Raw genomic sequence first — 144,179 nt, forward strand, 5'->3', positions numbered from 1 at the left:
AGGAAGCAAATTCAGCAAAAATTTTGCTGGCAGGCTATTCCCATGTGCCGCAAGCTGAACCGCCGAGGAAAATGACCGGCCTGGCTGAACAGGGAGCTTTTGCTAGGAGTCAGGAAAAAAAGGAGAGTTTACCATCTCTGGAAGACAGGGCGGGCAACTTGGGAGGGATCTTGTTAGATCATACAGAGAGAAAATTAGAAAGGCAAAAGCTCAGCTAGAACTAAATCTGGCCACTATTGTAAGGGAGAACAAAAAATGTTTTTACAAATATGCTAACAGTAAAAAGAATCGCAAGGAGAATATATATCCTTTAATGGATACAGAAGGGAACGTAGCCACCAGAGATGAGGAAAAGGCCGAGGTACTTAATGCCTTCTTTGCCTCAGTCTTTAAATAGGGAGACCAGTTATCCTCAGGGTACTCCGCCCCCTGAGCTGGAAGGTGAGGATGAAGAGAAGAACATACCCCCCTTAATCCAGGAGGAAATAATTAGTGACCTACTACACCATCTGGACACTCACAAATCTATGGGACCCGATGGGATCCATCCAAGAGTACTGAGGGAAGTGGCGGAGGTGCTTGCCAAGTCACTCTCCATCATCTATCAGCAATCCTGGTCAACAGGGGAGGTCCCAGAGGGCTGGAGGCTTGCCAATGTGACTCCCATTTACAAGAAGGGTCGGGGGGAGGATCTGGGGAACTACGGGCCTGTCAGCCTGACCTCGGTACTGGGGAAGATTATGGAACAGTTTTTCTTGAGAGCACTCACATGGCAAGTCCAGGACAAGCAGGGGATCGGGCCCAGTCAGCATGGGTTTACGAAAGGCAGGTCCTGCTTGACCAACCTGATCTCCTTCTATGACCAGGTGACCCGCCTAGTGGATGAGGGAAATGCTGTGGATGTTATCTACCTGGACTTCAGCAAGGCCTTTGACACTCTCTCTCATGGCATACTCCTTGAGAAGCTGGCGTCTCATGGCTTGGACAAGTGTACTCTTCGCTGGGTGAAAAACTGGCTGGATGGCCGAGCCCAGAGGGTAGTGGTGAATGGGGTGAAATTCAGCTGGCGGCAGGTCACAAGTGGTGTTCCCCAGGGCTCGGTGTTGGGCCCCGTTCTGTTTAATATCTTTATCAATGATTTGGATGAGGGGATCGAGTGCACCCTCAGCAAGTTTGCAGATGACACCAAGTTGGGAGGCAGGGTCGATCTGCTTGAGGGTAGGGAGGCTCTACAGAGAGATCTGGACAGGCTGGATCGATGGGCCGAGGCCAATTGTATGAGGTTCAACAAGGCCAAGTGCCGGGTCCTGCACTTTGGTCACAGCAACGCCATGCAGCGCTACAGGCTTGGGGAAGAGTGGCTGGAAAGCTGCCCAGCAGAGAAAGACCTGGGGGTACTGGTTGACAGCCGGCTGAATATGAGCCGGCAGCATGCCCAGGTGGCCAAGAAGGCCAACAGCATCCTGGCCTGTATCAGGAACAGTGTGGCCAGCAGGTGCAGGGAGGTGGTTGTTCCCCTGTACTCGGCACTGGTGAGGCCGCACCTCGAGTACTGTGTTCAGTTTTGGGCCCCTCACTACAGGAAAGACATTGAGTTGCTGGAGCGTGTCAAGTTGGTGAGGGGCCTGGAGCACAAGTCTTAGGAGGAGCGGCTGAGGGAGCTGGGGCTGTTTAGTCTGGAGAAGAGGAGGCTGAGGGGAGACCTTATAGCCCTCTACAATGACCTGAAAGGGGGTTGTAGTGAGGTGGGTGCTGGTCTCTTCTGTCAGGTGGCTGGAGATAGGACAAGAGGAAATGGCCTCAAGTTGCGGCAAGGGACATTTAGGTTAGATACTAGGAAAAATTTCTTTACTGAGAGGGTTGTCAGACATTGGAATGGGCTGCCCAGGGAAGTGGTTGAGTCGCCATCCCTGGAGGTATTCAAAAAGCGTGTAGATGGGGTACTTCATTACATGGTTTAGTGGGCATGGATGATGGTTGGACTCGATGATCTTGAAGGTCTTTTCCAACCTAAATAATTCTATGATTCTATGTGTGTTGGAGATGTACACTTTCCACCCAGTAAATCATATACATAAGTGATAGCCTACTCACCTCTTCTCAGTTCCTTCTGCTAAAGAAGAATCTATTGGCAAGGTCAGGAATTACATTGTAGGACAGATCTCCTCAAGCAACGCATTCTTTTTGTCCGGAGAACAGAGTAAGAAGACATTTTTTCTTATTTGAGCATGCATAGATACCAGCAACAGAGGGTTGAGTTAGCTCTAATGAAAGAAATCAAGAACTATCTTTGGAGTTGTAGTTCCACGATTCATGGGCTACCTCCCCACTATTTGCATTGCATTAGCACAAACACAGTAATGGTGATGTAGTGAGTTGAAGCAGGAAATTGTTCTGTCTGAAAAATAATTCAAGGAAAAATAGTTGTTCAGTAAACAAGTAAATTCCATGCTGCAAGTCACCATCCAGCTACACAAACAACTGGAGGGGGGGAAAAAGTAGAAGAGAAAACCACGCAGATGTTGTCCAATAAATGTCTGTGGATTAAAAGCCCACCTATGTACCTGATGACTCCGGGCTGGTGGAGCTGGATCCAGCAGAATGCGTTTTGTGGCTCGTATTTGACGGGATTAGCGAGTGTGTAACGCGATAGTATGCAGTTCTTTTCGGTCCCTCAGCATGGAGCAATAGTCTCTACAAACGAGGCGCAGCCGTAGCTAAACGGCTCAAAATTCATGCCATCTTAAAATGCTTAGTTTAACAACGGTATCATCCGGGGGTATGAGGCCAGCGCTCCCCGGAGTTCCTCGGAGCGCGTAAAATGGGCCCTCCCCTCCCGACGCTGGTTTCGGATCCCCTCACGGTAACGGGGAAAGCGGCTCGCTAGCTCTGGAAAACCGCCCCTCTCTCAACCACCGTCCCGGTCGAAACCCGCACGAAAGAGCAGAGCTGGGGCCGGGGTTCGCCCCCTCAGTGTCTCCCGGGTGACGCTGCCGTTAACGGCCGCGGCACGAGCCGCCGCCGCCGCCGGGGTCTCGCCGGGGCGCAGCTCCTCGGGGGGCCGCGCAGCAAGCCCCGCCCGGGGGCTCGCAGGTAGGGCCTCGCACCGGCCGCCCCGTTGCTAGGTAACGCGGTCCACGCTTCCGCCCGCCGGCGTCTCCCTCCAGTGAGCGCGCGGCGGGGGCGGGCCCGCCGGGTTGCCCGGGAGACGGGGTTGGTTTTCCCCCTGCGCGGCGGCGGCGGTGTCGGCGCTGCGGGCGGACAGGTGAGGGGCAGCCGAGCTCGGCAGCCGGGCCCCGCGGGAGGTGTGCCGTACGGCGTCTCTCGCCCCGCCGTGTAGGCCCGGCTCGGGCTGTTGAGCCCGGTGCGGGCCCGGTTGTCCCGCGGGCGGCGGTTCTGTGGGGCTCGGCCGGGCCGCGCCGCCCTGCGCCCATCTGCGGCCTGCCGAGGGGGCGGCCCCCTGGGGAGCTTTCGGGGCTTCGGGCGGTCGTTTGAAGTATCCGGGAGCGGGCTGGCGGTATTGGTGCGGTTTCGCGCTGGTTTGGGGACTTTTCTACTGTGTGCGTATCTCTACAAACGTGCTTGTGTGGAAACTTAAAATCGAGTGAATGCGGAGGCAGCAACCTTTTGAAGAAGCAAAGCGCCTGGGAAAACGCTTTTCCTCCCTCGGGAGGGAGAGCTTTGGGCTTGTTTATACTTCAAGCGCTTTTCCTAGCTGGGACAAGTGCGGGAGGGGCGAGCAAAAACAAGCTTAGAGAATTAAAAAAAAAAAAAAAAAAAAATCATTCCAGTACAGAAGCAAACTACAGGCTAAGCAAACAAAGCTTATGAAAACAAATTTAAGGCAGCGGACTCCGCAAGTGAAGAAATAAGTATTTAAAGCTTTTTCTGTTAAATAAATTCCTCTGATATCTTTTTGATGGCCATGCATGGCTGGGAAGTCCATTGTGTCTCTTTCTAACTAATTCTAGAGTTTACATCCCTTCTATGTTAGGAGTGTAGAGCTTTCTGGTTGTATGCCTCATTTAAAAATTTTGTCATGATGTTATGCAGTTTTCTGCTATTCATAAGAGCGTTTAGGGGGAAGAATTCTGATAATAAACACATATAGTAAACAATCAGATGTTCTTTAAACTTTAGCAAAGTGTTATTTTGCTTAAGTTATTCATGCTAAGGCATATTTCCCATTGTTTTAAATTTAAGTTCAAGTTGCTAGGCTTTGTGCTTTCTAATTTTTTGTAGCCCTAAAATACGGGAAATTCACTTAGGTTGTCCATTTCTTTCCTGATACAGACACAACTGTATAGGTTAGTCGTAATTTTAAGGTCTCTGTTAGAGAACAAGTGCCTTGCACAAATCAGTCAAGCTAACTTTGTGTTATCATTATTTATGTTTTGCATATCAGAACTGTGTAAGAGCTTATGACTGTAGTCATCTTTGGCTAATTGTTGTAACCCATATGGAGACATGGTGATCTAATGAACTTGCAAAGGTAATATGGAGTATATATGGACTAATACAGATAATGCAAAAATTTTAAAATATCTTGGGGGCGTTGTTTTACTTGGTGATTTTTTGGTAACTTATTAATTATTCCGCCTGACAAGATATCTACTGTCTTATTCCATCTCTGTGTCAACAGAAGTGTCATTCTGTGCATTCTGTTACACCGAATCTTGGACTCATTGAGTACCTCTGGCTATTTAAAGGACCCATAACACAATGATAAACTTGTGATTTGGTCAACTGCTATGAGAAAAATTTCCACGTAGCAAGAACAACATAAGAAAGTCCTCACTGAGTTTGACTAATGGTCCATTTAACTCAGTGGGCCAGTATTTTATTTCTAACAGTGGTAATAGGAAATGATAACTTAGGGAAAGCAGTATTTCCTCTTCCTGCAGTCTGTGAGTCGGTTGATGTGGACAATAAGTTACTTCAGCAAATTCTGGTGACGATATCGTGTAACTTGTACATTTTGTTATATAAGGCAAAAGATATGCAGCACAAGAAGAGAAGTAAGTATCAATATAACATCTGACTTATAGCAACTAGCTATGAGAACTGAGAATTCACCTGTAGGGTATAGGCAACTCAGTGCCATAGTGTCATTCTGGCTAGCAGTTATTTATGGTAGCAGCTGAGCTGTACTCTGGGCACTGGAGAAGGACAGAAGCTTTGTACGGTATTCTTTTCCCTGTTTAAGTCCTACAATAAGTACACCTTGGCTGAATCCCTTCGGGCTATTTACTCCTTATCCTGTTCTAGCACGGGTTGGAGAATTTGGTTTTGCTGTGATGTGTGCAATTTACTAGATTAGCAGTAAAGGCTTGTACAGTTTTGCTGACTTTTTATGTTGGTAACAATATCGTATACTAGCTCTCAAGGCAGTCTCAAGTGTGGGAACTTGTCTCTTCCAGTTCTTTTTGTCATTTGGTGGTGTTTTCATTTATGGTGATGACTTTGACTGCACTGTTGTCTCTGCTAAAGTTCCTCTAGCTTTTTCACTTGGGCTGCTTGGTTCAGCTTTATGTGGGAAGCTGTGTGTAGGCAGACAAGTTGATAATTAGTAATTTCTAAAATCTTCATCAGGGATGAATCTTTCTATTCAGTGTCCAGTGCTTAATTTTCTATTTAATGATGGGGGATGCTCTCAGAAGCAGTTGTTGGAGCGGAAAAGCATTAATGTCACTTTTTGGGGGGGGCTGTATGTTATAGGTCTCATATTGGTGAAATTAATACTGCCTCCTCCCTGCTTAATGAAGTTTTTTCCTTAATGTCTAGTCAGTAGAGAAGTTTAGTGCAGGAACATTTATCTACTTTCCAGCCTATGTGGCCAATTTGAACCCAGCTGCTTAGCCTGTATGGTATCTTGATTTAAATAACACTTCTATATCTCTGGTAATTACCTCCTTCTTCCATTGCTTTTTAAAATACTGTATTTAAAATGTTTAAATTCATCTCTCTCGAATATGCTAACCAAACGTAGTGCATGAGTGCCTGGTATAATGGTGTTAAGCTTCCTTCTGTGTTGAAAATAGCCTTCCTAACACATTGTACATCTCTTCTTCTTGTGGCCACATCCTGTTGATGGCTCATACTTTTCCCATGGTTTATCACGTCCAATGTTTGTCTGATTTTGTAAGGGTTTTTTCCTCTCTCTCCTTTTGACTGATTCCATTCTGCTTGTTGTACTATAGTTGTGTAGTTTGTACTCAATTTCATGGTCTCTTGAAACCGGTCATCTCTACTTGCAGTTTTTTTTGAGGGGATAGTTCATCCCATCCCTTCGATTTATATGTTTTAAGAACTCCTATTTTGTTTCTGTTTTAGATATAATTGTTGGCATTTACTTGTGCCATTAGACAACCTGCTTTTGCTTTTTACGCAGTAGCCTCTTTCTTAATGAGACATAAATTGCCAAGTTTATTGATAGTCTGAACCCTAATCTCTTTGGTTTTGACCTTCTGTATTCTCTTTTTCAATCTGGTTAAAAAATCATTTGGGGTTTTCATGCTAGAGTTGATTAATTTAATTTTTTTCCCCCACATAAGCATATCAAGGTCCAAGAGCACTAATAAATGCTCCTATTTTCATTCTCTTAACTTTCTCTTATAGTTGTTTCCTATTGTCTGAAAATACCTGTAGTGGGAGACTGATAGTGATGGAATGAAAGAGGATATGTCAGATCCTGGAGATCAATTTCATACATAAGTTTAGATGCCAGCAAAGAAAAATTAAGACTTCCACTTTCAAGTGTGAGGTTAGTGTTGAGAAGAGCTCTGTAGTCATTTATTACTAACCTACAGCACGTTTTTTTTATACTTAACCTACTGGCTATGAACATGCATGTAGCTGTATCCTGTTCAGATTTCCAGAGAGTGGAGTGCAATCTTGTTGCAGTTAGAGGTTTCTTTTTTGGACGTAGTTATGGTGTCTGTTTTTTCAGAGTTCTTTTTGCTTTTGTGGTTATTAGAGCACAAGTGGCCCCTGAAGTGCCTGAACAGAACTGTTAAATTGACTGCTCTGTGAAAATTATTAAGACAGAAAATCTCCATGTTTTAGAACAGTATCTTGGAGACAAACTTTTCAAGAGTTGATCTGTTGTTCTAATAAAATCAAATCTATCTTGCCTGTGTCCAGCTTTAGCTAGTTTTCCAAATTTGGAAAATTAATATTAGCAGATGTGTGAGAGGGTACAGTTTGTACAAGATGATGTACAGCTGGATGTCATCCACACTTTGGCTGTTCAACCTCTCTTAGCTCACCATATCCATTAACAGATACATACAGATGATGAATAGCACAGGGACATGACCAGGATCTGAAGGATTTTAAATATTCCTTTGAGCTTCACAGATAGAGAGAATTATTTCTTCTTCTTTCATTTTTTTTTCCCCTACTTTCAGGTGGGCTTTTTTGTGTTTTAGATGCTGAAATGTTCTTCTGCTAAGGAAAGTTCTTGGTATGTTGAGTTAAATATATTGAGGAAGTGTTTTTGTTATTTCTTATATCTGCCATAGAAATGTACTTAAATATAAATTAAACAACAAGTACTATTATCTTAACATCCAAATCAGCAGACTATAGTTTAAAAAGTGATTATTATTAAAATATTTACTTTAAAATGTGTTCGTTGTCATTCCAGACAGGGATTTGCATATTACATTCTAAATTTATTATAATCTAATACATTCTGAAGAATGTATTAGAATGGAATGACTTAATTAACATAGGCATCCTATGAGTGTGATTACAAAAAATACATGCAACATCTTTCTTGCCATATTAACTGTTTGCTGACAGACTGAATGATCTTTTTTTTTTCTTTTTTTACAGAAACTGGGGCACTTTAGCTTTGAGTACATTCAGATTTTATACATGTAGTGATTATGAAACAGAGACAAGCATTTCAGTATAGACATAGCTTTATGAATAAGCTTATAATTTTTCTCCATACATATGCTGTGTGCCCTTTTTGTCTTTTTTTGACCAAGCAATTTGAAAATCTGAGATATTTAAGTTTCCCTTTTCTTAAATGTTATATGTATTCTTCACAGAATTTTAATGGAAACATCTGCTAAGCCATATTAACGGTGATACTGTATATATAAACATACTTATTTTTTTCTTAAGAGGTGTTAATTTATTTTCTTAAAAAGAAAAAAAGACTATGAAGTTTCACTGAATTTATTTTTCAAGATCCAATTACGGAACATCCTTAGGAAGCTACGTGATCAAGTCCAATCCACTGCTATTGTTGGCAGCTAGAGCCTAATCTCCTCCATAAACTGATAAAGCTCCATCTTAAAAGTAGCTATGTTTTTGTCCCTGTACCCTTGTGGGAAGATTGTTCTAAAGTCTCATCCCGGTGCAGATCTGGTGATGATAATGGTGTTGTACATCTGTTACTAACAGCTTATTCTAATCACTGTGAGGTGGCCTGGCTATCCTGTATGTCATCTTGTCCTGAAAAATCCATACAGCTTGTTGGGAAAGAGCAAATGAGGGAAAAAAGAAAAAGAACAACCATTTAGAGCCCTGCTTATGCTTGTGCCCTTAGTAGCTTGGGAGGGGTGGGGGAAATCTAATTCTTAACTGACCTCGTATGACATAGGATCACTGAGATGTAGGTTTGCTGTGTCATTATTGTATGATTGCTTGTTGCACAGCCTTACTGTAAACGTGATATTTTAGGATTTTAGGATATTTAGGATCATTACATGCTGCCTATTCTCAATGTAGAGGTTCTTAAAGCACTAATTAATAAATAAAACCTGAGGCTTTTTAACTGACTTCTTTACTATAGATATTAATGTAATGAATTTACATAATGCCATACAAATTATGAAAATGATGAATTTTTATACTCTTGTAACTTAAGGAATTTTTAAAGTATTTTGTTCTTAGGTTTTTCATTGTGCATGTTTTGTTATGAAGACATTAATTCATATAATGAATTTCGTGGCTTTAAAATGTATCCAAAGAGAACATGCAAAGTTGTAGCATGTTAATCTTTAGTATATAGTAATTCGGTACATAATTTTTAGAGGTATGATGGGACATATTATGAAATAATGTCTACATGGATGGACAGAGAATGAATTTTGTCATAGCATTGGGTACAGTGAATCTGGAGACAAGCTTGCTAAAATACCAATTTCTATGAGGTGTAAATATAGTCAATTAACTGAAAATCATTCTTAATCATTCTTAATTTTGAAACATACTTAATGCTACTGATTTATGGCAAGAATATGTAAAACCTGACTTTTTTAAAGAAATTATACAGACAAATGTCTAAATATTTCTCTATATAAGATTTAAGCAGAAACACAAACAGTGGTTAGAAATTTATTTGGAAAAAAATGAGTGCATGGTTGATTTGGCACAGTATATCAACTACAGATTATTAAATAATAGAAAATTTGGTGGCAAAAGTGGAAGATCAAGATAAAGAAGTTTCTTACCTCTTTTCTGTTCTTGAAGATCTTTTCCTCATAACTAAAATGCATTGCTAACTTCAGATACTGCCAGATAACATGGGAGAAAAGTATCAGTTTGTTCATTCCAATGGCATCTAGATCATTATTTTCAGATGTTATCTTTTATCCTTTGTTTTCTAGGTAAACTCTATATGTATGTTATATTTAGGTATATGTTTTAGTGTGTAGAGATGGAGGCCACTATACTCTTCAGCATATCCTTTCAGAGTCTTTTAAGGTCATGTAGAGACCTCTGTAGAGAGCAAGGTAGTAGCTTACTCTTATAAAAAGATGTCTGCACTGAAGTGTCCAGAAGTAAGATCAACTTTCATATCAAATACAACTAGAAGGTAAACATTGATTTTTTCTTTTTTTTTTTTCTTTTTTTTGGGGGGGTGTGTGTGTGTTTGTTTTTTGTAATTCTTGACCTTTGTACTGCTGAACTTTAACCACACATTGTAATGTTCTTATCCTAAAGCATCACAATTTACAACATCACTTCCATTTTATCCTTCTGACTCTTTTAGGTTTTTTGTATTTATGCCTAGCCAATCAAACTTTGGGGCCAAGTATTTAGCTGTTTTATCTATGGTACTGGAGGTAGTAACCTCCACTAACTGTCACTATTCTCAGGTTGCACATCCTTCCTTATTACTATATAAGGCAGAATCATTAAAAGCAGTTGGCAAAACCCAATTACTATCTTACTCCTGCTGGATTGTATCTTAGAGGAAATTTCATAGTGCTTGGGCTTTCTGTCCTGCCTGATGTCCACGCTTAAAGTAACTGAAGGTTGTCATCGTCAATAAAGTCAGTCTTCACTTGGAATGAAAACCTCTCCTACTTGAAGCTAGAAGTTGTTTCTGACTCTGAAATAACATTGAACTGTTCAATATTCAACTTCTTTGACAATTCTTTGATTTAGGAATCCAAATACAGATTAAAGAACGTTCTATTGGTGGCTGGATTGATTCATTGTCAGTGTTCTTCAGACAGTAGTTCTGTGAATATGTACAATTTCTGTTATCCTTGACACATGATGGCTCAAACTTGAAGAAGAAATTCCCTCTGCAATCTCAATATCTCTGAGACTACATGTTACCAACTGGTAACACTGAAAAAAAAATGTTGGTTTTTTTTTTTAAATGTTTAGCATAGAGTATAGACCTTTTTTCCCAGTATCAACACCTTATGTGAAGGATTCCCAAACTTATTTGTCCAGTCACTATATTCTACAGTGGCCTATAGCTGCTTGTGATAGCAGATCCTAGAATTGTGCTGGCTACATGCATTACAGACCTCATAGGAATTGCTTGTATATGTAAGTGGAAACGCCTTACATGGACAACATTACCTCTGGTAATAATAAACTATGTACTCCATCCATCTCCTTCATCTGCCTTTTTTGAATCCCTGTAACTCATGGTTTCAGAGCTTGCAGCTGTGGGATCCAGTGCCTCTGCCATTTTTACAGCATTCTGCTAGTGGGCTTGGCTCACTGAGCATCCAGGCAGCTGTTGGTCTACTCTCGAGCTCCCCAGTCCCAGTCATTCCCCATCTTCACAGAGCAGCTTTCACCTTATGAACCATCTTTTGTTTCACTTCTATCTGTCCTTCCTGCTCGAACTCACTTGAGGTTGTGAAGTTTATCAGAGCAATATAGGAAAAAACTGAGAAACGGTCTTCTAGAAGAACGTTTTCTCTCTTCTCTCATGGTAACAAGATACAGGTTTTCATTATGCTGTTGGGATAGAGGACACCAGAGACTCAGTGAGCAGAGGAAGTTTTCAGAACCCATGGCTAGTTGAATGTTGTTAGATTCTCAAAGGTAATACTGCCAGCTGCTTCCCACTACTGAGCATTATACTGTGAGAAGATAAAATTGGCCATAGGCACATTCAAACTGAGGCTCTTTCTAGATCAGAATGCTAGTGTATTGACCTCTTGTGAGCTTACAAGACTCTCTGACCTGATGATGATATGGCATCAAGAGTGCTGCTCCTCTGCATCTTCCAATGCACAGGCTCTAATTGGCCTGACCAGCCCATAACTCTTGCTCTGCAATCTCCAGCTTTACCCTCTTTCCTCCCCATGCCAGGGGTTTAACTGTCTGTGTTCAAGGCAAGCTCTGCTATGGTGCAGTTGTGTAACCTTGGGTCAGGCTGTGTGAAAACAGTGAAGTCAGGAGAAAGAGCTATGAGAAACCTTGTCTGGGACCTCCCTCCGTGTACCTTCTGCCCCCTGGCTCTAGAGCTGCATTGGAGCTCAGGCCGTTGCCTTGGTCTTTGCCTTTGTCATAGCCATACTGGGCCTGGCCTTAACGCCTTGTTGCTCCTGACCTTGCCTTGCTGAATTCCTGTCTTGATCTTGGATTTGCTTTGGCACTGTGAACTTGTCTGATGATCACTGGCCTATCAGCTGAACCTGGTTACTGCTGCTCTTGTACTGAGGGACTGTGCCACTCATCAGCAAGGTCACACACACACATATACACACACACACAGACCCGCACCCCCCCCACCTGGTTTGTGGTCACCTTTGGCTCCTGGCTTCCATGCTTTGCAAAGTAGCCTACTTGTGCTGCTCCTTGTTGGTCTTACCGCAGGCAGATAAGAGCCCTACTCCTAATGGAAAGTCTCCCTCAGAGTCCAGACTGAGAGATGAAGAATAACGACTGCACAGTTATGCAAAGGAGAGAAAACAGAGTACATAGTCCTGTATTGTCTAGCTGCCTTTATGAAGTTGTAGAAGTTGGCCTTCTCCTGGGCAGGCTGGCTCATTTATAGCTCTGAGACACAACCTCAGTGTGACAGTGGGACTTCGTGAGGGCCGTGGACAGTCTGGACAATGCACTTGAATATGTGCTAATATGACTGTGAATGCAGGAGGAGCTAAGTATTGTGAAATGACCCAGAACAGTATTAAATCTAGACTGCTATTTTTGTATGCTTTTAGTTGGCTAATTTTGTATATCTCACTTGCCTTTTAAAATGCACACGGCAATGTAAAAAAGCTGAAGTGCTGAGCCTGGCAAGATATGTTGGGTTTCTCTAAGTATGTTCTTATAATTATATGTATTTCTCGAGAAGTCTTATATTACAGCATTGATAGCTATTACAATTTCCACCTCAAACGATGAGAAAATGATGTTTGTGAGTGCTAAATAGTAACAGACCTTTTTGACTTGTAACATACATTGATAGTTCATTCTTGTTGTGTCATATATTTACATATTAGTCATTACATATGCATAACAACTTTAGGTTCTAAAATGTAGTTACTTTACCAGAACCATTCCCTCTAGGAATTAAGTCCTGACCCTGAGAATTGTAAAATGATTCTATCACTTGCTGAAATGAGAGTACCTAGTTCCAAAGGGAGGATTGTGAAATGTCTGCACCATAGGCTTGATCATAGAATCATAGAATATCTCAAGTTGGAAGGGAGTCATAAGGATCATTGAGTCCAACTCCCTGCTCCTCACAGGACTGCCTAAAACTCAACCATATGACTAAGAACATCATCCAGATGCTTTAATGGATACAGAAGGGAACGTAGCCACCAGAGATGAGGAAAAGGCTGAGGTACTTAATGCCTTCTTTGCCTCAGTCTTTAATAGGGAGACCAGTTATCCTCAGGGTACTCCGCCCCCTGAGCTGGAAGGTGAGGATGAAGAGAAGAACATACCCCCCTTAATCCAGGAGGAAATAATTAGTGACCTACTACACCATCTGGACACTCACAAATCTATGGGACCCGATGGGATCCATCCAAGAGTACTGAGGGAAGTGGCGGAGGTGCTTGCCAAGTCACTCTCCATCATCTATCAGCAATCCTGGTCAACAGGGGAGGTCCCAGAGGGCTGGAGGCTTGCCAATGTGACTCCCATTTACAAGAAGGGTCGGGGGGAGGATCTGGGGAACTACGGGCCTGTCAGCCTGACCTCGGTACTGGGGAAGATTATGGAACAGTTTTTCTTGAGAGCACTCACATGGCAAGTCCAGGACAAGCAGGGGATCGGGCCCAGTCAGCATGGGTTTACGAAAGGCAGGTCCTGCTTGACCAACCTGATCTCCTTCTATGACCAGGTGACCCGCCTAGTGGATGAGGGAAATGCTGTGGATGTTATCTACCTGGACTTCAGCAAGGCCTTTGACACTCTCTCTCATGGCATACTCCTTGAGAAGCTGGCGTCTCATGGCTTGGACAAGTGTACTCTTCGCTGGGTGAAAAACTGGCTGGATGGCCGAGCCCAGAGGGTAGTGGTGAATGGGGTGAAATTCAGCTGGCGGCAGGTCACAAGTGGTGTTCCCCAGGGCTCGGTGTTGGGCCCCGTTCTGTTTAATATCTTTATCAATGATTTGGATGAGGGGATCGAGTGCACCCTCAGCAAGTTTGCAGATGACACCAAGTTGGGAGGCAGGGTCGATCTGCTTGAGGGTAGGGAGGCTCTACAGAGAGATCTGGACAGGCTGGATCGATGAGCCGAGGCCAATTGTATGAGGTTCAACAAGGCCAAGTGCCGGGTCCTGCACTTTGGTCACAGCAACGCCATGCAGCGCTACAGGCTTGGGGAAGAGTGGCTGGAAAGCTGCCCAGCAGAGAAAGACCTGGGGGTACTGGTTGACAGCCGGCTGAATATGAGCCGGCAGCATGCCCAGGTGGCCAAGAAGGCCAACAGCATCCTGGCCTGTATCAGGAACAGTGTGGCCAGCAGGTGCAGGGAGGTGGTTGTTCCCCTGTACTCGGCACTGGTGAGGCCGCACCTCGAGTACTGTGTTCAGTTTTGGGCCCCTCACTACAGGAAAGACATTGAGTTGCTGGAGCGTGTCAAGTTGGTGAGGGGCCTGGAGCACAAGTCTTAGGAGGAGCGGCTGAGGGAGCTGGGGCTGTTTAGTCTGGAGAAGAGGAGGCTGAGGGGAGACCTTATAGCCCTCTACAATGACCTGAAAGGGGGTTGTAGTGAGGTGGGTGCTGGTCTCTTCTGTCAGGTGGCTGGAGATAGGACAAGAGGAAATGGCCTCAAGTTGCGGCAAGGGACATTTAGGTTAGATACTAGGAAAAATTTCTTTACTGAGAGGGTTGTCAGACATTGGAATGGGCTGCCCAGGGAAGTGGTTGAGTCGCCATCCCTGGAGGTATTCAAAAAGCGTGTAGATGGGGTACTTCATTACATGGTTTAGTGGGCATGGATGATGGTTGGACTCGATGATCTTGAAGGTCTTTTCCAACCTAAATAATTCTATGATTCTATGCTTTTTGAACTCTGACAGGCTTGGTGCTGTGACCAGTTTCCTGGGGACCCTGTTCCAGTGACCGACCACCCTCTCAATGACATTTTCCTAATGTCCCACCTGAACTTTTCCTGATGCAGCTTCATTCCATTTCCTCATGTCACCTCAAGAATTAAACAATAGTTTCTGTATTAAATGAATAGAATCTGTTTTATCTTTTTAATCCCTCTGGAATATTGCAAATACATTTATTGGGCAATCTATTGTAAGGCTGTATATGCCTTAAAGATGTCTCTTTTGGTCTGATCTATTAAAATTCCTTATTAACGTTCAATGCTTGAACAAAAATTCAGGTTTTTTACTTTGACATCATAGTACATTTTGTTGTCCTTAAAAGTGAGAACAAAGAACACTTAACTAGATTTGCCAACTGGACTTTAGGTTAAGTGCATGCTAAGTTATTTATAAAACATTTAATAAGATTAACCTTAATTACAAAAATTTAAGGGTTGGAATACTGTGAGATTTTTCATATTTTTATTGTAATATTTAGTACATGGAGTTTCATTCATCCTCCACTGGAGTATTATTATACCTATAGTATAATAGTTTTTCCAGCAGTTGGAGATGAATGATGGAATAGCCAAACAAATATAATGGACCCATGATGCATTTGTAGCTAGTAGTCTTTCTTGTCTTTATTTTTCAAGTATAATCTAGCACAAAGCTTTTAACTTTATTTACAGGTAATTGAACAGATCATTTTTAGCAGTTTAAGTTCCTGTCCACTATCCTGTGAAGATTTTAATTGCATCTGTACCTTTGAGCTGAAGATATAGCCAGTTAATTGAAAAGATAATACAGTATCTGTATTCATTTAGCCCATGCTTCCCTGATTATCCTGAAACTAAGTGTGAACGATGGTGTTAGTCTCTCTTGGGAGACTCATTGTTCTAATAGGTTGGTATTGAGACTAGAAAATTCAGTTCACATACATTGTGGAACAGCTATAGGTGTAAAACAACAACAAATTTGTTACCGTTGAACTACATGTAATACTTTGGTCAAGATTCTGAATGATGCTATGTGCCCTTATAAAGAGACAGTGTAGGCTGAAAGCAAAGGCTTTCCTAAATGTACTAGTATTAATTTATTTGGAGCCATGATTTTGGGGTGTAACAAGCAGTAATAACGTGGATATGATTTGTTTAGCAAATTGTAAAATTTTTCTTCATAGGAGTCATACATCAGTAAGATTTTGTTACAACAAAATTTTGTCATTTAGTCATAGACCATGGATGTGGTCAGGCATTTCTTCAGCCATATGAATAGAGGTGTCTGAATTAATCCTATGTTTCCCATATAGTTTGAGACCATGCAATTCTGTGCACTTTGCGTTGTTTATGTTTGAGACAAAGTCTCAAAGGGCAAGTAATCTGAAAAATTTCAGCATTAGGCTGGGAAGTTCCTCTGTATGTTTTTGTGTATGTATCCATTTACCTGGAGGACTGTATAACCACAAAAAAATCTGCTAATCTGGGAATGCTACTTCCCATAAATATAATGGGTGTCTTGATTTAAATTTTTATTATTTTGTGTATGTGCTTTGTTGTTTTTTTTTTTCCCTTGGATGTCGTACTTTGTGAGTAAGAGATTGGAAAGCAAAAGTATTGATGCTTTTCTTTATTTCCCTGCTGCATATCTGAGAACGTAGCTTGCTTATACAATAGCCTTAATGGAAACTACTTGTGCTAGAGTAGTTCTGGTAATGACACTGAATTGGTCTTTGGAAATAGTAATGTTGACCACTAACTCCAGGTTAGTATCTGGTACTTCCAGCTGTTCTTTTCCTGCTTTGCTCTGTTTATTTCTTGATTGAACGATTGACTTCATAGTCTAGCTTTTGCATTTATTATATTATGAACTTTGGGAAACAGCTTGTTAATCCAGTATAGAAAGGCAGAGGCGGTCTGGGTTCTAGATTTCTTAAGAAACTGGCAGGTTTTAGGTCTCCATAACCTCTGTTGAGGATTTGATAGTTGCTGCAAGCATGCAGTCGAGGAGATTTGTATGATGATGTCTCCTAAACAGCATAGCTGATGAAGTGTGCAGTACTGAATTGTTGTGTGAGCAGTACAGCTTTTATTCCTCTTTTTACCTCTTGTTTTCATTGGTATAATGCACTGTGAAAACTGATGTGAAACCTGAGAGCATACCAGAAAAGGATAACTAGCTGCAGAAGGAATAAATACAGTCAGATATGTGAAATTCTCCCAAGGGAGAGAAAAGAAGCAGATGCATTCTGATGAATTAGTGAAAATTAGGCTTTTTAAATTTCCCAGCCAGTGCTGGCGGCTGTAGCTGAGCCTTTCAGGCTCTGCTGGCTGCGAACAATGGAGATGCAGATCTTTTTTTCTTCTTTTTTTTCCCTTTTTTAAAAAATGATAAACATAAGATGTTCGGGACTTGTGATAATCATGGCCCCTCCTACTGTGCCAGTTGAAACCACTCCCTAGATAACCAAAACATCACTCCCCATGACTCTGAAAGTATTTTACATTTCAATACAAGCTTCTGTGCGCTGAACCACATTTCTTACAGACAGTACATTTGGGGGGGGAAAAAAAAAAAAGAAAAGAAAATCATTTTTAGGAGACAAATAAGAAGGACTCAAACAGCATGTCATTTTCAGAGCTCAGAAGCACTGTAAAATTGAGCTTGAAGCACTAACCTGCTTTAATTTAAAATATTGGAATATATAATCTAGTAATTGTTTTAGTGCTGATTTCTATTTTCCACTTCAGAATTCAATACATATGGCATTTAAATTGCTGTTAAAAATATTTCAGATTATATATTTATAAATGTAAAGCTTATTAAGGTAGAATTATATCACAGAGTTCAGCTCTGATCTTTGGGTAGCTTGTTGTAGCATTGGGCAAATTTTAGCACAGGACTCGTTGTACTTACATGTGTTCAGTTTCTGTATTTTTTTTATTTCAACTGTGCCTTCTGTCATGGCTTGGATGACTTATATTTCCCACTGGTTTGATGAAGATGATTGGTATGAAGGACAACAACGAGTAAGAATTGTTTAAATTAATATTTTCTCTTTTACTTCCTCTATTTTTTTCTTCTTTAAGCTGCTGTTTATTATATTACTAGTACCAAAAGTACTAGTCCCATAGTGGTACTAAGAAGGGCTTTTTAGTGGTTTTAATGAGGTCTTGAATCATAGATAAGCACATCTAAAATGAGTTTTTTGAAAATTAGTGTTACTAGCTGTATAAAAGACATTGGAAGTTTGGTGGCCACTTACTTGCATTTTTTAGGTTGCATAATTTAATAAGTAGTAATTCTTTAATATGTAATGAGATAGAAATCAAACATTTATTTTTATTGTACTAGGAGGAATGAATACACTGTGCATGGAGTAAACTAAAATAATTATAAGCAGTAATTGAGTAAAACAAAAATATTTGGGAGATATTAAATTCACCTAGGGTCATTTCCAAGTTGTACCTTGGATATCTGTATATTTTTATTAACATTTTTCCAATGAGGAGGAGTTGTTACTATAGCAACATTTGTAGGGGATCTTGGATTTTTTTTTTTTTTTAACGTTTATTAACTGCATGCCTTCGGCAAGCTTGATCTACTGCTGCTTTCATAGATTTATGGTGGGAACTGAATATAAGTCACTTTTCTTTCACTGTATCAAGCTCCTTTATGTAACCATATATTTCTATAATTTCTATTTCTTGTTTTAAGAGTATATTCTCAGCTAATGAATCAGAATGCAGGAGATGCTACTGAAACATAAGGGCCAGCAGCTGCTTTATATTATTGTGTATTATTTGGTAATGCCAGTTATATGCTCCCAAGTATTAAAAACTAGCAACTTTTAATACTTTTCCACTGTTCTTATTTTACATGTCACTCGTGATATGAATGTTTCAGATGTGGAGTTATCTTTTAATAGCTGCTCATCGGGGATTCAGGCGTGAGATGTGTCAAGAGGTAACTTTATCTGAAATCAGAAGTGTCTTGGCAATTTGCCAGCAGAAAAGCAATCTTCTGTTGATTGTTGTAGCTATGGGTTGGAAGATGAGAACAAATACTTATGGAGGCTCTTAGATGCTTTATACGGAGATCAGACATGGTCATATGTATTTCTTTGTATTACATACGGTATCTGAAAACTAGATTTCTGGTACCATATGACTAACCAATACTCTATAGATGATGGGTTTGTTACTACTGCTAATGATGTCTCAGGTTGATTAGGTATGCAGTTCAACATTGCTGGTGATGTATTGTTAGAAATACCAGCATTTCTGCATGCTCTGTTTCAAACCCTAGTATTGCTTTTTAGATTATTGTGTTAAAGTTGCACAATAAAGGATATTATAGTTTGACTGTCTTGACTACACTACTTGTACAGTTTTAAAATACTCCTTGGTAAGACTTACCCCAAATTATGATTTTTTTAATGTTAAATTTTTGTAAAATACAGTCTTAGGCTGTGATTTCACATCCAATTTTTTTCTAAACTTCAGCAAAAGGTCTACAACTTCTTTCCTTGTGAAGCCAGAGATACTGTGGTTAAATCAATTCTAGTAGTAATTTGGTTCTGAGTTTATTGTGGAGGTTTAAAATGGCTGTGAACACTAGTAGATTACTTGTTTGCTTAAAATGATCTTTTAAATAATAGTGTTCTCTTCCTAGTCAGTGTTTGGATTACTGAATGCACTCATTTTGAACGCTTGCTAGGTTATCATAAGTTAGGACATGTCATCTGCAAATCCTGGTTGCAAGATGGTGGAAAAAGGTGGTTTCCGCTGTGTCTTGCAGACACACAGAGATTTCTTGGTAGGTTTGAAGACCTTCATGTTTTTAACAAGATAAATTCATTGTCCATTATCTGGTGCTTCAAACTGGTCCCATTGGATAGGGTAATGAATTTGAAACTCTATGATTCACAGGTTACATTTTCATCTCCAATGGATTTTCCCACAAAGATGGGTAAATATACCCGATGTCTTTAAGGAGACATCACTTTTGTATCAGTAAAGAAGATCTTTAATTATTACATTATCATTGACAAACTAACAAAAATACTGGTACCTGGGCACAATAGTCTGGATGAGATATAACAGTTTTATATGTCAAACATACAGGATGACAGCAAGCTTTCCACATAAGAAAACCCACAAACTTAATTGAAAGATAGTGGCAATAGAATGAACAGAAGCAGAGGACACTAACACTTTACTACATATAGCTGTTCAGAAGCTAGGGGTTTGTATACACAGAAGCATATTGATTATCATAAAGCTACTGTAAATTCACTTTTGCGTGCATGCCATATTGCATATGTACTTATTTGGACAGGTCATACATCATATGGGCCGCAATTGCTAACAATATAAGCATATGTTATTGGTTGTGCTTGATGGTTATAAATTTATGAATATTTATAACATGCAAGCACACCTCTTGATAATTAAAGGGTGCTAAGTGATGGATTTAAAGAGCTATTATTATTCTGTAAATATCATTGTAGTACAATCAGGAAATACAACGAGCAATGAAATACACTGAGCAGCTGAAGCAGAGAAAAAGGAGTTAGGTTAAAATTAAAATGGTGCCTATTAAAGAGCTGCAGTTGCCAGGCTACTGACACTGCCGTTTTGTGTGTGTGGTGCGACACAATGCTCAGTCTTTTCTCCTGCATCCTTTAGTAACTGCATTATTCTGTGAACATCAAGGTTTAGTTCCTTCATCTGTCAAGTAAAGTGATTTATTTCATTCTACAACCAGAGCAAGATTTTGCATTTTGGGGATCAGCAAGGTATTGGAAAGAACATGGAAATTCTTAAGTGGTTTGCAAAAAATGATACCTATGCTAAGGTAGGGATTTAGGCATTTATCTTTAAGTTATTGGTATATAGCCATGTCTACGTATCTAATCCATTCAGTTGTTATTTTTAAATAATATTAACTCTATGGTATACAAAATTTCAGTTTAATGCGGTGGGGTTTTTTTCCTATATTTAGCAGCAGAGGAGGACTTAGAATGTTGCTGCTCATGCCAATTGAAAAGAAAGGTTTTTGTTGTCCTCCCTCTTCCCTTCATCTCCTTGGAAACTGTGGGCATCCTTTGATAGCTTTCCCAGTGTGGTATAGGTTTTTTACATGCACTTTTTTTTTTTTCAATGTATACTTAAGAGTCCAATATTATTACTTGTACATTCCTTATCTTGAAATAAAATGCTTTTTCAACAAAGTATGAAAAATCTCCATTGTATAAAAATGCAACATGTGTGAAATCATACATATATATATATTTATTCAATTATACTGCATTTCTAGCTTTTCTGCCATTTTAGTCAGGCTGTTCTGATGAATGCTGCTTTCTCCCTTGTACTCTAAGAATGTTCAACAGAAATCTATAATGTCTGAAAAGATCTGCAGGAAACTGCTTTAATGCATGATACTTACAAGAGAATAACAGTATGCCATACAATTGTAATTTCTTCTTCTAGATACTATTGTACTGAATTTCAAAGCAAATGTTTCTTCTTAATTACAGTATTTTTTGTAAAACAGTACATATTACAAGGAGTAGGAAATATTAACAAGTTTAAAACAGCAAATATTAGTAAATAAAGTGCAAATTTATTTCTGTAATACAGCTCAGAATATTTTACATATTTAATTTTTTTACATATACTTAAATAGGAAGAATCTATATGAAGAATCAAAGTTTAATAATGCTTCTTAAGCATGAATTATTTGCTCAGTGAAATAATGATATATCACAAAGCAGCATTTTTCATCTAAATGTTGATCTTATTTAGATGTTTTCATTTGAATATCAGACTTCAAGAAAAATAATACATTATCAAAAAATGATTGTTTTAAATTAAACTTGTGAATGAGGCTTCTGTTGGTGAATTTCTTCAAAAAACATTAAAGTTACCTTTTATCTTTAGTGTAAATGTAGAACAAAGAGAAGACAAATGTGTTCTATTTCAAATACAGTACATAATATGACATATCTAGTAATGCTTACAGACATACGTATAGAACTAGGCTGAAATAATTTTATAGCCATTTGGTGACAGTGATTTTTGGTCATGATTAATCTAGCCTGAATTCTGATCAGTGACACACGCATTTGGAAACCATTAAAATACCCTAAACTATGCAGGTCTCCTGATGACATAAAAGCTTCTTCATTGTTAATCGGCTGCATGGAAAACATGAAAATAGTAGTGCTAGTAGTGGAACTGTCTCCAAATCCAAAGCGCTAGTCTGTTCTGTGTGATCATGGTAATTCTAAAACCAGCGTAGAGGACCTTTTTCTTTTTGTTCTAGATTTCAGCACTTAGGCTTGGAATCCTCCTTGTTCTCAGCCACTTAGAGTAGTATTTTCCTATAGACTAGATTTCATGTAGTCAGGAATAACTTCTCTCTCTCGTATCAAGGCAAAAAGGAAGATCTACTGAATAAATTAAGAGGATTTTTTTTTAATACAGATTACTGCAGAATCCTACAAGACAAATCTGTTGTTACTCTGAAAGAAACATTTCTGCAATTCTGTTTTAGCATCTATAAGAGATCTTAGTTTTACCTATAATCAAACCACAAACTGAACAAGAATTAAGATAATATTTTCTTACAGATTAAACTTCATCAAATCAGGAACCTCTTAGCTCCCATATGAGAAGGCAAAAAAGAACATCTGTGGAAAATGAGACAAATCTGTTATTACTATGAAATAAATATTTGTGCACTCTTAGTGTCTAAAGAGATGTTAACTTTTAGTCAATCTTGCATGTGGTAAACCTACAAACTAAACCTATGATAATCCAATATTAGACATCTAATTCTATTCTACTTCACCATGGCTTTTTTAATGTTCCTTATTAGTTTGCTGACACACCTAGTGTTTTAACCATCATTCTCCCTGGAATCAAGAGTGGAAACCGAGAGTTCTGGTTCCAGGTGTTATTCTGCATTTTAGTAAATTGTTATGTAATCAACTGGGTGACTTTAATTTCAGAAAAAGTTGTTGTTAATGGTGCCAGGTTTTTTTTCATTGTGACTGGAAAAAGTCTGTGTTGCAGTTCTGAATGCCCCAAATACAAATATTTCTGAATATATGTGATTGATACTTCAATTGCACAGGAGGGACCCGTGGAATTTGTAATTTGACTAAACAGTAAACGAACACTAAATGGCAAAATCAGAAATTTGGAGTCTATTTTTTGTCACTTTGTGGTTATGATGATGATTCTTTAAATAATAAGATAAATTTCTTCCTGTGGGACTCATGTCATTTATGACATGAGATGGATTGCAAATGAACTGCAAGGTGATACAATTTATAGAACTGTTCTGTCTAGAATCTCTGATTTATTTGCTGCAGAAGTCAGAAGAATTAATATTGTTGGCAGAGACAGAAAGAAAGTCTAATAGCCAAAGCAGAGCTGTATCTTGTAACTTGTTTTTCTGTATACTTCTGTTCTGTTGTTGTGCAGTCTCCTTTACAAAAATTTTCAAAGGTTAAACATGGGTGTTTAATTTTCTTCAGGCATTTAGAACTCAGTCAGAACCTTTAAGCACTATAACTACAGTCAGTGATATCTTTGAGATGATCAGTCAACATTCAATCTTATCCTGATCTTCTGCTAAAGAAGCACCCAAATTAAGTGTCTCATTCCGCGCCCCCCCCCTTTCCAAAGTGAAAGAGACAGAGACTTATAATCTTATGGAGGTTGCTTCTTATATTTATTCATTACTGTTTATCTGCCAAGTAGATACCCCAAGCACATAAGAAGAATGGAAGATAAAATTGATCATTCAACTTCATTTTCATCCTTTGTATATATGTATTAAAATGAAATTTTGTTAACATTTATATAAGCTTTTTGTCAATACTGACTGATAGCTTCCCTTGGGTACTATAGGTTACTATTACCATACCTGTACAATTTTTTTTCTCTATGCACCTTAATGCTATTGTAATTCAGAAAAATATTTCTTCCTCTGTACAGTTGATGTCAAGTAGGTGAAGAGTGATCTGCAGACAACACTATCTTTCTTAAAGCTGTTACACAGCAATGCATTGTGTAAACAACCCTTGCACTTAATCAACAGTTGCTCCCTCAAAATACTTGATTACATTTTGAAGTCTCCTTTTTTCTTAATTCCCTTTCCTTTGTGGGGCTTGAAAATGTACCTAACACTTGGTAAATTGAACGTAACTCTCCTTGTCTTTAAAGATTATAGTCTCAGCTCTTTAACCTAGAGGTCCCATCTTCCCATCATCACTTTATGTAATGTTTTCCCACATAATATCCCTCAGTCCATTAATCTATCCATAGTATAAATGTGTCTGTAAATGAGACATTTTATAACATAGTTGGAGGAGTAAATTTTTATGTCTGGACCTTACCTTAGCCCATGCTGAAGCACTCAGTGGTATGGTGAAACTCAGCAGGATTGTCCTTCACCAGTCTGCCCAAGAAGATTCTTTGCTGTAGGAGCTCTCACTGACACAAGTACAATTGTTTTCCTGTATTAGGATTCTGCTGCTAGCCCAGCTGAAGTCAAACATATTAAAAGGTTTTGGCTATCTAAATATGGGCTATCTAAATACCCTGTGTTTGGGTAGTACTTTCAGTCGTGCTCACACAGCCTTGTTTGGATTGATTTAACTTCCGTGCAGAAGTGGTGAGTCCTTTTTGCAGCTATTTGAACCTTGTTCTGCTATTTGGATCACCACACCATTGCAGGCTGTCATCCACCTAGCCATCCTTGTCAACCTCAGTTGCAGTTGTTTGGCTGCTGGAGGCTTCTAAAGCCACAATTATTTCTGCAGGTTGATGGAGCGGGCATTGCATCAGTTGACAGTTGGCTTGAACCTGGGACGTTTGTATCACATGAAGACTGGTTTCTAAGTGAATTCAGAGATTCTGTAAAAACCGATGGCCTTCCCTACTTGTCTGCTGTAAATTAAATGCAACAAGTCTCATTTTGAACGTTTTCTTAAATCGCAGAATGGTTGAGGTTGGAAGGGACCTCTGGAGGTCATCTTGTACAACCCACCCAGGAGTTAAGTTTTAACAATATCTTTGCAAATGTGTGCACTCTTGGTCGTAGTAGGGTATGTAAATGGGTCAGAAAAATGGCCAGGCTCATGTGCTCTAAGTAACATTTTGACATTATTGTGAATCAAATGTGGGCCAGGTCTGGCCTAGCAAAGCATTTCTTGTGTTCTCATGTTAAAGTCAGTTGTTGCCTCATTCTGAGCAGAGCTGGTAGTTTTGAGACTTGTTTTGGACAGCAAAGGCATAGTCTGCTATACACTAATACAGAATGTTAGACTAAGCTTTGCTTTTTATTTACCACAGTTTACTTCAACTTTTTTGTTAAACAGTAATTATTAAGAAAATTTAGAAAGCTTCTCCAAAAAGGATGATGATAATAAGTAATGCATAGTTTTTCTATACAAGTGGTTTGAAGACCTTTTTAGACATGTTGCTTAACTTAAAACAAAAGTATTAGCATATGGTTTATTTTGTCCAGCTGTCTTTGTGGGGGATGAAGGGAAGAAGAGAGCAGAGAGGGTATTACACTGTAATACAGAAAGTTTTGAACCAGACTGCAGAAGAAAATGAAAGTGATGAAGAACAGCTTCAGCTAGTACAAATCAATAACTACTCAAGTTTTCATGTGCTGTCCCCCAACTTTTTTTCTCCCAAATGGATTCCTGTGAATGGTATTAAAATCCCTTTCTTGTGTAGCACTGAAGCCTCTGAGCATCTGCTTGGCTTTATTTTGGATACATTCTTCTGTACCTTATAAACACAAGATGTTGCTGTTAAAACATAAGGGCTAGCTATATTTTTAAGGTACATATGTATACGTTATTTATGGGAACAAAATGTGCAATTCTGTTCTTTAACATTCTGTTGTCTTGTTGTAGTCTAATGCATTTCTGTTTTAAAGGCAAAAATGTCACAGGTTAAACAAGTGGGACTTTTAGCTGCTGGATGTCAGCCATGGAACAAGGATGTATGTGCTGCTAGTGGGGACAGATTTGCCTACTGTGCTACCCTTGCTATTTATATTTATCAGGTAAGATTATTTTTATTTAATAGACTTGTTACACTTTTACATTGTTGTCTATCTCACTTTGAACCCTTTCAGTAAATGTTTCTACAATGTTTTTTGAAGTATGATTGCTGCTGAGAAGACGTCTATGTAAAGCTCAATCTTTCATTCAGGATACCCCTTCCAAATTATTTTTTTCTCCTTGTTACAGCTAGTACAAAAGATTGAGGTAAACTTCAAATATAAAGTTGTATGTGTCAAGAATTACTCTTAAAAGACAGGCTGTCAATCCAGCAAACACTTGAGCTGAATGAAGTGCAGTGATAGAAGAGTGGGTTCTGAAAGAGAAATGAAGCAATTCCACAGTTTCATTTGAAGCTGTAGTGTAAAAGTAGTCTTATGAAGTAGTTTAATCCACTGTGCAAAGTTGTGGATTCAGTGGCCGCCTGTCTGTGATTTGGAACAAGTTACTACTTAATTTCTGAACTGCTCAGCACCATGGTCTTCTGAAGTTCGCAGTTACTATACATTAACACCTAACAAAAAAAAAGAAATGCTGTGACATGTGGAATATTCAGACTGAGAAATATATCAGGAAGTTAAGGATGTGCTTATTTTAACTTTGTGAGTTATACCACTAGTAGGATTAAAATAAAGAAAATTTACTGTGTCAGGTTTGGACGTTTTATTTATTTTCTTTTTTAATTGTACTAAGTATTTTAAGAATTGAGAAGGATTTCAAATTCATTTTCATATTCTATCCTGTTTAACCCCTTGCAGATTACTAAATGATTGTTACCATGCCTATAAATAAAGTATTTTAGGATTGTGTTTGAGTGCAGTTATTAATGGAATATAATAGTTTATAAGTGACAAGAGGATAGACTGTTAATACTGGTTGGGTTAATTGAATATTTGTCAACTTTTCTGTCCAAGTCAAATGCATGAGAATTTAATTTATTGAGATGTCAGTTACTGACGATTGTTAAATCCACTGTAAATTCATCTGTAAGCCTAGTATTGTTATATGAACTATTCTCCAAACCAACAGTACTTAAAGTAAGTTTACAAAATACTTATTTCTAAAATGAATTTTACTTTTTGTTTAGCTGGATCACCGATACAATGAATTCAAGCTCCGGGCAATTATGTCTGAGCATAAGAAGACAATCACAGCCATATCTTGGTGTCCCCATAATCCTGACATGTTTGCAAGTGCCAGTGCAGATAGTTTAGTGATTATTTGGAATGTGACTGAACAGAAAGTTGTGGCCAAACTGGACAATACAAAAGGTATTTCAGATGTGGAGATATATTTGATCCATACAGCTTTTTCATCCACAGGTATCAGAAATACTTGATAGAGAGTAAACTCTAAGCAGTTGGTAGGCCAGAGGTTTAATAATTGCATAACACAATATTCTTGTCAGATTTGTTGCAGTTCATTTTAGAAAATAATGGTAGTGTGTTTGAGTAAATTGCTCTGAACCATCTAGTAATTGGTAAAGAAAGACATTATTCTTTTTTCTAAAGTACTTGACCAATTCAAGAATTTACTTTGCCATTGATTTCTTGTTGAGCAGGAAAAAAAATTCATTTTTTCCATCACTGTATAAAAGGATAAATAATTAAGTTTTAAACCTTCTGTGTTTTCATAACTTTACGGAAGTGAAAGCAAATAAAATGTAGCCTTCGACAGATTCAAGTATAAATTATCAGTGAATTTGAAAAACAGTTTTTGTTTAAATACCCTAATGCTTTTCTACCTGCATCTTTTCTCAGGACTTGAAACTGCCGATTTGGAGATTATAAGAGAAGTCTAGGGGCTTAAAAGTCTGTCTGTCACTTTTACCTCCCCAGTTCTGATTCATTCCCTTCAGTCAAAACCAGTACCTGTATTTCTGTTCTTGCAGTCAATCTCTGTCAGGTGTCTTTAACTCCTACATTTGCATTCTTGGAAAAGAGGTGCAACCCAAGAACAGTCAGTATCTCAGGATCTTCTAGAACATTTTGGGACCCCCTGCTCTGCTCTTTCCAGAGCACATAGGATACCTCTGAAAATCTCATCTATCTAGCATATCCTGGAAAAGGAATAAGTAGGAAAAAACCCACACCGATTTGATCTATTCTAAAAGGAATATTGTATCAGTTTATGCATTAATATAAAACCTGATACTTATTTTTCAATACATTGCTTGTTTAAAAAACTACGTCAGCCAATGACTACGTGTGAAAGAACTGTTACTATTATTTTAAACTTTTTAAAAGCTAATTTACTTTTAGGATAATATGTTTAAACCTCCTATTAATGCTGCCTTTACTCTCTTTGACGCTGCCATATTTAAGTGTCTAAATACAAATAGTTTTGAATTTTCAGCTTGAGGAGTTTGTCTTACCATAATTTATTCTTTCAGACACACATTATTAAGTTATGAGGATAATGAGGGTTGGAGACATTAAGGTCAAAAGCCTTAAACTGGAATGCCTACAATTAGGTATTAGGCAACTGAATTAAAACTGTCATATATCCAGAGAGAAGCTGTCAAGAGTTCTCTTTGATTACAGAGCTACCTTTCCAATTATGTCACAAATATCTGCCTCTGTTGTATTTATCTCTGAATTAAATTTCATTGTGTTTTGCAAAAATAGACATTTTAAAGTTTTCAATATTTTACCAGCTTAGTAGCAAATAGCTTACAGTAAAACAATGGTGAATGGAATTGTGAATGAATGAAAGTATTGTTTACAGGATCAGGTTTATCCTCTTTCATATCGTGATTGTCTTTGGCACTAATGAATTATAGGTATCATAAAATACAGCCCATCAAAGTAATATCAAAATAATTTGGGAAATAATTCTACTTCCTGCCTATGGATATGTGTAGTTTACTTTTACACCGCAAGATTTTCACACAGTTATCTAAATTTCAGTCTAATCATTTTTATGTAGAATAATTATTTCTACAGCTTTTCAAGACAATTCCTGATACTGGGTCAAGCAGTAATACACTGAATTTCCTATCTCGGTTCTTATAAGGTTTACCTGTATGTTTCAGGAATTCCTGCGTCACTTAGCTGGTGCTGGAATGCAGGTGATGCAGTTGCATTTGTGTCCCACAGAGGTCCGTTGTACATTTGGACTATCTCAGGACCTGACAGCGGGGTAACTGTACATAGAGAAGCACATAGTTTCTTGTCAGATATCAGTCTGTTTAGATGGCATCCGAAGAAAAAAGGAAAAGTAGTATTCGGACATACTGATGGAAGCCTATCTATTTTTCAGCCAGGTAAAAACTGATATGGTAAAATATTTATTTTTATATATATGTATCTCTTGTCTCTTCATACGCGTGTAATTCTGCACTTTTTTCGTTTAGGTTTTATAATGTATGTACGTATATAAAACTTGTTCTTAGTTCATAGTATTCCTACTCCTTCCATATCGCAAAAATGTTTTCTTAGATAAAGAGTGCAGAGCATTTTCTTTGTATCTTTGCCCTTTTGTGACCAAGATAACATTGCAGTTTCTGACAAGTACAATAAACTGGTTTTTTTAGGGAATGATAATGGCCCTGATCTTCTACTGAACTGTATTTCCCAGCAAGTTTGTTCTTCTGAACAGACTGACTTGAATATTTGGCTTAGTCTCTTTAATTTGCTTGCATTTGTTCTAGAGTCCTCTGCTTCATATTCCAGAGTCCTATGCATTTTTGTAGGTAGAATCTCATGGCTTCCTATTATCTTCATGATTCTGTACTGTCAAAGACTATATGGGAAATATTTATCTCTTTTTGTCTGAAATCCACCAAGAACATTTTTGCATACTTTATAAATAGTCCCGTACTCTGCTAACGAAGGTGTCTTGTTGATAAGCTCATTTGAAGCTAAAATTTAGCACGCTTTCATAAATAGTTTTCTACAAAGACAGATATCTGTATTAGGTGGGCTATTTCAAATTTTTTTCTGGCTACTTCTTTTTCCTCCAGTAAAAACCGATTTTCAACTTTGTGAGAGAAATTGTTCTTTAAATAATGCATTAATTTTACATAGTATTATGCTCCAACAGCCATCCAAAATTTATTCTCCTTCTGTTCACTTTACTAAGTAATCATTCAGGATGTCACAGAGAATAGATTCCCTTGCTTCTGTAGTGCTGGCTGAATTAGTATTGGCATCGGGAAAATAAATTCTATTTTAATATGATAACTTCTAAATATGTATCAAACTGAGACTTTTCATGAAGCTTGTTTAGAATGATTTGAATATGAAAATAGAAATAATAGGAAAAGGATTTAAAATGTCAAAATTGCGTTCTGCAAATGCAAACATAACATTGGCTAAAAAAGCTAGCAGCAGTGGCAGTTTTGTATGTACCACAACTCAAGTTGCTGTAAAAATTTTTTATTGAAAATTGCCTATTACTGCTGGGGAAAAAAACTAATTGTATCAGCTTGAAGTTAAGTTTAGATTATTACAGAAATTTTGCCTGTCTCTGTATTTAGGATAGTTTTCATTATTATTGTAATATTATACATATTAATTAAGATAATTTTAAAATAAAAACAAATTAAACATAAAATTTGTTTCCTGTTGTTAACATATATAAGATTCTTGGTTTCCAACAGAGAAAAACGAAGTCGAAAGTTTATACATAGTTGGGTGAAAATTTTTGTCAGGACTCTTTCACTGAAAATCCTGTATTTAAGTAGTGCAGTTTACTTCTACTTAACAAATTCTTTAGAATTGAAAAGAAAATGTTGCACTTTGGCTTTTAAAATAAACTTTTCAGGTTTTTGTTTTTAAACTGTTTAGAATTTCACATTCTCAAAATTATTCAAGAGTAGTAGTACACTTTCTGTTGGATCATATTACATGTTTTTTAAACCTGAACACACTTCTTTTAATGAAATGGATGTAAAAAACTTTTTATTCAAATAGGATTTTTATTTGATTTTACATAACAAAAAAATTACTGATCTGCAGAGATCTACTTACAAATTAATTGTCAGAACTAGGTAGCAAATTTTACTCTGTGGGATAAATTAGTACAACAAATTCAGATGCATTCAAGAACAGCTGTGAATTGAAATACCGTAGAACTGCCATTCAAAGCCCAGACTTCCATGCAATAAGGAATTTAAATATTTTAATTCAAAGGATTATATTCTTGTAATTAAGACAATGACATTGGAGCAATCATAATGACTCTGAAAGAACACAGACGAGTATTAGTTTTCTTTTAACTTGCATTCTTTACACTATTAGAAAAAGACAAAGAATTTGTTTAGATAAAAACTACATGTGTTTAAGAATAGATCATGAAAATTTTGGTGAACAAATAAATTCATTAAAATATGTTTCAAAATTAGGCAATACTGAAAAATGGATTGTAACACTATAATAAAATATATGTACCATTACTGTGGTTACACTTTCATAAATGACTTTAATATGTGTCTTAACATTCAGATATAATTCAAAAAGTAGGCTTACCCAAGTTATCTATTTTATCAACTGCTGCTTTCTAGTTTGCAATTTATAGTCAAAATTCATCTGACTTTTGTATTTGGTAGCTTTTAAAAAATAACAATACATAAAAGAAAGTGGTATTAACAGGATGAATATAGGCCCTCAAAAAAAAAAAAAGCAGGGGGGAAGGGATACAAAGAATCAGTACTTTTCAATAAGGAATATAAAGCTGATTTTTTGCTTTGAGATTGAAGTTCAGCCCTCATCTACCTCATGTCAGAATGTGGAAAATGACTTGTTATTGGACAAGAACTTAGTTTGTTACCAAGTGTGTGTGTGGGGGGCAATCCTTTTCCTTACTTTTAAAGTTTTCAGTCCTTTCGTAGGATATCCTACAAAACACAATCTTGAGAGAACCTGAACATCCACAAGTTCCTGTTAATTGCTTGAAAGTTCAGTGTGATTGACTCCTTGAAGGCTCTAGTCTTTAAGTGTGAGTCACTGCCACATAATTAGCAGACTACACAACTTTTTTTTTTTTTTTTCCATTATTGTTATCTAGTTAGGTTTTTCTCTTGTGGCTGTATTTTCTTTTTATTAGCTCCAGACTATCCATTAATGTAGCAGAACATTTAGTGTGAAGAAAAAATATGCAAGGATTTAAGTTTAGTACCCTGTTTTAAAAGAAATACAGTCCAGTCATGTAGAGCCAAATGTTCTTTACTAGTTTACCTTTCATTTGTTCTCAAAATAAGCACAGTTTACTTAAATGACCTGTGACTCAGTTGCATGATGCACAGCACTATTGTCTTCTTTTAATGGAAAATAAAATTTAACAGTTAGGGTTTCCATGAGCTTTGCTTCCCGACTCTTGTGAAGCACAGGTGAAACTGAATAGCTCCTGGATACCCATACTCTCCCACCAGTTTACTGTGCTTTCTTGGGTCTGAAGTGTTTGAACATGACTGGCTTTGAACAATTGAGGACTTTTTGCCTTTAGTTCTTGTAAAGCCAATTGAAAAATGACAACTGAAAAATGACAATTCTGCTTTGTTGTCAGTTCTAGGTTTTCATTTGAATGTTGATTTTCATTCACCAAAAAATCTGACCTGAAATGTAAGCAGGGGACATTGTTAAAGAAAGTGGGAATCCCAAAGTTTTTGGCAAATTTAAAGCAGTTATCTGATGATATTTCTGATGTTATCCCTGTTGTTATTCCTGATTCTTCAAAAGAGACAACTGTGCCTTTGCAGTTGTCTTATATAGAAACATAAATGGAATGGAGAAATCAGTTTATGCTATTAATTGTTGTGCAGTCTTAAATTATTTCTCACTTTTCTGCTAATTTATTTATAAAGTTACCCTAGGTATAATGTGCACTAATAGCATTTTTCCCTAGAAAATCATAATGAGAGTTATTTTAATATTCAGAATGTTCCCCAGTGAACAAAAACTTTTCAGCATTTTTTTTTTTTTGGTATGTGTTGGAATAGGATTTCTTCTACATGAATCATTAAGGAATATAGGTAGGTCTTGGCATTTATCATAATATGACAAATTAATTATATTCGTCATGATCAAAATTGAAAACTAGATTAAAAACTGAACAATTGAAGATGTCAATTCCTTATTTCTAGAAAAGGGGTACAAAATTAATTTGTTTTTTTAATACAAGATCACAACTTCAAAAATACAGATCTATGTTGTTAATTATTCATTCAGACTGTACGCTATCTTATAAAACTACGAGCCAGCTCTCCATAAAAACAAAAAGTGGGAAATAAGCATGATGTTAAAAATTGCGGTTCTCGATAATACAGATGGATCATCAAGTGAAATATGTCTTCTGTTATGCAAATGTCAAATTAGATATTTAATGGCCTGTTCTGGCTTCAAAATCCATGAATGCTTCATAATTGCACACATAGTTTTGAGGAAGAAAAAAATCTAAAGGCAGTTGTTCATAAACACATTTTTGACTGCCACAATTTTTTTTCTAGTTCATACTGCCTTTATTTTGCCCGTATTTGCTGTGGTACACAGATTTACTTAAATGACTTGTATTTTAGGCTGTGCTGCAGGCCTTTACTCATGGAAATTGTTAAGACAATGTATATAATTTAACATACTTTTCTTTAGTGTAAAATTATGTTAATAAACCTGACAGCTGTTTCTATTTTCTGCTATATTAAAAAGAAAGTCAGATCTCATGGAGCCAGAACTACTTTAAGTCAAATATTGCAAAGCCAGCTTCATTAATTTCACTGGTTCAGACAGTAGAGCAGGCTACTAAAAATTTCAGGGAGAGAGAAAAATGATGTTTGCAAACCTTGTAACTGTTGAAAGGATATACTTGATTTCATTTTGAAATAATCTGTTTTCTTGTGCCCTTTAAAGGTTCTAAAAATCAGAAACATGTCTTGAGACCAGAGTCTCTTGAAGGAACAGATGAAGAGGATCCAGTTACAGCGCTGGAGTGGGACCCTTTGTCAACTGACTACCTTCTTGTTGCTAATTTACATAATGGTATTCGACTAGTTGATTCTGAATCTCTGTCCTGTATCACAACATTTAATTTTCCCAGTGCAGCAGCATCTGTTCAGTGTTTAGCCTGGGTTTCTAGTGCACCTGGAATGTTTATAACTGGAGGTAAGCCTTTTATTTCCTGATTTATACAAAGGTAATAAATATAGGACTGAGTCTTCAAAATTGATACTTCAAGTTTGATCTTTCTGTTTCTTAACATTTCTACAAATAAAAGCATGCATGCGTTGTACAAAAAAAAAATACATAAAACTGTTGAAAAGAACAGAAAACTACACTGAGCAGTTTTTACTTATTTTATATTTGCTGGGTACATAAACAAGTGACTTTAAACTGTTTTTTTATACTAAATAATTTCCTCATGCACATTTTAGCAACAAATATGAGAGTTACTTTGGGAATGGGAATAGAAATGCATTGTACTAGTGGATGTCATTTCTTGATCCCCTGCTTTTCTTTCTCTATTTTTAGAATTAAAAAAAAAAAATTAAAAAAAAAGAAAAATCTATTCACTGCATCTTTTTTACACCATAGACGTTACTTCTCAGGTTGAACAAATGAATAAGGAAAGTGAGACTGTGAGCATAATTTTTAATGAGAGGTTCCTTAGAGTTTATCTACTGAAGTTTAAATAACTAATGTTAATAATTATTGCTGTTAATGGTGATATTACCATGGAGATGACAGTGCCTGCTTATAAAATTCTTCTTAGGTTTCTAAGTTTAATTAATTGTTGTATTTTTGCTCAAATCAGTCCTTAAACTGCATACCTCTGTGTACAGTAAAAAGAGGATAATAGAAAAATAAATGTTTTTGTATGCTTTTTTAAACCTCAGATTCTCAGGTTGGTGTGTTACGTATTTGGAATGTTTCACGTACAACACCTATAGATAATTTTAAATTGAAGAAAACTGGTTTCCATGGTTTGCATGTGCTAAGTTCTCCTCCAAAGAAAAAGTGTAAGTGTAATTTTGATTGTTTTTCGTTGCAATGGCTGCTAGCTAAGAAAATCTTGTTTGTGAATCTTGTTATATCCGAGTCAATCTCTGTAAGTTTGTGTCAGCTCTGTAGTTCTTAATTAAACAAAGTACCCTCTGGTGCCAGTGGACTAGACAAATGTGTAAAGGATCAAGGACTTTATAAGGCCCTTCTTTAGTAGGCCAGGCTTCATACAGGAATTCTCCATTTCTTTTGTTTTTAATCTCATTGGAATACAAAGCATTTTACTCTTTGTTACTTATTATTAAATGAAAAAAAAATCTTACCTGTTTATATCTTTTGCTTTATTTTGTTAAGCATGTTCATCACAGTATCCTACTAAAAATCACCATACATCCTCAACAAGTGAGGCTGTTCCTCCTCCAACTTTAACCCAAAACCAAGCATTTTCTCTTCCTCCTGGTCATGCTGTCTGTTGCTTCATGGATGGTGGAGTGGGGCTTTATGACATGGGAGCCAAAAAGTGGGATTTCCTTAGAGATTTGGTACGTTTCATCTCTGTCTTTGGAATGGGAGTTTATTTGGCTTATACACTTTCTTCTAACAGCAAAAAATGGAGGATGAAGTCTTCGCAGCACTGTAAAACAGTTTCTGCCATTAAAAAGGGTCTGAACTTCTAGGAAACCAAATGACAGTTCTGAAGTTGATAGTAATTCTTTATTGCAAAAGCCTGAATCCTTTTGGAAGTATTCTGGCAATTTTTATTCATCCAGAAATAAAGATTTAAGGGCTTGGGTTTGGTTTTTTTTTTAACTGAAATTTTAATTTGGTGGCCTTCTCGGAAGTATTATCTGGAGGGTTTTCTGTAATCCAGAATAAAAATTCTAGTCAAATCAGAGAGAAAAATATATGTAACTCAGATGGTGAGGTCACTCAGTTTAAAATGACAAAGACTGAATTATTAAATCTTCTTTGAAGCAGAAATTAAAAACCAGGTTTATCACATATTAGGTGAGCCTCTTATTCACTGGACTTTTAGTTATTCTTGAGGATTTTTCTCTTTTCCCCTTTCCCATTTCCTTTTCATTGGAAAAACTTGAATAATTTTCAGCTGTACTCCCATACATGTTTGAATAGAGGCTGCTGGTTGGTGTTCTTTTTCCATTTTTGATGGTTTTGGTCCTGTAAAGCAACTAAGGCTTAAAAAAATTCTTATATATTATCTGTTTCTCATATATATGTCAGGCTAAATTGTACAAATGCATGTCTTCGAAAACAAGCAATTGACATGTGAAATTTCTAATGGATTGAAGTTTAAACCGCAATAGAGCACAGACTGTATTTAGAAACACAGAAAACTCAATGGAATACTAGAAAACTTGTAGAACATGTTCTACATACCAAGCTTTATTTTTTCAGTCGGATACTTTTTACCTAAAGGGCAAAATTATTTCCGTTTCAAAAAATTAATTTTTCTTGGTTGTTTTTTTAGCTTAATTTTTTTTTTAATTCTATTTTTTAGCAACTCAGTTCCAATGGAAAATGCTAACAAGCTCCTGGCTTTGCATCGCCCTGTTGTTTCAGGGCAGAATTTTTCTTTTTAATAATGATGTATGAAAAGGAGGTGTGTTATAGTCCAGGCTATTTTATGTCTTTTAATTTTGACTGATGAGCCATAACATACAGGTGTTTTGGAACTCATAATTGACCTGACGGGTTATAATACAATGTATTTTAGAGTTTGATCTAGACTTGGACTTCTGAAAAAAATGAAATGTAATAAAAATGGATTAAATATTTGTTTCATTTAAGGGACATGTTGAGACCATCTTTGATTGCAAATTCAAACCTGATAACCCTGATCTTCTTGCTACAGCTTCATTTGATGGCACAATAAAAGTTTGGGACATAAATACTTTAACAGCAGTTTACACATCTCCTGGTAATGAGGGGGTTATTTATTCCCTTTCTTGGGCTCCAGGTAAGAATATTTTGCTTTAGGTCTAAATGTTCTTTGAATTAGCATTGACTAGCAGAATTTGTGTTATAAAAGTTGTAGTTTTAGATAGGAGGGTATCTAATAATGTTTAAACATAACTGAACTATTATCTGTGAAACCTGTAGAATTCAATGCTTCCCACCTTGTTGAGGCTTAGCCTTATGAGGAATGATCTCAGTATTTCATACTGAGTCAGAATGGAGGGAGGAAGATCTCCAGAACCTTTCTAGCATTACATTATGCAGACGATGAAAGGGCTTTCTTTGCATGGGAAGCAGCTAATTAAAGGAATTCAGATTCTATTTTGTGCTGAAAAAGTGGAACATATGTGTTTAGTTCTTTCTCTTCCTTCTTTGTGTAGGATTCTAATCACTGAAGAGCTCTGTTTTTTCTTTGTTAGAATAGGTAGTACCTTTTCTGCAAAGCATCTACCTTTTCTTAGAGAAGTCACTGAAGTCAGTGGGAAATTTTCTTCTTAAAACTGTTCTGCAACCCACTTAGGTGAACCTGGGAGTACATTTCTGATAGTTACTAATGTAAATAGTTGATGATAGGTAGGCATTCTTGTTCTGTTTTAATTCTTTGGACAGCAGATGCATTTTTTTAAAAGTCTAAATAATTCAGCTCACTGCCATTCTCTCCTATGCTTTTAAACTCTAAGAAATAATAGCTGACAGAAAAAAAATACTGTAGTGGGAAGCTGAATGTAGTCTGCGTATGTGAAATTAATTTGCACTTTTTTCATTTCAGGGAGTCTCTTGCACCTTGTTTCTCTTCACAGATTATTTGTCTTGCTAGATGGAAATTATGGCAATATGAAATACGGTGTTTTCTTTTGTGTTATTTTGTTTTGAAACTTAAATTCAGTTTGTAGTAGTTGTTCACTGTGAGGGGTACTTTTCAAGTCTTGTATTCTGATTTAAAAAAAAAAAAAAAAAAGTAAATTTACTCTAATTGGAAGCATGTGCTTCAACTTCAGTTCCTTACCATCCTGTCCAAAAGTTCCTGTCCATTCCAGAAAGAACTTCTGCTTCTTTCACATCCCTTACTCCTAGAGAGTTCCTCTCCGCCTTGTACTTTATTCCTAATATATAATCCAGTGCATGCCATCATTTTTATTTGGTCTCAAAAGACCTTTGAACATACTGATTACTCTCTTTTTTCTTTTTTTTTTCTCCTGTCATTCTCCTACCTGAATCTCTTTCCATCTTATATATATATATATACACTTTTCTAGACCTCTCCTGCGTAGACTGCCTTTTCCACCTCTGAAGTGTGGCATAAAATAACAGTCAAAACTTATATAAATGTGCCATATAGCTATTTAGGAAAAGTATAGCTATATTGGGATAGAGGGTCACTGTGGTGAGGAGAATTTGGTGCCTTTTGGATTACTCCTGAATGGAGTCATATATTCGGATTTTCTGCCCTGTAGAGCGTGGTTACAGATTCAGGTACATTCTTGATGGGCTTAGGTGCTGCAGTGGTGCAAGGTTAAGAAGCCAAAGTACTGTTATATGTTCTGTTGCATTCTTCCTGCTTTGTCTTAGTACGTAGGGAACTTTAAAAGAAAATGCTGTAGCTGCTACAACTTTAACCTTGAAACACTGAGACTATATCTCTTTTTCAGTTTGTCATATGCATCGTGGACGTTATTTTCTTGTCACCTTAACTGCAAGACTTTCAGCAGGCATTGAGAATACTTTTTACAACAATACAACTTTTATTTTGCCCTTACCTCAAAAATAGGAATGTAGAAAAGCAGGTCAGGCTTTTGCTGAAATTGGATTTGTGACTTAGTATCAAATGCTGGCCTTAAACTGTTAAAAACTCTTGTTTATGTGCCATTGACATCTTCTGTTTATATTACTTTTCTTGAATTTAAAGTAGAAACACACCAGTCAAACAATATTGTGATCTTATATTTATTGTGAGATCTTACAAATGTCTTTCTCTAAAGGAGATCTGAACTGCATAGCAGGTGCAACATCCAGAAATGGTGGCTTCATCTGGGATGTCCCAAAAGGCAAAATGATAACCAGATTCAGTGAGGTAAGATGAGATTACTTCTTTTTTTGTCTATATGAAATGTAAGTTAGTCGTTCCCTCTATTGTCAACAAATAAAGATGGGTCAAAGTTCATATGTTTTTAAAAGGTGCTATGATATAAGAATTTATAGAAAGAATTATGTGGGTACCAGTTTATATCTGAGGCAGAAGTATTTTTACTTCCTCAGACTGGGTTTGTGACATGAGAATGATGAAGCACCAGATGGTCTCCATTATCCTAAAATTGGTCCTGTAGTGATACACAGCAAAAGCGTAGCTGATTCTTTCTTACATGTGTAAATGTGTATGGACATACAGACTTTAAACTGGGTATCAAAATGTAAAATGATGTTCTGTATTTTCAAACAAGGCTCAGAAAAAAATTTCAGTCCCTGAAGTCCAGACCAATAAAGCTCCATTTTGCAGCACACTAAACAGTATGTCTTATTTAGAATCTTGCCTTGTATTACCTGAAATCTATGCAGGCATTTGCAAGTCCTGAAACAGTAGCATAATTGTTATTGGCAGAAGGAGCTATTTAATACTACGTTGTAGTATTCTATAATATTTTTTGTATTCTTAGTATACAGCTATAATCTTGGGATTATACAGACATAGTTAACTGTGGCATCTGCATCAGAGGAGAAGGATGCTCTTTAAGAAGACAGAGTTGGGTTGGGGGGGCTGGCAGAAAACAAATACACATACATACATTCAGGAGTTCCTGAGTTCTAACACTCAGAAGATTTGCACTTGTACTACTAAACATCTTTTCTCAAACACTCATCGTGATACGTGTCCCACTTAAGTTTTCACATAGCACAATTATTCATGCCCCATTGTCGTGGTTTAACCCCAGCCAGCAACTAAGCACCACACAGCTGCTCACTCACTCCCCCCCCCCACCCAGTGGGATGGGGGAGAAAATCGGGAAAAGTAGTAAAACTTGTGGGTTGAGATAAAGAACGGTTTAATAGAACAGAAAAGAAGAAACTAATAATGATAATGATAACACTGATAAAATGACAACAGCAATAATAAAAGGATTGGAATGTACAAATGATGCGCAGTTCAATTGCTCACCACCCGCCGATCGACACCCAGTTAGTCCCCGAGCGGTGATTCCCCGCCCCCACTCCCCCCAGTTTATACACTAGATGTGACATCACATGGTATGGAATACCCCGTTGGCCAGTTTGGGTCAGGTGCCCTGGCTGTGTCCCCTCCCAACTTCTTGTGCCCCTCCAGCTTTCTCGCTGGCTGGGCTTGAGAAGCTGAAACATCCTTGACTTTAGTCTAAACTCTACTGAGCAACAACTGAAAACATCAGTGTTATCAACATTCTTCGCTCTGAACTCAAAACACAGCACTGTACCAGCTACTAGGAAGACAGTTAACTCTATCCCAGCTGAAACCAGGACAGGTGCTCATCATATGATTTTGTACAGTGTACTTTACTGGGAGAAAAGGGCTGAAGCCCATAGGAGAATAAAATAAAAAAGATGAGTCAATAGATGAGAGAAAAAGGGGTGAATTATTTCTTATTGATAGGTATTTTGCATTTTTTGAAGCATGGAAAGAATGGAATCTTCTGCATTGCCTGGAGTCATAAAGATTCCAAAAGAATAGCAACCTGCAGCGGTGATGGATTTTGGTGAGTGTTATTGGAAGAAAAAAAAAAATTGCTAAATGCACTTCTCAAGTCAGTAAACTTTGACAGTACTATCAGTGACTAATTTTAAAACTTTTCTTACTGGACAAAACTTGGATTATATTAATCTCCTGTACTTGTTAGGATATATTATTCATGATTTTAAGGGGAAAAAAAAGGGAAATGTTTGCAAAAAGAATAGTGTCTAAGACACTGTGATAGTGAAACTGAATATTGATTTTTATTTAGCCTTGAATATTCTTCTAGGTTTCTAATTTGTAGATATGGAGGACACTTTTCAAAAGCTATCCCACTTTACTTAATTTTAAAATTTGTTTTTACATTTGTTATTTCAAGGACTAGAAATCACTGTTTTCAAACAAAGTAGTTGTAATTATACCATTACAGGAGTATAATAGCTTATTTGTAAAAACTTGCAAATGCCCATTGAGAACAATTTTGCGTGTATTGTGTTTCAGTACATTTTAAAATCCTTGTTCATTCTTTTCCTTTGCTACCCGTGTTATTTCTGCTCAAACGTAATGAGCATGAATTTTAGAAAACAATCAATCAACTTTTCTTTTACTTGTTTGTTTGTTTTTTAAATCTCTAAAGATCTATTTGTACCTTAAAGCCATAGCTGCTATTTAGATTTTGGGCTATGAGGATCCTTTCAGGGAGGGAGGTACCGCAGTGGACATCTTTACAGCCTCTCTGAAGGAACATGGACTCTGAAGTCCAATTAAATGTTTTGCTGGGAAACAAACACTTGTACTTGAGGGACTGTAGGAATAAAGATTTCTCGTATTCTTTCTGTGTGATTTTTTTGCCGTCTGGTTTATTTGCACAGAATCAAACTTGACTTTTGGATAGGCTACTTGGAATGCTTTTTTCCTCATAATATTATATTGTGATTGGTTTCAGTATTATTCGAACCATTGATGGCAAGGTTCTTCACAAGTACAAACATCCAGCTGCAGTGTTTGGCTGTGATTGGAGTCAAAACAACAAGTAAGTAAAAAATTAACCCAAATAATTGATAATATTTACTATTTAAATTGATTACCAATAAAGTAACACGAAGTTTAGAATGTGATATTTACCATGATATTAGAGCACTGAATTTTTTTTCTGTTCCACAGTAGGATATATCTGTAGCCCCTCTGTGTTCCCAGTAGTGGATTTCATTGCCCAGCATAAACTTACTTAACTTTCAAAAGAGGATCTTTTCATATTGATGAGAGAAAAAAAAAATTCTCTGGCTGCATATATAATGGGGAAAAAAAAGCAGACATTCAGGAAAGAGGGATTTAGATTGGCTTCTTTTTAATGACTACTAAGCTGAAGATATAGCAGGCAACTAAATACACTGTGTTATATGTTAATTTTGCAGGTAATTCCTAAAAACAACATGAGAACTTTTTGTCAAAAAACAATTATACAGTAATTCAGTCTATTAATAGTTGTGTGTTGGGTGCTTGGTCAGACTGTAATGCAAATACTGTTCCCTATTGCAACTAATGGATCTTTATCAAGTTTTTTTCTGATTTAGTATATTTAATTGGGTTATCAATAATTACATCACAAAGACACAAAGGGAAGCAAGAATATGCTATTTTTTAAAGTAAATTGCAAAAATACCCATCATATCTATTTTTAAACTAAAAAAATGTGAGTACTTTTGATGATCTCTGACTGAGGATTTTATTATTTTTATTTTGCAGAGATATGATAGCTACTGGTTGTGAGGACAAAAATGTTCGTGTTTACTACTTGGCAACCAGCTCTGATCAGCCACTGAAAGTTTTTACAGGGCATACTGCAAAGGTGTTTCATGTACGGTGGTCTCCTCTGAGAGAAGGAATCCTCTGCAGTGGCTCTGATGATGGGTATGTATTTCTGAAGTATTAGACAATTTAAAAACTCAGGCAGGACTATTAGAGAAACTTAAGATCTTTAGTTGTGCTGGTGCTGGCACCTTTGAAACCTCTGAATAATATAATAATCTAAATCTGTCTTGTTCAGATTCAGGCTGTAGCTTTGCTGTTAGCTTAATATAGTATTTGGGCAGCAGGATCATTATCTAAAATTGTCACAGCTGCTATAGCAATGCAACTTTTCGATGCTTTCCCAAGAGTAGAGTCAGTGACTGATACCTGTTACGCCTAGGAATGATATAAGGAGGATACCATGTGTTTACATTATGTCTAAAGATATGGGTGCAAGACCTGCTCTTACCTGATGTCTTTCAAAAGTATAATTAAGTAGAATCTGTGGAGATTTTTAATGAGTGCTAAGTACTTCTGTTTTGTTGGTTTTGATGACATTTTTTGAGGGAGAGCGCATCAGTCTATGGTAAGCAGGAGAGGAAGGATTTTTCTATGATTCTAAGCCACTTACCTGCAAAGTATACAAAACATTTTTGAAAGTATCATAGGTTTGGAGTATTGGCTTCTATTGCTTTCCCCACTATCATTCGTTAGATGTCTATGCTTGCAGCAAAATCTGTTAGTTCGTAGTATAATGATTCATGAAAGAAACCAACTTGAGAACAAACTTTTTACATGTCAATTCTCTCTATTTCACATGAGCAAGAAGTAGTGAATCCAAAATTCTGTCATAGTGTCGTTATGAGATATTCTGGTTTTATTACCAAACATGGCTGTGTAATAAAACTTGATTACAGAGGGATTTCCAGAATGCAGTGACACTTTCACTTTGAGGGAGGGGGATTGTTGAATAACTTAGTCCCAGGTAACACAGAAAGTAAGCAGTTTTTTGAGTTTATTGTACTTGGTAACACTCCTGTTCATAGTCAAACTCAGAGCTATTTCAGATGACCTGTTGAGCACCTAGGCTTATACAGTACATTGGAGCAGTAAGCGAGGGTCACACGTGAGCACATACTGCTGTAGGACTATACATATGTAAATATATAAAATGGCCTTCTAACTTGTGGATTCTGCTTTGTGGCAAGGTCCATCAAATGGCCCCTTTGCAGCACTGGAGAAACTGTAAAAGAAACTGAACTTTTGTCGTGGTTTAACCCCAGCCAGCAACTAAACACCACGCAGCCGCTCACTCACTCCCCCCCACCCAGTGGGATGGGGGAGAAAATCGGGAAAAGAAGCAAAACCCGTGGGTTGAGATAAGAACGGTTTAATAGAACAGAAAAGAAGAAACTAATAATGGTAATGATAACACTGATAAAATGACAACAGTAATAATGAAAGGATTGGAATGTACAAATGATGCGCAGTGCAATTGCTCACCACCCGCCGACCGACACCCAGCCAGTCCCCGAGCGGCGATTCCCTGCCCCCACTTCCCCATTCCTATACTAGATGGGACGTCACATGGTATGGAATACCCCGTTGGCCAGTTGGGTCAGGTGCCCTGGCTGTGTCCTGTGCCAACTTTTTGTGCCCCTCCAGCTTTCTCGCTGGCTGGGCATGAGAAGCTGAAAAATCCTTGACTTTAGTCTAAACACTACTGAGCAACAACTGAAAACATCAGCGTTATCAACATTCTTCGCATACTGAACTCAAAACATAGCACTGTACCAGCTACTAGGAAGACAGTTAACTCTATCCCAGCTGAAACCAGGACAACTTTTAATTTCCTAATTCTGTAGTCTGCTCAATTAGCTATACCCAGAGATAGCAACTACTGAAAATAAAAGGAAATGTTAGAAACTCACTTGGTTAAAAGGAAAAAAAAAAAAATATCGAGAAAGCTGGTATGAATTCTTCCTCATTACTTGTGTAATTATGGTGGGAGTTTCACAATTTAAGATAGTGTGGTGTCCATTTCTGCCATGTGACAAATGCTTTGTTCAAAGGGGAGAACAGAATAGAATATTTTGGTTGGAAGGGACCTACAACAATCATCTAGTCCAACTGCCTGACCACTTCAGGGCTGACCAGAAGTTAAAGCATGTTGTTAAGGGCATTGTCGAAATGCCTCTCACACACTGACAGGCTTGGGGCATCGAGCACCTCTCTCAGAAGCCTGTTCCAGTGTTTGACCACCCTCTCGGTAAAGAAATGCTTCCTAACGTCCAGTCTAAACCTCCCCTGGTGCAGCTTTGAAGCATTCCCATGTGTCGTATCACTGGATCCCAGGGAGAAGAGATCAGCACCTGCCTCTCCACGTCCCCTCCTCAGGAAGCTGTAGAGAGCAATGAGGTCGCCCCTCAGCCTCCTTTTCTCCAAACCGGACAAACCCAAAGTCCTCAGCCATTCCTCATAGGACATGCCTTCCAGCACTTTCACCAGCTTTGTTGCCCTCCTCTGGAAACATTCAAAGACCTTCACATCCTTCTTGAATTGTGGGGCCCAGAACCACACACAGTACTCAAGGTGAGGCCGCACCAACACTGAACACAGTGGGATAATCGCCTCTCTTGACCAGCTGGTTATCCTGTGTTTGATGCCCCCCAGGATGGGGTTTGCCCTCTTGGCTGCCAGGGTATACTGCTGACTCAGTGAGCCTGCTGTTGACGGCACCCCCAGATCCCTTTCTGCAGGGCTGTTCTCCAGCCACTCCTCTCCCCGTTTATGCTTGTGCCCAGTGTTACTCTGTTGCAGGTGCAGAATCTGGCATTTGGACTTGTTAAATTTTATCCCATTAATCACTGCCCAATGCTCCAATCTATCTAGATCCCTCTGCAAGGCATCTTGTCCCCCAGGAGAATCAACAGTACCTCCCAGTTTGGTATCATTAGCAAACTTGCTAATGGTGTATTCAAATCCTGCATCCAGATCATTGATAATATATTGAACAGAACTGGCCCTAGAACTGAACCCTGAGGAACACTGCTGGTGACCGGTCGCCAGCCAGATGTGGTCCCATTCACTACAACCCTTTGAGCCCTGCTGTTCACCCAGTTCTTCACTCAGTGCACTGTGAACCCGCTTGTCCCACCATTGGAGAGCTTGTCCAGAAGGATGCTGTGAGGGACAGTATCAAAAGCCTTACTAAAATCCAGAAAAACTACATCCACCACCTTCCATTCATCCACTAGTGATACCGAAAAAGCCAGTCGAAGAAACTCTCTAAGACTCGATTTTGGAGTTTCAGAAAGCAGGCATTCTTTATTGCAGCGCTGGGTGCACGGGGGATTGCTCCACCTGTCGTGCACACCGTCAGGCCTAATTGGGCAGGTTAAGTACATGTTCTACATACATACATATTCACTAGATTTCTGAGAAATGTTATACATATTCATTAGTTTTCTGGGAAACTATTAGCATATGCAAATGTCCTTTACGTAGGCGCATTGAAGGTCTCTGGTGGTCTTCAGGAGTCCTCTGGTGGTCTTCCATAGTCTTCCTCACTTGTCCACTACTTGACCCTTCTCGGATGATTCTGCACAGTGTGATCTTCTGCATGTTTGATACATCTTATCCTAAAGAATGCTCGTTAGTGCTTCTATTATTTATGCTTACATTTTGACGTAATTCACATGGATACTTCTAAACTAAGTTACCTAAAAGGGCTAAAGTCCTTATCTTCTTCAGTGGGGGCTCATCCGGGATGGCCCAGAAACTGCAAGGCCATCCAAAAGCAATTTCTCACACATTTTGCAACATACAGAACCCCCATCCACCACTGATCAGCAAACAATCAGGCAAAGCAACAGCAATGCCATTGTATTCAGAAAAACATCCTGCATCACTAGGAGGGTAACCTTATCATAGAAGAATAGCGAATTAATTAAACAGGACTTTCCCTTTGTGAACCCATGTTGACTGTGCCTGATGATTGCATTATTCTTTAAATGCCTTTCAGTAGTACCCAGTATAATCTTCATAATTTTTCTAGGAACAGAGGTTAGACTAACAGGTCTGTAGTTTCCTGGGTCTGTTTAGAAGGCTGTTAAAGCCATAGGAAAGATAGATCTTACAGTTCTGCTTTGTTTTTCTTTCATTCTTTTCCCCTTGAGAGTCCTAACAGACAAATATAATACACATCCAGGCATATGGGCAAACCTCTTTCTCTCACTGACATGTAAGATAATGGTGCATGTGAGATTTTTGAAAGACTATGCGGTGGATGGAATAGTTTCTTGCCTGGTGAACTGCCTTTGGTGTATTTTGTACCCCATCCTAAACATGAAGGGCATTGGCTGCTACCTCTCTTATTGCAACTTCTATAAACATACTGCAAATAAATATTCTGATAAATTTGAAGCTTAGAATGTTGCTGAAGTAGACAGATAATCATATTTCAGTAGGAGATTTGATGGACATAGGTGTCTTTTTTTTATCCTGTTTCAGTACTGTTCGAATATGGGATTATACACAGGATGCTTGTATAAATGTTCTTAGTGGACATACAGCTCCAGTACGGGGACTGATGTGGAATCCTGAAATTCCTTACCTTCTAATATCTGGCAGTTGGGACTATACAATTCGAGTCTGGGACACAAGAGATGGAACATGTTTGGACACAGTTTATGATCATGGTGCAGATGTATATGGTAATATTTTAAAATTTTATTTTATTTCTGTATTGAAATGCATTTTAAAATATCTTAAAATTTATAAAATAATGTAAACTGGTTATTAGATAAACTTAATTATTTGACTACGTTTTTAAATGCCCTCTCTACTAGGATTAACATGTCATCCTAGTCGTCCATTTACTATGGCATCTTGCTCTCGTGACTCCACTGTGAGACTCTGGTCATTGACACCTCTTATAAACCCTCTACAAATAAATATCTTAGCAGATAGATGTTGGGATGAGATTATCGGTAATACAGGTAAGTAAATTGTATATACCGTTGTTTTAATTTTCTGTATGTACTATACTTTTTTTTTCTTTTTTTCTTGTTTTTTTAATTTTCATGTATAAATCTTTGTGTGTGTTAGATCGTGCTGTGGAATCTGGTGCTCCTCCTTTGCTGTGTGGTAAAGTTTCCAGGGATATTAAACAAGAAGTGGAAAAATTGACAGGAAATCCTCGAGGAAAAAAACTAAGGTGGTTTTCAGAATGTTTTTCAGTAAGTACTCTGCAAACTTAAGGATGTTGTCAGTGTACATGACTTTCTCTTCTGAAATTGATCTCCAAAACTGAAATTAATTTCTTCTCTACCATTTTTTTTTCTCTCTTTCTTAAAGAGGGCTCAGAAAATATGCAGAAATCAATTCAGTCTCTTAAAAGTTCTTCATGTAAACATGTCCATGACTGAATTGTTTGTCAGTTGTGAACACTAATTTTTCACAAAGTGAAACAGGTGGGATAATTAATTTTCCATAGGAAAAGTTTGATTTGACAGGAATTTTCTATTGAAGAAAATGAAAAGATGTGTTTTATCAAACTACATTGGATTTTTTAATTTTAAACCATCAAAGGGACACCCTCGTTACAGATAAGGTTTGAACTGCCCAAGTGCCTGTGCCAAAACTGCTGTATTACCTTCTAGGAGCTGTAGATCTGGATGAGCCATGCCCCAGTATCCATCAATTGCCTTTGCTCCATTGTACAGTAGTATTTCCTATAAATCATTGCAGCCTTTTTGTGCAATTGAGTTAAAAATATAAACTACTGGGTTCCTGTGAGTGCTTATCTGCATAGGAACTGAAGTTGAGGTAGAACAAGAACAAAAATGACCTGGAGCTACAGCTTGTGTCAAGCACTGTTGTGACTTAAGTCAATACACTGATCTACAAAGACCTAGTTCATCCAAAATACTTGTTTTGATTTCTAGCGAAGTTGAAGTCTATGATTTAGAAATGCTGAAACAATCTTCCTCAATTACAAATCTTGAAATTTCATGTTTTATTAAAAATAGATTTTTATGGAATTCCTTGTTTTACAGAAGTTACGAATTTTGATGTCCCATGTTGATTCGAGAGTAAAACTGTTTATAAGATTAGAATTTTCCAAGAACAAAAACTTTTTTTGATCAGCTGTGTTCAGTGCTTTTTGAGTTCAGAAAATAAAGGGTTGTGCTTAAACTATAGGGAGTCAAATAAGAGGTTAAAGGGACTGAAAAAAGAGGGAATAGTCTTTTTTTTTTTTTTTTTTTTTTTTTCCTAGCAGGATCTCCTGCTTTTTACCAGTTCAGAAATAATTGGACTTCTAAACTTGTAATCCTGTTATTCTTAGAAAAGCTCCTTCAGGTCAAAGGTTTAATGATTTACTTTTTTTTTAAGCTTTTAATTACTCACTCTTTTCTAGACCTCCTTCAATATTAAACCATTGTCCTAGTTCTACAGAAGGATTGATTCAAATGTTAGACCAATAAAAATGCTTAAAATGTATTTTAAAAAAAATTGCCTTGATGGCCTGCAAGATTTTGTGCATATACAGTTATACCATATGTGTCTGTTTTAAGATTTAATATTAAAATAGTAACCCAGATCGTGGCAGTCGAGCCTTGAAGTTGTTTTTTACCTGGCCCATGCCTTTTGCTCTACAGGAAATGCTAAAATACTACTGGGGCAGCTCCTGCATCCCAGCAGTTGAATGTTGTTTTATGCCAGCAGTAGCCACCAGATAGCTTGTATTCCTTTGGGAGCAAAAGGGAAAACTCTAATGGCGAGCCATCAACTATGTCCACACATAACCGAATACTTATGTCCACAGATCTTGCTCTATCTTCACAGCCTTCAAGAAGACTGAAGGAGTTGTAGCATCTCGAACTAATTCATGTCTTCATAGTAAAGCTTCTAATATTGAAATCGTCTGAAATTGTATTTCTTGAAATTGACTGACAAATGTTTTCCAATGTCTTTGTAAGTTCAAGTTTCTCTCTTGAACATTACTGTAATACCACTCTTTTCTTCCCTAACAATTTTAGCCTCCAGGAGGCAGCAAAAATTTATGGGATTTGGTTGCTGTAATAAAAGGACAGGATGACAGTTTGCTTCCACAAAACTACTGCAAAGGAATTATGCATATGAAGCATCTCATTAGATTTAGAATGGTAAGTGAAGCATAAACAGTATGTGAAAATGGTTATTAATCCATATAGTATTTCACTCTTTAACTTTTAATGCTTTACAAAAGGGTCACAATTTATTTCATGTCCAAAGATATTTGTGCAATATCAGTTCTCTGTGCAGTACTGGTCTTTTAGAACAATAGCATCAAGCTAAGTCTGCGTGACTTCATGCATACTCAGTGTTAAAAGGCTAGGTTACAGTTGTTAGCTAGAAAAGCAGTTTTCAAAATAATTAAGAGAAATGGCAAAGCAAGCATCACTACAGCTTGAGCTATGAAGCGAGTTTGTCTTCCCTATTATATATACTGTACTTTTACATTCAGTAAAGTCAAATTATTTGGTTGTGTAAGCAGGAAGTTTGTAGTTATGTTCAGATGCAGGGACAGGGGAATTCATGTCTGAAAACGGAGGAGAGTCAGCAGACATACACTCTAGCTGTCTGGAAGAAGGAGTGGAAAAACAAGAACCTGTCATTAATACAGATATGCAGCTGAAGAGTGACTCAGATGCGAATGTGAAACTCAAGTACTAGGCCATAAATTTATTAGTAGCTGTGTATGTGAATATGCAACCAGACATAAAATTTGTGCAGAATATGGGGATACATGGTTCTGTCAGGGACTTCTTAGGGATACTAAAGTGTCCCATATTCTAATGACTGGGTTGTAAATAGAGGAAAGATATCTTTTGGTATGGATCAGGAAATGTGTAACTCCCCACTTGCCAACCCCAGAGCTAAATACCTGCCAGCTATCATCTGTTGTTTGCTGTTGCAGGCTGCCTCTTGCAAAATCACAGACTCTTAAAGAGTGTCCTACATGCCTTATGACTTCAGCATGACAATGATAAAAAAGATAGGCATGCCAAGTAAAAAAGTAACATAGTTTGTTTTAAAAAAAAAAATAGATCCTTTCTCAGCAGCTGCCATTAGTCTACATTGCAGTTTACTTTGGTGAAGAATGTTCAAAATTCGTTCTCCACCCTCCATATATGGTATTGTAAAGCCATGAATAGCCAAACACCATCTCACGTATATTGATGATAGAGTTAAACTGAGAATCCTTGAAATGTGAAGTGAAGCTCCTCTTGCCTTTTTTTACATTAAATGTGATCCTGTTGCAGCTTGTTTCTTAAACTCTGTCAGATGGAAAATTTAGTCTTCTCTCTTCAACTAATATAAAAATTGCAGTGGTTGGGAATATAAATCATTTATTGGTCGTAAGGTTAATGGGGTATGACAGATCATGACACAGGTTGAGCCAACTGTATTCTTTCTTTATGTGGACATCATTATAATGGTAATAAGTACAATTTCCAGCTATTTTCTCAAAATGATTTTTTTCTTAAATGATAGCATTTATATTCCATTGTAATGTTTGACACTAATTTATTCTTAAGAAAACTTGTTTTCATTGCAGAAAACTGTATTTTTTTAAAAAACTTTTTTATCTTTTTTTTTCTCCCCCCTTAGTCCAAGGCACAAGAATTGACAACAGTAAAAATGTCCAAGTTTGGAGGTGGTATTGGTGCACCAAGCAAAGAGGAGAGGCTTAAAGAAGCTGCAGAAATACATTTAAGATTAGGACAAATTCAGCGATATTGTGAACTAATGGTAGAACTTGGAGAGGTAAAATATCAGAACATTATAGAAGAACAATATAATATGAAGTTTTCTGAAAACCAGCTATCCTAGCAAAGATGGGGTAGCAACAGAATGGGTCCTAAGTCCAGAAAAGAATAATCTTGCTCCAATGATATTAACATATGCAGTCTAATGCATAGCTCATTCCTTATTTAACCTTTTGATAAATTTAATGGAAGAAACATGAAGCTAGTTAAAAATACAGCTGTTTCTCAAAATAAAATGATCAGGTGAAATGTATTGCTGCTTTCTCCTAGTGGGACAAAGCTCTCTCAGTTGCACCTGGTGTATCGATGAAATATTGGAGGAAGTTAATGCAAAGGTAAGGTAGTAAAAATATGATGCTGAACTGTAGTTTCTGTCCATAAAAGGACACAGACAAGTAGGAAGGATGGATGCTATTATCAGTTGTACTTGGCTTTTGTTACAGCATTCGAGTGATGTTACCTTTTGTTCAGTAAGCTTTGGGATGGAACTGGGGAAGATTTCAACAACGATTTTGTGTGCAGGAATCAAGTTAAAGGGTTGAGAATAAATTGCAACTTTAACTGGAAACTCTTTAGTGCAGTATCCACATTTTGCAAGTCTTCTGAGGTCTGGAAAGGCAGATGGGTTTCAGTGAACTTTATATGGCTTCATGTAACACCTATACCATAGAGATAAGTTTAGTGATCAATTATATATGTAGATCTTTCTTGCTTATTTATTCATTTGTTTAATTAGGAGAGCTGATCAGTTAATTCAGGAAGAAAATGATGATGTCATCCCATACTGTATAGCTATCGGAGATGTGAAGAAACTAGTTTCTTTCTTTACTTCAAGAGGCCAGCTTAAAGAGGCTCTTCTTGTTGCACAGGTATTATTATGTATAACAGTGTGGGAGATGTACTTAGCTCTTTGTTTCTTACTCGAAAGATGACAAGCATATTTAAAAGGCTAGCACTGTTTGCTTTTGTGAAATGGCTAAATAATTATACCCTACTCCTTACTTCTGTATTGTATTGACCAGGTTTTATGCAGAAATCATAAAAAGGTATCTCATGTTTACAGATTTTTAAGCCTGATTCTTCTAAATTGCAATCAAATACCCATCATGAAAACTGATGTATTCGGTTTTGGTTGAAGTAGAAAATTAAGCTGATTTTCAGCAGTCAATATTGCCCTTAACATCAAAGACATGTAGGATTTCTCTTGCATTTCTGCTGAGGTCTTGGTTATACTACTTTCTATAGAATCTTTGGGTGAAACTGCTCAGTTGCAGTAGTAATCCATATAGGAAATCAAACTTTCAAATTAATACAAAAAACAGTGCAAGAGATTACCAAAAGCACGTATGTCCCATCTGCTTCCTAATGTAAACACAAGTTAAAGGGCATGCAAAACATGCGAGACTGATACTTTGTTTCACTCTTTCTCACCATTCCTTTATTCTTTTTGAATAATTTCTGGATACTTAATATAGTTTGTTAAATAAACTGTCAAGATTTGTCCCTGGTACATTCTCTCATGCCTACCTGTCCTTGAATGTTCAGTTACCTCAGGGATAAGAACTCCAATAATGCATGTGAATTTGTGCTTTGGAAGTTGTCTGTCTCTATGTTGTTGTTCTAATAGTAGCTGAATAGTGCACAGAATGTAACTTTGAGGTATGCTTGAGTTTAACAAGTTATAATGCTTGAACCTTAAAGCACCTTAAAGCTTTAGAAAGATCTTCATTTTTCTTGTGAGAGAGACATTGCAGGGGTTGCTTTTATTACAATTCATAGAATAGTCTCTGTCTCAAAGGTTTAATTGGATAATATTAAGCAAGAAAATATCATGACTTACTTTCCCTTTTAATTGAGCCCTGAGTTTTAATGTTGTTACCCCAGCTACACCTTAAAGCACATGAAAGAATTTCCTTTTAACCCACACTGATCTCTTCTTGTTTAATATTAAAAATAATTTATTGCCAGACATGAAAAACGTTCAGCTTATGTCACTATATAAACCTTTTCAGATTTGCTGGTATACCTACTGAGAAGTATCTATGGAGTTCATGCTTCACTCGCAGCCACTTGCTCCTTAGGGTGTAAAAATCAAGGTTGTAGCCATTGCTGTCCATTTTAAGCGTATTCAAATGCTGGAAAAATCCTGTACAAATGCATAGGAAGGAAGAGGTCTCTTGCTTCTGTAGAATTTCTTGTATGGCTGGATGAAACTAGGCTAAGATTCAGCTATGAATAAGTTCATTGGTTTAAACATTGCCTTTGTTATAGCTGGGCTTTAGAAAAATTTTATTCGCCTTAGGTTATTTTTTTTGTTGTTGAAAAATCACATTTCATATTCAGTTTGATTGATGCATTAATTAATCCATTTTTTTATTAACTTCTAGGCAGCTTGTGAGGGAAATATACAGATGCCACCACTCTCCACAACAAGTGGATCTTCAAATTCTGGTGGAAACAATACAGATGATTATAACGAGTAAGTTGTTCTATTTTATATCTAAAGCCTCATCTGAGTGCAGGATGTAAAGTCATCAAGGGAGATAAACCTTAGTGGTTTAATTTGGCATCAGCAATGTAGAATTTGACAACAAAATAATACATCTTCTAGTACTTAGTTGATAGAGTTACTAACTGATGCTACACTGAATAATTCCCCCATTGTGCCACCTTCTGGCACCAAATGGATTTTTCATATGTGGTGTTTAACCCCAGCCAGTAACTAAGCACCATGCAGCTGCTCGCTCACTCCCCCCTCCACCCAGTGGGATGGGGGAGAGAATCAGAAGGAAAAAGGTAAAACTCGAAGGTTGAGATAAGAACAATTTAATAGAACAGAAAGGAAGAAACTAATAATAACAATACTAAAATGACAACGCTAATAAAAGGATTGGAATATACAAAGCAAATGAGGCACAATGCAATTGCTCACCACCTGCCGACTGATGTTCAGTAAGTCCCAGAGCAGCGATCCCCCCAGGCCAACTCCCTGCAGTTTACATACTGGGCATGATGTCATATGGTATGGAATACCCTGTTGGCTAGTTTGGGTCAGCTGCCCTGGCTGTCTCCCGTCCCAACTTCTTGTGTTCCTCCAGCCTTCTTGCTGGCTGGGCATGAGAAGCTGAAAAATCCTTGACTTAGTCTAAACACTACTTAGCATATTAACTTAGAACTTTTGGTAAGTAGAGTAAGATTTAGCATTAACAAGTATCTGTAAGACCCTATGTTTTATGCATCTTCTCCTCCTGAAGCTTCGCTCTTTATCATCGGTGAAGTTTCTGCAAATGTACACTAATGGCCATATTTTCACGGTATGTGCCCATAAAAGAAACCATGCATCTCTCCTTGTTTAGAACAGTGCTCAAAACCTAAATTACATTATCAAGTTATATGTGTAGTAACAAAAGTAGCTTGGAGGCTGTGTAGTTACTTTATTTACATGTGCAATTTTTGAGCAATTAGAGAGATATTTATGCAGAGTTCACAGGTACAGAATGAATATCCAGATATTTGGTTTTTCTTCTGTCAATCTGAAGAGACATCTCCATACTGATGTAGATTTTGGGAAACTGACCCACCTGAATATGCACCAACATAAGTGGTGGATGAAGCTCAAGTTGATTGCATTTTGTAAGCTGGCGGTGTCATTATCTGTAAGTCAAATATAGAAATTTTAGGGTATAGAAGCAAGTTTGTTGACTTGTACATAAATTAAGAACCAAAGAACTCCAACCTTTAAGTGACCTTGCATAATTCATGTTTTGTTCTTGCAGGCTTCTGCACAAGGTCAGTAAAGAACTGGCAGAATGGTATTTTCAGGATGGCCATGCAGTGCTTGCAGCATGTTGCCATCTGGCTGTTGAAAATATAGAGGTAATTTTTTTTTTTTTCCTCTTTAACTATGGAGAGGCCAACATTGACTTCCTTTTTACATCTCCACGTGCTAACTGTTTTTTAAAATGTATGTACCACATTCTAAAATGTATTACTTATACTTAGTATTTGCTTTGTATATATTTATACAGAGAGTTTGATCCTTACAGTATTAAAGTTAGTAGCAAAAATCCCCTGATTCTATTAAATTCAAGATTTGTCATGCACAGACAGTAGTATGTTGTTATTTAATTGTATTTTCATATATGCAGTGTCTTGTTATATTACAAAATATAAGGTATCTAAGTACCTTACATATACACATAAGTATTACTGCTTATTGTTTATGGTGACTCATAAGAGCCATTCAGAACTGGAACTTCATTGTGCTGCAAAAGATGCAATCTCTACCTTGAAGAATTTGCAGTCTAAATGATGATGTAAATAAGAAAAAACCCTACCCCTCGGTACAAAAATAGGGCTGACATATAGGAAACATTTTATTAGATTTTTCATTTTGTTTGTAGTTTTACAAATTGTTTCATTTCCTCATTCTCTCTGGATTTGTTGTTGCTGACTCCATATATTCTTCCTGCTCTATCCCCCAAAATGAGTAAAATTCCATCTTAATGAGCTGTTCAGAGAGAAAGCAATAATCATTTAATGCCTGTATTATAGACATGAATAGACATATTTCAAGTTGTTGTGTAGTCTCTTACTGTTTAATATTCTGCTATGCCTACCAGCAACTCCAGTTGCCCAGAGAGGGTAAGAACAGGAGAGTCCTTCCTGGTTTGGTGGTTTGTTTGGTTTTGGGGGGGGGGGGTAGTCTCCTTTCATCGAAAGAGAGGGGAAATATGTACTCTGAAAGCTAGTGTCCTTACTTAAGACTAGAAGGAATCATTATCACTTTTTGGGTATGATATTTATATAATCTCTTTGGTTGAATAAAGGAAGATTCTGCTAATGGAAATATATTTGGTTATTTAAAAACTGATTAACACGTGGTGCACAATTATTTACTTGTTCAAGAGACCCAAATTATATATAAGTTGCTTTAACTAATACATATTTTGTCCTTCTGTAAAAAGCAGTCTCATAAATCAATGTCATATGCTCAACATGGTGAATCCCTAAAAGTGCTTGTGTCCCTTAATGATATAATTTTTTCATTGAGCAAGCTTGCGATGGCAAACCTGATTCGTGGAAATGAACTGGAGTTGGCAATCAGTGTTGGTACTGTCTTAGGAGAAAGTGCAGCACAAGCAACACATTATGCCCTAGAATTACTAGCAAGAAAATGTATGACAGTAACAACATGGTAAGAATTTCTTAATCCAAAGAAGATTTTTTTATTTTTTTTTTCCCCCTGACAAAATGATAAAGGTGTTTCTTTCTGAAACTTTATAGACACCAAACCACCATAGGTAGGTAGAATAAGAATTGCTGCGTGAATAAGAATTGCTATATTAGACCTTTGAAGTATAGGGCATGCAAATGTTCTGCTTTAATCTCAAAATACATTATGTATGCATTGTAAATGAGAGAAGAGTCATTGTCAAACAGAGTATGAAACCCACTGAAAAAAAAAACCTAGGTACTTGGGCAATAGGTAGCATAGAAGTCCTAGTCTCTACTGAGTAAAAATGACTGCTTCAGACAAAGTAAGGCTAGAACTGAATTATAAAGTCAAAAGGAACAGAAGCTTAAGTAGGATCTGTGAAGTGATTTTTAAGTACTTGCTTGAAAAATATAAAAACCTAAGAGGCTGAGGAATTATTGTGTATTGGTATTAGGAATACAAGACAGCTGACAAGATTTAAGGAAACAGGATTACTGTTTAATTCTGCAGGAGTAAGTCATTTCTGTGTTGCATATAGGGGAAGCTTTATCTCTGCTACATTTTCTTTTCCTCCCTGTGGTGATTTTACTTTGAAGGATAGTTTTGGTCTGTTTTTTTGTCTACCAGTGAAAAGTAGAAAATCTTCCTAAGGTATACTTGGCAGCTGTACAGGTGTTTCAGAATTAACATTTCATAGAAAACGTGTGCTTAAACAGATACTGCAATTAAGCATCAGTTTTTTCTGCTGCAGTTGGTATTTGCGTTAAGTATCTAGAGGTAGCCTGAGAGAAACACAGTGGAACTCCTCTCAGAGCATTTAACCTGCCTTAGACAACGAAGCATTGTAGGAAAAGATAAAACAAGAAATGGATGACTTGCTGGTTTGGTTTTGCAATGATTTAGCATGTCTGCATTGCACCGGTTCTAACAGGGTTGTTTTGGCAACTCCATCTGCAGCTTTTGAAGTCTCTGAAGCTCTTTCTCTGATCTCCCTGCCTTTGTTGTGAAGAGTGATTTTTATGTAGCCCCTGACAGGAAGCACTGGACATGGAGCTAAAAACTGTATATTTTTTCCAGTTCCATAAAAAAAGCTTGTTCTGAACTCAGTGCTGTAACAAGTACTTATAATAGTATGGCATTTACATGTATGTGCATAAAACTAATGCAAACTTATGGCATGTGTACACTGAAGTCTACATGGATATATGTGATAAAATTATAAATTGGTGTACTGCATATTGCCCAAGCATACATCTGGATTTGTCAGTGGGTTTCATATGCTATACTGAACACCTATTACAGCTACAGCCTGCAATCCTGGATTCTGACTTGCAGCCATTACAGCGTATTTTTCTATTCTGTAGGAAAAGATCAGAGATACCTGAATGTCTTCATATTTTGTAATAAAGAGATACTGGCACAGCATAATACCCCTTGGACCACTGCATGTATAAGATCATGTATGGGGAAGCTGGAGTTCAAGGGCCTCTGATATTTGAAGGGCTCCCTTTTTTGTTTTACTCATTGTTATGCTTAGGGATATCCATCAATTGGAAACATTTCATTGTAGAAAGACACTTAATCATAGACACCTCAAGGAATACCAAAAGGACCTTGATGGGTTAATAATGAAATCAGTTATTGGTGGAATGTATTTTGGGTCTTGTGGGGTGGTTTTTTTGTTTGTTTGTTTGGTTGGTTTGGTCTTTTTTAAGTGCTCTGAAATATAAAATCAAAACCAAAAAGTCAAAATGAAACATTCATGCCCTTCCCCATCTTTCCAAATCTACACCCTTGGGAAAATGTGTGAGTGTTTAAGACACCATTTTAGTTTTATTTGTGTTTAGCACCTAAATACTGTTAAAAGCAACCTTCTGCTATTCAGAAGGCTAGTGGTATTTTACTTGAGATACTGAATTCTGCATATGCAAACTCAGCCACTTGATTTTGTTCTTTATACTGACAGTGTTTTCAGTTTGATTCTTAAAGAAACATTCCAGGTAACACAATTTGTAGGCCATTATATGAGGGCTTCTTTGGATTTTTTTAAGTAAACATTTGATTTCAGTTTTTTGGCTGAGCAATTTCTAATCACTTCAAAAAAAAGTTTAAATTGCTTATGAAAATGAGTACATGCAAGTAACTGATCTTGAAAATAGTTTAAGAACTTGTGAAATATCCTATATTCTGAAAGAGCCTTTCTGTAACTTGGAAAATTGGCTATTGCATGGTAATAGTATAACAGATTTTCCAAAGACCTTTTGGCATTACCTTCTTTAGGTTGTCAAAAGGCATTGGAAAGCTATTTTGTTGTTGTTAAAGTCGGTTAACCTGACCCTTGTATTTGCTGTTGTAGTTTAATTACTTTCTATTAGATTTTTCCTCTGTAAAGCAAGAATATAAAACAAAGTTTTGTTCATTACTGTTTCAATGTCTTCCTTTTAGCTTTCCATCACTTGGATACAGGTATTTTGCTTGTTTACAGAGAGATAGATTTGAAAACTGTGTGGCTTTACTAATGCTAAAAATAAGCTTAAACTAAGTGTTCTAATCTTTTAATTGTGATCAATACTTGAAAGTGGGATAGAAAGCAATTGCAAATATTGGTCAGTAGCTTACTCAAACATTTTTTTTTAAGCCAAGGACCACATTCTAAAAATCCAGGGGAACCCGGTAGGAGTTTTTGCCTTACACAGTGGCAAGTCAGTCTTGTGGGTCACAGGAGAAATGATGTCTGCATGTATAGAAAAGCCACAGAGCAACCAGAATAATCAGTTATTAAAAGCTCAATAGAATAATTGTTTCAAAATAATTTCTTAATATTTACATATGTTCCCTCCAGCTGCTTGTTGTGTTAAGGAGGGTGTAACAAATGGTAAAAAGTTAGGAGTATTTCAGAAATGTCAGTTTGCTAAAACACAATTTTCCTTTCAGAAGGATGAAAATAGGTATCACGCTCTTTTCTTGTATAATGTCTCTTTTGTAACGTCACAGAAGCACTAGCCATTCTGGATGACTGAGAGATGCTTTATGCTGATGTCATGGAACTCTAGAAGCCTGGAAGTTTGAGGATGGTTTCATGACACAAAGCCACATTAACTTCTTTCCTTCTTTCAAACTGGATAGGTCCTACTTCCTCCTTCCCATCCCTGCTCATGTACTCTTCCATCTCACTTTGAGGTGGTTCTGATGCTTTAGGATTGCACAGCTGTTTAAATCAACCAACTAAAGCAACAGAAAATTAACACATGACTTCCCCCAAAAGATGAACAGATTAAGCCACATTTATTACACCAAAATAGTCTTAGAGACTGAGGTTGCTTCTGCTCTTCTCTGGAAGTAGTATTTTTTTCAGTAAACTCTTCTTTATAAAAGGAATGTAAAAGAGAAAACAGTTTCCTCCTATCACAAACCATTAAGAGTAACTACATGTCATCTTTTGTTTGTGCAGGAATTTAGCAGCTGATCTTCTTATGATGATTCCTGATAATAAATTGCAGTTAGTAAAACTGTGTGCTTTTTATCCTGGATGCGTATCAGAAATAAATGACCTGCATGAAAAGGTACAATGAAAAAGAATTTACCTGAACACTAACAAGCTTATGTATTGATTTGTTTATTAATTTCAGAAAACTATAGGCCAAATAGGATGACTTTGTCACTAACAGTCTTACGTGTTACATATCCTTTTTTGCTCTTTTAGTCTTCATTGACTTTATTTTCAGTATTGCACAAGAAGGACTTTAGTTCTTCAATTCTATTCTGTGTGTAGTCTTTCCATGACACAGGTTACTTCCTGAAGTAGCTTATGATCTTCAGAATTACCTGTCGGTATGATTTATAACCTCCTCATCACTGAAGTGCAGCCTAATCCTGTGCTATCCTGAATTGTTTTACATCTTATGTCTGTAATCTCCTTAAGGTTCCACTTAGACTGCACATCTATTAAGCAATAGTAAAAAGTTCACAAAAACAATAGCAACGGAAACTAATACCGCTTAAATTAAAGTTACAGAACCTTCTCCTATGTTGTTCTCTGGTCTAGATGGCTTTCTTAAAGCACATTATATGCAAGTATGTCTGTCCAACAATGACTCTTCTTTCACAGAGTTTGATCTTATTGTTATGTGGAAACTTCAGTATTTCTCTGCATCTTAAAGAATTGTTTGAACATTACAGTAATTCTTTAGCAAAATCTTTGTTTTCCAGTGTAATCTTCCTGATGTAGAAGAATGCATGCGGTTGGCAGAGACAATTCAGGCAGATGGGGATATATTCGAAACTATAAAGTACTATCTGTTAAGCACAGAACCTGAAAAGGCTCTCCCTATTGGCATTCAGTACGTGAAAGGTAGGTCCTTGGACAAAGAAACCTTTTAAAGCATAAATGATTTGTATAGCTTGCCTCTTGAGGTACTTTTGTTTCTATTTTTCAACAGAACAACTTTGTGGCTCAGATTGGACTTTAGATTCAGTCTGTCCGTATCTTGATCTTCTAAGTTACATACGCACTGAACGATTAGTGTTGCATAAATGTAGTGAGTGAGTATATTTTCCTTACTTATAAAAGTGGAATCTCCATTAAAGGAAACTTTAGGAATTAAAAAAATATAGGTGCACACTGTTACTATCATTTTTGTTTACCAGAAGAGGGGTACAAACAATTTCAGCAAGCAAGCTAGTTCCCAATTGGGAGAATAGAATGTTGAATTTTCCTAAATATTCAAGGTTTAGCAAGAAGAAAAAAAAGACATTTTACTGCTGCTTTCTCTGTGGGGCATTTACAATGGGGGAATCAATATTGGTCTTATTTGAGGAATCTCACTTTGATCACTTTCATCAGCTGCTGTTTCAGTTTCCTGAAGGAAAAGAGCAGTGGTACCACACATAATATGGGGTTTTATGTCGAAGTGTTAAGGAAATGTGAGCTGTCACTCTCAAAATTAACTCTAAAATAGTTGGATAGCTGTGGTTCACCATCATGACAGATGGTTGAAGCTAGGCCTGGGTGCCTGCACAGGTGTAAGTGTCAAGAACTAAAAAGGAGCAAAAAGCTTAACTCTTACCTGTGGCCTGCGGGGAAACTTGGTGAAACTGACGTCCACACTAATATGTGAAGCAATTTTATTTACATTTAGAGTTTTATCACATTAAAAGATCTGAGTGACGTTGTTTTTGTAACTTTACATGATTGTGCTTAATAACTATGTGTTGTACATGCTATTTAAAATTTAATAATTGAGATCAATATAAAGCAGATGGAGTCTGCTTTAACAACTACATCACACAGTAAGTAAGCATAATCAGCAAACATATTATCCACAAAAGATGGATGGATAAATTAGGTTTTAAAGTGATCATTTGATTATGAGTTTGTTTAATGTTTTTGCAAATGCTTGTTATTGTTCATGATTAATACTTGTTCATTTATAGACTTCGGAATGAGTTGCTGATTTTGTGTGGTTACATTGGTGCTTTACTTGCTATCAGAAGACAGTACAATAGCATTGTACCTGCACTTTATGAGTATACAAGGTAATATTATGTTTTCAGTAACACTGGAAAATCTCAGTCCCTATTATGATGTATGCCATATGTTGTCCCCACACCCCTTTCCTCCCTACCAAAAAAAAAAAATTATAAAAGTTTCTGAGGTAATGCAACAAGTTGTGAATCCAGGATTTCAGTCAAACTCTTAGTTCTGCAGGAAAAACAATTTTTAGATATAGATGAGTATTCAGTATTACCTCCATGCATGATCATGTGTTAACAGTAACAGTTCTAATTTTGTATCTATGTGTAGACCATTTGCCAAGACTTGCTCGGTAGCAACAGGGACAAGCTTTGAATTTAGAGTTCATGATGGGGCACTAGCTTGATTCCCACCAAGAAACCTGGCTTGACCTTCTGTTACTCAGTGAGCTAATATTCCAGGCATTAATACACTTGACCTGGCCCACTTGATCTGACCTGGCCTGGTCCTGCCCAGTTGGCCCAGCTCAACCCCAACCAGTCACCCAACTTGACTTGACCTGACCTGACTAAGCCCACCTGACTAGACTTGACTGACTTAACCAGCTCAGCCTGACCCAATTGATTTGACAGACTTGAACCAGCTCAGCCTAACCCAGCTGACTTGACTTAACCTCACCCAGTTCACATGACCTGACTTGGCCCACTTGACGTGACTGGACTTGGCTTGACTTTACCCAGCCCACTTGACTTGACCAGACTTGGCTTGATCCAGCCCAATCTGGCTTGGCCCAACCCACTTGACCCTACTCAACCTGACCCACTTGATTACTGTCGTGGTTTAACCCCAGCCAGCAACTAAACACCACGCAGCCGCTCACTCACTCCCCCCCACCCAGTGGGATGGGGGAGAAAATCAGGAAAAGAAGCAAAACCCGTGGATTGAGATAAGAACGGTTTAATAGAACAGAAAAGAAGAAACTAATAATGATAATGATAACACTAATAAAATGACAACAGTAATAATGAAAGGATTGGAATGTACAAATGATGCGCAGTGCAATTGCTCACCACCCGCTGACCAACACCCAGCCAGTCCCCGAGCAGCGATTCCCCGCCCCCACTTCCCCGTTCCTATACTAAATGGGACGTCACATGGTATGGAATACCCCGTTGGCCAGTTGGGTCAGGTGCCCTGGCTGTGTCCTGTGCCAACTTTTTGTGCCCCTCCAGCTTTCTCGCTGGCTGGGCATGAGAAGCTGAAAAACCCTTGACATTAGTCTAAACACTACTGAGCAACAACTGAAAACATCAGTGTTATCAACGTTCTTGGCATACTGAACTCAAAACACAGCACTGTACCAGCTACTAGGAAGACAGTTAACTCTATCCCAGCTGAAACCAGGACATTACACTTGGTACACTTGACTTACCTGACCCCACTTGTCCCACTTGGACTTGAAAGGAGAAGGATTAAGATAATAATCTTTATCTTGCCTAGTAAATAAAATAGGTTTACGTACAATACTTTAAATTCATTCCTCAGAGTGTAACCATGATTGTTTAGTCTTCCTGTCTGGTTTGGTAACAATACTGCTAACCAGCTGACTTCTGTTTCTCCCTCACAATGTGGGATTGTCAAATCCTTTTTGTTTTGTCACCTGACTTGCTGAGTAGCGAGGCCAGCTCCAATATGTCACTGATTTCGTAGTGCAAGCTGTGTTGGCATTGTTCTAGCTGTCATTCTCTACTGACCACTGTAACTTTGCTAACAATTTCAGCTCATTTACCTCTTCATCAAGAATAAATGTTGTGTATATTGTCCAGTCCTTTCACACCTTACTAGAACTGTGAGCTTTCCTACACCTCCTGATATTTTATCAGAATTGCCTATCAAGGATAATTAAACTACATAAATTTAACATGTCTCAGAACTGTGTGTTTGCCCCTTTTCTTTTACTCCTCTGCATCAGATGTCTCAACAGCACTCCTTTCCTCTTAGCCATCCTCATCTCTGAAACTTGGTGAGATGATGGGGAAAAGGACTGTTTGTTTTGTTTTGTTTTTTTCTTTTGTGAGCCACCAGACTTATGTATGGAAAACAACAAGATGAAATACAAGCTTTTAGAGAAGGGCACTTCTGATATGAAAATTAATAGACTAGTAACAAGCTGTCTTTGAGACTCAGTTTGTGATACTTCGCCTGTCAAGCTTTAAGTTTTCCTGGGATTTAAAGAACCACAGAAAAATACCGCTCTAAATTTTTTTCTCAGATTGCCCAGTATTTTCAGGATTCATAGATTTTTAGATTCCAGCCCATCTTAAACTGGACACTTACATGCTTAAGCTGAACATTTTTAAGGCATCCCAACACAAATGGGAGTTTGCTGAATTAGGTCAGGTAATAACTGTCCTTTGTATTATATTTTGATAAATAAAAAATACATCTACTGCAAGGATTTTGAAACTGTTTTCTGCAAGTAATCAGGTGAAACAAGGCTGTCCCAGAGCATGTATTGAACTGTCTTACTTTAACTGTATTTTTTATCATGTCTACTAAATATAGGCAAAGTGGGTCCTTAATTTTAGTAAAGTTGTCATTATTAAGAAATGAGAATGCATATAGCCTTAAAATATAGAACGGCCTCAAATTAAAAAAAATACAGCTAATTAAAGACAAGCTTAAATAAGGTGTAAATAGGGATAATTAAAATAAAACTTAAATGAAAAGGTATACTTTTATATCTAGTAATTTAATATTTCTAAGGTTTAATATAGTGGTTATTGTGAAGGATCAATTTATTTCCATAAAGCTATTTCCATATCCAATCAAAAATAGTTTTATATTACTACTGTCTACCTTGTTTTTATTTTAAGAAAATATTCATTGTTAGAATTAATTTGGACTTTAATTACTTGCATTCTTTTTCAGTCAGCTTTTAAAGAGACGGGAGGTATCTTTACCTTTGAAAATTGAACAGCTTTCTGAGGAACTAGATGCATGGAGAGCTTGTACTCAATTAAACAAGTAGGTGGAAAAATATAAAATTACCATGAATGAGACTATTAGTATCTGTTTAGTTGTAAATACAGTATTATTTCCTTTGTAAAATCTGAATATGAATGTAAAAAAGTACTATGTGGCTCTTAATTTCTAACACAAATTAAGATGTAGAGTTGAAAAACAAGTGTCTTTTGTTCATAGGCCTACCGATGAATTGCCATGCACCCCACCATCTGAATCGCAGAGAACGGTGTATTCAATACTTGTATCACGAATACAAGAGGAGCCTCTGAAAGGACTGGTTGGGCCAGACTATGTCACTGGATCAAATCTTCCTAGTCATTCAGATGTTCACATCTCTTGTTTGACAGGGCTAAGGATACAGGTATGGTTTCAGTGAGCTGAGGTGTTTTTTGCTTGGTGATAGCATTGACTAGTTGTGAGGTTACAGTAAATCTAAGGTCCCTCCCATCATTTGGGAGGAAAAATGTTTTCCCTGTTGTCACAGGAGCAGAAGTTAAAGAGAGTAAGTGCTGACATCTGCTATATAAAAAAGGCTATATAAAGAATTGTCCAATCAAATAATTGCCCGGTTTCCCAATCCAAAATTTTTAATTTCCATGGGAAAGACAGATTTCCTTTGCCAAATGTTCTGTCTAAAGTGCATGTAACTTACTGCCTACTACCTCACCACAGCTTGAATAAAAACCAGGAAATTATTTCTCTTCAATCACATACTAACGTTCTGTTATTAGTATTTATCATTATGGAAATGCATACTATAAAACTTGTAATTCATGATTAAAGAAGATATTAGAAGACTAAATGTTCAAATATATTTATTCATCACTCGCATAGAGCTTTATGATGAAAACATACTAGTCCTTATAACACCTCTTTGGTATATGTTGTTATTTCCATAAAGGGAAAATTGACAGAGCCTGAAAACACAACTCTCGGGCTCCTGTCTCCAGACAGTGCCTCAGGGTGAATTTACTCTCTTATATGAGACTGAGTCTGTTTCCTCTGTCTAGTGCAGGATGCCAGCCTAAAGAGTAACAGGGTTGTTCAGAGATAAAGAGGGGTAGTTTTGTGTCAGAAAGTGGAGATTGCAAAATGCTAGTGGGATTTCTGAGGTAAACAAAATTCACAACTGCACACTTTCAAGTCTAAAAAAACCTTGCTGCCAGTGCTTCCACATTAGACCAATGGTCTCAGGCTATGGCTATACTCTCAACGTTTGCTAACTGCCATGTAAAGCTGCCATTGTTATAATCCATTCAACAAGAATAACAAATATGGTGCCACCAGCTTGTCATATACAATATCCTTATTTCTGGATTAGTGAACATTAGGAGTCATTGCTTTAGGCATGCAGATCAGCTCACAAATCACTTAGTTAAGACTAAGGTATAGTAGCCTAACTGCGTGGGTTCACAAGTTTTAAGTAGCAAGTTCAGAGAGCAGAACTCTTAAGAAGGCACTTAAACTGAGTTGCAGCTTCAAGACCATATTTTGTCAAATGAAGAGATTGGCAAAAATAGCTCTTCCTCCACCAGATAAACTAGTATTTTTATCCTTTTCATAGTGAACATTTGAAATTGTTCTGTAGACTGCATGTAGGCTCCATGTTTTCAAAGAATTCATGGAGACATTATATTGGTTTTTTTGTAGATGGGGGAACATGCAGATCAGCACAGATAATGACAGAGACACAATGAAATATGTACAATATTCTGAAGGAAAAAACTTGTTACCTCGGTTTCTAATTCAGGCTAAATTTAACTTTGGATTAATTGACAAACATATAAAATACCACAATTATTAAAAATCAAACTATAAATTTAAGGATTATGAAATGTTGGGTCTCCACATTTTGGAACATAACAAGTTCACTCAATTTATAGTGTGTAACTATTATCAAAGCTTTAAGTTGGTGGGGTACAATTTTTGCATGAACGTAGATGATAGTTGTAAATCAGGTTTTCGTGCTCTCAGATAAAACAAAATGTGCTTTCTGTTGTGATAGCCTTTACACAATACATGTGTACTTCCTTTTTCTTTCTTTCCCCAAACATTTTTGCTGTACAGGGTCCAGTGTTCTTCCTTGAAGATGGAAAATCTGCTATTTCACTGAATGATGCTTTGATGTGGGCCAAAGTGAATCCTTTTTCACCACTAGGAACAGGAATACGACTTAACCCATTTTGATGAGGTGTTTTCCTCTGTACTTTGTACTGCTTAAAATAACACTCTGGGGATTAATACTGATTTAACCTTGATTGTCAAAGGACAGAAAGATGGCAGTTGACTCCTCCTGAAAGGTGATTACTTGGACTTTGTAAAATGAGAACAAGAAAAGGATTTCTATACAAATGTTTGTTGATAATCCAAAGAAAAAGTTATTTGAGAATCCAAAGAAAAAAAAAAGTCCTAACTTCATAGACAGCCATGTCTTTTTTTTTTTTAAGTAAGAATAGTGTTGTCAGACAATAGACATATTTCAGTCAACTCTGTGTAAACAGATGCCTTGTAAAGGAAGTAAGCAACTATATGCACGTTATCAAAATACTGATAACAAACTGTGAAATCCACAAACACACTTTCAAATATATAGTAATAGAATGACTTTATTGATAGCCACTGCAACCTGTTTTTAGAATGACTGGAATCCTGCAGCTGTTTCATGCATTGTGTCCCCCTTTTTAATTTTAACTAATTTTTTACACACAAGATTCTATAGCAAAAGTAAAATTTAAAAAGTGCTCAGATGATTTTTTTCATCCATTAGTTATTGTGCTTTAATAGCAGTACAAAGCTGTTTGCTAATGTTTTGTTTAGATAGGTTTGAATATCTAGATAATAAAATTCTATTTTCTAATAAGTTCATCTTTGGCAACTGTCCCCCTTATACTTTCACTGGAAGCTAAAATGTATTTATAAAACTTTTTTTTTTTTAAAACAACAAAGGGTTTATAAGGAACAAACAGCAAATGTATTGAAGTTATTTAAATGTCATGTACATTTAAAATACTTGTTTTCTTTTTACATTTTGTATTAGTTACAAATATACCTATAGTATGACAGACCAGAAGTAAATACTTGCGCATATATTTTTATTTACTAAAGCTGTGCTCAAATGAAAAGAAAATTATGGTAATAGAATACTACAAATATTTAAATTTTAAAGCTGTGTATAGTATGGAATTTAATCATAAGGCAAATCTTATACTTTATAAGAATTATTAATAAGAATAATTATTATCAGAATTACTTACCTGTAGAAAAGATGCCTTAGTTATAATATTCTTTGTTAGCTTAATTGATGGCACACAAGCAGAAATCTACTTTATCTCGTTACGTTTTTTGCTGCTGCTTTAAAATAAATTTTAAAATCCTGATAGTTACATAAAATGTAAAGAAATTGCAATTAAAAATTGGCAGAACTATTTCTAGAGAAACTGTTGTCTCTTTTAGCAGACCCTATCAAAGAAAATCCTCAATATATATGTAAGCAATGCCCTCATTTAACTAGAAATAACAATGCCACCATGCTGGAAAGGTGGGATGAAGATTAGAAATAAAAAATTCCTGTTTTCCCTCCCTTTAAAAAGTTAAAATTTCATTCTGTCAATGTTCTAGAGTATTATTACAGGGTTTCTGATGTAAGAATATATGGGGGTGGAAGCTTAGCTGTTTTGTAACCTATACAAAAGCATTTTTGTACATACTTGGATGCTGGAACAGAATGTTTTACTTTTTGCAGGTATTGTTTGGAAAATGTTTTCTTTTGTTTAACCCTGTGGAGCTTGGGGAATAAGAGTTGGATTTCAGAAATAAAAATTCATAGTTTTTGAAAGAATTTTCCAGCGGTCAGTATCCAGTATGTTGCTTCTGTCAAATGAAAGGCTAGCTATCTTTTAGCATGTAAATTGTACAACCTTCTATGTAAAAGTTGTTAATACAGAGTTGGAGAGCAAAGGTAAGAACTGAACATGCAGCCCCATGACTGATGATTGGGATCTGAAGGATTGACTCAACTGCCACTCTATTTAAAATCTTTTGCTGCGTCCTAAGGATTTTTAACGATATTTCACACTTTAAATATCTTACAATATGTAGTATAACTGCATCAGTTTGTTGAACATAAACTGTGCCTTAACATGGAATCTTAGATAAATCTACTCCCTCTTTGTATTAGGGAGGGAGGGTTAAGAACTCTTTCATTGCTGAAATACAGAAATTAAGTCAAAGGGCACATTTTATATTGGGATTCCATCAGGTAACGGTCATTGTGAATAAAATGAGGTTGCATTTTCTTCAAGGTGGTTGTACCCCATGTGGTGAGTGAGGGGAACATGCAGAGAAGGTTGTAATTTTGTCTACTGCTACAACTGTGGTTGCAACTGTCAAACTATAGAATCATCACTTTCAAAAATAATTTCAGATTGTTTGCTAATGTGTGACTTCATTGTCTGGCACAGCTAGTCAAATACAGATACTTCCCCTTAATATTAAAGAATCCTTTGTCTTCAGATGATTGTTTGACTCTTTTGTAAAAGTCATATTTCTGTTTGAATGAAGAAATTTATCAAGCTATACAGCTAGTGCTTTCCAATACTATTAAATCTCAGTTAAGTTTAACAGCACTTTATCCCTACAAAATCAAAGTCATTGTTCTGTTGAAAGAATCTGACCAACATTACTGACATGTTTATAAGCTTCATAGACTGCAGTTACATGTGATACTTTCCTAGGTGGGTTCCAAAACAATAATAAAAAAAAAATTCTATCATGCTATAAACTCTTCCCATTGCAAAGACTGCCTTTAAAATGAGATATGACACTTTAAATCCATGGTGTTGAATATCTCCATTGGGTAAAATCATTTAAATCCAGAATTGCAACAATTTAAGATGACACTAATGCAAGAAACTCTCTTCATTCTCTACGCAGAAAACAAAACTAAACTACTGAGTCTAGATCTCTTTTTCAGAATAGGCATTAGTGTTTTGGCTTTTTTTTAAACTTGAAGCTTACACATTTATGTGGGAAGGAAATGAAATCCACAATCATCTTTGCTCTAGATTAAAAATTATCAAAAACATGGGGTGGGGAATATATATAGAAAAGCAGTTGTGAAGACCAGTATGCATTTGCACAATAGGTCAAGACAGGAAGACTTGAAGTATGCTTTCAGATTTAGTGAATATTTCACATGCAACAATTATACCTTGTGGCTTCCAATGTTGTATCAGTAACACTTCTGTCAGGAAAAATTAATAGTAAACCAGCCCTAGGAAGAAATGAAGGTGACAAGGAAGCAAGGCAATGTTAAAAAAACAAGTAAATTACAGTATTGCAGAAATTAAGAAATAATAACGAAAGCTGCATTTTATAGAATACAATGATTTCAAAGAGGTTTTCAATTTATTTGCTTAAAAAAGAATTGTTCCCTAACAGACAGTAAACTTAAATTTCTTTTTGTTGATTATGCAGTCAACACTACTGTAATCAGAATGGGGTTTGTGTTCCAGTGTTCCACTCTGCGTAACCCTTGCAGTGGTCTCCAGGGAGGTACCAAGCATCCCTCGTAACAGGATCTGTCAGCTTGTTTCACCTGGTTTTCTTCAAAAATGAACACCTGTTTTGCCTCTTGTTTCTGAGGAATCTAGATGCATGGTGGGGCGGCACAACTGGAAAACTATATCAAAGGAAACAGTGGCTTTGAAGATTCAAACTGTTAAAACTCCATAATTTAAAAGTGACAATGCTGTTTTAATCGCCTTTTAGTTTAAGTTTAGTGTACAATTTTATAGTTAAACAGTGAAAGAAGGCCTCATCTTTCCTGATGAAAGTTGCATTTTAGCCCTATATATACATAAAGCCAAAGCACTGCCATCTTCTGAGGGTATGATTATTTGAACTGCTGTAGACTATTGTTGGTGGGAAAAGGGAAAAATACATACAAAGAACCTGAAAATTGATCAGAGTTTGGGATTATTGCTACCAGCGTCCAAACCAGCCAAACACGTTGGTGTCTACGTGGGTCGGGCTGTGGTGTGGTTCAGCAGGATGCCTACAAACAGGACTCTGACTTGCTACAGAGCTGACTATTTGTGTCCCACTTTTCCTGCACCTTTTCCTACGGTTCCCTACACGGTCAAGATGTCTGTCAGGGCTGTGGGAATTATTGCTTAAGTAAGGGCTGGAGCACCTGCCAATCACACATTCATCAACAAAATGAAGATCTCCATTACATAACTGGAGGGAGGAAAACTGATTTCAGTGTGGTGAAAGTATCCAGAATAAACCAAAGCTCCAAGGAAGGCAGTAGAAGCACTTTTGAATATTAGAATGAGCAAAAGCTCAAAGCAATTTTACGTTAAAAATAAAAAATACTGGAAGCCCCCTCCAAACTTCCTGTTTTCTAAGATGTTGTATCTGATGTCTTCAAATTTTAAACACAAAATCTCTTTGTTGCCTTTATAGCAAAAGTAAACCAAAACCACACACCATTACAATCTGAATAGATTAAAATGAAGACTTACGTGATGTGAGAAACAAACTTACATGATGTGGCAAACAGTTTTTCCTTTGGGATATGAGCTATGTTCTCAGAGGGTGTGCAGCAACAAAGATGGTGAACCGCACATTGTCCCAAATTTGGTTTAATGTTAAACTGCCCTTTAAAGCAAAAATCTCAAGATGTTCATTTCAGCAGCATGTTAAGCATCTGATCAGTTAGTTGTTCAGCTTTCTAGTTTATTTGCAGCTACTACCCCCCCCTTGACTGACACCCACATGATTTGACAGCTGTATAAAATGAATACTACACCAAAAAAAAAAAAACCAAAACCAAAACCAAAAAAGAAGGGGAAACATTAAACAGGTTGTATGGTAAAAGTGCACTGTATCTTCTTTTCAAATCAAACGTTTCGCATATGTTGAAAAAAAACTAAAATGAGAGGGCTTCAGCATTTTGGGGGCATAACGTGTAACATCACATAAATAAGCATGAAATAGGATGTTGAGAGATTACACAGTATGTCTTGAAACCCCACAGGCTGAATTTGAACAACTTTAACTATTTGAAGAGTAAAATCATTCAGTCATTCTAGTTAAACATTTTACTTGGCAAAGTAGGTCCAATATTGAAGAAAAGCAGAAAGCCCAACCTCTGACAAACTGTGATCATATACATTCTTCTGATGATCCAGAACAAATTTTTCATTTGATGTCTGTCAATCAGTATACTTTATTCTCTTCAGAAATTTTAAAGATGCAGCTAAAAGACGGACTGACCTGAAGTTCAATGTCTAAATTCTGTTTGCATATGCTTCATTTACTCCTGCAACTACCACTGACATCAAGAAGCTGGAAGAACTTGTACAGTCCCAGTACATGGAACACATGGTACGTTAAAAAAAAATGGGAGATTTTTTTACCTTGGCCTGTGGCACAGAAGAGACTGAGATGGGACTGTTTGTTAGGTTCCATGTTGGTGCCAGCATTTTGAGAAGTACACTGAGAACCCACAGGAGTGCAGAAAAGGGCTCCAAAATGAAACAAACCAGAGAACTCAATCTCATTTGGGAAACATTGATATGGCCCTGATGTCTTTTAATTGAGATAGAGCATCACGAAAAAAAGACACGCTTTAGTTAACACGCTGGTTAGGAAGTTGAATGTAAGATAATTCAAGTGAAATGCAGTGGCCTGCAAGACAGAGAAGGTCAAACTAAACAGGCTAATGATCTCTTTAGACCTCAGAATATCTGAACTGGTTGCAGTAAGACCAATACATGTACAAACATTTGCAAGATTGGATTGATAGAGGAGTATATATTTTTTTTTTAAAGGTCTTACAGTTTGTCTCACAGAAGAGAGGAGTAATAACATTGAAATGAATAGAATATAAACTCAGACTGATTGATTTGAAAATATCCTTTTACTTTTGAAGACCATCTGATAATATCACTGATCTAATTCCTAACACATTATCCACATAAATTACCCTAATTAGCAGAAGAAGGAAATAATTAGCTACTGCATTATCACTTCCCCTGCTCTTCCTAAGGCTGAACAAACCCAATCCTCTCAGCCACTCCTTGTACATCAGCCCACTAACCACCTTGGTGGCCCTTCCTGGACTTGCTCCGGTATGTTTTATACCGGGTGGTACAACACTGAGCGCGGTACCCCAGGTGCAGTCTTACAGGTGCCATAAGGAGGATCAGAATCACTTCCAAAAGTGCTGGCATATTACACCCTTACTAACTAACACAGCCCAAGATGCTGCTGGCCCCCACTGCTGCAAGGGCACTGTTCAACTTGTTCTCCATCAGGAACCCCTACACCCTTTTCCGCAAAGGTCCTTTCTAACCAACTGGCCGCAGCCTGTAGCGGTGCACAGGTTGCTCCAGCACCAGTGCTGGGCTTTGTCTTCGCTGAGGGTCATGTCCTGTCAGCCCATTTCTCCAGCCTGCTGAAATTCCTCTGAACCTGGAGGGACCTCCAGCGTGTCAGTCACTCCCCTATTTGCTATGTGTGTCCTCCGTCCCATTGTCCCAGGTCATGACTAAAGACATTAAGCAATACTGGCCCAAGAAATGATCCCTAAGGGAGATCATTTGTAACCGGCCATCAGCTAGACATCATCTACAACCCCTTGGTCACAGCCCTTTTTGAATATGACAGTCCAGGCAATTTTCCGTCCACCTCATCAACCACTTATCCACCCTGTGTCTCGGTAGTTTGACTACAAGGACACTGTACAACATCCACTGCTATCCCCTTGAAACTAGAGCCATTTATTTCTTCAAAGAATATCAGCGCCAAGTTATACCATCTCTACTATAGGTATAATGATTCAGCCAAGAAGAGCTAAGGAACTCGGCAGCTTTTGTCAGTAATAAGGAGTAGCAGAGGGGAGTATCTCTCAATAAGGTGTTAATCGTGGAAGTCCCATTTATTAAATTTAAATTTTACCCCAGTAGCATAACACTGATACACTACCCAAGGAATGTTGCATGTAGCCACACAGCAGTCATCAAACGTCATGAAACACTGGGAAAAATTCAGAAGACTATACGTATGACCCAATTCATGTTATCAATCACCTCTACAGTTCTAATGGTACTCCCCAACCACGTTTAGGCAAGCAAGACAAAAAGGCAGCCAAAGGAGGCCTGCTGCTTGTTGCCTTCAGTTGTCACTCTGACACTTAGCACTGTAGCTGTGGTAAAATACGGCTGTCCCGAGCTCTAGTCCTGCTCTTCTGCTTGTTAAGAAAATAAAAACCAACAACAAAAACACTCACATGGATCCTCTTCCCTCTCTTGCATTCTCATGTGCATATTAATGATGGCATTAACCTTCTGTCTATTTAAAAGTTAATACTAGGCTCCATCATTATGTCTGTTAGCCTGATGTTACTCTTGATAGCCTTTGAAGCTGTTGATCTGGTGACCATGGGTAACTGTGCCTGGTAATAGTAGTCAGTAAAATCAACTTCCCCGTCTTAAAGTTTTTTTAATTCTGAAGGAAAAGAAAAAGTGTTCAGGAATTTATTACATCATTAAAAAAATCACTCATTTGTAGTTATTTAGTTTTTACAGGTCTATAACATGTAATTACTTTCACTTTGAAAACAGGGAAACCAATATATGATCATCTTAAATAGCTTGACCAAAGCTATTTGGTCAAGCTGAAGAGAATCAAACAGCAGTCGATATCCAGGCCTGTGAGCACCATCAGCAAAGTTAAAGCTTCTCAAGCTCTTCTTCCAGAGTCAAATTTCACTTTAAACCACATTTTTCATTTATGACTGTGCTAGTTCTTGCCAAATCAGGATATTAAAGATACAGAGCAATAGGTCAGTGCTAGTGACAAATGCCAACAAAACCACCTGTAGGCATCACCAACTCACCCTCTATTAGTTAGCATTGCGTAGATGTCCTGCACCTGAGCCTCTGCGGCTCCTGGCTTACAGTGAATCGTTCCCTCTATCAGCTCCCGGGCGAGGTTCCTCTTCTGTTTTGCAAAAAAAACCCCAACTTTATGCAACAGGAAAAAAAGTTTTGGGCGTGAGCAGGTGCAAAGAAGATGCCTGTGCAGTTTTGGTATCCAAACTGAGATTTCTTGTTGCTCCCCAAACCCCTTTAATTCACCCAGAGAGGCTTTCAGTACTAAGACCTAATTTGCACAAATACAAAAATAAGCCAAATATTGCCGAAAGCAACGGCGTAGCCTGGGTGTTTACGTTTTATACACGTCAGTCTCGTGGAGCGGGAACTCAAAATGACAGAATTTAGGCCGGCACGCCCACGCCCGCCCCCGCCCCAAGGGCCGCCCGAACGGCCGGTCCGCGCCCAGCCCCGCCGCCGCCGCCGCCGCCGCGGGGCCCTCGCCAGCCGCAGCCGGGACCAGCTGCCGAGCTCGGCGGGCCGGGAGCTCCCCCGTCCCGCAGGCGCGGCCCTGGGTGTCCAGCAGGCTTGTAGCGCGGCAGGCTCTCCCCGCCAGGTGCCCGGGGGAAAGGTCCCGGCCGAGGCAGCACAAGGGGGCGCCGGCTCCCGCTCCCGCCCCCCGGCCCGGCGCGGCGCGGCGCGCCCCGCTGCACCTGCGGTAGCGCCCGGGGCAGCGGGAGAGAGGTCGGGGCTCTGCAGCCAGCCGAGCGCGGGGCGGGGCGGCCCCGGCTGCGGAGAAGCCACGGCGGGGCAGAGCGGCGCTGGCCGCCGGGAGCCCCTTCGCCGCCTCCCGGCAACGGCCGTAGCGGGGCGGGCGGCGGGGGCTGCGGGCCGTGCCGGAGCCGGGGCCGGGGCCGGGGTCCAGCGGCCCCTCGGGGCGGGCGGGAGCGGCGCGGGGGCAGCCCCGGCGGCAAAGGCACGGCAAGTCCGGTATTCCCGGCGTCTTCCGAGACGCCAGTGCGGCACCGTTCGTCTGCCTCGAGTGCTTTTTCAGCTCGCCTGCAGGATTTCACAGCTGGATTCCTTTGCAGAATTGAGATATCACAGTACGGTTTTGGGGGGGTGGGGGCTTGGTTTTGGGGTTGGTCTTGTTCGTTTGTTTGTTTTTTCTGAAAATGCCTTATGATACTCTTTTGCTGGTATAATCATTCATACAGTAAGAGATACTTCAGACAGTAAAGAAGGCTCCTTCTAAACTTGGGTGTGCCATAGTAGTCTTTTGACTGTGCTCTGACATGGTTCAATGTTTGTTTCAGTTCACAGTTCCTAATACTTCAATACATTACTCAACATTTATTTCATACTAAGAATCTAACCCATCAGAGCCCCAGGGTAATGGGGCCCCCACATAATGAGAAGAATAACAAGCCTGTTTCCTTTCACTTCTGGCTAAACAAGGGATCATTTTTTGGAAAGAATTTTACCAAACACTAATGTCAGGTATTTCATTGCTATGTATTTCTGGTATGTGGCATTAGCATGGTCTGATCTGCCAGAGACCTCTTCCTGTACACAGATAGTCCTGCCAGGGCAACAACATCCATTCCCTATTTTGTTTGTTCCTGTTACATAGTAACAGAAGTGATGCCCATCCAACTTGGCTCAGCTTGCCAAAGTGACTCTATTTTCATATAGTTATCTGGTAGCAAAAGATTATGTTGAGAACTGCACAGTGCCTGAGATTGAAGTCATAATAAGCTAGCTCTGGATTACTCTTCCAGCTAGTCTACCATTCCATAGAATTACAGAGAAAGTAATACCAAATACCTGTAAACTCTTAAGAGGGTCTTGTTTGCTCTTCGGATGATGGCGAGGAGCAGTGGGAATGGTGGGAACAGACATTGCAAATGCCATGGGAGCATGAACACACCTATTTGTAATGAGACGGCTTGGACTCTGTTGTGACTCACAGCAAAACTTCTAACATCATCTAGTTTTGTTTCAAACAGGTGTTTTGCAGAAGAGCCGTGCTTGCTGAAAACTGATCTTATTGTATAGAACACGAGAGCTTTTTTTTTTTGTCACTTTTCCTGAGTCAAACTTGAAAAGCGCCACGTACACCTGAAGGTGAGGGTCTAAATGATCTCATTCTACATAGAAAAGGTCAACAGTGCCATGGTTAGCTTGGCACTTCCTTGTTTCTTGAAGTAATACACAGTAATGGTATTGTACATAAAAACGTATTGTACAAAAAACCACAAATTACTAGTTTCTGGATGAAAACCAAAACCACCCAACTTGCTCCATTACAGAGTATGTGCATTATGGACTCCTAAGCAGTTCCTCTTACTTGCATCTGACTTATGCTTTACAGGTACTCCAGAAGAGGCCCTCACTAGAGTTTTTGCAGGGAACAGAAGCAAATTAAGATTACTTTTAACAAGGGCAAGTGTCAGAGAACTGCATTTTGTTAGGATACAGCTTAGCAACTGAGTAAGCATTCTTCTATGTGAAAACTTCCTCTGTAGCCAGTTCCTCACTTAGCATCTTTCCAGTAGGAACATACATACGGAGTACGGAGTTACTGAAAAGGAGTGGAAGAAGGTGAATCACCAAGGGCAAGGGGTAAATTTGCAGGTGTCTCATGCTTTGGTTTGCAGGAATTGAGTATCAGTCACTGGGGAAGTATCCTGTTCTCAAAGGAAGACCAAATGAAAAGACCGAGAGAAGGAGCGCTGTATTTCGATGAAGATCACCTTTTTGACATGACTGGCAATCATCAACAGGCAAGGGCATGAGCGAGGCAGAAATCCTTTGGGTTTTCTAATGTCTCTTGGGGGTGTCAGCATTCCTTCTCTGGCTAGAGTGTTGAACAATAAAATTTCAACCTGATCACAGAAATGCCTGCTAGAGCATTCTGGGATACTGCAACATGATTTTTGGAGCTGGGTAACTGTTTATAAACCAGACAGCAAGAGAAATAAGGTCGTTTTCAGAGTGATACCTGTCCTGATACAGGGAACTGATGTATTTCTTTCTGGAGCCTTGTATCCACCTCCTGAACTTGAGGTTGAAGATTCAGTATCCACATCTCCATGATATGCCTTCAGAACCCTCACAGATAATATACAATAATATATGCCTTTCTCAGAGGCAAATCATTATTCAATATGCCCACGAGTTGTGATACAGCATTGTTATGAAAAGATAAGGAAAGAGCCCAGATAATTCTGTTTTACAAGAGGAGATCAAAAGTATGTCAGCATAAAGGCTTTTTGAGGAATATTCCTCTGGAATTTTTGAAGTTACTAACTGTACTAATAAACAGAGACTCTATAAACTGTGCATGGCTGAAAAAATTGTGATTATGCTCACAGCAGCATAATTCCAATTCACAGCACAGGCAGCGAGGAAGAATAACAGAAGTTTCTCACTGCCATTAATGAATTGTTTATATAAAGAAAAAGAAGAAAAATGGGCATCTATTTGCTTTATTTTTACCAATGTATATAGTGCACCTATCGCCAAGTATTTTTAGGTACACAAAAAATAGAAATTTAGAAACACATAAAATAATGACTCTAAATGGACAAACTTAACAAGTAATAATGAAGAAACTCTTTGTGGTTCAGGTGTGTCAAACAACTTTTAAAAGTATAAATACAATTAAAATTAACAGCACTAAAGCTATTTAGTAAGTGTTAAGCTAAAGCTATACAATCATTTCCCAGAGTATCAGCACACTAATTCAATTCAGCCTTATTAGCACCTTGGTACCAGTTGCTGAATGGCTCCCAATTATTATTATATACCAACACCAGGTGTCAAAGATATATATTTTTTTAAGTAATATGCAAAAGGCTTTTCTTCCGCCCAGCAGTTCTTTAGATAAAACGTACAATAAACAGAAAGAAGAAAAAGTACTTGTTATTCAAGTTTCTAAAGGTTAATTACTATGTTATCTATACTGTAAGAAATTCTTCAGTATTGTTGGCAGCTGGAGTTGTGGGACAAGATGCAGTCTAGCTCTTCCTATGTAATTTCGGATACATAGTCGGCAGAGCTGACAAAGAGAAGATGGTGTGGCTGCAAACAAAAAAGAAAGGAGTTTAATTATACAACTATAAAAGTCAGTACTTTGTTTTACAACAGTCTTGCACAATAATGGGATTTCTAAAAAAAAAAAAAAAAAGTTCACATTTTGCAAATTTGTCCTTTTTCTTCCTTCCTTTTCCTTCATCGCATTTTTGCCCTCAAAGATAAAGACTGGGGCTGCTGAAACCTTATTATTAATCAGGGAAATACTCAAAAAACCAAGGTCGGATCAGCAAATAATTTGTGTTTTTAAAATAAAAACCTGCTCCCAGAAAATAACTGATATCAACAACTTTAAAAACTGCAGGATTTTATTTTTTTTTTATTCATACAACAGGTGAAATACATGCTACAGCACTACAAGCTACGTTACCAATGCATCACTGCAACAACAATAAGCAGGCAAAATACCCCAAGATCCTGGACCATGTTTAGTGGTCTTACTAGCTCATGATAATGCCTTAGTCCCTCTACACCTCCCCACTCCCTCAAAATGGACACATTGCTGTGTTTCTCTGGGCAATAAAACCACAAGCGTTTCATGCCAATTTTTTTTTTTTTTTTATGTCTTTGCTGTGGCTTTTAAAAATCCTACTAGCCTTGGTGATTTTGTGATAACCAACTGTTTTTAGAGGGTTTTTTAATCAGCATTCAGACTACAGAGATGTTTTCTGGAAGAAAACATTAATCAATGCTACTTGTCAGTTCACCTCTAAAGAGATGCTCACGGTTATTGCAATAGTGCCTCTGCTTATTTCCCACCTTTGTCTTGTGGCTTATTTTTATGCTGTACATAGGTCAGTCTGAACAAATCCAGTTCCCTTTGGGATATTCTCTCTCTCTCTCTCTCTCAACAGACCTCTAAGAATTTTAAGGGACTCTTGAAAGTGTCAACTCCTATTTCTCAGGTACTTATAATTCAGTAAAGAAAATTTAGAAAATGAAATTTATTATACTTTTTGCCTATAATCAAATAAAGTGCTTTATGTGCACTTAAAAATATAGTTTTAAAAATATTGGGACAGCTGCCCAAAACTAAATGTATTTTTAATCTGAAATATTCTGTTTCTTTTTAACAAGGTCTGTAACAGCCAATAAAAATGTAGCTTTAATGTCTAATTGTTTAAACACCCAATAAATATAAGATGATACTTTTTCAGCTTGTATAAATCCTGATGCTGCCTGGTCAACAGGCTCTGGCCTGAGACTAAATATTACTGGGTATTTTTATATTTAGAAAGGAATTTACTGAATGTTAATGTATTCATTTCATAAAGCACAATGGTAGCTTCTATAACATGCGTTGTTTGGGCTGTTGGGTTTTGGGGGTGGGGGGGAAGGGTGGTTTTGTTTTGTTTGTTTGTTTGTTTTTTTAAGAATACAAGTTATAGTTTCAAAAACACACACACGTAAAACTTACCTTCATGGAGGAGCAGCAGTCTCTCCACTAAACTGCTTGGAGCTGCTATATCAACAGGCCTCTCAAAATCTGTATTTTTGGCATTTATGTCTGCCCCAAATTCAAGGAGTAAGTTTACGATCTCTGTACTAGAATGCTGGGCAGCAGCATGGAGTGGAGTTTCCAAATGTTTTCCTTTCTGCACATTGGCACCTGGTGGGTAGATGCACATAAAGAGACGTAAGAAGAGACTAATTAAAACTGTCATTGAGTAAAGATGACGTTACAAAACAAACAAAAAAACCCCACTGTCCTAGAATGCCACAGGGAATTTAGCCACTTTAAGTTTATTGCATGGCACTATAGCTAATCATATCAGTGGTTTTTTTTGAACCCATACGCTTATCCTAGGTTTTATTACCAAAGCACAACTAGATTTTAAAGGAAAATACTTTATAAAAAGAAGGAAAAGAAAAATCAAATTAGGTCATGTGAGCATCATTGTTGCCCTAATTATAAGAAAAGGTATATTTTGTACCTGTTTAAGAAAATTTGCACTACATAAAAATACACTTTCCTTATTTATGTCTTTAAAAAGAATCACTAAACTGAAGTTTAGTATTTATATTTTTGTAAGTACACTAACTCAAGAAGGAATCTAACTTGGACGCTTTATAGTTTTTCATGTGTTGAAGCTGGCAAAGGGTTGAAATAGATTCCCATCCAATCCAACCTTTATCAAGGATTTTTCTATAAAGGACGTAATTTTAATTAAGGTGGGGTACACAGTCAAGAAAGCTAATAGGGAAAAAACCCCAAACCATTAATTCTCTCAATCCACAGAATTCTAATTATTACACTTTTGTACTAATAAGGAACTGCTAATTTATTTTAAATTAAAATGGACTAAATTAATTTGCAATAATGCATTCATACAAGATTTAAACAAAGCTAGCTAGTGTGGAAGAATTTCCCTTATAGGCAAGCTGTTAGTCCCCCTAAAACTGGGTTTGCCTCAACAGTTTTCTAGACTATTCTAATAGAAGAAAACCCCAGACTTCTTAAGAGAGCTTTACTGATCTTGTGAGACCAAAGATTAGCTTGTGTACCAACTTTTCGCCCTGAGTCAACAATTTTTGCCTTTTTAATTCCCATTTGAGTAAAATAATTTAATAATATCACAGGCCTAGCAATTCAATTTGAAGTCTGAATAACTCACTGTTCTCAGTATTAACAATTTGAGAATACTTCCACAGTATCATTCTCTTGCCTATTTCATTGCTTACTGCTTTTCAACTTCTAATATATGCTCATAAACTGATAAAATATGAAAAAAATCAGATTGACATAAGTAGTTACTTATATTCTCAATTTACATACCCTTTTCTACTTCAGGGCACCAACAAATGCAGAATATGCCCTTCTGTTACTGTTTTTAACGTATGGTAGTATTTGAATCCCCAAATATGCTAATTACACTTCTGCAGTTCTTAAACATAAAAATCATGACATAGGATAGTTAATCACACAAGGAGACTGACTTAATGAGAAACAATTTAACTGCTTGCTTAAGTTCTAAATAACCTGCAATTAACTAGAAAAACAATGCCGGTGCAATGATGGCAAGTCTATAATTATTCATATATATATTTTCATTCATTGTGCTGCAGGACACAAAAGCCCTATATGTCATTACCTGTAACATAGCAAATTAGCTATGCCGATTGTGTCCCTGGACTTCTGCTGAAACAGAGTGAGCCTCCAACATCTCTTTCCCATTGATTAAATAAATAATGTGAAATTTAGGATCAAATGCCTTTTACCTTACCTCTTCTCTCTGCAACTCAGCCTCTATGCCTTGTAAAAAGATAAATCAGAACATGCTGAAGAATGAAAAAGGGTGGGACTACATTGCTAAAATAGTTCCGTTGAAAGGTGAATGATTACTATATAAAATTCCTTTCTCAAACTTGATTTTTTACCTTTGTTTTTCATACAGAAAATGAACATCTACAAAGCTGTAGTAGGTGCTAAAAATTTTGAACATCCATTCTTATTGGCCTTGCTTCCTTTTTCCCCTCATATGCTTGCTATGCCACAAAAAAATGAAAGACATAGTGAGTTGTTATAAGAAAACAAGCATCACAGAATAAACTTAGAAGTAGTGCCCTGCAAACAAGGGTTCTAGTTTCATTGATTGAGCACAGCTCACTTCAAACGTGAGTACAGTATGCTTATTTTACAAACTAGTAATATTTTTATTTAAATCATGACATACCTGCATAAAGAAGCTTTCGAATACAATGGATCTGCTGTGAAACACATGCTACATACAGAGGTGTTCCTAAATGAGGAAGATCTTGGTCAACATCTATACCCCAGGATATCAGTACCTCCAGACATTCACTGTGACCTGTCAGTACAAAGCACGACAGTTTGCTCAACTTCAGTAAGCTGTCTCATAGACAAAACCAGACACATTTCTTAACACTATTATTGAGACATTTGTGAACTGCTCCATGTTTGTTCAACAAGTAATTTCTTACCTCTGCTGGCTGCTTCATGAGTTGGTGATGGAAGACAGGACTCCCACTGAGCTTTGGCACCATACTCTAACAGGAGCTCAGCACATGCCGCACTGCCTCTTGAACATGCATTAAATAAAGGTGTCACTCCATCAATTGTTGTAGCATTTACCTAGAATATATAAAATCTATTTAAGAACAGAATTGAAAGAAAGGTAAATTTTTAAACAGGATATAGTCAGAAATTGCATTAAAATACCAAAAAATTTACTGGTTAGAATAACGTAGCTTGACTGATCAGTCCCTGTGCTGCTGTCTTCCTCTCACCACGCCCCCCAGCTGAAATTAGTTCACTTTTATTATTAAGCTATGTTGAATACACCAAAATACACCTGGAACACTAAAGAGCACACATTAACATCTGGGCAGTAAATAATTTTCAAAAGTCATTGCACTTAGCTTGTCTCATTGATACAGAAAATCTACGCTTTGTGTAGTAATTGCATAATGGGGACCTCCTCTCCACACCTCTGTCAAGAATGCAAACTCCATATTAAATGTGAGAATTATTTGCCATTTTCTTCTGTGGTTTTCATCTCCAGGTTGGAGTGACATTTCACTGGATGGAGACAAAGCTAGTAGTACAGGCTCACTGTTTTAATACAAACCTCGCCACCTCACTGGTTAACTGAATATTCCCAGTGTGAGAGAATGAGGAGAGAAACTAGGAGGGATAATAATAGTGAAGGAAGGAGCAGAGGTATTAGTGGAGGGCTCCTTCTAGGACTCTGGCCTATCCTCTTCCCCCCAAACCCACCAAAACAATTAAAAGTACTAAAAAAATTCAGTTAGGAAAATGAAATTTGTTCTTACAGTTTTGTCTATAGCATCTATAGTTTTGTATCTTTAGAATCCTTGTGCTAGCTGAAGCAGAGAGGAATTGGTTTTGGAAACTATGTATTTTTTTCTTTTTCTTTTTGTGTAATAACATAGACATATTCTACATGGTTCTCAAAACTGAATTGTAAGGACAATAAATATTACTATCACAAAGATCAGAGATTTGGGAAACTGCATTTGAACTCTGATGCCAGTAGAGATTGTAGTGAAAGTGGTCTGTAAGGTCCCGTTTTTGTTTTGGGACAACAGATAGACAGGCTGTGTCAGGAGTACAGAAAAGAGCCAGGGTTTTTTTGTACTCAGACCAAAGAATCTTAAGAGCACACAGGTGCAGTGTGACAAAAGACATTCTGGAGATTAAAAGAACAGTCTCCTGTAAGCCACTCAAAGCAAGAGGAAACCAGTAAAGGAGAGGGACGCGTTCCATATTTTAGAAGAGAAATAACGTAATGAAATCCAGAGAAGAAATAAGGCTGGTAACATATTGCTAGCAGATTCTCTCCAACTCATTACTGTCTCAGTGTCTGCCCATCACTCTCCTTTGCTAGCTTTCAAATGGCAGCTTATTGCAATTCAATGAGATCAATACAATCAATAGGGTGATTAGAGAGAAATACCGATTAAAAAAAAATAAAAATCAAGAAATATATCCTTCTCGGTTAAACCAAGGTTAGCATTGGACTTCATATAAAAAAAAAAAAGCCCCTTACATTTGCTCCTGCTTCAAGAAGGATTCTTGCACATCCTACATGATCTCCCAGGCAGGCTTCATGAAGTGGAGTTACTTGGTCAATTGTTAGTGTGTCTACATTGTACCCCTAAACAAGACATGAATGACATATAAAGACCATACAAAAGCTGTTAAGAGTCATCTCCTCGCACTACTGTTCAAATAAATAGTTTACAATACTCTAAATAGGCTTAAAACTCTACTTGCAATAAATAAATCTTCAGTGAGCAAAAAAAGAATCTTTCATCTATCAATGTATGTAACAGAATAAATAAGTTGTCAGCTCTCCTTTTTTTTAAAAATTAGAAATAGGAATAGGATATAGAGGGTATAAAGAAGATGGAAACAGACTGTTGAGATGCACAGTGATAGGACAAAAGGCAAGACACAAGTTGGGACATGGCGAATTCCAATTAATTATGTGGAAAAAAATTTCACTGTGGGGACAGCAAAACCCTGGAACAGCGGTCCAGAGATGTTGGTGCATCTCCACTCTCGGTGATCTTTAAAATTCAACAAGGCCCTGAGTCTAAACTGTCCTGTGATTCTGTGATTCTCTGACCTAAGGTCTGAAATATCTAAAGCCATGAATCTAAAGCAAGGAAAACACTTCTTGGATTGATAAAATCATCAAGCCCTTAAATTTTTCTGCAGTAGATGTTGATTGATTCTTAAGAACTAATAATTGCATCTATTGGCTTTCATCAACTGTATTCTATAGTATAATTTTTCAGTATTGTAACAGCTATATGACAATACTCTAGTATTAAAATTTAGCAGTTTACAGTCTCTCCCTTTGCTATTAACAATTTATTTTTTTTTTTAAATCACAACTATGCAAAAACCAGAATCTTCCAGTGATTCTTCCCCTCAACAAGTTTCTTCCTGATTAGCTCTATTTACCTGACAGCTTAAAGCAGTGGAACTACATTGACTTATACCATGCAAGAAGGGAAGACTGATGTACATTTAGATAGAGCTCTGGTAAAAATTTGGGGGGGGGGGGGTGTGGGGAGGAAGTTTTAAAACATACAGAGGAAATATTTCAATATTAACCTTTTTTTAAAAATATTAACTTTTTTTTATCATATAAAAAATTCCTAAATGTGTATTGCTCTGAAAAATTAAAGTGGAAAAAGCAAAGCAAAGCATACTAAATCTGCATTAATAATCTATGCTGAGAAATTAAGTAACATTAAAAATGAAAGCAATTTTAAGAACACAGCCTTCACCTGTGACAATAAAGTCTTTAGAGAAAGAAGACGTCCTTGACTGGCTGCCTCATGCAGAGGTGAGCGATCTGCCCAAGAACCTATACAATAACAACATTTATTGAGTAAACCATATGAATTAGAAGGATTTCGGAATGCATAGAGCAAAGCAGAAAACATAACGCACACAATGAAGCCAACTGTCCTATGAAATTAATTTTTCCTCTTTAGAGACTGTATTTCAAATGATCAGTTTCTAAACAATAAAAACTGCTCTATTATTAACTGTAAACATCTCTAATAAATGGTTATGTGGTACAGAGAACAAAATATTGATATACTGATTTCAGTAATCTGACTTAATAAAGTCATCAATTACCGTATTTCCCACTTCTATTTTTGCATTGTTCATTTTTTAAAAAAAAATATAACTTACTTTTGCAGCTGGCATATAAAAATTTATAGACTTCAAAAAATTGATTATTTGAACTTAAACCAGACATAAACCTGCCAGAAAAAGTCCTGAAAAAGCTGATGTATATGAAAACCAATATGGAAATTCTTATGTATGATGAGATTAACCTGCAGCTACTACACAAGTGCAAGGCGAGAAATACAGTGAGAATCACACTAAAAAAATGGCTACAGTAGAAGAAATATGATATTAAGTCTAAGTTCTCATTCTAAATGGCTATTAGGGCTAAAAATAGTTAGATATGCTTAATATGAAGGTTTGGCATTTATTTTCATTTATTTATTGCCCCCCCAAAAGAAAGCGGGGGAGGGGGAGAAACCCAACAACCACCCCACCTTCACACACATACCCTCCCTTAACTCCCAACACAGGTCCCAGAGTCATCCTATGGCTCCTGACGACGAACCTGCCCTTTCTTCTAGAAGACTGGCCACAGACAGGTCCCTTTTAGGCAGACAGGGCTGCAAGGCATAGCTGATACCAATTTATTGTACGAATTTTGCAAATCAAGTTTTGAGAGATTGTGCAAGGAAGAACCATCTTAAAAATATATTATGAGTTACCAACATTTATTCCTGTAAGAAGAAAAATCATTGGAACTGTAAAATGCTAATACAATCACTTGTGAGTTATATCAAGCCCCCCAAAATCCCTGAAGAAACACAGAGAATTAGCTAAGTATGATGAATTGCTAACAATGGCAGATGAATCTCCAATGCATAAACGTGTTTGACTTTGTCCGTTGCAACGGACTAGGACTGCCTGCAAAACCAGTTACTGCATTTTAATGACAAGGCAATGAATTTTAAATAAGAAGGCTATTGCTCAATCACTGGCCATCATCAGTCTAAGCTCTAAGGTAACTACTCACTAGAAACAGACCCTGTTTCTGTTTCCTGTTGGATCCCTTCTGTCCACTACCCAGTTTCAGAAAGTACACTTTTGGTTACAATAAACAATCCCCTCAAATCAGGTAAAGAATGACCAAAAAGATTAAGACTGCTCAACCTGAAAAGAAATCAGGGCATAGTTAAAATATATCTGAAATAGTGCACAATATGGAAACTGAGATAAAACCTCCATCTTCCTAGAGGTCTTAGTGAATGAAACTAAAACTTACTCAGATATAAGACTGTATCTTCTCAGAGAACATATAACTACACTGTGAAACTCAGCACTGCTGGATGCTATTGAGATAAAAAAATTAGCAAAACAAAAGCACAGCTGAGTATTTCAATTATTGTAAGACTATATAAAGCTGATCACAGAAGTTAGAAAATATAGGAGATGAAAGCTTTGTAAATCTGATCTTAAAAACGCATGGAGATTTCTATTATGTCAGAGTATCCAGTATCTGTGAAGCTCCTTGTACTTTTTCATCTGTGGGAGTAGACGGACCATAGGCAAGATCCAGCTTCCAATACTCTTTCAGAATTATTTGCGCCAAGCTCTGATCATCTGTGTGTGCATGTACACACACACACACACATCATTTCCTATACTTTTTACTTTAGGTTTATTAAATGTAATATTTTGCAATTCTTAGTACTAGTCAGAATAACAGCTAAAAAACCCAAACATAAAGTGACTGGCATTTTAAGGGGTATTATACTACAAAAACTGAGCTCAGAAATCTTAGTGTGACCCGATTTTGACAAAACCTCAGTATTTTCCCTGTCATCCCAATAAGCTCAGATATATTTATCTTACTGTAGGTTGGATGTGTGCAATCACTATGAAAATTTTGACCAAAGCTTTCCTTCTGTAGTAGTATCTGAACCAGCACTCGAGTTGTTCTAATTCAAATGAATTAGATCCATTAAGTTCTCCTGCTAGCAGCTGCAAAGAATTCCTCAAGAATAACTAAAAGCTGTATTTAGAGGCTGCTTTTGAAATTTTGTCCCCGTCTCTACAGATGAGAACTTCTTTCTCTTGACAGTTTATCCTACTCCTAAATTAACAGGAAAAAAAAAAAGGCACTTAACTATTATATAGAAAAACATCTAAAAATTCTAAACGTCATGAAGTTTTTATGCCCATTAAATACACTCACACTTTGGACATTTTTGTAGCCGTGTATAACTAAACAGAACAAAGATGCAGGTAGGATCTGAAAGCAACATTTTTTCCACCTTTCTTTCCTTCACCTCCTTCCTTCTTCAATTGTTCAGAAGAATGTCTGTTAATGTCATTATTCCAGTGACATTTGAGAATCAAAAGATGCCAGATCCCATTGTGAGTTCTGTTTTGCACCTAGACCCACCTCATATCCCTATCTTTGTGTAGAGACATCCAGCAGCTAGCTGTTTCTGCTAAATCAATTAAATACAAAATGTTTGTATCATCTCTACAAGAAATAAAATCTATAAGCAAAATGCTGCAGAAATATTTTGTGCAAACCAAGTTTGGAAAAAAAACTTTCACATTCCAACTGATTTATCAATAAACATAGTAATTCACCATTAAATGCCACAGGGACAAGAATATGTTCAAAATAAATATGTATCATAAACATCAAAGGTGTCTTAAATTGTCTAGATTGCTGCCTTCTGCTAATCTACAAACTCGCTATGTTTCTCACTTAGAAAGCATTAACAAGAATATAAACAAGGACATTTTTTCATTCAATGTTGTATGTAACAGCAGTATTAGCAAACACGGTCTATTCCAAAACTGTTAATGCATTAATTCCCTACTGATGGTGTATCTGACAGATGCTGAATACAAAGTATCTCTAACTATATTTAGAAGCCACATTAGTTCCAAGTTCTCTGGTGTATAGTTTACCAGGAAGGGCAGCCTACATTGCTTTGTAAACACTAACAAGAAAGAATAAATATATTCACTGTATTAACAGGCAAAGTTAAAAAAAGAATTACAAAGTATCATACAATACCTAAATCTCCATCTCCCCATGGCACTTCCAGCCAATTGCAATTATAAATCCTACTCATTTCTTTCAATCTGGAAAATAAAAAAAAATAAAAAAAAAAAAAAATCTGTTCTTGCTAGCTGGACCTGTTCTTAATACACTCCAGCTATGTTTGGAAGCAGATCAGCAGCTCACTGTAATATGAACTTTCACCCTGTAAACACAGCTTTGAAGATATAAGCGTATACAAGTTGCCAGTTTCTTTTCTTACGCTAAAGGACTGTGGCCCTTTTTGTTCACTTTTCACATTTCTTTTTTTAACATCACAGCTTTCTGAAGTGCCAGCATCTGTGCGTTTGCCTTCCAAGACAGATTAACTGGAATTTCAACACAAGAGAAACTCACAGTGAAATCAAGAGAACCTTGAGCTGAACAAGAACTGCAGGACAAACTCCTCCTTTTTTATCCTCAAGCAATGAAACACATAGTTTTGTATCCCCCAAAATCAGTATTAGTACACAGATTTGTAAGGGAAGCACTGCCAAATGTTCATATGTTATTTTACTACTTACTCATAATATACTTAGAAAAGAAATAAGCAAAGATATTCTGAACATGTTTCAAATGCTATCTGATCCATATGCTGAACTGTGTTTTTCTTTTAGCAGTTCACTATTGCCTCAGTTATCTTCTAAACAATTCTTTCGTTGTTAAATTGGGGTTTTAATAACTATTCTCAGCAATGAAAATCCCCCAAAATGGGGATTAGAAATGGATGAAAGTCAGAATTGCAAGGTCATTAATGTAATTTTCTTCATGTTTTCCTACAGACTTCGCTCCTTTACATCTACCTGCAACTACCTGTGATTCCTGCAGTTATGATCATAGTAGTAAAATACTAAGTAAAAATATTTTCATAAACGTCATTAACTCCAGTCATCCCATCCTTTTGTTTTTATTTCTAGAAATTTGTGTAGTCTTCAAAAAAAACCAAACCAAACCAACCAAAAAAAAAAAACCCAGTACAAAAGGTACATTAAAAAGTTGGATTTTCAAAACAAGGAGGACTGGAAATTAATGAAAGTCTTCTCACTGACTTCACTGGGACAAGATTTATGTCAGGGCTCAGCACTTCAGAAAAATACTGCTCTAAGGGTAAATAGATGGTGTCCCAGTCCTCAGAAGAAGCAGTATCATCAGAGAAGAACTGAAAATAGAAGCCTGCCACAGTTCATTATTGGGAGATGAGAAAGAAGACTATTTGGAAAGTGTTGTAGCTAGTATTTATTCCTGCAAAACTAACAAATGCTATGTATTAAGCTCATCACTGTTACCTTTTATTCCTTAAGATGTATTTTGAGTGTTTCAGTTTGTGGAAACTGAAGCAACAGACAGGATCAATAACTATAACAGAAAACCTCTGATCCCAAGATCAATGGACTCACTTCAGTTGTTAAAACTGCTTGATATTTTGTATATGTAATTAAGTTCTAACAGATTTTTACTGTGGCACTATAAAATTACCGATTTGTCTAAAGCCCTTGCAGGATAGAGAAGTGTGTCAACTATTTAATTGATATTTGACATTAAAAACTATTGAAAAGAATCTTAAGTCAAGGAATTAAAAGTTAAGAAATGCATCTATGGTGCTTAACTACTATGATTAGATATGACCAGCAAAACAGAAGCCACTGCTTTTTAACAAACAAAATTGCAACAATCAGGACTGAAGAATCCCAAAAGAATCAGAGTTTAGGCTAGAGATGATTAAAATATGTCTGAGAGAAGATGCAGTTCAAGTGGCATTTAAATATTTCATTTCAATACTTCAAATAATCTTTGTTTTCATTTGACTGAGAATTATATAACAATATATAAATATATACACATAAATATATAAACATAGGCACACAAAAAATGAAACCTTGATTGGTTCAAACCAATATTCTTTCCAGTGTTTATCATCATGTAGACTTTCAAAATTTGGGGATTTCATTCCAAATGCAAATGCCAACAATTTCCTACTCATGAAAACCATACAAAACAAATCTATTTTCCCCCAGTTCTGTTTATGATGCACCCACATTACATGACCACGCATTAGTTTTGCCATTCCACTGCTGTATTCAATGAATGAGTTAGCATTCAAATTATTTTGTGTCTTCATATCTAGTATGATCTCTTGCTCTTTAAGACACGCTACTCAAACTACAAACTGACTATAACACTGTTAATTTTATATTGCCTTTTTCATGGTATTCTCCAATAACAAAAGAATACTTCAAAACCCTTGCTGAATCTATCTTCATAACATCATCCATTCATACTATTTTATAACTACGGAACCAAAAGACAGAGAGTTTTAATGATTAAATTGCAAAACCAATCTAATAGTTTATTTTTTCCAGAGTACTTAAGCATTAGAGTGTACACTGAAAGCATAGTTTAATTACGGTGATGAGAGCTTTGAGCTTCTGAAATTTCAGCCTTAGATAATAATAACCATGATCAGTCAAGAAACTTTTAGGTTAGATGATTGGTCTTCAAACACACAGGTGCCACAGCAAAGACAAGAATAGAATTTGCTTTTAGGGACATTAAAACGTTAACCCTTTTTTCCTACCATTCACTATATGCCTTCTAACCTTTGCAACATACAGGAAAACATAGGGTGTATTTTTTCTGAATATAAACCTAATGCTTTCTCAGAACATCATCCATCTTGCACATCAAGGAATCAGGGGCTTTGTGGAAAAGTACAGCACGTGACTGTGTTGTCAAATGCTGGGTTATAATGCATTATAGGGTCAAATCAGCACGGCACAGGCAGTGTTACTTTTAACAATTCCTAAAGTTTGACTGCTTTGGCATTGCAATTTAACCTACTTTTCACAAAGAAACATGAGCCGCTAAACTGCATTAAAAATCCTAAAAAGAACCACAACAGCAATATCCAGACATAGCTCGCTTGGTTCCTAACAGGAGCAACATTATGCTACGTGAAGGCAATGGTAATGACGATAGCAGCAGCAGCAGCAGTTGCTGCTGCTGGCTCTGTGCCGGGCCTTGCACACACGGGAAGAAGTGTGTCAGGCCCCTTCTCCCGTCACATGAAAGCACAGCAAGAACTCCCCTGTCCATTGCTCATGCGGAGTTTGCTTTTTCCATCTTCTTGAAAGATCAACAACTGGCTGGATATTTTTCTAGCTGAAAGTAGCTTGCAAACTCTGTGTGTCACAGTTGCAGCACCAAGGTGTAAAATCACATCAACCTCTGAATTCAGTAACCCGTTAGACCCACATCAGATTTGATTTGAGTATGTGGAGCAGCTGGCAGTACTCTTAGGCTGTTATTATTCCCTTGGACAAGTCACTAAAACAAAGTAAGGGTTTTTCAGCGGCCTTCCCAACTAGAAGGTGACAGAAAAGGCATACAGACATTCCGAGCTGAGTTCAGACTCTGGAGGACTTCTGCCTGGAATAATTTTGCTCCTCAAATGCAGTCTCAGCCTTAAGCCAGACTGCAAGCAATTTTCCCCAAGCTGTGCTCAGAATTCTCAGTATTTTCCCAGCCTGCCAGAGAGTGAATGCAGCACATGGCCTAATCCCTAGCCTTAAAAGCAGTACCCAGCTGGGCAGCAAAGCTGGGCCTAGCGTGCTGATTTTTGCTACATCCAGGAGATTTTGGTAAAATAGCCTGGTTGTGGACCCTCGAGCCAGTAGGCTGAAGACCTTTTCCTAGTCTGACCCTATTCTTTCGCCCTTCTACCAAATCTTATCATGACATATTCCACCCCCTGCATCACTTTTAGTGCATTTTCCAATCTGCATATTCAATTACATACTGCACTGCAGTATGACTTTCTCTTCCCTTGCTCTGCAAGGGTGCCTGAAGAAGAAAGTCAGGTTTGGATACCTCCATGGATAGGAACTGAGAGGGAAGAAAAGAGCCTCCTTCAGATTTTATATTAGACATACCTGTTATTCAAGTGAACTGCAACAACCAGAAGCCTCAACTGCAACAGAAGTCTCTCAGTACTTCAAGATGTCCATCAATGAATATATATGTCCAGTTTGGCAATCATAAAGAGGCTGTAAGTAGCTGGACCCTGCTAAGATGGATTCTTCAGAAAACTTTACTTTCCATATTTTAATGTGACTTTGAAAATGTCAAACTTGACTAACTGTGGCTATTTCTTTGTAAGAATGCCAAAAGACCCTAATCCTGAACCATATCAAGGAGGGGCTAGTGCTAACATTGATAAACTTTTGTAAAATTTCTCTTCAGTCTGAGGGAGAATGTCCTAGTTTTTTGGGAACTACTGACCTAACACTAGCTGAAATGTTCATAAATAAAAATTACTATGAATCAGGAAATCTTAGCCCAAACAGTGAACAACATGAGGATAAAAGATACACTGCGTATTAAAACTGATGAATAAATATAACCTTACAGTACCATTGCATTCAAACAGTTATTCGGGAAGCTACGGTAACTGTTGCTTAAATTCTCGAATATTGCTTGATTCTAAAACTGGCAGTACTGGCAATTAGCAAAGGTATTTTAAGAATAACTGATTCCTATAACATATAGCTATGTTTTACATAGTAAATTCATAATTATTTTTATGCACAATATATTCAATCTCTCTTTCCTGTCTCCTGCATTCCTTGACTATTTTAACGTCTCCAGTTTTTAATTTGATATCATATTATCACAAATTTCAAGTCTGATTTCCTTATTTTCTTTTCTGTTTCACTCTAAGCCCTACGTATGGTCAGTATTAATTGGAATTGAAATGATCGCTCTTCTAAAAAATTCCTATTAGACTCTCACAATTACTCAAAGCTCCCTTTTACACACTTGTATTATGAAAAAAATTAGGAAAATATGGCACAGACAACAGCAATCCTAAACAATTCTTTTACAATAGAGTTTGTTCCTCATTGCTGAAAACGTCAGTAGCCAGCAACTTAAATACCTCCTAAGTACTTTGCTATGCAAACCTTTACAATTATATCTTTGTCTTTAGTATCTTAGTACAGGACAATATTTCTGTCACCTGTAGTTCCTCCATTGGCTCCTATTTCAGCTACCTATAAACTTCTCTTTACATATAAAGTTATATGTAAAGTTTACTCCTCCCCCTCCTTCCATTCCCCTGTTCCCTGTCGTAAACAATTAGCCTTCAGTATCCAGTTACCTTGTGACAGGACAGCAAAAGTCAGGGTAAGTCAAGCCTTAAACACTTGCATAAAACAAATAGGGCAGATAAACAAGAAAAGGTATTTTAGATCAGCTGATAAGAGTGCAGAAGGAACAAAAATAGCCTCAACACCCTTGTGTTAACCCATGCAAGACAATAAAGTGCCACTAACATAAGCATGCATTTATATTACAGCTAGGAAAAAAAACCCCATAACCCCAAACAAACAAAACCAAAACCCAGTTCAGAGCTAGAACATCATAAATTGGGTCAGCTTAGCACATTTCAGTACACAGTTTCTGAAATGGCTGCTATACTAACCTTGGCTGGTCAGAATACCCCAGCTAGCTTTTCGTTTCGCAGGACACTCCCCTATACTTTCTAGTCGTCTTTTGGGGAGATTCTGGCTCCTCTGAACAGCAGTGTTTGTTGTCATTTTTGTTTCTCGAGGAAAGCCTGTCTGTCATTGGTGCAGGTACTCTGGTCTGACGAACATCCACAAATGGATTTCTACTACCTTTTTTCCTCCTTTCACTTTTTCACAAAGGATCTTGCTGTACTTACTGTAGAATGGCTACAACACTGAAATCCATTCAGTAACATTTACTAGCTTGGACTAGTGAGTACGTAGTGGGGGAAGGGAAGGACTGCTCTAGCATTTTCTATTTTTAAAACAGAGAAAGAATCAGCTTAGCTACAGCATGAGTCTTAACTATTTACATGATTTAAATGGAAAGGTGTTAATTTTTTAATCATTTAACCAAAAAAGAAACAGATTCTTAAAGCATAAGTATTCAATGCTTTGTTGCTTGAATAACAAGCAACCTAAACCAGAAAAACTAAAACTGTTTTATCAGAATGGCAATTCTTTTAATAATAGAAACAATAATTATTACTGCATCAGGCTTTACTCATATGTAACTTGCGGTTAAGATGGATTTTGGAATTCGGAAGAATCCATGAAACTATGAAGCACTTCTGTTTTTTTGTCATTTTGGGGTTTTTTTTGTTTGTTTTGTTTTGTTTTTTTAAACAGGAGACACGGTATCCTAAAGATGTCAACTAGAAACTACATCCTGAATAAATACAAATATGGTTTGACTACCAAAAAAAAAAAAATTTCACTGGTAATTTTGAAAGTCTGATCCCATTATGAAAGTAAGGCTGTAGTCTTGTTGGAAGAAGCACAAGTCAGTATTTTTTAAAAATAATAACAAAAACACAGGCAACCAACTAGTTTTTTTGTTTGTTACTATGTATCACACTGATACTATACAACAGAAATCTGCAGGGAGAAGCAATTCATGATAAAATTCCATCACGGATAAAGAGGACAGTGACTCCTCTGTACTAATAACATGTTAAGATGCTGCCTTTACCTCCCCACCACTTCCTTCTAGTATTTCCTCACTATCCTCTTCTACTGATACAAAAACTAGCCATTTGTAAACTTTTTAAAAGGAAATTAACATTACTGGGTTTCATTAATACTACTCCTTTCAGGTACCTGACAAAAATTAATCCCCAAGATGTTGAAATAATACACAGGTATTTAATGAAATTTTCTATATCCCTCTTGTTTTTCTTTAAGAGAAAATCAGAGGCAAGATTATAGTTAGGTAGGGGAAGAAGAAGAAGAAGAAGGAGCAGCTACAAATTTCACCTTGAAATTACAGCACATGAGAACTGCCCTACTGGGGAGCTCTTTACAGAACAAAAGCGGGTCAGCTACTGTTATTCTAGCAGGAGAGAACAAAACTGCCCTCTCCCAGATGTTATGCTGCTTTCAGAAAGTTATTTTCCTCAGGTTTTGTCTAACTGAATGAACCAGAATATCTCACAGACTGAAATAAACACTTCTACACATCCAGCAATCAGACTCTGCAAGTAAGTCCTGAATAGAGCTTTCACAAAAGGGCTCACTATAAAAGGGCACTTTATAAATATATCACTTTAATACTAGAATTACTTATTAAATTGTAGCATTTGCTTCAAGTAAATGGATACGGGAAGATGAATTAACAGGAAAGCTTACTAAGGATGTGTATACATGTGCCTGTGTCAGGAAGACATCAGCACTATTCTCCGGGTGAAAAATAACCGATGACAATTTCTGTACTTGCCATGGCTCTGAGGCTCTTCTCAGTTTTACACTTCCTTTCCATTTGGAATGGAATCCCAGGACTTTCAGGAGAAGGTGGTGAGGATCAGGATCAAGCAGAGCATCTGGCACTGCAGGGCAGGGATTGACAGTGGGCTGGGAAGACAAGACCTACATGTTTTTGTAGGAGTTTTGTGGGTGAGGTTGTCAGCTGAGAATGAAGCTGGGTCCTTCTAGAAGAGCAGTACAAACCTGGAAGTAGTTCATACAACTTGCTTTCCACAGATACTCCAGCCCCCATTCTCTCTCACTAGTCTCAGAGGTGTGAACTGCAGGAGCAAGGAAAGCAGCAGATACACGGATGGCTGCCATGGCTTCAAAGAGGAAGACCCCCAGGGGAGTTAGCAGCACCTGCTCACTCTCACCCAGAGAACTGAATAGGAAACAATGCGCTACCAATGGAGTTAAGACTACCCCCAAAATCTGCCACTTTCAAGGCAAGGGTACTAGGAAAAGTATCTCTAGTCCATAGACACTTCCCACTCATTAAGTTACTTTGAACACTTTGGAGGACATCAGAATGCAATGTATAAAAATAGGCACTACCTTTTTTCATGCTTTAAAGAAAGCAAATCTTATCCCTATCCCATTCAGGACTGTAGAAGCAACTTTTCTCTAAATTCTGCTGGCACAACCATTCATCCTCCGGGCAAAAGCCATTAAAAAGTCCTATTAAAACAGTACATGAATAAAAGTTAAAAAAAAAAGTGAAAGCTAGACCAACATCAGTAATCAACTGGAAATGAATTAAAAATATACTTGAGATGTTGATATAAAGAGGGGATGCACATACAGTTAAAACTGTGGAGTACGACTGAAGAACTCCCTATTTCACTTCCACCTGTGACATGGAATTGCTATGTGAACTTCCTCAAGTCAGACATCCATGCACTGGGTTACATTAGCTACAAAATAAAAATCAGTATCTCTCAACTTCATTAGGTAATAAAACTATTAATATTTGAAACTACTTAGGCTTGGTACTCAGATTGTGTTCTTCAGATTTTTCTTTATAGAAGACACCCAAACACTTCCAAAATCCGCCAGAAAACCTGTAACAGAAATCTAAGTGGACATCCAGTATGTAGAAAATACAGTAGGCCATTACCTTCCTTGCCTTAGAATACAAGCAATTAGGCACAGTATTTAGATTATGGTTACGCATGGAAGCAATGCAGCTACCTGCAAAAAAGCAGCCAGAGGAAGGGGCAGACACTACAGTCTGAGAGTAAGGAAACTGGAGGATCTTACTGATGAGTTTGGAATTCTGACTTAATTTAGCAGACAAGCTTTAAATAAACCACTATGTTGCATTTCACTAATAATTAGTTCTATTAACTTTTATAACCCAGCGGAAGAACTGTTAAAGGAAACTTTCAAGTGATTTTCTTCACAATCTTTTTTTATCCAGATTTTTATAAAAAGAAACGTCAGTACATTTGCAATATTTCTATGTCAGCGAATAGCTCTGACTTTACAGGGGCAGCAGTTCTTTACAGGTGGGAATAAAAATGGAAAGAAATTTTGTTCCTCCCTTTCAATGGGGAACTCATTCTATTCTGAAGACTGTTCTTAAGGCAATGAAGATGCAATTGTGATCTCACACACACACACACAAAAAATGTGTTAATAAAAACAATGACAGAAAAAAACCCCCACACCTTTCAACCCATGATGCAGCCCAATGCAATACAGTCCAAATTCCAATAACAACAATTAATCTTAGGAAAAATTGGACAAAATTGCACTATTTTCAAATGTCACAGATCAGTGTTTTGTGTGCAACCCTCCTCAAGCTAGCCAACTGATGAGCCACCTCGCTTCCCAAAGTGTTCTGTACTTTCACTCTACTTTTATGACCAGGATTATTATGGGGTCACAGTGACTGCACAGAACCTGCCACACTAAATTCTGGAACAGGACTAGAAACTGCCTCTTCCTGCTGATGTGATCCACAGACTACAACCATGAAGCTGAAATGATAGATAGGCTCCCTGGACCTCAGTGCCAGTACCCCAAGAGTTGCCTGTCATTTGACATTGCCAGAAATGAACCAGCAGAGATCTTGAACATTCCTCCCTGTAAGAGGAGCCAAGACGAAGAGAGTTTTAGAAATAATTGCAGAAACGTGGTTACTGACAAAAACATAGCACCCTAAAAGGCCACAGTGGCCACTGTCACATCCTGCAGTGCCGGCTCAACGCCAAGGAACGTAAATGCACCATAAAAGTACAGTGATAAAGCTCTAACAGCAGGACAGGGAAAGGACTGGAACAACTTTTTTTTTTTTTTTTTTTCCTTAAAATGGATTCTTGCATCAAGCCATCCTTCATGGCCAACACAATGATATTATAAGTCATTAGCAGTCAACCAGAAGCTTAGGCATTACCCAGGTGTCACCAAACAGTCCTCTGTCTTCCACATCTTGACAAATGCCAGCAGATATGCAGATAATACTTAAATGGTCATTAAAGCATAAAATGACATTTCTCTATGCCACTGTAAGTGCTAAAAAAGCCTATTGCACACTCCTGCTCTTTATACAGTATCATCACTGTTTCTTAGCTGGAGATCCAAATTATTATTATTAAGGTAGCAACAGCATGGATGGCTAGTAATTTTCCTACCTCTTCCCCTGAGATTTTTGTTAGGCTTTGTATCCTTGGATGCTGGGAATCAGAATGGAAGGTTGAGAAGATTTAGAAATCTGATATGATAAAGGCTCTGTCTCAGCCCCCACAGAAGTAATGTGAGCAATGATACGTTTACTATATTTCTTGGCTTGTGGATTTGCAGCATGTACCTGTCAGACCTCTTCACGCAGGAAGGCAGTGGTAACACAGAATATTTGCTAATGTGGGCTAAAGTAAAACAAATCACAGCAGTCATGCTAATTAGTTAACTGATTACCCAGATCAGTTACCAAGCAGGCCTGGGCTTCAAATACTGACAGAGAAGAAAGACACAAGGCATGAGACCAGTAGTCGGCATGGGAGTGGTATAGAGCACCACAGAGTGAATCTTCAGCAAATTACCGTGAGAGAACAGCCATAGAGAGATCATATCTATTGCCAGAAAGACTCTAGACATAGCAAAGAGTAACATCCACTAGTGCAACAGATGCAGCATGCCACAATGGATTTATGACCAACCAGCCAGCATTGCTGCAATCATGACTAGAGCTCAATACTTAGGCACGTAATGCATTCCCCCAAAGCCATCATCATCTAACCCTGGCAGAAGTTCACTCCCTGCCTGCCTGCATTGCAAATGTTTGAGAACATCCCCTACAAGGGAGGAGTGTGAATAGCAGGACCCTGGCCATAACAAGTCTATGGCCTAGCGAAGGAACATCACCTTCACGGAGCTATGCTATTTTGGTCTTCCCCTGTTGCCTTATACCCCGCTGCTGCAAAAAAGACCACTGCAGATGGTATCTTTGAGCTTGCCCCAATCCAGTACTGGAGTTTCCCAAGAGCTTTTCTTTAACAACAGTTGTCTTCAAGGCCTTGCAGGCAGATCGCTCCAGGATTATCTTTCAGTCTTATTGCTATGCATCTTTAAAAACCCAGGTTTTAAGCCACACCAGAGTTCATAACATCTCATTTTGTACTTGTTTGTAGTTCAAAAGCTTATTATTCATTTCATCCAGAAAAATAAAGAAATCAATTGATGAAGGGGATTTCCATGTGAGTTAACTTAAGAGTGTGCACATCAGGCCAATAGGACCTAGGCTGGTGACAAGTTAAGGTCCATCTTCAGAAAAGACACATTTCAAGGAGGCACACAAACGATACAGACCATAAAATACAGTTTGTGGCAATGCTATTTTCAAGGAGGTCCTGACGTAGAAAAACAGATAGGAGTAAAAAAAAAACCACAAAGGAATCCACATGATAGGATCTCTCAGTTCCTTTCAGGGAAGCAAGCATGCAAACAGGATCCAGCAGATATACTCACTAGAAGTTTCTATAGCCTCAGAGAATTTCTTTAAGGTGAGGGAAGAGTCAATGCTTGCCAACAGATATGCTTGTTTTTTGTTGCTGCTAATAGGTCAGGGCTTTGGCCATGCCAGTCTAGTTAGTAACTCTCACCAAAATCCCTTTAAGATAGATTGTGCTCTTCAGAGTAGAATGGTTCTGGTATCTTGCTGGTATGTGGTGTCATTTGCTTCATTCTAAGCAAGTGTCTTCCTGAGATTTATTTTGAAGTATGACTCTTTGGCAGTTATTTGGCATGCTAGGCAAAGTTATTCAGTGTATAAGAGAAGGTTATGAGCTCCACCAAAACCAACTCCCTTTCGAACTTTCAAAAAAGAACATTCACACTATCTTAAGCATTTTTACACCATTAGCTTACGTGCTGCATGTGAAAAGCAAATGCTAAATGTGGTGCCTTACACCAAGTGGTATGGTGAATAGGTATGCCATACAATATTCCTGTCATTACTAAATGAATCTCTATTGTATCCAGGAAGCTAGCAGAAGTCTTATATGGCTTTTATTAATAGAACTGTGATCTCTGTGGAATGCAAGTTGAGAAAATGCCTCGTGCCTATCTTCCCTACCTAACAACTGTTGCTGAGTGACATTATCCATTGCAACTTGTTAGAATAAAATAATAGGAAAACTTTGCTCTAATCATTCACTGCAGTTCAAAATGCAATCAAAATGTAAACAGCAGATCTCTAACAGTGAAACATAGCATTATTTCCTATTTATGAATTATATTTAATGGACTGGTTTCTTAGGTCCACCCAAGCAGTGCACAGTGTACAAGAAAAAAGAAGGAAACAGAAGGCTTCATACAATTTACAAGCCTCATAATCCTGAAAGGAGATGGGGACTCCAGTCTTGAACTACCACAATCCCATGGATGGCTTAATTTAGGGTAACTAGGAATAACTAGTGTATTGAGCATTCCTATCATGCCTGGCCAAGGCAGATACAGCGAAGATGGGTAGCTTAGAACTTGCTATGTTCATTTAAGAGTAGCCTTTTTTTTTTTTAAACTTAGAAGAAATCAGGGCATACTCCTGCCTCTAGTTCTGCAAAACTGGTATATTTTGAGAAGCTATACTCAAATACTACAAATACAAATTCTGCTTTCAAGTAACTTTCAAATATTACTTTAAAATAGTATAGTTATGCAAAAAGTTATATTCTGTGAAAATTTTTGCAAAGAGAGTTGACATAATTTAAAAAATAGGTTATTAAAGAAAAAGAATTTTATGTTTTCAGAACTACTTAGCTTGTGCATCAGACCCCAGGTATCTGTGTAAGTACATGACTAGATGTTTGTCGTTTACGCTATATTAACCTCTGCAAAATGACTCTTTCATAAGAAAGTTTCTCTATATCACTTTCTGCTTGCAGCTAAAAGCATTTTGACAGTTACTGAGTATAAGGTTTAATATTGATAAAATAGACTCCTTTTGCCTTATAAAAAGTTTATAAATGGGAACTATACCTCCTTCTATAAAGTTATCTGTATTATCAAAGTATGGACTCTTCCATACCAACCAAGCTCTTACCAGTATTTGTCAGCAGAGTTTATATCTTACAGACCCAAAACACCTGACAATGAATTAACTCTTAAGATTTGATACACACTTATACTTTGAAATCACTTCATACCACAGCGCTACCACCACATCCTAAAGCAATTGAACTACAAAACTCAGCTGAAGCTCCAACTCAGCACTTGTATATACAGAGCACTTTCCCAGATATGACCAGCTAGTTGGTATAGTAGGAAGAATTTAAAGGTTGCTTTGATCCTCTGGTTTGTATCCAGCAACAGCTGTACAAAAGGCTGAATTATTAACTCTTCACGGGTGTGGAAATACAGTGAGAGAAGAAATCTTAATGTGCAGATCACTGTCACTGCAGATAGCCTGCTAAGGAACTAATTCTACCCAAAGTTAATTTGCAAGTAAGTTAGTTTTGTAGGTCAGTTTGTAGGGCACAGAATTTTAAAATGGAATAAACATATACGTGCTATGACTTTTTCCATACAGAAAGAAATTAATAAAATGTTGACTTTTGCAAATTTTCTAGCGTAATAAATAAATACATGTTCACTTCAACACAATAAAAAAAGAAAAGCTAGGCACCATAACCTATTTACAACACAGCTATAGTCCCTGTTTGCAAAGCACTTGGCTCTAAGCAACTAATCAGTCCCTTTCAATTCAGTGGGGCAAGTATGTGTATATGAGTAAGTGTTTACAAAATTAGTGCCAAAGTTAAAAATAATCCAGTAAATGGGACCTTTGTAATAGAATGGATCCGTTTTTAATTTAATTTTTTATGGTAGTAATACCACTGACTTCACTGAAAAAAGAATTCAATTCTGAAAGTTTATTAAGACATGGGTCTTGAATTCACCTTAAGCACATGTAAAAGACTGCAGAGTTCTGTCCTACATTTAGTGCTATTCAGTTTTTTAATATTGTGGATGATAGACTATTTATTTTTTTAAAATCGGTGACACTAAACTGCAGGTGCTGCAACACTGCTCAGAAGGAAACAATCCAAAACAGACTTGAGTAAAATGGAGAAATTGTCTGATATCAAGAGCACGAAGTTAGCTGAAGGCCAGTACAAAGTATTATACTTAGAGAGGAAAAAGCAAATGTATAGTACAGTGACTCTGTTTTAACATGGGGTTTATAGGCTACAGATATCCTTAATACTTTACTGTTGGGGGGGGGTGGTAAAAAAAAAAAAAAAAGTAGCAGCATTCCAGGAGGTATTAAGGTATTACATAGGGTATCATATATATGGCATATGACATAACTGTTCCACTTTTACACAACTAATAGTTCCACTGGTTGCACTAATAAAGTCTCAGCTGGAGCACTCTGTTTAACATTGGGAATTAGACATCAATAAAGATGTCTATGAACTGTATATGAACTGGCACAAGTCCAAAGGACAGCAACTACAGTAATTCCAGGTCTAGAAAACAAGACTTAGGAGGACAGACTTTTTTCTTTATTCTAGAAAAGGCAAAAATGGTAGAGGTAGGAAGATGCATGATAATACTCTTTTAATTGATTACTTTTCATACATGGAAAAAAACCTGATAAATGCCTTAATTATATTTTATGTAATTAGTTTGCAGAAATAAAGATTTAGGTAGGTCTTCGTGGGAGTGGGAGGCATTCTAGTGATGAGAATACTAAAAACTGGAATTGGTTGCATAAGGATGCTGAGAAATCACTATTACTAAGCATTTTAAAACCAGGTTAGCCAAACATTTGCCAGACAACCCACGTATACTTGATCCTAGAGCATCCAAATTATATCTAGTGGTGCCTTTCAGCTGTACACAAGAAAAGTTCTACTCCGACTTCATCTCCATAAACAAATTAATGAGACTTATAATTAGTAGAGCTTTTATATGCACTCTCCTGGTCTTAGCTGATGCTGAATACTGATCTAGTTCTTATATCTCAATGCCACATACACAGTATAATAATTTCTCATTAATTATTGGGAAGCTATCCCTATCCAGCTGTTCAGATACATATGAGATCCAAAGGATAGATTTAACACAGTAGATTGGTAACTATCCAAACTGGAGAGAAAATATTCCTGAAATATTAAGGAACAAAATATGACCTGTTTCACTACTAATATGTAGCAACAAGACCACAGCAGGCAGATTACACAGGTAAAGCTGTCTCCTTGTAGTCAACAAAGAACAAGCCACAAGACAAAGGAAGTCAGCCATGAAATGTGTGATCCCTGGGCCTCAAATCCTGTACTGACCTGTAAACCTTCAGTTTGATAAAAGGAGTTCCACCAAGTACTACTGCTCAGTACCTAAAATGTCCTCAATTATACAGGCTTTGTAAAAGAAAGGCTTGTTTTAACTCAGGAGCTCAATTCTGTAAACATGAAATAATGCCTGTGCCTAGTAGCGTATTATTTCCAAAGGCTCTTTTCTTCTTCAGAATTACAGCACTCTATCCTAGCCAAGCCATTATGATAGCAAAAAGTAATTTTGTACTATTACAAGCAAACTGAAAATACCAGCACTAACAGAATTTTAAGAGTACATAATCAGGTTAAACTAGAAAATGAAAACTAACATTTCCTCTAATTTGAATTACTTCTTGAAACTCTATAAACTTCAATTAGGCAATGATAAGCTAATTTTCTGGTTTAGTTGTTTTGTTTTTTTTTTTTTTCTGCTGAGGCTTCTCTGTTGCTTAACTAAAAACAGAGAACAGGATCACTAATTAGGAGGATACTCAGTATTTAATTTTATCATTTAATGTTTCAAGCAGTAGCTTCACATTCCTCACTGTACATCTTCTAGATACTACTTTGAACAGGATATTTTGTTATATGGTATTGTATAAAACCTACTGAGGTATCTCTGTACTGTATTTCACAAGCAAACCAAACCCCACAACATGGTGTGAGTTCAGTCAGTAACATGCCCCCTTGTACAAACACAGAACAAAGGTATAGAAAAGATGAGATATAACAGTAATTTTGAGGAGCCTTATTTGCAGCCCAAAGAGCAAGGATTGTTTTTTTTTAATCACAACAAAAGGCTGAATTTGCAGATTATGTAACATTAGCTGAACATGTGGTTAGAACTGTTACAAATCCAGACCCAAACACTGTGAGTTGGGCAATGAAAAATTAAAGACACACTGGTGTTGAGTTGTAAAAAGTACAATTTAAGCACAAAATAGTTGCATTAACTATTTTCTTCTAATAAACCAAGCAGAAAAGCAGAAACTCTACCGTATGTTTGAGCCTTTAAATCAATATAAACCTCTGCTACCTGAGCAAAAAAGTAACCTGCAAGAGCAACAGATTTTCATCTTTTGCATGGGCCAGCTACTAGAATGCTGAATATACATTTGTTCAGATATAATAGTTCAGACAGTTGACAAATGACCAAACTAAAGTCTCCTCGATTCAGCAACAGGTAACATTGTAGAGACTACTTTAGTTTCCATCCTGATGCATGTTATTCCTTTCTCCCTAGTTTTTCCCCAGTCTTTTTCCTTCCTTACTTAGATACTGCGTCAGCCTTCCCAGAATGAGCTGCCTCAGAACTAGCCAGCAGTTTCTGACAAAATATTCTTGATTTCAAGTGAGGGCTACAACATTTTCTGCGAGTATTTCTGCCAGTGGGATAGACAGTCCTTCCCATCCTACTGTAGTGAATACATACCTCCACATACCTCCACATACATATATATCTGTACATATACTCACACACAAACACACATGTGTAATAGTTCAGATGATGTCATTAACATACTCAGATGTAAAACCCCTGGGTTTCAGAACCTTCTGAATTGTGCACAGAACACATGCTGTAAATCCACCTCAAGTAAATCTACTGCAAAGCAAGCTAATTCCTGCTTTAGGATGTAAGCCACTCTTTTTGGTTTGCAAATTTAAACACATACACAAAAAATGTCTAGCTTTTGTCCCAACATTGAAGACTGAAAAGATCTTTAGGTTTGAAACTGTTTCTGGCTCGTTTCTACAGTTTCCCCCTTTGCATTTAACTTGGGTTATTTCTTCTCATTCAAGGTACCTAGGGATGAGTGGTGAAGGTGATAAGAGGCAAGACAAGTCTTCCTATTCCATTGCCTAACTCAAACTTGATGTCATCCCAGAATACAAGGAACAACAATGAAGACAATTGAGGCGGCAAGGATCCCAAGTTGAGCAAAACCATGGCTTAGTCATGCACTAGGATACCACAATTGAGAAAAGAGTTTTCTGCGTTCTGTGACCCAGAAAAAGAATTGAATGAAAATGGTACTGGCTCACCACAGATGAGCCTGGGGGAACAGTAGTGCCCAGCCTTGCCAAAGTTCTGCTTGAGCAAACAGAAAAAGGAATTCTCACAAGAGCTTTCAACCCAGTAAAATTTGATGGGTTCCCACACAGATGCCCTAAAGCTCACCCTGACAAACAGTAAGCTTCCTGACATGTGCCAAGACACTAACTTATTCAAAGTACAGAAGGACTGTATCTTCTCAAATATATTATTATAAGAAAGTTTTAACTTAATCAAGAAATAATTCTCAGAAATATTGGGACTAGTTTCACTGAAGTGTTGCAAAATAATCACATGCCAAGCATGGAAAATTTCAACCACACATGGGTAAGCTGGGGAACCTTAGAAGCAATTGGGAAAATAGTCTTAGATTGGGAAGTATTTGGCAATCTTAAATACAGCCATCTTAAGTATAGGCCTCTCTCCTAACAGGACATTGGCTGTAATACTTCAGTTTTATCTGAACTTAATATTAACCTAAAAAAAAAAAAAAAAAAAGGCGCTTAAATAATCTAATCTAACAAGACTCCTTCAGATAGTTTTTGTTAAAAAAAAAACCACAGCAAGAACTACAGAAAAACACCCACTCACACATATCATTTGACAAACTGCATATAAATGAGGCTAGCAGATAAGTAACTACCTGGAAAAAAAAAAAAACCAGTAACAACAAAAAGCCCAAACAGTAGTGATAAGATAGTAAGTACAAATATACCTTGTCCTTGAGGAACTCCGTAAAATTCAGCAGCTATCCTTGCTGCTTCCTTACGGTTTCCTTTCACAATGTAGAAATGACTAAGTATAGCAAGGCTGATCTTCACAAAAAGTTTAAAACAAAAAAGTGAAAGTATAGTAAAGTAGACATTGGATAGCTGCTGGGCAAAAGGGCGATTTTCTTCTATGACAGTCATTGCTGCAGCAAAATCTCTCTCAGCGTTTGGGTAGGGCTCTCAAATGTGTTGATAAGATCATATGGCTTCAGCCACGCACTCTTGGGAACAACTGGTCCTGAGGAAAGAAAATATCAGCTGGTCATGATGCTTGCTGCTCAAAATATGACGATTATTTATACTGTACATAGTATTGAGTTCACTACCACTCCTGCTAGCCTGGTGATATTCAAGTGGGATGGAATATAACAGACACAGGTTCCAAGACCCTGGATTGTACTTGTTCCACTTAAAAGGTCTGTTTCATTCAAAATTCTGCATTTCTTATTATTTACCCTATTAATACCTGTTTAAAAATACACTGTCAAAAGTATTATTATTAAAAACTACAATTTCATGTACTAAACCAGGTAACTCAGGTAATCAGTTTTTTGCTAAAATAAGTTCTCCTGCTTCTTAAGTACAACTGTTCTTTTGTGCTACTTCTATGTTAGACTAGTATTTTCTGCTTACAAAACTAGAACCACATCCGTAAATACTTGAAATTCACATTAATAAACAGAGACTTAATATATACCAGCTTTTACAGTCTCTTATTATTTTGTTCAGGCTGAATGAAAATATCTAGTATACATGGCTTATAGTATTATACAAAAAACAGTATTCAGCACAGATTTTAAGAATCAAACTCCTAGATATTTTTATAAATAAGATTTTGGAGCATCTAAAATTAAATTAATGAAAATGTAATTAAATTTAAATAAATGCAGTGGTAAATACACAACATGGAAAATTTCTAATGCTTATGATACACATTTCATTGTGCTGCATCGTATTATTTTAAACCTATGACATGACAGGCTTTATTTCTTGGCCAGTTTTAGAGAGGGGAATCTAAATTCCTCAGATTTTTTAAGAATTAATTTGCTTATATACCATAAAGTTATTACTCACAGTCATCAGCAGTTATGCACAAGTTGTTCCATTAGTGTGAGTAACTGCTGACTAAATAATGGTGTCACAACGTGATACAAACTGAGGAGCTGCAGGACAGAACTAGATTCCTAAGTAAGCTATAACCCTAAAATAAAGAATCATGGCAGCATAGGAAGAGTCCTGTTCTAAGCTTTCATATTTCCTTTTAAATAAAAGAAATAGAGTCTTGAATTATAGTTTAAAATACTCTATCCATAGTAATATTAAACTGAAACACCCTTTCTATTCTACCCTGGATTCTCTTGTTTGATGGTCAGAAAAAAAACATTTTAGAATGCTGGCAACTGTCCATCAGGAACAGAGGGTACAATCCAAATGTCACTGCATCCACAGATCCCCCTGCCTTCAATGAACAGCATAGCAGACATTAAGGATATGATACAAAATCATATTTCTGAAAGGAAAGTGGCAAAATAAAGAACCTCTTATCATCTGGCTCCAGGAGTAATTTATTAGAGTAAGAAACTATAAGGTTTTCTGGAAACTACATTCAAATAAACCTATACAAATGAAGAAAACACATGATAAAAGGAAATGTGCTTGAAAATAAGTACCAGGATTTTTAACAGACAGGAACTGAATTGTGCTTATCTTAAGAGAAACAGACATTCAGTCTTTTTCTTTGAAAAAAATTAATCCACATAAAAGTCAAAACAGTAACTAGGAAAGGCAATTAAAAAGCAGTTTACACTGTAAACTATATTAGTGTGTGAAAAAATATACACATTTTCTCCTAAATTTCATTTATAGACATTTTCTCATCCAGCCAGAATAGGAACTGCTCTCCTCATACCATAGTTAGAAGCAGGAGTGAGTACTTAAAATGCCAAATGAAAATCCCTTTTTATATTTGGCACATTGTTATCTGACACTGAATTGAGGTGTCATGTTTTCCATAAGGATAAATAGGCATTATGTTCTGAGCCACCACTGCCAATTTCCGTTTCAATCACTAATAGAAATTATATTTTCCTTAGTAACACATCCAGTATTGGAATTTCTTACTTCTTCTGTATCTCTACCAGTGCGATTAAGCTTAACTCAATCAGTCCACAGAATTCCCCAGCCATCTTAAGTACCTGTTTTGCAAATTTACCATGCAGAATAAGGAAGAATCGTAATTATCTCATGGAAAACCTTTTTCTTCATTATAGACCTTTTATAAGACCCTATAGTCTTTTACCTGACCCCTTTTTTTCCTGACTCCGCATTGTGTCATCTAGTAACTGGGCTTTCTCATCTGGACTTTTCCCACATTTTGTTAATTAACAAGATAGTCTTTGTAGAGGCGAAAATCCAAATAGCAATTACTATAAATAACAGCTGGAGTTAACAGCAGCGCTCAGAGTTAATCTTCCCCTTACAATACTGTTTCTTGCTTCTTGTAACTGCAGTAGATAAATTACTTAAAAGAAATTTCTCAGTTGTTAGGTTGCCTTCTTCAGGTTGAATTTTTCTGTAGAGAGTCAACAAAAATTAAAAAAAACCCCAACTTTTCAAGAACAAGGCTGTGGATGCACATAGTATACTATAAGTGATCTTTCAAAAATCCTCACTGATCTGTAAAACTTCTGCTTTTAGAAACAATGTGAAAATTGAGCAGGAGGGTTATTCCTGTATCAAAGCTTGTCTTCTGTCCTCTCAAAAATTTCCCTCCTCAGCTATAATCTACATAAACATGAAAGAAATTACGAGTTTTAAGAATCGCAGTTCACTCATGCTCCTAAGAAGCTGGCAAAATTACTCTCCTAAAAATATTTCTTCTTTTTTAAAGCTCTGTAACTCATATGTGCCAGCTTAATTGGAAACTCTCCCAACTGCAAAGAACAACGAAGTTTATCCTAATCTAAGGCTACTAAAGCTCTGCAGAAATTGCCATTACAGCTTGTTGGCAAACCCATGCTACCAGGCACCCAGTCATGAAAACAGAACAACTGTTCAGATGTTAACGCTCACACGGCATTTTGGAAGAATCAACAATGTGAATACTGAGACTTGAACACAAAATAGCTGAGAGCAAGCCCATGCAGACTGGCAGAACCAGGACCAGAAAGCTACAGTCTTTATAATGGAAATCAGAAAGTAGAAGCATAAATAAATAAAGGATCTGATAGTCAATGTGATGCCATGGAAGAGTGTAAAAAAACTGGCATGTAAGTGTTCCAAATTTTCTATTGCACAGCAACATGAAATGATTGGAGTCTGGTCTTGCAGCAGTGCAGAATACCGAGAGCTTCCAAATAGAAATGCATCAGCAATATGTAACAAATATACAATGTTATAAAAACATCAAAGCACTTGAAAAGAGCAGTGGCTTAATCTGGACATTCAAATTTCCTGTATAGTTTTGACTTTTGGGAATGAAATTTTTCTGCCTCATTTCCTCACTTGTAAAATGGGTTTAAAAGGACCACTGAGAAAGAGTATTCTGAAGATGACTTCATTGCTGTTAACAAAACACTCAGATATTCTGGGGAAAACAATACTGAAACTAATTATGTATCTAATAATTTTTCTTTTAATACAAAATTTGGATAACAAACCTAAATAAAATGTAATATTGAATGGTCATTCACTTAATGGCTACAAAAGGAATAGCACGTAAAATGATTATAACATTTAAGGTTTTATCATAGCACACAGGAAAATGGCACCAAGCTACACTGCAGGTAAAACAGTATTAAAATTTTTGTTTTGTTTTAGGAACATAGTAATACTGTGAAAGACAAGGATCCACCTAGCTTGACATACTAGCAGATTCCCAACAAATAAGAACAATGTAATAATTCCTCTGGTATGCTTTCCCCATTTCTGCCAATTAACTATTCTAATTTTAAAACCATTTAAAAAACTTCAAATGCTGGAATTTATGGTCTTAAATTCCCTTTTATTGTCACTTGGTCAGTTATCATTTCTAAAGACCATAACCAGTATATTCAAGAAAGCAATATTGCCATTTATAATGACTATAAAAGTGGTTAATTTCAAACTCCAGTGCTCAAAGTAGCCTGTCCTTTAATGCCTTACTGTGCAGTAGCCAAGTGCAGAAAGAAGGTATTCAGCAGCGGCACCTGTTTAATGCTAATTCAAACTGATGGTGAAATCTAGTGCAATTTGCCCACAACCTACTTTTTTTAGAAAAAAGTATGCTCTATCTGCTATGATTAATTTCATAACCACATTAAGAAACTCTTTATTTTATTCTGGCAATTTTTCCTCAATGCATTAGAAGACCAGTGTGCTTAATTTTCAGTAAGGCAAGATACACAAGAAAAATAACACAACTGATAAAATATTTAGCCTTTGAAGGCATTTTTTGATACCAAAGACTGTAAAACCCTTAGAAATATGATTTCTTTATAGCATATACTGTGTCTTTAGTTCTAGAACTTACTTTTAATTAAATCTTTTAAAGTAATATACGTAGATTAATATAGGTTGTAGAAGAGTAATTATGGCACAAATTCTGTTACAGTTTGTCTTAATAGTTTTCTTCAGTATTTTGGAGATACATCTAAATGTCTGAAAGTGAAAATGTTTTTTAAAGATGAGATATGCAATGCAGTATAAGGAATTATTTGTATGACACTGTCTTTCTCCACACATAAGAGATGTGGCTAAAAATACACAAGTTAAGATAGTTGTCCTGGTTTTGAAACTTCTGGCTGATAACAAATACAACAGAAGATAATTTAATGAAATAGGATGCCAGGCAGAGGAACAGGAACTCTTAGGTGCTTTGAAGAATACATTATTTTATATATTATAGACAACCCACCAGGAGAAACTTCTAAAACAATGACCTCGAAACAGAAAGAGTTTAAAATAAAATCAGTAAGAAGCCACTAGCTCTAGTACCAAGTTTCTGATGTAAATATACAATGCTTGATGAAGGACTCAAAAATGCTGAGAAGCCTGAGCTACTAAAAAGGCAATGTCTAATTCAGCAAGAAAAATGACCTGCTTTGTGACCTGCTGACTTACATTTTAATGGGCGCAAGGGATGCTAATCCTCAATACTTAAAATTTTATCTGACTCATCTAAAGTTATTGAATGTTGTTTATGTCATTTCCTCCTTGATGTATGTTAAGCAATTTTTTCTATTATTTCCTATTCAAAGCATTTGAACTGAATAAATCTAGATACAGAGCAACTATTCTAAAATGCATTTGCTCATATAGGTTGTTATGCAAAATGTTAACCTTAAGTTAACATTGACAATAAGACAAAAAAACCACAGACGTACCATAAAAGTCTTCAAAAAATATTAAAGGTTCTTTCCAATAATGTCCTTCATAAGTTAAGTATATTATGCGTCTATGCTTAGACATAGAAAAACAAAAAAATACCATATTTATCTGATAGCTACAAGAAATTCAGAAATTGAAGTGACTGGAAGACATCAAACAGCTGATGAGTCCTTTTCCAAACAGGAACTCAAGCCCATTAGCACAACCCAGACACTCTCCTTTCTTTGTAAAATATGAAGAGAAGAGGTGGCCAAAGTACAGACTTTGTGCTACTGTTTTGGGGGAATGAAAAGAAGAAAAGTGGCAGAACACAAACTTTGATCCAGAAAAGACCAAGCTCGGTTCAGATCTGAACTGCTTTTTCACTGCACCATGTTGCTATCCTTAAAAGTTCTACAGACTTACCTGACCACATGACAAAGCCATATTCTCAGCACAAAAACCTGGGAGTTCTGTTGCCAACTGCAGCAAATACAACACTGTAAAACAAACAAATGAAAGGCCTACATCTCCTTTTTACAGTTTTTCTTCCAGAAGTACCTTAATGCCATGCCTATCCAGAACCCACACAAACAATGCAGCGTAAAGTTACAACTGATATCCAAAGTTACGTTTCATTCAGGTTTCTGCAGTTCTCATAATTCATGCAGGTCTCCTGATCACCCCGCTAAAGACTTTAACCAAAAGTCTTTCAAAATGCAATGCAATGACATCTTAAGTGTCGTAACAGGGAAAATCAGAATAAGTGTCGTAAAACATGTCACCCTCCTCCTCTTAGTAGTCATGCTCTGACTTTTGACACTCATTCTACTGAACAGCTATGTATTTAGACACCATTCCTCTTCTCTCATAAGACTATGAAACACACCAGTTCATTTAAAAAATTTACCTTATACAAGTTTTATTACATATACAGTTTGTCGATGTATTTTAGCGTAGCACATTATTTCCATCAGTTCTCAAACTGCTCCAGAAAGTCCAAATTCATGCCTTTGGGTAGATACGGTAGTACTTTTTTTTTTTTTTTCCTCCACCACATTAAAATCAGTGCTCTGATACAGTTTAGGTTCTATACAAATCAAGTTCTTCTGTTACATGAATGATGCAACTTTTCATTTGTAACATCATGGAAAGTTTGCTTATTCTACTGCTAACTTTTAATTAATTTAAATTGGTTTTATTCAGGTGTTTTGTCTTTCCTGTCTGTTGAAAATACTACTCCTATCTTAGAAAATAGTTCTAACATACAGAGTTGCACATCTGGATTTCCAGAAAATGGAGTTACTGGTCAAGGATTTAAATATCAACCAGCATCTCTAGACATAACAGACATTCTCTATATCACATGTATTTAAAAACATTAAAAGTAACTCAGACATTTAAGCAATTATGAAATTCCAGTTTCTTAATTTTCTCAGTTCTTTGAAAGAATACACAGAAATTTTAAAGCTCTATCACTTTGTTACCCACCCACTGGATAGCTGCTTCTCACAATGGTGATAGATTCCACTTCAACTACAAGTCTAATATCAAACAATCCCTGCTATCAGCAACATTATCATGTGAGCATGCTTGATCTGCTTAACCAGTCCGTCTAATCACTGACAGTAAAGCTCTATATAGAAGGGAAGCAGGTATAACTGACCTGCTTACAAGTAAATTCAATCTGAGTTCTGGTAAAAAATATAGTAAGTTTGTCCTACGGTATTTGTTGCCGTCCTCTTTGGATACCTGACACAACCCAATTATTAAGAGCATCATAGAAGAAGATTCCAAAATAAGTCATGTGTGTACTTGGAGACATTACTAAAACCAGTAACGTGTCAGACAGCAGGCACACACAACCTGCTGACAGACAAACTCTAGCAAATCTTGCCCCCCAGGAGTTTAAAAAGTTACCACCTCCAGCTGCCCATTCCATTCCTCAGCCAAAGGTTCCTGCCCCTCTTTCTCCCTTCCTGGAAATCAACAGGAAGGAATGTGTACTGGTATTCAGCCACTTCAGTTCAAAATCTGGCAATTTAAGCTGTTGAGTTTAAACTAACCTGCTGGACTTCACACTGAAAAAAACCCACTCACACCCCCTACCATCCTTTCTGCTACAGAGATAGTAGCCGCCTGTTAAAAAGTAGTAGCAAACTATGAGGGGAGAGTAATGTCAAAATGCACATACAAGGTGCCTCTTCATAAGGATATTTAGCTGTAATTTTTGATGGCTCAGTGTACTGATATGGCTGTTATCACTGAAACTTTTAAGAGTCTTCTCATTGTGAATCTCTTTTCCTTTATATAGTTCCTTTGTTGGTTCCAAATAAATGTTTTCATCACCAACCGCATGTCTATAGAACTTTATAGCTAACTTCAGCAACTAACTGACCCTCTTCCTTAGGTATGTAGTACTACAGCTACTATGCTTTTGATATTCAAACTAGCCCGGCAGAACTAACTGCTATTTCTCTGGTAGGCAGTGCAACCACCCCATTAATCTAAATTCATGTAACTGAACCTGGTATTTTTGCAGTTTATACAGTTAATCTTTTCTTTAATGAACTGCAAAAATGTCACATGTTCTCATTAAATAGTTGTCTCTAAATAAATAAGTAAATAAATCTGTATCATTCAAATCCCAGAAGAGCCATGATGAGCAGATTTGGTTTTCATCACATATACAGTTAGTACATGAGAAGTGAACTTGACAGAAATTTTCTGCTTCAACTGACAGTTTTCAAAAGACCAGATTTGCACCTGTCACAAATACCTCTCTGCCACTTTGAAACCTAGACAGACCTCTTCAGCTGTTTGAATTAATACTACTGGGACTTATGAAACTATTTTGGATCCATGGCAATTTTTTAGATATTTATGTGTAAGACCTTTAAATTGTGTCATCAAGATAAGACCATTGTCAATTATTCTAAAGTGAAACATTTGCTTGAAGTAATATCTGAGTTGTAAAAGTTTCCTGTCACCAATTTGAATTCCTTTCAAAATTGTTAATTTCATTCTACATTATAGTCTGTCTTTTAATTTTTCTTTAATCGTTTAACTAATTTTTTTTTTCTTCATTACAAACTGTTTCTAAAAACAGAGAAATCATCTGTTTCCTTTAACTGTATGCCCCCTCTCTTCAAAATTTTGCCAGGTTTTCTTCTAGACTGAGTACAAGCAGTTTCCTTTGTCTCCTTTCTGTGTAAAGTATATCTTGGTGCCTATGAATGGTATTAATAAAAAGAAATTACAAAGTCAGTTTCATGACTTAGTAGGGATGAGAGTTAAAAGATTATTCTGCAAGCATATGTCACCATACGCTGACTCCCGTGCTAGTGTTCATATCCGAAAGGTTTTTTCCATCCACTAAAATTGGTACCGGTTAAGTGATATCATCATGCATGTGATATCAAGGCATGACAGTCTCTGCTTGGTGCTTTTACAAGAGACATAAAAATACTTTGTGATGAAGAACTTGTAACTGACTTAGGGAATGAGGTAAAACCAGAGCGAGGTGGATCAGTAGCACACAGGCTTCTTGCCACAGAATGCAAAGCACAATGAAGTGTGAAAGCTTCAGCTGAGTCAGTAATGTATGAGAGGACTTTACCTAACATGGCTTCGTATGCCATGGAATGGACAACAGCAAATCTGCCAGGAGCCAAAAATGAACTGTGTTGGGCTCCAAAACATACTTGGTTTTGGAGCCAAGAATATTTGGTTCCATCTCCGATGCAGCATTCTTATGCTGCTAAATGAGACAGTGTTATAAAATACGAAGTTAATTCTGAAATCAGAAATTTAAAGTTCCCCAAGATTTTCTTGCTGGAGGACTAGCAATAAGAAACAGGCAAGCGAAAATTACTGTTTGCTTATCTTCTTATTCTCCATACTTTGTAAATCCAAAGCAAAAAAATGGAGGTGAGAAGAAGGTTAGAAACAAAACCCCTTCAATGCAGCCCAGAAAGACTGCTTCTCTTAGCCACAGCCCTTCCACACCAGTTGTAAAAACGGCCCACCCAGAAGAGGTGCTAACTGAAAGGGGGCTGTTGCAACAGAGACAAAAATTCCCCAAGTTGCTCATGGCCACATTTATTTTAATCTTCATCTGCATACCCAGAGCTGCCTAAAAGGCTGTGTATTGCTATTGTCTCTTAAAGAGTTAACATTTCGATAATTAATAAAAGACAAATTCAATAAAGGATTTAGACATTTATGGTAAAATTTAGGAAGTATACACACGGCCCTAGACCAAAAAAAGTTATCTATACAGTCCTCATCTAACCAGCAAGGTACCAAAGATGCCACAGGCACCTAAACTTTCACCCATAAAATTAGATAGAAGCTTAAGCCCCAAGAAGGTGCTACCACCAGGGCTGAAGTTAACACCTCCCCTTCACCTGGAATTCACAAACCATACACCCCAAACTGTCAGCTACTTTGAAGCTCCTATCTACATGTACCACATTAGAACCAATCTGACTTAGCGGAAAAACAACTCGTAGCAATCTCTGTTGATGGTCAATGTCAACACTTGCCATTTTGTTAATAGATGATTAAAGGAATCACTCACTAACGTAAACATCAGAGTAGAAACATATCAACCAAAGAAAGCAAGCTACTCTCTCTCTCTCTCTCAGAAGACTAATCATCAGCTGCTGACTGGGATCAATCCTGTTGAAGTGCCGACACTATAAAAAAAGAACACAACCGATAGATCAAAGAGTGAATAAGAACACAATTCCAAAGTCAGATTATTCTGGGGAAGGACAGGAGAAGAAGGGAGAATTCTACATTTCAGACCTGCTCCAAATCCCATCTCTGCATTTTGTTCAATTAGTCTGTAAAGAAAAATTGTAAAATTTCTTAAGTAAGAACCAGCCTGAGCACTGCCATGCCTTAGATGCTCTGCTGGTCTGGGCCTGAGTACGCTGCTTAGGCATACTGAATACCTTACACCACTGCATCCTGGAAATGATCTCCCAAATACTTCTGCCTCCCCAAGATTCTATAAATTTGTTTTCATAATTATAAGATTTGATCCATTCAGACTAACACAACTTATTTAGCTGCCAGTGACTTCTGACACTAATATTATGCCACTATTCTTTACAAAAAGAACAGATTTCATATTTTTCACAGAACAATTTGGAACTTACCAGCAAAGAGCTATTGTGAATAATCCTCTTCCCTTCTTACTTCATAACTGCCGTCTTATCTTCAAACTTTTTCTCCTCTTTCGATTTTGCAAGATTTCAGTCATTAAAAAGCTACAGGTTTATTTGTTCTGGAACAGTAACGGATCAGTCCTTCAATAAACTACACCATCTGTCTTCCCCTGCATACCATGTTTTAAAGTGACATTTATTTAAGGGTTCTACTAAAATAAATCCAAAACTACATGAACAACAGCCATATTTATTAATTTGTCTTAAAAACACATGCTAATGTCAATTTGGCTAAACCTTTTGATTTTGGTCGTCTTCAGGTACTTGACTGCTGCTTTGGAAATTTCACTACTTTACTCCTATATGTTCTGCCTTAGTTACTTAAGTTTTCCCCAACAGCAGAGTTGTTTAATATCTAATGAAAAAAACTCTAAATAGCAACTATAAGAACTAAAAGCAAGAGCAAAGGCAATTGAGCCTTTGTTTGTAGGTACAAGAAAAGAATAACCTTCACATTTTAAACTATCTTTTTGATTATAGCAGAGATTTCACAACTTCTGAAACGTTTAGGTTCCCCAGTTTGCAGTAAAAGCTTCCTTGTTGCTTCCAAGTCTTCAAATATTTTGGGGAAAGGTACCCACTTTTCAGTAACAGTTATACAAGGTTTCAGTAACGCTATGTTCCAGAGCATAAGTCAAAAACCTTTACCTCCCAACAATTAATGTTTTGAATAGCAAATCAAAACATAAAACAATAACAAGCCAACAAAAACCTTTACACAAGAAACTCTCTGTGTTTCTGGAACTCTTCCGGAATATCAGGAAGGTCAAGAATTACCAAATGCAAACTGGCAAAGAGTTTATCAGAACGTTGCTGAAGGGCCTGTCCTCTTTGGACCTGCGACTGATTTCACTACAGCAAATGTACAGACACACAGACACCAACAGCATACTGGAACAGAGGTTGCCAACTGCAAGGAATGTCCCCATAGGTACCTTCACATCCTACATTTAATAGTAGTGCTAAACAGATGTACTACAGATACTCAAGCTGGGTGGAAACACAGAGCATTAGTATGATTTTTTTTCCTCTTCCATTCCCTACCTTTATCTGCAAAGATTTTTCTTCCCCAACTCACAGACCTAACGCTCAGTAACAGTGGAGGAAAAGAAACAGCACCATCATTACAGAACATAGGTATTTCAGAATGGCCTGACAGTCCACACCTCCTTCTCCCTATCCCTTCAGTCACCATAAGGCAGGCCTTCCACCTTTTTAGATCCCTGCATCTGAGCTCCTGTTCCTACTCCCTGTATTTACAGCACTGGAATCTTAGAGCTGGGAAGTTAAACATAACTGAACCACTGCTGACACCTGTTGTCCACTCGAGAAATCTGTGTTAATCAGGCCTGGTGTACTCAATACAGTGAAATATGGAGAAAACCCCATTGTAAGGGCTCTCTCTCCCCACTTCTCAGACTCATAATGTTGCAGGCCCAGGGAGCAGGAATGGGCGCCAAGTAGGGGCCTAGGACAGGGAGTTAGAAACCACCTCACTACATAAGCTAAGCTTTGCTAGTACCGATTTGAAGTGAAATTTCAACCAACTCGCAGTAGTAAGGTGAAAGACTGCCTCACCCTGCGAGCGGGGTGGGATCACTGAGCCATCTGTTAAAGGATTCCAATGGCATGCCCAGCTACTAAATCACATTTCTATACAAGATGGTTTACATGCCGAGTCTGTACGTAGCGAAGTGGAATTCAATAGGAACATCCTATAGGAAACAAGGTAGTGAATGGCAAGGCACAATACCAGTGAAAGCAAGACACAGACATCAAATGAAAAAACAAGCCTTTGCCTCAAACGTTATTTACTTTTTATTATATAAATGCAAAAATCCACCAGAGCCACAAATACCAACTTCCCTCTAAAAACGAATGCCTTTAGAACATAGCAGGTGGCAAACAACTAATTCACCAAAAACGCCCCAACACGGAAAAACCCTTTTTTTCCCCGAAGTTGTGAAGGGACCAGGACAAGAATACAGCAACCCCCAGAAGCCCTCCGTCGGGGACCCCCGCCCCGGGGGATACAGACGTGCCGAGGGGCCAGGGCTGTGAGCGACCACAGGCCACCATCCCACAGCCACGCAGCAGACCGACAAACCGCTGCGAGGATGGCTCGCAAAAGACAAATAAACCACCCGCAGCTAAACAGGGCACGACCAACCAGGCACGTCTCGTCTTCAGGTGTATGTTTTTGGGTTTTTTTCTTTTTTCTCCCTCTATAAACCAGGCCGGCGCAGAAACACCGTACAGGCTCTTTCATGAAAGTCAGTCACCTCTGACACGCGACAGCCATAAGGCACAACGCATTTTTTCCCCCAAACTCCCAAGTTTGAGAGGTGCCTCAGAGGGCGCGGGTCTCAAAAGGCATCGCGGCGCAAAACTGCCGGCTAGCCGGCAGGACGAGACGCGGGGGGAGGTAGGGGGGCAAAGGAGGAACGGCGGGGAAGCAGGCGGGCAGCGAGCGACTGCCCCACCGCCATGTCGGGACCGGCGGCGACGCCTCGGAGCGGCCCGACGGCTGGCGGAAGCGGGCGCAGGCGCGGTGCGGCAGGCGCGTGGCCCCGCCCCGGGCGGGCGGGCTCGTCGGCGAGGCCCCCCCCCCCCCCCCCCCCCCCCCTTCCTCCGCGGCCCCAGCCCAGGCGCCGCCGCCCGCTTCCTGCCGCCTCCCAGCGCCGCCGGGCCCGCTGGAGCCGCCCCCCCCCCCGCCCCTCCGAGCAGCGGCCGGAGCCTGGGAGCCTGCGAGCCTGCGCGGCGCGGCGGGCGGGCCGAGCGGGGAGATGAACACGGTGCTGTCCCGAGCCAACTCGCTCTTCGCCTTCTCTTTGAGCGTGATGGCGGCGCTCACCTTCGGCTGCTTCATCACCACCGCCTTCAAGGAGCGGAGCGTGCCCGTCAGCATCGCCGTGTCCCGGGTCACGCTGTGAGTGCGGGCGGGAGAGGGAAGGGAGTGGCGGAGGAGGGCCGGGCCGGGCTGGGGAAGGGTTTGCCTGGGAGCTGCGGCTCGTCCCCGGCTGCCCGCCGAGGAGCCGCTGCGGGGCGGGTGACGGCCGGGGCGCCTGAGGGGACGTCAGCGCCCGGCAGCGGGAAGGCGCAGACGCGAGCGGCGGCCGGGGCTCCTCGCCGCTGCCGCGCCGGCGGCCGCATCGGCGGGGCCCGCGGAGGTCTCCGCTTCCTGCCCGCCGCCTCGCTCCCCGCCCGGGCCAATGAGGGAGCCCCACGACGGCGCTCCGGGGCCGGGCGGGAGCTGGGGCGGTGCCGCCCGCCTTGGGCGTTTCGCTGCTGGAGGTGTCGAGGAGGGCCCGCGCGTTCCGGCATGCTTGCTTGCCAGCAGCAGCCCCGCTCCCCGTAGGGGGGTGGTGACCTGCGGGGCGGACTCGAGCGGTCGACCTGCTTTTGACGGTTCTGAGGGTGCAAGGACCGAAGCGAATGTAGGGTTTATCTCCCTAGCGCCTTTTTTCTTTTTTTTTTTTTTTCCGATTAGTAGTTCCCTCATATTTTTCCACGGGTGACGCGTTTTGGTTTTTGCGAGCTCTGTGACAGTAGGCTGACTGGGATGGCTTATCTTCCTGTGAAACGCACCAGCTGTAGAACCTGTAATACCGCATCATAAGCATGTTGCCTGCATGACACAATATGCCGGTGCAAACTTGTGCCAGGGGAACCTTTTTTACATTTTTTTCTATTATTTTTTTTTTAAAAGGAAACCTTGTCGCAGGAAACTTCCGTCAAGTTAAGTGTGTATGATGTGGAGGGCTGTAGTTTCACGAGCAGCTGCTACCGCCACCCAAAAGCGGAGGTCTTTGCTGCTGCTTCTAGCCACACGGTCCCTTGCCAGAGCTGCACTGGCAAATGGGGCTCACAGGGTACTGAGCTGTTTTAACTCAGCTAATGAGGTTGTTCAGTTTGGTTTTGGCCAAGTTAGCGAGCTAAAGCAGCTCACGGAGCTTTGGACCACTCCAAGGTACGTGGCAGGAGTGGATGGCTGGCAGCAGGGTTTGAAAGGGGAGATGAATGCAAATAAAGAGTGGGAACTGCCATCACCTTTTGGATTGGTTTAATATCTCAGGAGAATAAACCCCATATTTATGCTAGATTGAGGATTGCAAACTGCATAAAACCAGCATAAAAGCATATTTTTGAGTCTTCCAGTGAGCTTGACATACGTGAAGTAGCATGGTAATGCCTAATTTGGATGAAATTTATAGTGCCATGCCAGCTCCTTCTGTGATGCACAGATCTGGTATTAATGAGAGGCGTTTTACCTTAGTTGCTTTTCTTGAACTTCTGAGAAGTTCTGCAGACCCCAGGCTTAAGGCCCATTACTCCACCAGACTGACGGTGATTCAGCAATGAAGTCAAATGCTTGGTAAGGTTTACTACTTAAGAAGATGTTGCTTTTTGCAAAGGGATGGAAATTCATAGCAAGGCTTAAATTGGGAAATTTTGGTGGTGTTTTTCTTAACTGCTGTCTCCAAAAGTGTTTTTCTGCTAGTAAACTTTTTTTTTCTTTGAGTTTACTAAGCTTAGTTTTAATGAAATGATACTTTAATAGACTAATTTTCAAACTGGAATAAATGTAACTAAGGAGTTCATAACTCATAAAATTTTTGTTACGTGAGGAATTAAGGTTCATAGCTGATTGCCAACCTGTTTATAGTGTTCCTCTTTGTAGAGGGTAAGTTTGGTAAATTGATGAGCTTTGTGAATACATATGAAAATATCTGCTGTGTCTCTCTTATTTTCCAGTTTCTTTTTCTAATGTGGTTTAGTGTGGCAGTGTCAGATATTCCTCCAAATGTGGATTTGTAATACAGTCTTCCAAAATGATACGATTTTCCATAATGTAGAAGAAAATAAGCATTTTCTTTGTACTGCTTCTTAAACACATTCCAGCGAGGAATCTTGTAAGTTGTGTGAACTACAAATATGAACTCTGTTTTAATGGTTGGAGTGTCTTGTATGAGACTGAGCACTAGAGGCTTATTTTTTTTATGGAAAGTTGAGAAATAATACTGAAAATGGTTGCCGGCAGACAGCTATGCTGCCACCGGTGTTCCATTTAGCTTTATATATTTGGGGATAGCTAACGCATATTTTACTGAAATGAAATGTAGTACAGTTTAGGTACAGATTTTTGTTAACAGCAAAAAGTCTACAGGCTATTTCTATAACTTAAGACTACTGTGGTGGCAAGGCCTGTCATTCAAAAGTGGGGTTCCATAATTTCTGGAAGGCAGGTTTTATTTTGTAATGTTGATTATATTTTAGCCAAAAATATTTAAAAGAAAGTAAAGAAAATGGAGGAGGGGAAATATGTAATGCATGGAAGAGAAATAATGAGAAAGGATAATCTTGTGTTTTGTTTTGTCTTAGAAAAAATGTAGAAGATTTCACTGGACCTAGAGAAAGAAGTGATCTGGGATTCGTCACATTTGACATTACTGCAGATATCCTTAATGGGAGAAATGGTTTGCGAACATTTTGAAATAAGAACGTTTTGACATCCATTTTTGTTACCTTACAATCTTCAGATACTCAGGACTTGAGGAAAACTAGCAATTTGACTTAAAATACAAATCTAAAGCAGTGAAAAGTAGTATTTACATAGCGAGAGCAGTAAAATAGAACTTGGAATAGCTGTTCAGTCTCTAGGAGATGACACAGGGCAAGTTGTTTTCTTTCTTTTTTTTTAATGCCTGTTTTCAAAATTGGGCTCTATAGTGAAGTGCACTGCATCTAATAGTGGGAAGTGCGTTTAACATCTGGATGGTATTACTGTCAAGTGAAGTTTGTATTGGTGGTTTGAGGTGTGAATTAATTATAGGGTTTATATAACGTACCATTTTGACTGTCGTACTGAATCTAGAAACTCTGATGCACCTTTCAAACTCATTTTGTTGTGAGGCTTTCAAAGTTCTGGCCACGTAATAGCCGCATACAAGTACCTGTCTTCCTTTAAAAATTAAGACATTGTAATCCTTTACTTGCTTAGGTGTTAAACTGTCAAATCTTTTAACATTGAATAGTATGAAATTCATTGGGAAGCATATGAGGTACTACAAAATTTATCATGTTACTTTTTGGCATCTTTCTTGTTGCTGTTACCTTTTTGCAACTTTTTTGTATTTCTCTGCTTCCCTGTTAGTCTGTTTTTTACTGGGGAAAGAAAGTTGTGTATGGGTGATTTTGTTTGGTTTTGTTTTGGGTAGGTTTTTTGACAGTAGAAGGGAATCATTCTTAGGATTTAGGGTTTTGACCAAAAAAATTCTGTGTTTTTCTGCAGAAGTCAGTATCAAATAGGAGGTGGCATGCTTTACCTCAGGTGATTACACTAAGCCTTGCTTTGCAGCCTTTGCAGCTGGGCTGAGATTCCTGGGATTTTTCCCTGTCTGCTGTTTCTTTGTCACTGTGTTAGGCAAGACATTGATTACCTCTGTTTCGGTTTCCCTGTTTTGGAGAATACTACATTGTGTAAGCAAACCAAACAAAATACAAATCTTGAATGCATGTGAACACTGGATAAACAAGTTAATCAGATTTTTACAGGTGTGTGTTGCACAGGAATAAGAGGGATTTTTTTTTATCAGCTGGAAGCAGGAGAGGTGAACTTCTAGGTCTGAGTTTTACCTCTGGAATGCTTATACATATTGACACCAGAGACTAAAATTCTAAAGTAGATGAATTGAATTGTGTGCAGTGTTATATAGGGGGAGGCAGACCAAGGCAGGACAGATTCTCCAGAAGAAATGTTCTTATACAAGGATTAGTCTGCAGTACGTGGACATAAAGATTCCATGGTTTAATGGCTTTTAATAGTAGCAGTAGTTTTAAAATTTTTTTTATAAAAACTCTGACTTAATCTTTCATGCCTGGCATAAATAAACCTTTCAGTGTGTAGAGTAGTAAAATACAACTTTCTGGTAGGTTTTTTTGGACAAAATCTGTAAAGAGATACTGGTACATGGGCTCTCTTAATTAATGCAAACAAGTTGTTAGTCCTAGGAGGAATGAAATAAAATGACAGAAAAAGAACCTAGGGAAAGGAAAGGGGAGGAGGCAGTTTTCCCAAACTTTTTAGCATACTTAATTTGTGGCTAACTTGTAACAAGTGTTAAGAAATCCTACAAAGGAGATCTTCAGAATCTGGTTTGTTGTTTTGATTTAGATGATGAAAAATGTTCAAGTAAAATAGCTCCGGCTATTCTTGCAGCAACAGCAGTTGATTATTCTCTCCTTACTCGCCTTTTGAATTAGCGGCTTAAAACCATGATTCAGTCTTGGGATGAGTGGAACAAGATAGAACAGATTCTGAGGCTGGTTGGGGAATCTGTTTAATTTATTCTTTGAGATAGTGGCAAATAGAATTAAAAAGAGGACTGGGAAATAGAAGGATACAGCTAATCTTTATTGTGAGTTAAAAGGTCTTTTCCTTAGCAGTCACACACAGTGCGTTTTATTGCTAAATAAACAGACAAGTGTTTAGAATATCAGCTTTATTATACTGACAGTCTCAAATGGCAGTCATCAGTTCTTTACTGTTGATCAAAAATCTGAGCAGAGTTTTGTTCCAGTCTAACAGGCTGACTTTCTTTGTAGTAAGTAAGTAATTAAATTTGCTAATGCCTGGTGTCCCTTCCGATGTGAAATAACCTCCCATCTACTAACTTCTCTAATGTGGGTATTACAGGCTCTTTGAACTCTCTACACGCCGGCAATTTTGTATTTATATATTGTTTAATGCTTTTGTATGTCGATCGACAGTTGAGTACCAGGGTTCTTTGGTAGTATAAATAATCACTTTAAAGATATTTACTGAAGAATTCTGTCTTGCCTTTTGTGTGTAAGATTTTATAATAGATCGTCTAGCAGCGGATTATGGTTACTAGCTTGCAGTGTCACATATAGAACTCTTAAATCATTGGAGGAAATAGCTGTTAGATTTCATAAATAGTAAAAAACAAACCAAAAACCTGTTGCTTAAATATGATTAAAATATATATTAGAACTCCTGGAAGTGCTCTGATTTATAAATAAAATGAGATATGTTGAAAGGTAAGAACTTACATCATAGTCTATTTAGATCTAGTAAAAATAAAACAAGGTTATGTAAGTACAATATGGTATTTTTCTTAACTTGCATACATCTGCAGAGTATATTTGACTGGAATGTTAAACAATTGTTTCTATATTTGTCTGCAGAATATTCAACAAAAAACAATGTAAGTACCAAAAAGAAAGTTGAAGCAATTACCCATTTTGTACTGCAGCTATTTTTAACATTCTGAAGTTCTGCTGGGAAGGGTTGAGGCACCAGCATTTCCTACTAGCTTGGACTGTTTTTACTGGCCTTCATGACTGTTATTTTCTTGACGGTTTAACCGCAGGGTGGGAAGTTCACCCTCATGAAACCTAACTTGGTACATTCCCAGCAGAGTCGGAGAAAAGTAACACGTCTTGTTCACTTTCAATAGTGGACTGTAAACGAGTTTTTTCACTTACTTGCCCTGTCTACTTTTCCCTGAAGTTCTGCAGTTGACTGCTGTTAAAACAAGATACAGTGGCTTTTGGTCCAGCCAGGTGTGGTGGGTCCTTTGTTCATAGATCGCAGAAGTGTTTGCCTGTACCAGTTACTGTAACCTCATAATACGTTTATGTTATCTTGTCATACTTCTCAAAATAATTGGCCTTGCTGCATCCTTTAGATTGGTTGCTACTGATAGGTCACTTTGGATAGCTGAAGGCTTTTTTTCACTGATCTGATAGGAGCTATGTGGAACCGCCTATGGAAATAAATTATTTTAATTAAACACCACACTGCCATGGTACTACTGAATTCAAGTTTAAGCTACTGTGGTCCCATTGCAAAGATATAGTGAAGGCTTGGGTTTTTTTCTTAACTAGCTACACAAAACTATCTCCCTACTCTTTTTTTTTTTTTTAAGTATCTTAAGTTATTTTGTACATGCTGGTGGATATTGTGTTTGTACTGAAATATTTTTTAGGGTTCTTTATTAGGGTCTGGGACTTCATTGTCATGTTTTATCTTCTAGATGTTTTTTTTCCACATAAATCACTAGTTCTTACAAATATCGAGAAATATTTTTTCTAAATTGTTCTATAAGGTACTACAAGGACTGTTCAGCACCTAACTACTTAAAAGAACAGTGTAAAGTTTCAAATATTTAAGAATATGGGATCTGGCTTTTGAATTGTTCATAAAATTCTTCGCGTTACGCTTGCAATTCAAGTAGAGATTTTTTCCATTAAAGTTGGAAAAATGTTGAATGCCTGGGCAGTGTCATGATAGCTCAACTTAAGTCCTTTATTTGAAACAAAGTCTAAATACTGCTTTAAAAGTGACTTACCTTTGCAATTCAAAAGGAGAACCCATCATACTTTATAAGTCTTTGAAAACTTAGGAATTTTTAAAATGCTTTTTCGTGTTTTATTGAGCTGTTCTTTGTTTCCATTTATTCTGTGCCGCACTTCAGTGTGTAGTAGTACTAGTTTCCCTCCCTGTAAAGCATTATTTTGTTAAATTACTTATGGATTACAAGCATGTACTTCAGCTTCAGGGTTCTTAGATGAACAATGCTGTGAAATTCCAGTGACTGAATATGATCTTGTAAGGTACCTTGCTGACTTAATTACAATTGTAATTTTAGGCTCTAAACCAGGTGGTTCTTTGGGACAAGATCATGTTGAGAGGAGATAACCCAAGGTTGTTCTTAAAAGACATGAAGTCAAAGTACTTTTTTTTTGATGATGGAAATGGTCTCAAGTAAGTAAATCCTTTTTTTATTATTGTTATTCATGGTGTCTTCATTTACTTGCATACTTTGCATTTTATATGTGTTTTTATTGCTGTCATAAGGTACCTATGTTCTATCTGATATTCTATCAGTCTATTGCATCTTTGTAGTTTGATTGTTAGAAGATGACCTTGGGGTAGAAGATAACCCTGTTTCTTCTTTAGACTAGAAGATGCACTGCTAATATGAGCAGTAGGCTTCTGGGTTTCTGCTTCCAATATTCTTGTCTGTGGAGAATTGGTTCTGTGATGCACTCAACTCCAAAGGAGTTAAGACTTTTTTTTTTTTTTTTCCCCACTGTTACTTATCTGGAAAATAGGTAATACTTCATGAAGTAACTAAAAATCGAGAGGCCCATCATATCTGGATCAGGAAAACAATTTGCATTCTAATTTATTTACTATTAGTATCTATGAATTAAATTGGTTAACTTGAGTGTTTGTGCTGATAGTCTTTGTTGTTTTTGCAGGGGAAACAGGAACGTGACTTTGACTCTCTCCTGGAATGTTGTACCAAACGCTGGCATTCTACCTCTTGTAACAGGATCAGGACATGTGTCTGTACCTTTCCCAGATACCTATGAAACAACAAAAAGTTATTAAATTATAATTCTGAATCCTAAGCAAGATATTTTTATACTTGTATATTGTGAATAAATTTTATTGCAGTTTCTTCTCACATCCCATGCAACCATTCAGTGAAAGGTACTTAATTTCCTCAGGTCTAACAGCATAGGAAAAGGAAATGAAAGTTCAGGGTTTTTTTTTAATAAAACATTGAAGCTGAAACTTAAGGAAAGGTAAATTGCAGAGTAATGGTTTGGGGGGGGGAAACTGAGGAGGGTTTTTTTCTTTTTCTTTCTCCTGGCCATCTGGGTATAGATCTCCTTTTCTTTTAAATAAACGTTTTTAAACCAGAAGATAGTCTTACTGTGGTTTTTTGAGGTACTGTGATAGTTGTTTAATCTGTGTAGAACTCAAACACACCTTCTGGAGTCAGTTTCTGTGAGTGCCTGAAGGAAACGGCTATTGTGTTTTACAGCATTTTGCTAAATGCATGCTTAGCATGTAAGCTTGGTCCTTTCTAGAACTGCCAACAGCAACTTTGAAAACTGATAGTTCGTTATCTGTCAGTCAGCCTGTAGATCTTGTTTTGAGTGCCATTGATGTAGCCCACATGCAGTTCTGTATTATAAAACATTTTAATAGCTGTTTATAGTGCAGCTAACTGGGAGAATAAAAAGAAGTCTTTTCAGTGTATTAAGCATAAGTCAGAAAAGTAAAAGCTTTAGGTAAAGAAAGACTGTCTACAAAGGAACCACTTGATTTTTACTGGGATATGCTCAGCAGGAAGAATGAACACACTTGTTCCAAAGGGGGCCGGGACAACTAATATTAGAGGGGCCCTTCCACAGCAAGGATGGGACAGATGTTCTCCAAAACAGTCTGGGAAAACATGTAAGAAATAGAGGATTTCCCATGGGAACATAGAGAAATTTAGACAGATTTACCAGCTTGAATATGGATATGAGTCTACCTGCAAGTCTTCCTGATTTGCATCAACCAGGAAAGGTAGCAAGCAGTGTGTAGCAGTTCCAGTCAGCACCTCTGCTGAAGGAAGTGGCCTCTTGTGTGGCTGCACGTGCTGCTCTTCGTGTCTTCCTTCACTCAGCTACAGCTGCAAATGCTTGTCATAGTTGGGAGGACGGAAAAAAGAAACGGGGTACCAGGATTGCCTCTTGGTGGTAATGATAGTTTATACTGGTCGACTAGTGTTTCTTGCTTGTCTTTTTCAAAAAGAGCCAAACGTAACCTGAAATTAAAAATGTGAGGGTTTTTTAATACTGCAAATCAGAAAAAATAATAGGAAAAATGATGAGAATTGCAGGGTGGCAAGCCTTTCAAAAGAAGAGATGCAAAAGAGTGCAGCGGAGTGACCCCCTTTGTTGTGAGTTCACCTAAGGGGTGACGGATTGTGAGGAAGCTAACTTGCTAGATATTAAAGAGGGTTCTTTAATATTTGTGAATTATCCCTAAGTGACTATTTAGTACATTTCACATGTTGGTGTATCAATCAAAGAGGTGTTGAAAAAAAATCCAAACAGTGCTTTGTCTTTTTACAAACAAAATTTTGGGTTTTAAGTGTAAAAACTAAAAAATTATTTTCACAGGAATATTTTAGGACAATTTTTCATTTGTATCGAGGATATTTACATTAATTTCAGTTCTCTGACCTTGTGCTGTTTTCCACAGATTAGCATAATCAGCACACTGAAATACATCCTATTTTTTTCTGTACTTTGATATCAAATATATACATTGCTCTAAAAACTTAACTGTTATGTAAAACTTAATACTGTTACATAGAAGGAAAAAATATGTTTTTAGAGATAATTGGGCAAAGTTGTAGAGTTATTTTGTTAATTGCCAAGTAAGTGGTTGGTTTATTCATAAATTAGATTCCTGAAATGTTTTCTGAAACTTAGTTCTTGTGGCTTGGCATTCAACCACTTCCCTGTATTCCTTTGGCAGTACTCTTCCAATGAATATAAAGGCTGTCTGTGAAAAAGATGCTTTAACTACAAAGATGAGGATCTGCTGTCAAAAGACATCAGAGAGAAATCTACCTTTTCCTCCAAAAGACATCAGAGAGAAATCTACCTTCTTTCCTCCAAACTGGTATATTCCTCCCAGCAGATAATAGCAGAATTTTAAGACACTAAAATTGTAGCTTCAGACATGATGCTTGAAGCTTTTCTAGCCTTTCGCAGTGAAGAGAAATTATAATGTTTAAGGTAAGCCCTTTAGAGGGATGAAGAAGAAACCATCACTGAGTTTATGTTCAAGTTCTTAGAAGAACTCGGTTTTATCCTGAGGGAAAGGCCAGCACAGATGAGCACTTAAATGATTCTGTAACAGCTTGCTCTTTGCTTCTCAGCCACCACGTGGGACAGGATGCTCTCTGTTCTCTTCCTGGTTCAGGGAGCAAAAAGGCAAACTCCTCAGTTGGTCTCTTTAAAGTCTTTCAAAAAGTAAAATGACTACTGTATTTCGTTGTGACAATTCTCAAACCGTTTATGAAAAGAACACTCTTGTGGAAACAAATGGCATTTACTTTCTCTTGTCTCTTCTGATACATCTTAGAAAAAGAAGTATTGTTGCTGGCAGCTGATGGTTCTCTTAGATGTGTTACTAACTAATAATGATGTTTTATGTAGTGATGTGTACAAAAGATGTATTCCCTAGCAACTGATTTACTTAATGGGAAAAGGCTTGAAACCCTTTTGTAGGAAATTTGAACTGAAAACACTTCTGATGCATTTCAGATAGCAAATTTATTGAGGTTCTGGAGTCAGGAGTTCTTATCTAAGGACTGAAAAATGCAAACTCTTAAATTGGACTGCTTTTCTGTTTACTGTTGAGAGCACGCAGCATGACATGGAAAGCATGACGTGCAGGAAAGGAAAATAACTTTTTAAAATCTGTATTTAAAGCTCTCTTCCCCTGCACATAGAGTCTTATTTATGGATTGGCACTTTAGATACTGAAAATAGACACTGAGAAAATAAATACTTCTAAATATTGGTTGCTTATTCTTTTAATAAGTTTCTTCTGAACAATGAAATTAAAGCTAGCTATTATATTGCTTAACAGCCAGATTCAAGTAGAGTTCCTGCATTATTTTTGCATTATAAATGTTGAAAACGTTACACTTCCAAAAATGATTTCAAGAGAGGTTTTGCAGGAACAGTTCTGTAAAATGAAAGCTATTTAGGTTGAAAATTCAGATATTGGAGGAGCAATCCTCCAAATTTGCATCAGAAAATACATTAAAAATGACTATTTGTAAGTCTTTGGTATTTAAGGAATGTTCTGGTTTATTTGGTTTCTTTAATTTGGGAGAAAATTGAGATTTTCTACATTAAAAACAGTTTAAAACTGGTTTTAAAACATTTAAAACTGTTCACGCAAACACACACGCAAACAGGCATATACTTTTTAGCATGAAGAGTCCCGTTCTAAGCACACATGTAAATGATCGTATTATAGTAGTCACGTCAGGCATATTTTTATTAAGCAAAAAAAATCCAAAACTTGGCTTGAACAAGCTGAACTGCTGCTGGATCTTTTTCTGGTGCCCTCTGCCACTTCCCTGGGACCATTTTTGTGAATCTGCACTTTCCTGAAGAGATGAGGCACAGGTAAAGAGAAAGTAGGCATTCCATTGTTAAAGTTTCTTTTTCCCTTAATATTGTGTCACGGTAATAATTCCTTTCATGCAAGCTATTATTTAGTTTATCCACTAATAATTGTTCTTAATTAGCAATTCGTAATTCACTTTTGTTTTACATGGAAAGGTAGTCAGAATTTTCTCTCTCTCTTTTCTGTTTGTTCCAAACTCCACAGAGTTGCATTTACGATTTCTTTTTCCAACTTTAATGGTCTAATAATGAAATTCTAGATCCTCTATGCATAAGCTATTGCGAAAACAAACCAAACAAAAAACCTGTCTGAATCACTATAGTTACATTATCCGGACTTGCAAGCTGTTTTTTCAAAATAAAAATAATGGAACCAAATACATCATGAAGAGAATATTTCAAATCTCAGATATGGTCAAAAGGGGGTATCTGACCTCCTGACCCCTTTCCCTCCTGGAGCTCAGTGCTGATGAAGCACACCCAAATCACCTGTAACTACCCTCTGCTTACCAGCTGTATCCCCTTGTGCTCGTTAGTGGTGCTCCAGGCCATAAATTCTGAAGAAATAGCTGGCACCCCTTTAAAATCATAAAACTGGCAGAAATGGATTAGAGACAGTCGACGTATTTCCAGCGCTAGAGGACCATGACAATGAGCAGGCGTTTTTGTAATTTGAAGACATAACTATAGTATACCCGTAACTTTGTTAACAGCAATTGTCATGTATTTTGCAGTTGTAATCCAATCACTTCCAAGTGCTTTACAAGAAAAATCCATATTTATGAATCCATATTTCCAGAAAGAGGCTGGCATTCTTAAGCCATACTGGAAGTGCTTTGGCAAGCAACCCTCTCAAAAATATTATCTGGCGGTGGCTAGAATTGCCTGGGAGGGTGGGTGTGACTAACCAGGCTTCTACCACCTGGCCACGCAGGTGCTTGGCAGGCAAAAGGGGTAATTGGGGACAGACACGGACTCCTAATTGGGGATTCCCTTTGCAGAACCAGGCTTTGGACTTCACACGTCGGGTTTTGCTTCTGTGGTGCAACAGGGACAACAGGTACAGTGCTGTTAATTCAGTCTGCTTCCTTGCGTGGTATTCCTTCTTGTTTTATTAGGGTTTGCGGTTTTTATGTTGGTGGGGGGTTTGTTTTCTTTTTTTCAAGTGACTGCTGTTGTCCTGGGTGCTCATGCTAAGGTGAATGAGTTGGATTTGGTACACAGGAGACGTTTCAGAGTGCAGTGATAGGAGCTATAATGAGAAAAAAGGGGGTTGGATGTGGCTATGGAAGATCAGCTCAGAAGTGAGTGTTTGGTTTAAGTGTAAAAAATATTTCCCTTTAAGAAGGATTTGTATTGGATGTAGTTATGAGTGGCTGACAAGGCAGGCAGGCAGAAGAGCTTTTTTTTGTGTAAGGTAGTAGTCGAAGATCAAGATAAAACTAGTTTAACTGGGATTGGGAAGTAACAGTCTGTGAGATTGTCTGTCTGTGGCTGCTTAAGTCTATTCTTCTGTTTTGTTGGTTTTTTTTTTTTATTCTCTTCTACTTTTACTTCTAAAAGGTAACTTTCTTACTGTTTAATTCTTTCCCTGTCTCCCAATTCTGAAAGAAGGAGAGGGTCAGAGTTTCCTTTTCTTCCCTGCCCTCCTAGCTCCTGTCTCATTAAATACTACTAGTTCATTTATTTTTTCTTTAGGAATGAGCATAGTAAGAAACAGAGAGGGGCACTGGCACCTGCAACCTAGCTGCATATGTGGCAACAGCCGACACTAGCATTCTTCTTTATCAGAGTTGGGGTTTTTTACATTTATAAATGTTAAGATGAAAGAGCAAAGTGATTTGTACAATTTCAATCTGTAATAAAATTATTAAATTATATATCTCATCAGATATATTATCTGAGTTCACTGTAAGGACTATCTCATTTCATAAGCTCTGATCCACTTCCACACGAGCAATGAACTTTGTCTCATTGTCACCTCTCGTATTGTCAAGTCTCATGCCTAAATAGAGTATCTCATTAGGACTCACCTTTTCAAAGGCATTTAAGAACAAAATAGCTTTGAATAATTAGTCAAAGGAGCATCCCTAGAGACAGTGAAGACTGTATCAAGATACCTTGATTGAAATAAGGCTTTTGACACTGCCTTCTGTGCTGTTAATGACCTATGGGGAAAAGATCCATAAAGGGGAAAATACTTGAAGATATTTGTAAAACTATTCAGAAGATTATACACAGTTAGTAGCTGTAAGTTTTTCAGTATCAGACTGGAAGACTCTGTTGGAATTCATACATTAGAGGTGGGGTTTGGGGGTTTTTATTTATTTATTTATTTTACTTTTTCCTGGCTTTCATGCTGTTCACTACTCTCATTGATAGCATGGGTGATAGCATAGGCAGTATACTTAATGAAATTTAGGGATTATGCTCAGCATAGAAAGTTGCAATTGTTTGGAGATTCAAGCAAAGGCAGTCAGTAAATCATATTACATTATCCTTCCTGTGTATCTGGCTCTAGAAAAGTCAGAGCTGGGGTACTCCGTAAGTGTTTTTTGACAGGGATGATCGCCAGGATGCTTTTAGTATTCTTGGGTTTATTGCTATATAGATTTTGAACATTATGTACACATGTAAAAGCAGAATGTAATATCGGACAACAAAAATAAGTTATTTTATGTCTGAATATTTACTTCAAATTTCCCACCACTCCATCCAATTAATCTTTATTAGAAATCCAGGTACTAATGTCTTGAACAACTGATTAAATGAATGTCTTGAACAACTGATTAAAAGAAAGACTTACAGATGACTCTGGTTATTTTTATAGCCTTTGTGATTCTCAATGGTAAGATGTTGATTTAACAATCAGTAGGATTATGTGATATTTATATTCTTCACAGCCAATGCAAGTTTCCTGTATTGTATTTAATTTAGTCTTGTTCCCTGTAGGTATCCCGTTGCATAAATCCATGCAATATAAGAACATGAGCAATTGTATCTGCATAATCTTAAGTACAGTTCTGAAAATGGATTTCAGCTGAACTAATTGATGCTGTAATAGTCCTGGACTGAGTAGGAAGTGTTACAAATACTACTTTCTAATGATGTTCAAGTGCTTTTTGCCAATAATTATATTTAAAAGGAACTTTCTGGTCTCAAGCTGAAAGTGGTTGGAGAACTTGTTGCATGCAATTTGGAGTATGTCACTGAAAATACTGGTTCAGTACAGGCAGAAATTCACATAAATAAGGCCAATAAATATTTTATACTTCTTGTAGTTGTGGATTTTCACCCTTGGGTTTGGGTCTAGGAAATACATTGCTTGTAATTGCTAGAAATCCAAGAAGATGGATGAAATAAAAATTCTGAACGGCTCCAAGTGAAGCAGTGCTGTGTCTTGGAAAAAGCACAGACTAGTCAATGTTTCTTTGATTCTTTGGCATCTAGAGTTGCCAACTTTCTGTCAAAAGGAGAAGGGAAAAAAGAAAAGAAAAAGAAAAAGAAAAAAATCCTCACGTCTAGGAAGCAACTTAAACCCTTGACACTGTGATGAAGTTTATAATCATTCTTATTCTGTATTTGGAGAACAGCTCTCTAACAGGGTGTAAAGTTAATTTTGCAAGAAAGTGAAGTGTGTCTTTTATAAGCTTGGTTGGAAAGTCTAAAAGCAGAAGTCTGCGCTGCTTCAAGAATGTGCTGCCACTTAGTTTTAGAATTTAAAATAACAACTTTGACCCAGATATAGGTTATATGTTTGTGGGTTTTAATTTTTTTTGTATCTCGACAAGCTGTTTGCTGTTTTAAAAAGCATTAATAAGTAGAAACACTGGCAAAGCAACTCCCTACCACACTGTTCCAGAATAACCTTAAGCTATACTGTGTCTGAAATCTCTAAGGTAGAAGGGTTTGCAGATTTAACATTTTTCATTTTCTTAAAATGGATGGGATTTGTCCTTGCAAATAATTAAATCTTCCAAAAGGATATTGATATAAAAAGTTATTGAAACTTTTCATGACATGAGAGCATATAGGTGTTGTGTTTGACTTGGTTAATAGTCAGGTCTATTATTTTCCTCTGTCCCCCATTTTTATAAGTTATTGATCAGAAATTTGAAAAACAGCTGCTGACTTCCTGAAAATGGACAGTAGGCCATTCCTCAGAGTCAGATAATTCCATGTAGGAACCCATCAATATTCATCAAAGTCAGTGGGTGTCTTCAAATAAGGTATGTCTGGTTTTTTTCCCTGGATACTTGGCGTAATAACAACATCATGAATTCATTACTCGTGTCTTTTTTTTTATGCTCTCCCTATCCCATCAGGAGGAGGAATTGTTCAAGTAGTATAAAATTTCTGATTTTCTTGTATTAAAGAAAACAAATAATGTGGAACTTCCATTTGTATTTTACATAACAAACTGTTACCCTTTCAGGGGGACCCAATAACTATATATGGTATATATGTGTATCTATAGTTCCGTGTAATCCTTCAAGAACTGGTCAATACCAGGGAATTTTAGCAATTTGTTTTCAGTGCTGCTTATATGTCTGGGGAACCGGTATCAAACATTGAGACTTGTCTGCTCAATTCTACTGGATGCAACGCCAATTTAACACTCTTGCTCCTGAGGAGCTATAGGAGGTATAAATGACTTGTTTTCCTGGAGCCAACAAGTAAAGTTTTTTGCTGGCTCTGATTTTAAATTCTTTTTGTCTCCCCCCCCCCCCCCCCCCCCGTTGTTTTTTTTTTGGTTTCTTTGTTTTCCTTCTGTCAAAGAGAACTGCAGATAGTTTACATTCAGAAAACTGCTAAGTGTTTGTCATTAAATTCAAGGAACTCTTTTATGCTCTCTTTTTGGCAGTATTGTAGCAAACTATAGCTTTTACGTTGCACACTACCAGAACTGTGCATTATGATATAGGCCTTCAACAGATGTTCTACCAGATTTTAATTCTATTTTATTGTTTTTGTTGTTACAGAGGAAAAATAAGAAAATAAAAATAGGTAGAGGCAATAGCTTTTACTTTTTTTTCCCTCTCCGTTCCATTGGGTTCATGGTGATGCTGCTACAGGGCAAAAGAAAATCTTGTCAAATAAAATTTTATTTTTGTTTGGAATGAAGGATCAGTTTCTGTGACTGAAGGAGTTCTGCTATTTGATATCCATATAGGCTTTCAGTAAAGGTCAGCTGCTAACTTTGGAAGTTTTGAGTTGGTTTTGTTTTTTTTTTTCCCTCTAAACTTTGTCAAACAGAGCATTTTATTTGCTACCTCCATATTAAAGAATTCATAAAATGTTTTACATTTTCCCATTGTCCTGTGTATATTCTTTCTTTATTTCCTATTTTCTGGTTGTGAACCAGCAGGATTATTTTCATTCTGATATGCTGACCCCTTCATGCACAAAATTAATTTCCCAATTATGTTTTACCAAGACATTGTGTTACACAGTTGCTTCATAAAATCACAGGTGCTTAGTTATTGCAAAACTGAGTCCTACTTATTTATACTGATAAATCCCAACATTTTTGAAAAAGAACTATGCAACTCATGAAAGGGTGAAAAACTGAAAGCCTTCAGTTTATCAATGTTGGGGCAGTCCCATTTTGCTGCTTTTTCTAGTGTAATATCCTTTACTTTCTCTGACGTCTTTACTGGCTCTGAAGAAGTCTTCTTAAATAAAGATATGTTTTGTAGCCTTCATCACAGAGGGGACTTTTCTAAGTCAGTATTTTAATGGCCATTCCTGCAGTCCTGTTGTTTCAGGTAGCAATTGTAATTTTTGGAAGCATGACTGAAATATTACAGAGCAGTGGAGAAGTAACCTTCTAAAAAATGTTCCATCTAAACAAAAGGGAATGTGAAGTACAATAGCACTAAAATTGCTTCTGCTAATTTACTAAAAACAATGTGCGCAAAAATCATGTTGGGGAAAACCTGTTTTTCTGAGGACTGGATTTGATCAATCCTGCAGGAAAATTTTGTAGGAAATTCTAAGACACTTACTGTCTTTCATCTGAAAAGTAAAAGCAATATTGATGCAGTTCAGTTTTGAAACCTCATTACATCATGACTGTAATAATTTAAATCTTTTTTTATGTGAATAATTTGTATGTTCTAAAGCATCTTCCTTAGTCTAAAAACTAAAGACAGTTTGATCCAACAATATGCAGTTTGTATAATTACCAGCAGGTGTCAGGCATTCACTTTACAAAACAACTGAGCTTGAAAAGTGTCCATTTTCACAGTAGGCTGTTAAGAAGCTTTGATTTTAAGTTTAGGCATATAATGCAATTGTGTGGCTTGTTACCCATCAGACTCGAGAGATTCTAATTTAATTAATGACTTTTCAGGGTGGTTTGTGTTAAACAGTGGTGGGCTTAATCTTAACGTGACATCGTTTTGAATATTTGACATATTTAAGAATGCCATAAATAATATGGTAAAAAAGTAGTCAGAATGATGTACATATGTACACAAGTGACATCCTTGCACTTGTCTTCTCTAGACGCTAAACGTCTGGTGACATTTAAGATAGTACTGTTTAGTTTATCCCTGGGATTTGGCCAGTCATCTGTTGCAAATGAAAGAGTCCTTACAGTTAAAGTCCATGATGGAGTCAGGACTTTGGAATATTATTCTTGGCTCATTTACAGATCTTTCATGGACCAAAGAAGAAGTTGTGGATGACAAAACTGTGGTATAGAGTTTCAAAATAGATAGGAGCAATGGTTGGTTGTCTCACAAGCACTTTGAAACTTAATTCATTGCGAATATAAGTCAAAATTTTCAACTTTGAATTGTATGGGTAGGGGTTGCTGTAGAGAATGACAAGACCAGACAACATCATCTTCTTTCTGATGCTCTGATGTTGTGAATATACATAAGGCAATTTTCAGTGCATTTATTAACTGCCTGTTAAATGTTTCCTGTAGGAAACAAAATAAAAATAATTTTTCCTAAATATTTGGGCAGTGGAGCACCAATAGCTGTCCTTTGAAGTGGGGTGGTATTTCTATACAGATAACCGCATTGACCCCATTCTTTAAGGTAAATGTCTGTGTTCTGAGCATCTGCCCCTGCTAAGTGGGAACAGCTGCTTCCTGAGCAGAAAAGACACAAGTCAGTTGCTAGTGCTGCAGCAATGTGAGTCTCAAAGCAGTCTTGGTTAAAAACAACAGAAAGGATTGAGCATGAAATGAGAACTGTTGCCTTGGCGGTTCCCACAGTATTAGAAACAAGCCACTGTTTTTATCTTCTCCCTACCCAACTTTAGCCTCTACAAATGAAAAGGACTGAAATAACTGGTGTAAGATAATATTCTATTCTGTATATATGTGAAAGCAAGAGGGAGGACTACATCTGTTGGGCTTTTTCTGTACCTGTTTCAGAATGTTGTGGGTTTTTCCTTCAGGCACAAGCACTAGGAAAGTCTTTGATCAAAAACAAAATGGAAAGACAAAGACTAGATCTGCTGCAAATAGGGATCAATAGTGTTCATAAACCACTTTGGAAGTGCCGTGTGTTGCAAGTGCCCAGATAAGATATGACAGAGGATGACTTTGTGTGAAGGTAACAGACTTGGAAAAAAATCTTACACGCTTCCTCCACCTCTTACACCCTGACTCAAGAGCTGATGCCTTTGTAGCACCAAGTAAGAGGTGAGGAAGTAAAGAGCTTACTGATAAAACACAGTTTTTCTCTGAATTAATAAAGTGTAACTACTTTAGTCATGCATAAAGAATTAAGTAGTATCTGCTTAACACTGCACTTAGCAGTTCATGGTGCTCAGTATTACTTTGTTGCAAGGCTGGCATGGTTAGGCTTCCATTTCTTTCATTTGGACCTCATTCGTTCATCTCTGAACTGCAAGAAGTCCAAAGCCTAAAAACAACTCGGACAGGGCATCCCACCCTGCCTGCACGTGCACAAAATAACTTCTGGCAAGGAGTGGTATTGCAAAGATTGCTTGGAACAAATAATACATTAAGAGATCGGTAACGGTAACCCTGTCAACCAATTAATTTGTGTAAACCGTGACAGGCCCTTTGGAAATGTCCTCCATTTGTGGGACTATTAGCTATAAACCTGTCATGAGAGTGGCCAGAGGCAGCGCAGTGACATCTCCCCAGGACTGGGAAGGCTGGGCTGCACACCACAGGGCTTGGAAAGCTGAAGGGAAGGAGCAGGCCAGGGTTACTGCCGGGTTAGAATTTGACTGTGACTCCCTAGAGCTTTTATGGCTTTAGCAAGACGGTGCTGGAGCAGCTTCTGCTGCTCGTCCCTGTTGCAGGGGATTCGCGGTGTCTCAGTGAGGTGAGCCTGTGGCACTGTGGCTCACCCAACCTGCGGGGACTAACTTCTGCCCAAGGAAAGGCTGTAACCCAGCAGCGGGTGTACGTTGCTGGTCCGCAGTGCAAGCCCGTTTGTTTTCGGCTTGAGTCTGGGTTTTCCACTTAGCCTCTCAGGTCTTATGTTTACAGTTTTGAAAGTACCTGGTATTGATTAAGGTGATGGCATGCAAGACATGCATCAGGAGAAAGTTCAATTTCAAATTAAAACAAGTAAAAATGCATATGACTGTTCAGAGCACTAACGGTGAGGTCTGCAACCCTGCAAACAGTCCTGTGTGATCCCTTTCCGAAGGAAAAAATACTAACTTCCACTTCCTACTGATATAAAGGTCTTTTTCATTAGCAATATTAGAAGGTACCAACCAGACTTCTGAAGAGCTAATCATGGCAATGCAAACACACAGTGAGAAATATTCTAAAAAGCAATCAAATAATAAAATTTCCTTTATTATTAAACTAGATTAATGGTTCAAATAATCTTTTATTAACACTAAACTAATACACTGAGCTAGATTTCATTAGAAAAAAAGCGACTGAGAATAGTTTATCAGCAGAAAACACACTTGCAGTATGTCACTAGATGGCAATGTTACATATAGTACCAGCAGCTTTTGTCTTAACTGTACAAGCAAGATTCTAACATCAAGAGAAAGCAGTTTTTTGAGACAGTTTTCATGGATAAAAGCGCAGCAAATGAGAAGAGAGATAATCTTGTTGCAAGGCTGTTCCCTAAAAATCCTGTATTTGTAATCGTGAAAGGACAGAAGTGTTAGCAATGTTTGTGGTCAGTTGTGTTTGAGGACGATCAGTAGTTAGAGTGAAATAGAAATTGCAGTCTAGTTAGAGTTTGTGTTATAGTGCTCCTTCATAAAAGGGCAACTTGAAAGATCTTGGTATCTGCTGTCCTTCTTGGTAGCTGTGAAACACTGTGTCTAGACTGCAACCTGTTAAAGCTTGCACATGTTTAGTAAAACTAGACCATTCCCCTTATTTTCATGGGGTTTTTTTCTGTTTGTTTGGTGGGGGCTTGTTTGGGTTTTTAACCTCCAGTCCCAGTACTAAGAGGGACCCAATAGCTGGGGGAACCAGCTGCAGGAGAACAGCACTTGACAGAGCCTGATGTGATGGTACCGCACTCCTGTCGTGCTCAGAAATTCCACTTTTATCAAAGGGAGTTCCACAGGCATAACGCACAAAAGGCCCACAACACAAAGGTTGCATGCAATGAATTATAGAGGAGAAACTAAGCTTTTCAGTCTCCTTCGCTTATCCCAGTGTGCCTGGCTATTGCACAACAGATGGGGTCGAGTGACCTCTTAATGTACGTACAGACTAGTGCCCATTAATCTTGAAGGGAGGTAAGATTTCATGGTATGTAAGGACATTCCCCCCCTCTCCTTCCCCCCCCCCCACTGAAATACAGAGATGCTATGGGGAAATGAAGCCTTGATGATGCATTGGCTTTACACAAATGGCATATTATTTTAAGATTAAAATCATATTTCCTTTCCTTTTTACTGTAATGGATTATAAAAACAATGTTGCACAAGATGGGTGATTTTATTTACTGTTAAGAAGTTACATGGCTGCAAAATTTAAATAAGTTTGTATTAAACAAGGAAACAAATTTCTTAATTCCTACCTACAATCCTAAATGTTAGCAACGAGAAAGAAATATTAACTTTTTGTTGATGGGGCATTTGAAAATCTGTCACAATAGTTTTCTCAGTCTTTCTTACCAATGGATATGTTTCCATTACTGTTGTTCATTCATGAGAACAAGGGAAGTGATGCAGGATGAGCTGGTGAGAAAATGTAAAGGAAACAATAGTAATGACTCACGACTGAAGTCTGTGCTTTAGAAATTCCCACCTTTCAAAGAAGGTCTGCTAAAGAAAACTCAAAGTACTGTTCTAGCCAAATCAAAATTGTATTGAAGAAATACTATGGCATGCAAAGTATTGTTTTCAGAGAGACAACCCAATCTGCTTGTACTTTTGTTTTGAACTTTTTGGGGGTTAATGGCATGCTAAAAATTGCTTGCCCAATCCATTTTCTTCAGAGACTGCCCTTCCTTTGAAGACTTACAGGAGTTGAATTCTGCAAAGAGCTGACTGCTTTCTCTGGCGTTAAGTTTCTCCACTCTTTGGAGCTGTCTTTTGAAGTGTTTAGTAGAATATGGTTAATACTTAAAAGGCTTAGGTCTTTAAATGTTAAATTCAGTATAACAATATTGTGAAAGCTAGCACTAAAACAGGAACATGGTGACCAAAAGAAGAATATGTATTGTAATGCGATAAGCCACAGACTGTGATGGATTTTTGTTTTAATTTTTATGCTCTTTACACATTAGTGATGAGGGAGTGATGTTTTCAAACACAACTCCCTCTCCCTCCAAGTTCTTCTGTAAATGTCTTTTTCCTGGCTAGTGTGTACAGCCCCACTGGAGTTTCCCAAATGCTCCTCTTTGTGACTACACTTAAGATCAAACTAAGTCACGTACCTGAATTTACCACGTGAGAAACATGCTCCTATGAACAGTGGTTCTTCTGTGTTGGAAAATGGAACAGAATTGTATCTTGGGGAAATTTAGTCAGCATAGTAAGATTTTTATCTGCTGCTGGTATGTGTCTCTGCATATGGCTTCTGTTACATGACTACTTAGAAGACTTATTTTCTCATGAATGCTTGTCGCTGTCATGTTAAAGGAGTCTTGTTTATCTGGGAGTTGAAGTTAAATTTACAGAAGTTGTATATTTAGTGGTGATTTGATGTGTATATAGCACTGAGACCACTAATAGGCTAAAGTTATCTGTTAATCCACTAAACAGAAAACATACTGTGTCATATACAGTCATTTTCATGTTAATTTATCAGTGCTCCTTAACTATGTCTGGCAAACTCTTTAAACTGTCATCTGGAAGAGTTGCTCCTAAATGTGTATGTGTTCTAACTTTTTGTAGTAGAAAACTTACTAAGCCTTTTTTTTTTTTTTTTTTTTTTATGGGTGTATTAATGTTACAAAGTTACCAGGTATTTCAGTGGTTGTCTACTGAAAATTTTTTCAAGATCTTAGAATATGTTATAGAGTGAGCAATTTAATAAAAATACAACCTCAGACCATGCACAGATGTAGTGAAATATGAAAGGCAATGTATGCAAAGTCACAGAGCAATATTGACTAAATATATAGACATACCATCATATTTATTAGGTATGCAGTGGATCACTAAAGATAATGTTTGAGAGAGTGGCTATATGGTTGACTTCCGTGAATATTTCATTTCTGCATATCAGTATGCTTTTGGGTTTTCTTAGCTTTTGCTTTAATCATTCTGATATGTCTGTTTGTTTACAATGTCTTTGCCCTGCCCCTGACAGTTATTCCTGTATGCCAAGCTCTCTGATCGAACACCTAAACTCAATTCAGTGGACTAGTGCAATTTTGCAAAGGTGGTACAACAACCCCCAAAGAAGGGACATCAGTATCTTCCCATCTTTCCTTGGTATGCCTATGGACCACATTTAGATTCTTGGAAATTTTGTCCATTGCAGAACCAAGTTTATTTAAAAAAAAAAAAAGAAAAGATTTCAAAGCTTCATTGCTTTGAACTGTCAGTTCAGTCTTAAAAAATTTGTTTTGTGTAAATGAACTGGATACAGACTTTGAAACGGATACCCATAAATGGATCGAGGTGCTATGTCATTCTTAAATTCCTAAACATTTTTCTAGCGAGAAAAATGGTAGCAAACACAAAACACTTCTCAGGAAGATGCCTATTTTAAGGAAACCCTTTGGAAAGTAAAAGTCTTAAAATGCATCTACTGTAAAACAATTCAAATTCTAATGCTTTAAAACATTACATTGTTGAATACAGATATTATACTTTCCTGCTTTTATATGTTATGAGTTTTCATTTCAAATTTTCATTATAAAAGAGGCATGGAATGTGGAAGGAGAGGAAAACTGTGATTTTTCTTAATTCTGCATTATACAAATGAAGTATGAAATAAGCTAACTTTCTGCCTTCCCATGAAATAAAAGTTTGAACTTGTCCCCATTCTTAAGTGCAGTGTCCTCAAGTGTCACCCAGTTTTTATTTTCAAAGATGATGTACCTTCATTTCCATTTCTATATGCCACATGTGATATTGTGTAGCTGTCCTTATCAAGCAGCCTCTTGTGGTTCCGTCAAGCTTTTTTGACTGGTCATATTTTACTGACAAATAGTTTAAGTAATCAGACTATTTTTCTTTCTGCTTGGCGATGATTTGCTGCTTAGAGTTGTACTCTTTCTCAAATACATCATTTTTATGCTACCTATTTTTGTGCTGCTGTTCCTGGAATACAAAGCTTTCTGGTTTA

The 144,179-nt window shown here is 37.5% G+C and overlaps 3 protein-coding genes across 13 annotated transcripts; 2 read left to right on the forward strand and 1 right to left on the reverse strand.

Annotated features, from left to right (window-relative positions):
• Positions 1-3,188: 3,188 nt before the first annotated feature.
• Positions 3,189-68,244, forward strand: WDR17 (WD repeat domain 17). Of its 8 annotated transcripts, none has more exons than XM_052779396.1 (31): positions 3,189-3,265; positions 17,777-17,802; positions 25,742-25,870; positions 26,956-27,139; positions 28,903-29,133; positions 33,713-33,964; positions 34,696-34,818; positions 35,156-35,343; positions 36,611-36,779; positions 38,758-38,849; positions 40,418-40,500; positions 41,422-41,508; positions 42,222-42,386; positions 46,779-46,981; positions 47,117-47,266; positions 47,376-47,506; positions 49,310-49,435; positions 50,925-51,080; positions 51,353-51,417; positions 51,819-51,951; positions 53,470-53,561; positions 54,859-54,958; positions 56,140-56,279; positions 58,746-58,766; positions 59,752-59,863; positions 60,510-60,651; positions 60,740-60,842; positions 61,734-61,835; positions 64,705-64,800; positions 64,978-65,161; positions 66,868-68,244. In XM_052779396.1, exons 3-31 carry the CDS (start codon positions 25,748-25,750, stop codon positions 66,985-66,987), a joined length of 3,873 nt encoding a protein of 1,290 aa, XP_052635356.1. In that variant the 5' UTR covers positions 3,189-3,265; positions 17,777-17,802; positions 25,742-25,747; the 3' UTR covers positions 66,988-68,244. The 8 variants fall into 8 exon arrangements, 7 of the variants coding, with proteins under 7 accessions (XP_052635356.1, XP_052635381.1, XP_052635365.1 ...); XM_052779405.1 differs by lacking the exon at positions 3,189-3,265 and adding an exon at positions 6,564-6,763; XM_052779381.1 differs by lacking the exon at positions 3,189-3,265 and adding an exon at positions 15,296-15,679.
• A 9,913-nt stretch (positions 68,245-78,157) lies between these two features.
• On the reverse strand, positions 78,158-117,561 carry ASB5 (ankyrin repeat and SOCS box containing 5). Of its 4 annotated transcripts, none has more exons than XM_052779434.1 (8): positions 117,368-117,561; positions 106,799-107,091; positions 85,566-85,645; positions 84,314-84,421; positions 82,725-82,875; positions 82,457-82,591; positions 80,200-80,391; positions 78,158-78,770 (listed from the first exon to the last, which is right to left on the reverse strand). In XM_052779434.1, exons 2-8 carry the CDS (start codon positions 106,992-106,994, stop codon positions 78,643-78,645), a joined length of 990 nt encoding a protein of 329 aa, XP_052635394.1. In that variant the 5' UTR covers positions 106,995-107,091; positions 117,368-117,561; the 3' UTR covers positions 78,158-78,642. The 4 variants fall into 4 exon arrangements, with proteins under 4 accessions (XP_052635394.1, XP_052635402.1, XP_052635416.1 ...); XM_052779442.1 differs by lacking the exon at positions 117,368-117,561 and adding an exon at positions 109,153-110,071; XM_052779456.1 differs by lacking the exons at positions 106,799-107,091; positions 117,368-117,561 and adding exons at positions 88,916-88,983; positions 94,419-94,706.
• Positions 117,562-120,140: 2,579 nt separating this feature from the next.
• SPCS3 (signal peptidase complex subunit 3) lies at positions 120,141-128,176 on the forward strand. Its single transcript, XM_052779461.1, has 5 exons — positions 120,141-120,365; positions 122,819-122,892; positions 125,588-125,664; positions 127,111-127,226; positions 127,727-128,176. The coding sequence occupies exons 1-5, from the start codon at positions 120,223-120,225 to the stop codon at positions 127,857-127,859; spliced, it is 543 nt and encodes a 180-aa protein (XP_052635421.1). The 5' UTR covers positions 120,141-120,222; the 3' UTR covers positions 127,860-128,176.
• Positions 128,177-144,179: the final 16,003 nt, after the last annotated feature.

This window comes from Harpia harpyja, chromosome 2, assembly GCF_026419915.1.
Source record: "Harpia harpyja isolate bHarHar1 chromosome 2, bHarHar1 primary haplotype, whole genome shotgun sequence".
NCBI classification, from domain to species: domain Eukaryota; kingdom Metazoa; phylum Chordata; class Aves; order Accipitriformes; family Accipitridae; genus Harpia; species Harpia harpyja.

Bases quoted from the DNA above. Each gene is read 5' to 3' on its own strand.
- WDR17 (XM_052779373.1), top strand. From the start codon at position 19,511: ATGTCATCTGCAAATCCTGGTTGCAAGATGGTGGAAAAAGGTGGTTTC. The intron at 27,140-28,902 runs GTATTTCAGATG...TGTATGTTTCAG, and splicing joins CAAACTGGACAATACAAAAG to GAATTCCTGCGTCACTTAGC. The intron at 56,280-58,745 runs GTAAGAATTTCT...TCTTCCTTTTAG, and splicing joins TGTATGACAGTAACAACATG to CTTTCCATCACTTGGATACA.
- ASB5 (XM_052779434.1), bottom strand. From the start codon at position 106,994: ATGACTGTCATAGAAGAAAATCGCCCTTTTGCCCAGCAGCTATCCAAT. The intron at 84,422-85,565 runs GTGAAGGCTGTG...TGTCTTGTTTAG, and splicing joins TAAAGACTTTATTGTCACAG to GGGTACAATGTAGACACACT. The intron at 82,876-84,313 runs GTAAGGGGCTTT...TATATATTCTAG, and splicing joins TTCTTGAAGCAGGAGCAAAT to GTAAATGCTACAACAATTGA.
- SPCS3 (XM_052779461.1), top strand. From the start codon at position 120,223: ATGAACACGGTGCTGTCCCGAGCCAACTCGCTCTTCGCCTTCTCTTTG. The intron at 120,366-122,818 runs GTGAGTGCGGGC...GTTTTGTCTTAG, and splicing joins GCCGTGTCCCGGGTCACGCT to AAAAAATGTAGAAGATTTCA. The intron at 122,893-125,587 runs ATATCCTTAATG...TAACTTGCATAC, and splicing joins CACATTTGACATTACTGCAG to ATCTGCAGAGTATATTTGAC.